Source organism: Budorcas taxicolor, chromosome 13, assembly GCF_023091745.1.
Source record: "Budorcas taxicolor isolate Tak-1 chromosome 13, Takin1.1, whole genome shotgun sequence".
NCBI classification, from domain to species: Eukaryota; Metazoa; Chordata; class Mammalia; order Artiodactyla; family Bovidae; genus Budorcas; species Budorcas taxicolor.
The window spans coordinates 12,614,464-12,758,642 of NC_068922.1; the positions used below are offsets into that span (position 1 = coordinate 12,614,464).

General features: G+C 43.0%; 1 protein-coding gene across 2 annotated transcripts; it reads left to right on the forward strand.

Moving 5' to 3' along the window:
• The first annotated feature begins 1,771 nt into the window (after positions 1-1,771).
• Positions 1,772-120,729, forward strand: TAF3 (TATA-box binding protein associated factor 3). Of its 2 annotated transcripts, none has more exons than XM_052650729.1 (7): positions 1,772-2,045; positions 6,725-6,967; positions 86,842-88,670; positions 96,129-96,211; positions 115,312-115,567; positions 118,515-118,621; positions 119,555-120,729. In XM_052650729.1, the coding sequence occupies exons 1-7, from the start codon at positions 1,880-1,882 to the stop codon at positions 119,667-119,669; spliced, it is 2,799 nt and encodes a 932-aa protein (XP_052506689.1). In that variant the 5' UTR covers positions 1,772-1,879; the 3' UTR covers positions 119,670-120,729. The 2 variants fall into 2 exon arrangements, with proteins under 2 accessions (XP_052506689.1, XP_052506690.1); XM_052650730.1 differs by lacking the exon at positions 1,772-2,045 and adding an exon at positions 2,522-2,593.
• The last annotated feature ends 23,450 nt before the right edge of the window (positions 120,730-144,179 follow it).

Genomic DNA, 144,179 nt, shown 5'->3' on the forward strand with positions numbered 1-144,179 from the left:
ATGGAGCAACTCACAATTTATTGAAGAGGCACATTAACTCAAATACTAAATGCACTGTGATAGGTTCAAGAACAGAGGAACACAGCATAGAGGAGGGGAGGGGAGGAAGGAACACTCCAGAAGCTTTTAGAAGAAAAAAGCAAAAACGGGTAAAGACTGAGTAGGTGAGTCAATACAGCCTGGCTTCCTATAGGCTGAATCTAGCTTAAATGTGGGATTAGTTTGGCTTGCAAATGTATTCCCAGGACTTCCCTGGTGGCATGTACAGTGAATAAGAATTTGCCTGCCAATGCAGGGGACAGGGGTTTGATCCCTGGTTCAGGAAGATTCCAGGTGCCAAAAAGCAACTGAGCCCATGAGCACAACTACTGAGCCCACTCTCTGGAGCCCTAGAGTCACAACTACTGAAGCCTAGAGCCTGTGCTCTGCACCAAGAGGAGCCGCCTCAACGAGAAGCCCACACACCACAATCAAGACCCAGCTCAGCCAAATAAATAGAATAAAAAAGTTTTTAATGTATCTCAATAGTTAAAAATATTGATCGAGCTACTGATCACAAAACCCCGATTTCCTGCAGCTCCCTAAGATCTGGTAGCCCTTACCTGGAGCGGGGAATCTAGGGCAGGCAACAGTTCTTCATACACCCAGGTGGATTTAAGGACTTTGACCTCCGTAGGCAACTGAGTCCTCTCTTCCTTTGACAGATCCTAGACGCTGGTGAGAAGGCAATGGCACCCCACTTCAATACTCTTGCCTGGAAAATCCCATGGATGGAGGAGCCTGGTGGGCTGCAGTCCACGGGGTCGCGAAGAGTCGGACACGACTAGAGCGACTTCCCTTTCACTTTTCACTTTCATGCATTGGAGAAGGAAATGGCAACCCACTCCAGTGTTCTTGCCTGGAGAATCCCAGGGATGGGGGAGCCTGGTGGGCTGCGGTCTATGAGGTCGCACAGAATCGGACACGACTGAAGCGACTTAGCAGCAGCAGACGCTGGTGAAGGGAACACTGGCAAACTCTTGCCCACCAGCATGCCACCCGTTTTGGTAAATAAAATTTTATTGGAACCAGGGCTGCGATTTGAAAGAGGTGCCCCGAGACAGGAAAGGGGCAGGGTAGTAGCTCGGATTTTTAAATAACTGTGTTAAAATACTAGTAATTTTCATTGTTTTCTGCTGTCCCTTTAAATTGTGGTGGTCAGCGCCAAAGAGGCCACACCTTACACCCTGCCCTACTGTGAAGGGTTTCGAATGACATGATTAGCAGCTTGGACCTGATTTAATCTATACAATGGTAAACAGATCTTTTTTTTTTTTTAAGCAGAGGCGTGATTAGATTCGCGACTGTACGTTTCCACGCCCCTAAATCCCACCCTTACATTTACAGCCTCTCGGGTTCTCACTTCTCTCTAACACCCACATCCTGGCTCCTTCTTCGGGCCCTGAACCACTGACGGTGCCCTCCCCAGTCCCCTCCGAGAGAGTACCCCAGGAGGCCCCAGGAACCTGCCTCCTCTGGCGCATCCCTCACCTGCGCCCCGCGCCGCCGTTTCCTGCATCCTTCCAGGCCCGAGAGTCAACACCGGGACCATCGCTCTGCTACAACGGGGCGGAGCTTCCGCATCGGCCCGCTCCTCACTCGGCTAGTGCTGCCTCGCCCCGGCGACCATCCAGCGGGAGGCGGAGCAAGTCCAAAATGGCGGCTCTCAGGCTGGCGCGCTCCGTGCTGCTGAGGCTTTGAGGTGGTCGCCGGGGGTCGGGGGGTGGACGATTTCCCCGCCGCGGAGGCCTTGGAGAATGAATCGGGGGCCCTGCTAAGGCTAGGCGGCGGAGGTGGAGAGAAGTGGCGGCACGGACTGCGGTGGAGTCCACGGAGCGGGATGTGCGAGAGTTACTCCAGGTCGTTGTTGAGGGTCTCGGTGGCGCAGATCTGCCAGGCGCTGGGCTGGGACTCGGTGCAACTGAGCGCCTGCCACCTTCTCACGGACGTGCTGCAACGCTACCTGCAGCAGCTGGGACGGGGCTGCCACCGGTACTCGGAGCTGTGTGAGTACGGGGCTGGGGACGGGAGGCTGCCTGGCCGGTCACGAGTGACACCTCCGCGCTCCCCTGTGCTCTCCCGGCGTCCGGGAGGTGTTGGTCCTTCGCCCTCACCCCGCGATCGGGTGTCTTCTCGCCCCCTGACGCTCCTCCGCTCCCACTGCCCGTGGAAACTCGAGTCATCCCTCTGCTGCCTCTTCGCCAGCCGCTAACTTATCCCGCGTGCAGCAGGAGCCGGGTCCCCGCTCCCAGCTCCACACCCTCTGCCCTCCTCTCTGATCTGAACATCGGCCTTAATCATCGTCTCCTTTGGCAGCGTGCAGAACCCCCTCCAGAACGCCTTACAGCCTCTGTTAGTTTGGTCCTTTCCCTCCCCTTGCCCGCAAACTACTACAACTAGTTGTCACAGGCGCTCCGTCTACCGGCCGTTTCTTACAAGCCTGGCCGTTCTTCAGCTCCTGACAACACAGACTCGTTGACAGCTCTGCTCCGTTAGGGACACTGCCTCTTCTTTCTGTTCTGTTCGTTTCACGGGCAGCATCTCTACCAACTTGGTCAGTTTAACTTATGTTCACTTTCACTTACGTCTCAATTGATTTCCTCCTCTTCTGTATTTTTATGTCAGTGGTTATCAGAGTGTGGTAGAGAGATCATAGGCAGTTTACAAGCTTCCCCAGGTAGTCTGGGCTACAGCAGATGGTTTTTAAGTGAATATTGGGTAGTACCTGTTCTTTAGTGGCTAAGTCATGTCTGTCTGACTCTTTTGTGACTCCGTGGGCTGGATCCCGCCAAACTCCCCTGTCCATGGGGTTTCCCAGGCAAGAAGACTGAAGTGGATTGCCTTTTCCTCCTCCATGGGGTCTTCCCCGGCCCAGTGACCAAACTGGCAGTCTCCTGCCTTAGCTGGTGGAGTCTTTACCACGGGGCCACCAGCGAAGCCCCAGGAGTATCTATAGCTGGTGGCATTTACAAAATTGGAATCTTTAATAGGTGCAACACATCATCTCATTGATGAGAAGTTTGCGTGTGGAGAGGGAACTGAGTGACCCTCATTGAAGTTTCAGGGCATTATTTTTCAGGTGGTAAGCTGGAGAACTGGGTGAAGTGTTTCATGCAAAATTTTGTTTTGTTAAGGTGGTTACTCCACTGAAAAATTGACACCCTTGGATACACTTTACTTCTTAGGTCCCAATTTCCATTCCAACTTCCAGCGTGCTATCAGAATAACCTGTCAGTCACGCCATAACACAAACCTGACTGTGTCATTCTTAAAAATATTGCACTTAGTTACAGGCTGGGAATCCGAGCTCTCTAGCAGCACGCGCTTGCCTTTGTGAGCTCACATTTTCTTACTTTCTGCTGTCCTATCATCCTCAGGCTGCAGCCATGCTACTTGGTTTTCCTGAAACACTTTAAGCCCACCATTCCTGCCTGTGTGCTGTTTTATAGCATGTCCTTCACCCGCTGTCCACGGATAGCATGACTTCTGTTTTGAGATTCACTTATTTTGCTTTAGGAAACTCGTATCTCTTCTCATATTTCTGTACATATTTCTTCCATGTTAACTGAACATCTTGTTTTTTTTTAAATATATTTATTTGGCTGTGCTGAGTCTTGGTGGTGGCACGTGGGATCTTAGGTCTTCATTGAGGCTTTTGGGACCTAGTTCCCGAATCAAGGATGGAACCTGGGCCCCCTGCATTAGGAACTCGGAGTCTTAGTCACTGAACCACCAGGGAAGTCCCTGAATACCTTATTTTGTAATCATCTGTGTATATCTCTCACCCTCTCCTCTTCCCTCCCCAGGAGACAAATTTATTATATTGGTGTTCAGTAACCTAGTACAGTGCCATAATAGAATAGGCAGCCAGGACATACTTGTTGAAAAACTGAACTGATAAGCCACTACCATAATAATTATTTAGTCCTTTGACTTTTTGAGTTTTAAAAATGTGTAGTTTTGGACCGCTTGATTTCACAGCTGTGTCAAATCTGGACTTGAAGCTGCCGAGTGGCTCTCACTCACTGTTGTCTTGCTCGCGCACCACCAGCACACTGCTCTTTGCTTTTGCTTCATTTTCCTCCCTCCTCCCTTCCTGGCCCTTGTGTGAGTTTACTGTTACAGTATGCATGGGGCCGGTTATATTTTTTGCTCCCAAATTCCCTAAATGAGGATGGCTGTTCTGTACCTTTAGGTCAAAATATCTGCAGAATACATAGTTACCTTTCCTGACTCACAGAACCAGATGGGTGCTGGCACTGCAAGCAGCCAGGTATTCTAGAGTCATGGGGCGAGCCTTGTTTGCCTGCATGTGAACCTCGTGGATAATTGCCCAGTCTCTGTAATGATTATCTTACTTTTAGTGAGAATAGGATGATCTGGTTCATTACTCCTCATTGTGATCTGGTGACTTTTCAAAAATGCTACTTCCTGGTATACTTAACTGGTTACAGACTCTTTTAGGTTCTTTTTTCTCCACTATTCTTATTTCAGACTGGAATTAGGTCCCCACTATGCAATCTTGTCTTCTGTTTATTTCTTTTGTGTTTCTAACACAACGTTTTTTGAGCACCACTTATATATTTGCTACCTGATGGAGACGTAGGATTACTTAGGCAAAATCCCTGCCCATAAGGTGTGTACAAGGGTGTCGAAATGTCAGTAAAAACAGAATGATGGCATTTGTTCCTTTTTAAAAAGATGCTCTTTCAGTAAAGCAGGTATCAGAAGTTACTATTAATTCAACAAATATTACATTTAAAAGTTTCCCAAAGGTAACGATTTACCAAAGCACTCAGGAGCAGAAGTTTCCGTATGCACTCTATTATACATTATGCTGAAAGCAGTGCACGGTATCGATAGTACCTGCAGAGGAAATACAGAGACGGAGAGACCCGTGCGCATTCTGGGTTCCCGGGCCGGCTTCACAGGGAAGACGAGATTTGAGTTGAAGCGTGACGCACAGTGGTGCGAGGTGGGGAGCACGCCAGGTAGAAGAAAAGCATAACCTGAGATGACAAAGTGGGGTTCAGTGAGACGGCCAACGTGGAATATGTAACCAGTTCATTTGGAAGGTGCTAGAGAGAAGTGTTGGAGAAGGCAATGGCACCCCACTCCAGTACTCTTGCCTGGAAAATCCCACAGACGGAGGAGCCTAGTAGGCTGCAGTCCATGGGGTCGCTAAGAGTCGGACACGACTGAAGCGACTTAGCAGCAGCAGCAGCAGAGAGAAGTGTTAAATGGAGAAAAATCAGGTGAGGGAGGGACTTCGCAGATAGAGGCAGGAAACACCGCACGCTTCTGTGCAGGGGAGAGGGTGCTGAAAGTGATTCTTGAAGACAGTTGCGCTGTCGGTGAAACGCACTAGAGATGCACTGGGGAGGGCCTGAAGCTGTGATGAGACTGGGAGAGTGGGAACTGAGCGAAAGGAGAAGTGCTGAGAGCCAGGGCCAGCAAGGATGGGGGTGGGGGGGGGGGGAAGGACTGGAAGGTCTTGGGCTGAAACTGCTCAAATGTGGAGGAATTCAAGAGGATCACATTTTTTTAGAGTGAGAAAAGAATAATGCTTTTAATAAGGATCAAAGAGTTGAAAATGCCTGCCTGTCATTAAGGGGAAGAACAGGTATTCATTTTATGTATTCTCTCTCTTTTATACATCATAGAAGTAACCTGTACTTGTACGGAAATTCAGACTACAACATTCTTGAAGTTAGATGCGAGTCTCATGGTTCAGTTCTTCCCTTCCCTGTCTGCTGCGATCAGCCCTGTAACCTGTTACAGTTGAATGTGTATCTTTCCAGAAGTTTTCTGAATAGGTGTTAGCAAGCAGGTCTAGTTTTTGCAAACTGTGTATTATTCTTTTCCATTTTACATCATGATTTAATTTCAGGCAAACTGAATTTGATATGATTATAGGAGATTGCAGTAAAAAAAAAAAAAGACTATTTTACGGAAATCTGGAACTGGAATTTTCATAGAAGTTTTAAAAGATGCAGAGACCTTAAGTTCTATTAAGGGCAGGCAGAGAAGGAACCTCCTTTTCTAAAGAGAATCTCACTATATCTAATGCTTTATTGGTTTATCTCTACCCATTTTATATAGTATCTTCTAAATACATTTAAAATGTATATTTAAATTGCCTGTATGATCTAAGTCCTGTCAACACATTTTCTTAGATTAAAAAAAATTTGATTTAGTGGTATAATCATTTAGCAGATGTTTATGGAGTGCCAGCTGTATGCCAACCACTGTTGTACTTTCCAGCATTGTATCACTGACAGAAAATGGAATGGACATTTACCTAGCTCGGCATTCTACATATTTGATAAAAAATAATAACAAACATTTACTTTATGTCAGCCAATGTCCCAGGTGCCCTTGACCATCCTAGAGTTACTTTTGACATTAGTTCTGTACTGGCTGGTTGTTAGCATGAATTGTCCATGGTGTTCTGGCTGGTCATCAGGTTGTATTTAAATGGCCTTTCAGAGTCAGCTTTCTAATATTTAAATAATATGATGTTCTGTTGAAACTTTATTCAACTCTTTCCAATAACTGAGTCCTAAGTGTATAGTATATTTGTTTCTGAGCTGCATATTTACCTAATACTTTTTATCTTAATGCCTTAAAAGATATTCATGGGATTTTCTTAGAATAATTTGCTCTGCTTTTGACTCTGTTTCAGATGGCCGGACAGACCCAATTTTGGATGATGTTGGTGAAGCTTTCCAACTCATGGGGGTTAGTCTTCACGAACTGGAAGACTATATCCACAATATTGAACCCGTCACCTTCCCACATCAGATCCCTTCATTTCCTGTCAGCAAGAACAACGTTCTTCAGTTTCCTCAACCCGGAAGTAAAGATGCAGAGGAAAGAAAAGAGTACATCCCCGATTACATGCCACCCATTGTGTCTTCTCAAGAAGGTTTGTGGGGGTTTTTGTTTCTTGCTCATGTATTTGTAACTATTTTAATGGCTTTTTAGTCTGTTTAGGTTTTCTAATTGAAATATATAAAATGTTACGCTAACATATAAATTCTGGAAATGCAACAAAAATATTTTAATATTACTTACAAATTGTTCTAACCTTTAAGGCAACAAACTTGCAGCCAGCCTCAGCAGGCAGAGCCCTGGAATCATCAAGGCATTAATTTCCTTTGTAAATTTTAAGTAGGGGAGAACCGAAGGTGACCTCAGAGAGAAGCCTGTCAAGAGACATAGTAAATGAAAATGGGATATTCAGTAAATGAGAAAAGCTTTGAAGCATAAAATTGGGGTGGTTCTCCCCATTTACTGTAGACGTGAGTTAGATGATACTGGAAACAGTGGGTGAACATTCACTAATATTATGTAGATTTATCTGTATGATAAGTAGAAATATTTATGTTTGGTCATACAGAATTTTTATTGCAAAATAATACCTACTCAGGCATAGTCAATCCTTGAAGAGTTCCTTTCTTCCTGCATAATTTTACATGTTGATCTTCTAGGTTCACTAAGATTCTAAAGAGATACATGTGTAATTTGTGGTCTGTAATGCAGGTACGAAACATTTTTTCTTGTTAAAAAATGGGAAAGTTGCAGTTTCTTTTTTAAAATTCTAAAACCATAGATGTGCTTCAGGATAATGCAAATGATGGCAGAAATAGCTTTATCGCTTTCTTTGTTCATGTGCAGTTCAGTGGCTTTACACGCATCAACACTGCCATGCTACCAGCACCACTGTTCATCTCCAGCACATTTTCGTCTCTAACTCTGTAACCATTGAACAGTAACTCCTCACTGCCCCTTCCCCTCAGCCCCTGGCAGCCATCTTTCTGTTTCCTGTCTACAAATTTGACTGCTCTAGGTATTTCATGTAAGTGGAATTTCACATATCTGTTTACCTGCCTTGCTTCACTTGGCATAGTGTCGTCAAGATTCATCCATGTTGTAGCAAGTGTCAAAATTTCTCTCCTTTTAAGGGCTGAACTATACCTCATTGTGCATATTAAGCCACATTTTGTTTTCCATCCATTTTTGGATGGCTGCTTGGGTTGTTTCTACCTTTTGGCTGTTGTGAATCTGCTATGAACATTGCAAATACTTGATGCCCTGCTTTTCAGTTCTTTGGGGTCTATACTCAGAAGAGGAATTGCTGGATCATATGGTAATTCTATATTGTTTGAGGAACAGTTTAAACATGGAAAACTGTCATAGCTTTCTGGTTTGAGTCCCTTGGAAAAAGACTCTACTTGACAGCTTAGCACTTTTCTACTTAAAGTTCTTAGAGATTTAATCCTGACTGAAGGCAGCAGTCAGTTTTCACCAGTAAATGTGATACAGAGCATGCCTTTAGTAGGTGTTCTTGCTGCTAAGTCACTTCAGTCGTGTCCAACTCTGTGCGACCCCATAGACGGCAGCCCACCAGGCTCCCCCGTCCCTGGGATTCTCCAGGCAAGAACATTGGAGTGGGTTGCCATTTCCTTCTCCAGTGCATGAAAGTGAAAGGTGAAAGTGAAGTTGCTCAGTCGTGTCTGACCCTTAGTGACCCCATGGACTGGAGCCTACCAGGCTCCTCTGTCCATGGGATTTTCCAGGCAAGAGTACTGGAGTGGGGTGCCATTGCTTTCTCCAAGGTGTTCTTGAACCGAGTTCAATTAAGTGTTGTTTGTAAGGTCTTGCCTGTAGAAGTTCCCTGTTTGTCCTCCTTTCCTGACTAATGGTACATTAACAGCACGGCTTGGAAATCTTCACACTTGCAAATCAGTCATTCCCAATGTTCCTCAGTAGCTGCTAAGAATCTGTCTCCTCCACACCTTTGAGTTGATTTGTATTTGTAACCTTTATTACCTTGGAGGATGTCTTACTGTTTGTAATCCCCTGTGTAAAGGCGTTTTGTTTAAACCCCTCATTCCCTAATGTCTGTGTTCTTGATCTTAGAAACTTATATTTGTTACAGCTTCTCTAAGCACCTATTACTTTAATAACAGATGAATTTCAGTATTAACATCATCAAAGGAGGGTTTCTTGGGCCGAGGCCTGGTACTAACTGTTGAAAAGAACCCCTCTTCATGAAAGTAGCATCCAGTTAGTCTGTGATGTGTCCTCTTGTACTTTAAGAATAGCCTTTGTATGGCTCTGAAATAGTTTTTAGATGAAATGCCACTTAGAAGTATATAAGTATGCTTAAAATGCTACTTAGAAGTACACAAAATTTGAAATTGTGCTAAGAAAACATGAATGGTCATCAAATGCTGGGAGGAAACAGAAGGCATTACATGGGAGGAAACTGAAGGGAAGACACTGTTGTGAGTACCTGGCACATTAGTGATTCTCAGAGTGATACAAGTATCATTTCAGCAAGTTAGACACTGGTAAAGTATAACAGCAAGACTATGTGTGTTACTAATTGGCATGTGTTTGAGCTGGAACTACTGTCTTCTCCGTATAAACAGTTTTATAGTCCATTTTCTCTGTGTACTTTGGAGCTTTCTAAATCTATTTTCATATCATTTTGCCTCCCGTTCAGCCTCCTGTTTAGTAGTTAGATTGTTTAAATTTTTTTCTGTTTTTTTTTTTTTTTAATTTGAATTCAGATTCAATTAATCTCACTTCCTGGTTCACACACAGATTCCTCTCTGGTCATTGCATGGCCTGCATTTATTAATTTGGAGAGTTAATTATTTTTAATATTGTAATAAACCCTGATGAGCTCACTACTCAGAACCAAAGCTAGGACTTTGATTATAGTCTGTGCTTACCTTCTTGTTTTGTTTTTATGGCACGCAAATTATATACAGTGAAGTTCTGTCAAAGTGATATGGTTGTCATGTTTAAATATTGCCAAGGAAATGTAGCTAAGATAGCAGATTTGTACTGGGTAGTGAAGGAGAGTGAAAAATGATTCAGTGATTTTAGCTACTGACTGCTCTCTGAAATTACGATAGTAAATTTTTGAGTTTCTCTTCTGGATTATTTGAAGCAAAAGAAGAATCTTATCTTATTTGAAGTTTCTGCAGTAGAAATTATAAACATTCTAGGAGGAAAATAATGTAAGCCTTGACCACTTCTTTTTCCAGCTAACACTTGTGGATTTTCTAAGGAGCAGAAATATTGCTGATTCATATAATGTGCATATTGTTCATAAGGATATAGTAATGATAGGCAGTACAATAAGATGTTTATTAAAACCTTTTATTCAGGGAAAAGAACATAAAATACAGTCCTGTGGTTACCCAGTTTTTAATACAGCCACACAAGTCAACTTAGTAAGCCATTTACAACCTGAAGTCTTTTTTTCCACCGGCACAGCACATTAGAAGGTATCTAGCATTCTGGTTAGTGGTGCACAGTGTGGTACAGATGTGAAGAACTTTGATAATAACATCTGTTCAACAAGTTTTTTGTTTTATTTTCCTAAGAGCCACAGGCATGGTCAGACTTTGGTCATAAAATCATACTAGTAAAGTTCTGTCATGGGGCTACCCTCTTATCCACCTTTCAACCTGGTTTACATCAAAAAAAGCGTGTGGGGACTCCCTCTGGTGGTCCAGTGGTTAAGACTTTGCCTTCCAGTGCAGAGGGTGCGGGTTCGGTCCCTGGTTGAGGACCTGTGGAAGAAGCCTGGGCTCCATGGAGCCGTTCGGCTGAGACTCAGTTAGTCACTGAGTTTACAGTCTCACAAAGCCACTCTCCCTTTCCCAGTGTCATTCCCACTGTCTGTAAGGCAGGTGTGTGGCCCTGCCACGAGAGGGGTGGTGAGGACTGAGATTCTGTAAGACATTTATGTGAAACAGGACTGTGCGCAATGCATAACAACGCATGTTGGTCCCCTTCCCATCTTGCTGCTTCACTCTTGAGGAATTTCCTTTTCCCTTGAAGGACAATATACATTTGAGGAAGTGACTCAACAATAAGAATAATCTAAAACAGTGTTCATCACATGCTTAGGGGCTAAGGAGACACAGACTTAATACCTGGGTTGGGTGTGTGCTTGATGGAGGAGCTCTCTGACTGCCAGCTGTGTGAAGACGGGGTGGGAGAAGATGAGAGACGAATTCCTACCTGTTATAACTGATTATGTGTTTACAAGTGAAACCTGTTGAAAGGATGTTAGAAATGCACAACCTGCACAGACTGTTACAGTTCTGATGGCCAGTACCCAGTGTGTTTTACCCAAGAACACTACCCACCTGCCAGCCCACCATATGTATTTTCAGATTCACAACAGTAACATATTTTTCTTTCCTGTTTTGTTTGCCAAGGAATGCATGAAAAATAGCGTTCTCTTCCAGAGTCATTGTTCGGTTCTCAAAAGTATGGTCAGTAGATCACTGGTCTTCTAGGTGATCTGTTGATTGGTCCGTAATATTTGAGAAGGAAAAAAGAAATAGAAACCATTTACTCTCTTTTACTTATTGCAGGAAACTGAACAACCTCAAACTAGGAAACTTGGTCAAGATACTGTGATGTTGCTACTTGTAGGGCTTTAAAAATTTTTTAAGTTAACTTTCTTTGAATAGATTTAGATTTATGGGAAAATCCTGTACCCAGTTTCATGTAATATTACTACTATATTACTATGGAATGCTTGTTGTGGTTAATGAACCAGTGTCGATATATTACTGTCATGCATTATTGATGTCCACTATCTTTAGTTTTTACCTGATGCCCTTCCTCTGATCCATCCGTATCGTGTACCCTTGACTTTAGTCGTCGTGTCTTCTTGGGCTCTTGTTGACCCTGACAGTTTCCAAACTTTCCGTCTCTGACAACCGTGACAGTTTTGAGGAGCATTGGTCAGAGGCATATAGATGCCCCTCTGTTGGAACTTGTCAGGCTTTTCTCGTGATTGCACTGGAGTGACAGGTTTTGGGGGAGGAAGACCACAGTTGTGAAGTGCCATTTCCATCGTGTCTTATTAAAGGTACATCCTGTCAACGCGATTGATTACTGTTGATGCTGACCTTGGTCATGGGGCAGATTAGTGTTTCTCGGTATGTCCATTCTGAAGGTACCCTCCTTTCCCTCTTCCCACACTGTCGCCTTTGGAAAGAATCCCCTATGCGTAGACCGCTGTTAAGGAGTAGGGAGTTGTACTGCCTCCCCCTCCCCTTAAAGGTGGAGTATTTCCACAAATTAGACTCTTCTGCAGAAATTATTTGAAATTCTTCTCCATTTGTCTCTTCTCTCCCAGGGCTTATTTTATGAAGCACTTTCAAAAATAAACATTTATAGGTTCAAAATAATTTTTAAAAGTAACACAAGCATGTTGGGAAAAAAAAATACTGTCCAAGTATATTCAGGATGAAACAAAAGGTCTTCCTCTTTTTCCTCATACTTTCATTCCCCAAGAGTAACGTGTTTAAGGTGTGAATCCTTCTAGGTCTCTTAATAGGGAATGTTTTGACTTAAGGATGTGTGTCCACTTCAGTTCCTACCATTTGTCTCTCAAGCTGCTGCTGTCTCACTTCCTCCATCCTTCTCTTGAAGTCGCTCTCATTGAGATCATCAAGTACCACCTGACTGGTTGACTTAAAGGCAGTGTTTATCCTTATTTACTGATCTGTTTTTTTGGAGGAGTGGGTATAGCTTAGTGAATTATTACAAAGGAATTACCTTTATAAAGGGCTTCCCTGGTGGCTCAGTGGTAAAGAATCTGCCTGCCAGTTCAGGAGATGCAGGTTCAATTGCTGGGTTGGAAAGATCCCCTGGAGAAGGGAGTGGCTACCCACTCTAGTATTCTTGCCTGGAGAATCCCATGGACAGAGGAGCCTGGTGGGCTACAGTTCATGGGGTTGCAAAGAGTCGGCTTAGTCAGCTTAGCAACTAAACAACAAGCAAATACCTTTTAACCACCTCCCATTTCAGTACCCAGAACTTTACCAACCACTCCAGAGCCCCGCCGTGTGCCAACCCCTCTCTTTTCTACTCTTCTCACTTTATTGTAGGGAATACTGCTTTGTTTTTCTTAATAGTTTTATCAATAAATCAAATGTGCATCCCTAGATACTTTAATTTCTTTTCACATCCACCATGTTTTTTTTTTTTCCCTACTTCTTGTAACTTTTAAGTTTCTTTTAGTCTACAGGCCCCACTTCTAATTCCCTGCCCCCGCCTTCTCCCTTCTCCCCTGTACAGTGCACTGTATTTGCTGAGGAGCCTGGAGTGTTGGACTTTCAGGATTGCCCACAGTCTAGATTGGCTATGTACTCTGTACTGTCAATGGTGCAGGGCAGTGTGCTTCTTTGAAATTGGCAACAAGGATCTATAAGGACTGGTAAGACTTTCTTTCCCTGCCTCTGGCAAGACAGATGTGGGTTTGTACCTATAGCGTAAGTTTTTGAGTTAGAGTTTTAAAATATATGGGTGTCCCCAGCTTTGCATTCAGCCCTTAAGTAGAGGTGCATATATTTCCCAGTGGAGATAGAGGTTCCAGCACACACAGCTATGATGGACTCCACTTTATAGTGGACCAGGCCAGAATTATCTTCCTGGTTGAAATGGTTTTCCTTTAATCTTTCTGGAGTTATGAAAATAAGAGCACAGTTGCAATGCTGAAATAGTTTGTATGCTTCTAAATAAGCAAAGTCTCTAATGCCTTAGAAAAGTTAAGCATGTGGTATTTTACATACCTTAACCACCACATTTGTCTGCTTCTCCCATGATAGAAAAAATATTTTGTTGGTTTTAATAAAATTTTAGAAATTTCAGAAGTTTCTAGTATCCACGGTGAGAGCTCTTGGAAATTCCCCGTACGTAGCAGAGGGAGGGATTGAGAGGTGCACAGGGCAGTAGATGTCACATGGCCGGCTGGGGCTGAGCCCCAGTGTGAGTGCCTTTGTCGTAAATTAGGGTTTAGTCTCTCTTACTTTGTTGAGTTTGAATCTTATCTGGGACAGTGCAGTAATTGCATTTTATTTAACTAATTAGCTGCTATGGCTGCATGGAGCTTTTCTGTTTCAGATAGAATAATACCAAGTTATTTGCTTCACTTACAATGGTGGTCTATCGATCTTGTACCGTTGGTGCTAAAGAAAATTCAGAATCGTATTTTCATTTGTTTATCAAATAGCTATGAAGAGCCTACTGTCTGCCAGGCACACTGGTTATTTTGGGAGATACAGGGATGTGTCTCCAGAAAGGGCCAACTTTGCCTTCCTAGAGTTTTCTAATCTAAGAGGGGGTGGGAGAAAGACTAGACTAATATTTATGTATGATTTCAAATTATCAAGGAATGAAGGACTTGATGACTGTGTTTTCAGTGGCCAGGATACGGTGATGGTGAGGGTGGAGGATGTCTTTGAGAGAGGAGTCTGGGTGGAACTTGGTCATCCAAGGGGGAGGTAGGTGATGGGGCCTGGATTCTGACTGGTGACGCCATCGGAGGAAGGACCATTTTATTTCTGGTGGAGACTTTAAACTCTGCAGTCTAAATAAGAATATTGATTTCTTTTTTTCCTGTGAAAGGGATTACAGTTCAGTAGGTGGCACTCTTTCCTTTTCTGTAAGTGTTTGATATCCAATTAAATGCCCCCCCAAAGTTTTTAAAGTCTTAAGAAAAAGCATATAACTTAAACCATAGGTGGCTTGCTTTAGAAAGAAAGACAATAGCATTGTTAATAATTTATTGTCTCTGGAACTTTGTTAGAGCAGTTACACATGAATATATTTACTATTTGTTTTCTTTAAGGAAACTTTTGTATTTGGCCAAGATTCCTTTTTATCATTTAGCAAAGACGTATATTATCCTTCCTGAAACTCCAGCTTTTCTTTTCAAAAATTTTAAATTATCTGTATCTACCTTTCCCCCTGTTTTGATTTTTAAACATCTTCAAAGTCCCATTAGAAGATACTTTTAATGTGGGCATATTTTCCCCATTTTCACTTTCCTCTTATGTGTCCACCCATTTTTCATTTATGAAGAGAAGTTTTGGTTAATTGACATAGTTAATATAATTTGTATCCTACTGTGGTTTGAAAATTGTATAAATCTTAATTATGTTGAATTGGTTCACAGTGCTTTTCAGGTTTACTATATCCTTCTACTTCTCTATATATTCATTCTGTTAATTTTTGAAAGTTCGATATTAAAACTCCAACTAGAAATCTTAATTTATCTACTTAAAAATAATTGTAATATAGAGTGGAACTATATGTAACCTTGTTCTGTATGGCGTAAAATATGCCCACATTAAAACGATAGATTCAGAGGATTTGGTGTGGGTTTGTCATTCTGTCATGTGTTAGTAGGATGAGGGTGTGGAGATGCTGCAGGTTTGTTAGAGATTTTGATTTGTGGTGCTTACTTAGTGAATATCTTTGAATATCTGCCCCATAGCAGTTAGCTGTTCAGCTATAGGAGTGATGGTTGAGAGGTCTCGTCTGAGATGAAAGATGAAGAGTATTACTTATTCCATGTTGCTGGCTAGTCTTTATAACCATCATTTTATTTTATTTATAAATTTTTTTGGCTGCACCACAGGCTTGTGGGATTTTTAGTTTCCCAACCAGAGATCAAACCCAGGCCCTACTTGGTGAGGGCGTGAAGCCCTAACCACTGGACCACCCGAGAATTCCCTTTAACTGTCATTTTAAGTGACTGTGTGATGGGACACCCCTTAGTCTTGAAGATTTAGGCCTCTTCTAAGTTTTAACTTACATGAATAGCACTGTAATACATGCATTTATTCATACAATTTTCTCAGGATTTCAGATTATTTCTGATTGACTTTTGAAAATTTGATTACTGATTTAAGACTATGAAGTTAAAAGATTTTGATGAAATTCCTTTAAAAATATTATATTAATTTACAGTACTAGTAATATGAAATACCCATTTTATTCCATATTTCATTTAAAACAGTGTTTCTAACTTAATAGGTGGTATTATTTACATTAAAATTTTTAAATTCTGGTATTAATATTTAACACAATCTGAGAAAAAGTGTTCTTAACCTTCGGGGTATTGTTAGAATTGATTAGCTCCAATTTTTGGTTTTGAGTTTTGAGCAGTTCTTTTTATTTTGAAGGATTGGCATTTCATGGTTTTTATTCTTTCTTAGAGGTTGTCAAAAGCACAAAGTTAAAATATATTTAATTTTTTAGTTGAATAAAACTCCTTCTGCCTTGCCATTACCATATGGGTCCATTGCACCCTTATATAAATTTAAGTTACAATATGGGATCTTATGGATCATGTTTTCTGTATCTTGAAACATCTTGCTATTTAATCATCATAGGTATTATTTTGTTATGACTCACTGTAACTCATCAGTTGTTCCCAAATATACTTAAAAATGGAAGAATATGAAATGCAGATATGAGAGTAAAATGGAAGAATGATGAAATCATCTAGATAAGGATGATCCAATAGTGAAATAAATTGTCACCTTTCATTTTTCTAATTTTGGGGCCATTTTCTAATTCTGTATTCTGTTTTCAAGAATGTAATTAAGAAGACTAGAAGCATTGTTCTAGCCGACTTTTAGGTTTAATTGAACACAGTTGAAAGTGCAAAATTTTTCATTTTCCACTTGGAAAAGGGAAAAAACTAACATTTCATAATTATTAGACAAATCGGAAATAAACGCAGAGCTAGCAACATTTTTTGCCTTGTTTTCCCTCTCCTTTTACTTATATTTCTGCAAATTATGTATAAAATGGCTTAAAAATATGAAGGTTCCACTGAGCCAAGATGTCAAATGGTAATAGTTATTTTTCCTGCTATCCTGAGGGTGAAAGTAAGAAACATTTGTCCGATTTAATGGCACTATTACATTTGAACACTTCTCTTTAGTGTGCAGCCCTAATTATGTCTTGACAGACACAATTGGGAATAGTTAGAAGGAAGCAGTAGGTCTGGGCCAATCAGCAGTGGAAAGGAAAGCTCAGGAAGTCCCAGCGCCACTGTAGAGGAGAAAAACTCACTTTTCATTTCCTCTCCTGTACAGCGTGTTCAGATTAACTTTAAAGGGGCCTGAGCTGTAGGTGGGAAGATTCTGTCCGCGGTCGAGTGTTACCTGTGTGTTGGGGCCCCTCTCAGCAGGCATCGAGTCGTCAGTGCACAGACCTTGCCAGGTCCCCTGAGAACTGCTTCATATCCTATTGCCCATTCAGCAGGAAACAGGGATACACTTAGTTTTGCATTTAAAGGGTTTCTGAAAGTTCAGCCTCCAGTGAAGGCTGGCAGTGAATTCATTATTATTAAAGCTGCTTTGTTGGGAAGAAAAGGATTGTTTAGAACTGTCCTCTTTGGTGTTACCAAAAATGCTCTGGGAAATTTTTTTTTTAATGGCAAAGAATTCTGTGTCTTTACATGTCTATATGGTACACATCGTACGTCTTCTTACAAATATTGTGCAACTGTTGCATCTGCCAAAGTGGTGTTTAAATGGCTGCGGAACCTAGCAGTATACACGTGTTTATAGTTTAACAAGTGTTCAAGGTTTCCAGAGACGTTCATGGCACGGTTTGTTTTTTCTTGAGACCTTTTTTTTCAACCTTGTCTTTCTCAATTTTAGTAGCAAAAAGGTGACTTAAACACATGGTGAGTTTATGTCAGACTTTGAGGGACAAGGGCCTGAATGCTGGATTTGATGGAACTTGGCGAGAAACACCAGCACTTAGATGCCCTGAGTGAGGTGCCACACACTCTTCTGAGGGTCTTCCACATACTGCCTTCATCATAGCCCTGCCTGAGGATTAAGAGCTGGTGTTGGTCCTTCTGTAGACAAGCAAACTGAGGTGTAGGGGTGGTAGGGAACTTTCAAGATCACACACTAGTAACTGGGGGATCCAAAGTCTGACTCCAAAGGACTAGTTTTTTTGTTTGTTTCTAAGTTACTTGAGCTCATTTTTTTATGCTTAATTTGTGTTACTGTGATGCTCCCATTTATAAGGTTCAAGTATCCATAATGAAGCTTCTGGTTACTTTATGCCACTGATTTAACCCTGTTGATTGTGGACTTCTGGGAAGACTTGAGGTTATTGCCTGAGTTCCCTGAAGCATCCTATGTAGACTAAGTAAAAGAACTTATATGAACATATAATGTAACTCTATGTTTAGTGTGTGGAACAGTTGTTGTCGTTAAAAACATACAGTTTCATTTAGTTCATAGTCTTTTGTTATTGCATATTTCCCTAAGTGGGCTCTCCAGGTGGCTCAGTGGTTTAGAATCCACCTGCAGTGCAGGAGATATAGGAGATGTAAGTTCAATCCCTCAATTGGGACGATGCCCTGGAGTAGGAATGGCAACCCGCTCCAGTATTCCTGCCTGGAGGATCCCATGGACAGAGGAGCCTGGCGGGCTACAATCCACGGGGTCGCAGAGAGGCAGACACGACTGAGCATGAATGCACGCATTTCCCTAATTAGTGTATGCTAACATTACAGCTATGTTGTTGTGGGCATTCATGATACCTTTTGTTGTTAAAAAGGAGGGCAGTATTTAGAAATGATTGGGAACCATCAAGTGATTGCCTTCAGGATCCGCATCTCCTGATGAGTCCTGTCTGGGCCAGGGTGAATTGCTCAGCTGACAGTGAAACCTGGTGTTATTTTCTGTTTGCAGGGATGTACCTGTAGATTAAATCTTTACAATGTTTTAGTTGAGAAGCACACTTGATGGTTACTACTCCTTTCATTGATTTGCTCTCATGAATGAGAGCATTCATTATATTTGGGAATTGTAGGCCAACTCATGCTATTAATTTAAGGAAGTCACATTGGAGGCAATATCCATACCAGACATTAATTTAAAGTTAAAAATGGATACTATTTAAAACATTGACCTTGTAATACGTATTCACTTATTGAATTCATTCAGCATGTACTTAGTGATTGTGTGTGCCAGTGAACACAGAAGATACATATGAGCAGAACAGACAGTAGTTTTTGTCCTTGTGGATTTTATACTTTCAGTTCAGTTCAGTCGCTCAGTCATGTCCGACTCTGCGACCCCATGGACTGCAGCACGCCAGGCCTCCCTGTCCATCACCAACTCCTGGAGTTCACCCAAACTCATGTCCATTGAGCCGGTGATGGCCATCCAGCCATCTCATCCTCTGTCATCCCCTTCTCCCACCTTCACTCTTTCCCAGCATCAGGGTATTTTCAAATGAGTCAGTTCTTCGCATCAGGTTTCAGCTTCAACATCAGTCCTTCCAGTGAACACCCAGGACTGATTTCCTTTAGGATTGACTGCTTTGATCTTCTTGCAGACCAAGGGACTCTCAAGAGTCTTTTCCAACACCACAGTTCAAAAGCATCAATTCTTCAGCACTCAGCTTTCTTTATAGTCCAACTCTTACATCCATACATGACTACTGGAAAACCATAGCCTTAACTAGATGGACCTTTGTTGGCAAAGTAATGTCTCTGCTTTTGAATATGCTGTCTAGGTTGGTCATAACTTTTCTCCCAAGGAGCAAGCATCTTTTAATTTCATGGCTGCAGTCACCATCTGCAGTGATTTTGGAGCCCCCAAAATAAAGTCTGACACTGTTTCCACTGTTTCCCGATCTATTTGCCATGAAGTAATGGGACCAGATACCATGATCTTAGTTTTTTTTCTGAATGTTGAGCTTTAAGCCAACTTTTTCACTCTTCCTCTTTTACTTGCATCAAGAGGCTCTTTAGTTCTTTGCTTTCTGCCATAAGGGTGGTGTCATCTGCACATCTGAGGTTATTGATATTTCTTCCAGCAATCTTGATTGCAGCTTGTGCTTCCTCCAGCCCAGCATTTCTCATGATGTACTCTGTATATAAGTTAAATAAGCATGGGGAGCATATACAGCCTTGATGTACTCCTTTCCCGATTTGGAGCCAGCCTGTTGTTCCATGTCTTGTTCTAATTGTTGCTTCCTGACCTGCATACAGGTTTCTCAGGAGGCAGGTCAGGTGGTCTGGTATTCCCATCTCTTGAAGAATTTTCCAGTTTGTTGTGATCCACACAGTCAGAGTCTTTGGCATAGTCAATAAAGCAGAAATAGATGTTTTTCTGGAACTCTCTTGGATTTTCAGTGATCCAATGGATGTTAGCAATTTGATCCCTAGTTCCTTAGCCTTTTCTAAATCCAGCTTGAACATCGAGAAGTTCACAGTTCACGTATTGTTGAAGCCTGGCTTGGAGAATTTTGAGCTTTACTTTACTAGCATTTGAGATGAGTGCAATTGTGTGGTAGTTTGAGCATTCTTTGGCATTGCCTTTCTTTGGGATTGGAATGAAAACTGACCTTTTCCAGTCCTGTGGCTACTGCTGAGTTTTCCAAATTTGCTGGCATATTGAGTGCAGCACTTTCACAGAATCATCTTTTAGGATTTGAAATAGCTCAACTGGAATTCCATCACCTCCACTAGCTTTGTTCGTAGTGATGCTTCCAAAGGCCCACTTGGCTTCTCATTCCAGGATGTCTGGCTCTAGGTGAGTGATCACACCATCATGATTATCTGGGTCATGAAGGTCTGTTTTGTATAGTTCTTCGGTGTATTCTTGCCATCTCTTGTTAATATCTTCTGCTTCTGTTAGGTCCAGACCATTTCTGTCCTTTATTGAGCCCATTTTTGCATGAAGTGTTCCCTTGGTATCTCTAATTTTTTTGAAGAGATCTCTAGTCTTTCCCATTCTATTGTTTTCCTCTATTTCTTTGTACTGATCACTGAGGAAGGCTTTCTTATCTCTCCTTGCTATTCTTTGTAACTCTGCATTCAAATGGGTACATCTTTCCTTTTCTTCTTTGCCTTTTGCTTGTCTTCTATTCACAGCTATTTGTAAGGCCTCCTCAGACAGCCATTTTGCTTTTTTGCCTTTCTTTTTCTTGGGGATGGTCTAGATCCCTGTCTCCTGTACAATGTCACAAACCTCTCTGTCCACAGTTCATCAGGCACTCTATCAGAGCTAATCCCTTGAATCTATTTCTCACTTCCACGGTATAATCGTAAGGGATTTGATTTTATACTTTAGTGGGTAGAATATAGAGGAAATAAGAAAAACAAATTATATAGTATTCTTGAAAGGGTATAAGTACTATGAGAAAAAAATAGGGCATTATGAGGAGTAATGAAAATGCTAGGGCTGGAAAGACAGTTGCAATTAACACTATGGTAGCCAGGTAGACATCACTGAGAAAGGGACATCGGAGCAAAGATGTTAAGGAAGCGAGGGAGGTTGCTGTGCAGGACATCTGGGGAAAGAGCCTTCGCAGAGAAATAGTGCAAAGCCCTCCAAGGGGTGCATATCTGGTGGGTTTGCCCTGGTGGTGAGTATGACTGGTACAGAGTGGTGATGGAGGGGTGGAGGCAGGGAGAGGAGGCTGGGTAGGCAACTCGGGAAAGGAGCATCCTGGGAGTCTTCTGGTGGAGTCTCTGAAAGCCAGGGTGCTTCAGACAAATGGGTATTTCCGAGTCTGGGGCAGTAAGTCTACAGAGCAGCCTGGAACATTATACAGTTGGCAACAAGTTCTCAAAGATGGCTAGAATCAGAAGGGCTCAGAGGCCAGCTTAGAGACGGTCCCACTCACTGGTGTTCTGGTAGATGTTTCATAACCTCTTCCAAAAAAAGGAAGGAAGGAAGGAAGAGGAAAAGAAAAGAAAAGAATGCATATATATGCATTCACAGATTTATCATACATTTTCCTAACATGAAAATGTGTAGTATACCATTTGCAAATAATAATAAAAAATAAGACTCTTAGTTGTAAGTTCTATATAGTCATCTAGTTTTACAGAATGCTCTTGATTTTTGCTAAACTTTCATATCCATAACCAAACTACAGGTGCAGCTGCCCAGTGGTTGTGGTTCCAACATGCATGGTTGATGTTTTCCCTTATATTAACAAGGAAGACAAAAGTGAAGCAAATAATATGTGTTGAAACTTGGCTCATTTGTTAGTAACAAGAAAGACTCCTTTGCTGAGTTGGATACTGGGTTTTAAATGCTGGAAGAATATTTTCCCATTTGTTTGTGCTAATCTGCATTTTCGGCACTTTCTCCATCGTCTTCCTAAGTCTAGACAGTTAACAAAAATCCTTCTGTGTTTTATGATGTTTACCCATTTCCATGATGGAGACCTGGGTTTGATCCCTGGTTTAGAAAGATCCCTTGGAGAAGGGAACGGCTACCCACTCCAGTATTCTTGCCAGGAGAATTCCATGGCCAGAGGAGGGTTGCAAAGAGTCAGACACGACTGAGCAACTTTCACTTTCACACCTGATGTAAATACTCCCACCTGGTTGAGTGGGTAGCACTCATTGGTTTCAAGCACTAAAGTGATGTGATGCTGGGGAAGAGAGCTAGTGACAAATGTTATTGATAATGTTTTCATCATGCAGGCGCAGTAGATGTGAATAACTCAGAACAGTGTGACTTGAAGTGATGAATTTTAAGTCATTCATCACTTCTGTTTTTATATAATTTATACGATCTGATTTTAATTTAATTAATTTAATTTTCTCCCTTTTTCCAAGAGGTGTATATCTGGAAAAAAATGTCACTCAAATTTTTAAAAATAGAATTTAAAATAAAGCCAGAATGTTCCCTACTTAAAGGATACTTGTCCCTAATCCTTTGTAAAGTGATAAATCCTTCTGAAAACCAAGTGACCATCTCACTTTCAGACTGAGGGACATTGATCTATGTGTATATATATGCTGCTGCTGCTGCTGCTGCTGCCGCTAAGTCGCTTCAGTCGTGTCTGACTCTGTGTGACCCCATAGACGGCAGCTCACCAGGCTCCCCCGTCCCTGGGATTCTCCAGGAAAGAACACTGGAGTGGGTTGCCATTTCCTTCTCCAGTGCATGAAAGTGAAAAGTGAAAGTGAAGTCGCGCAGTCGTCTCCTACCCTCAGCGACCCCATCGACTGCAGCCCACCAGGGTCCTCCGTCCATGCGATTTTCCAGGCAAGAGTATTGGAGTGGGGTGCCATCGCCTTCTCCGTATATATATAATTAAGGCCCTAAAACCCCAAAGAACTCTTTTGAACTTTTAGCTCCCTGGAAAGAAGATAGATCCTGCTTTGTATTTAGCATATTATGGTAACGATATTACAGTTCCATCCCAAAAGGACTATGAGAACTAGAAATTCCCCTGTTAATGTTCTAAAATTTCTTTTGAATTTACTTCTTAATGGAATCAGATCCGCTTCTCTTTCTGTTTGAGTAACAATCAGAGCAAGTAGGCACTTTGTTTCTAAGGTGGTATTATTTGAGTGGTCATGCTGGTGTCTAAAATAAGTAAATGTGGAAGAAAGTAAGGAAGATAAAGGAAAAAAACTGAAACAAGGATTAATGAAAATGCAGGCTCTTCAGCGCGCCGCCTAAACTCCCTTCTGAAATGGTGTCTCTCCTATCATGGGTACATCGTTTTATCCCATTAGCAGACTTGAGCTGCTTCTCACCACTGCTCTCACAGGCAGTGTATCAGGGAGCAAGTTCTGTGGAATCGGAGGAGAAGCTGGCAGGGTGCCTGCGGGGCAGCGCCGAGTACTCCCAGAGAGTCAGCGCCTTGGTGCCGGCGAGTCTTCGGGACGTCGAAGTGGGCACTGGATAGGGTATCATTTGGGGGACTGTCACAGGACTCCACTCAGACTAGTTCTAGAGTTGTAAAAGGCATTTTGATTTTTGTTGCTTAAATTCTTCATCCTATTTGCGAGTTATTTCATGAAAGGGGAATTGTATTTTGATTTGAGGAGAATAATGACTTTTTTTTCTTTCACACGGGTATAAATATCATCCAAGGAAAGCTCTGAGCTTTCTCATAGCTTTTTTACACGACTTTTTATCTCAGCACTTTAAGCCATGTTTTGTTAAGGTTAAGAAAGAAAACCTAGGTGAAAATGAGAGAAATTATGAAACTACTATTAGTTTTCTAAATTCATTAGGGGAATACTCTGATTTTAGGCATACTGCACCCCTGTGGCCTTTTCAGCATTTCTGAAATATGTGGGTTTTTTTCCCCTACCAACCTTAGGAATTTTTCAGAAACTTTATCTACTTGTCAGCTGAATTATCTGGGGAGGGAGGCGGGAGTAGGGAAGAGTGGAATTTGAGGATTTATGGGGTTGACATGTTACGAATAGGTTTAAATGGCTTCAGTAGCATATTAACTGTTGAGCTCTATTTTATTACAAATGGGGATGTGAGATTATTTAACTGCCTTATATCCTGTCGCCTCATAGAAGAACTCCTCTTTCAATAGTAACTGACCTGGCTGTTAAAAACAGTCTTTCCCCCAAAGAATTTTAATGGTAGAATCACGAACTCTTTATCCTAAAGGTGTTGGTTTACAAATCATCAAAAGAAATGAGCGACATTACTAGAGATTTCCAGTAATTTTGTATAATTTGGACTTGGATTCTAGTTCTTTCACTGAATTTACATTCAGTTTTTCTTCCTGGCACTTGGTACCTTAGAACCTCCCACATGACCTAATCATTTATGTCAGATTTTCTGAGGACTTAAACCCAGAAAACAGCTTCTCAGGTTGCTCTGAGCAACCTTTTCTAAGAGGTAAGGGAGAATTTAAGATATGTAGGTAGTGCGAACATCAAAAGATGTCGATTAAAACCAGACATCTCGAGTTAATGCATTTAGTGCTTTTCTGCGTATGGGAAGATGCAAGAGCCTGGGCTCCTTGAAATCATTCCTTTGAAGGTGCGCCTTGACTGTCTAGGGCCAGCATCCTGCTTTTCTCCATCCTGAAGGATCACCTCAAGGTGCACGGTCAGGCCGCCACAGTGGCTGATGGCTTGACAGCTGCAGCGTCCTTGTTTTGCTGATATGGCAGGTGACATTTTTCCTCCCACATCAGCTGGGCTACAGTTAATATCATTAACAACATTGATTTATTCTTGGATTTATAGTCAACTAGTGTTTCACAAGCTCTGGTCATTCCTGACTATTTAGGAAGACTCCAGACTTTCTTTTTCCAGTGTCTTGCAGACTGGAACATGGAACTAGGAGTCGGAAGGTTCTCACATGGGCGCCTTAATTCCTCACTGCGTTATGCTGAAAAGTCTTAGCTTATTAACTGAGTTCTGTCTTTTTGTTTCTTTTGACCTTAGATACAACTTTTGTTAATAGAAGTTACTGTAGGGTTACTGTGAGTTTAGTGCACGTAACATAATAAGAATAGCGTCTAGAACCTAGTCAAGTACCCAGCTCTTTAGTTGTTTCAATATCAACAGCATCCTCCTCCTCCTCCTCCTCCTCAGATGCGCTGATACATTACAGCATTTCTTCTTCATTTCTGTTTGTCTGTTGGCTTGATTAGATCATCCAAGATACAGCTTTGCTTGTAGGACAGAAAGTGGGAAAGCGCATGCAGAGTTACGGCCCTGGCTCTGCTGCTTGTCTGGAAGCAGTTCTCTTCAGGATGGAGAGAGGTGGCAAGCTGGGTGTCCTCAGATAGAAAGAGGTGAGCCCTGAGCAGCCTCTTCTCTGCCTCCGCAAACAACGAAAACGGGCTGCAGTTACTGACTTCACAGAGAAGCAGATTTACGCCCTCCCTTTCTTGTGTCTTCTACTGAAAATACTGTCTGACCGACAGTGGTCGAAGCCTTCCAGCCTGCTTGTTTCAAGAAGGACGACAGCAGAGCGCCAGCCCCCGCACGGACCTCACGCAGTCGCTTGTGGTTTGCTGTAGTAAGTCTCTGCCCTGCTGGGCCTTCAGGCCCTTGATCGTGAGGTGTGGTCTCTCGGGTTTCCCACCGAGGCAGCATCACCTTGTTGCCGCAGCACTTTGTGTGTCTGCTTTGTGAGCGGAGCCGGAAGTCGAGTTTCTGTTGGACAGTTAGGAACCAGCCAGCTTGTTCTGAGCATCCGCCGTGTGTTCAGGGCGCTCATCCCCTCAAATACAGCATCTATTTAATCCTCAGAGCCTCACTCTAAGGTAGGTCTTCAGTCCTCATTTTAGATGCAAAACTGAGGCCCAGGGAAGTTAGATCCTTTCTCAAGTGACAGAGCCAAGTTTGAAAGCTGGGCTTATGGGACTCACCATGTATCTGTTTTTAATCATCTCTTAATTAATCTCGTATCAAACAAGTGTGCATGATTAGTCAGGGATGCATAGGGATTCTGAAAGTCGGAAATTTGCCGTGCTTTCGCTCCTGTTTAAGGTCAGTGACCTGAGGCTTGTCGGTGGGGATGATGCCAGAGCCTTTGCTACATGTGTGTATGTGAGTGTGTGTGACTGTGTGTGTATAAGCGACTGTGTGTGTGTGTCCCACTTGCGTCCTCACCTTCTTCTGGTCTTCATTCACATGTCACCTCCTCTAGACTTTCTGGAACACCTCGTTGAAAGTCAGAGCCCTTTTCCATCCACACACATCCTGTCTTCAGGTCCTGCCATGTGGTTTCTGGGTTCCAGGAGAGCAGCCGTGACTGTGGGCTTTTCCTGCAGCCCATCCCAGATTGGGCTGTGAGAATAACAGGACCCATATTCTGACTTCCCCACTTCCTGATCCCACGTCCGTGGTGAGACTGCCTGCTGTTCACCTCGTTCATTCACTCATTCATTCCTCCTGCCATGCCTTTGCCCTTAAGAGAGACAGGAACTTGAGGCCATCCTCAGTTGAGAATGAGGTAAGGAGATAGAAGGAAATTCATTTGCCACTTGTGTTTCATTCCATTTTTAAAATTTTTCTTGGTTGAAAGTAGAGTAACATTTCAGATGCTTTATAGTACTTGACACTAGACATTTTTGCTTTCCCATACGAAATTTAGGACCAACCTATAAATTTCTACATTAAACACTGCTGGAATTTGTGTTGGGACTGCATCAGATCTGTAGACCAGTTTGGAGACGATTGAAACCTTAACCCTGTTGAGCTTTCTGATCAATGGACATGGGTTAGCTTTCCTTTTATTTAGACCTTCTTTAGTTTCTCTCAGTGGTGTTTTGTAGTTTTCAGTGTACAGCTGTTATACATATTTTGTAAACTTGTGTTTATAAAAGTGAATAAGTATTTCACATATTTGATGCTGTTTTACACGGCATTAAAAAATAAAAAGGCTTTGTTTTTTAAAACAGTTTTAGTTTCACAGTGAAATTGAGCAGAAAATAGAGTCCCCAGTTGTTACCTGGGGAAGTCTCGTCTGGCTCATGCTGGTCTGCCATTCCTGGAAGTTGAACTCCAATCAGGAGTTTTTCTCTTTGGAAATGATATTTCAGAACCACAGTCTGTGCTCTGGAGTGCTCCTTGCTCTTGGGTTAGCCTGTCAATTCTGGTCTTGTATTTTCCTTTTTAAAAATATTTTGTTCTTTTTACCTAGACACTCAAAGGTTTTTTTTTTTTTTTTCATTTTTCTAAGAAGTCTCCCGATGTTATCAGAGTATCTTGGCATTGGTTGTTCTGGTTGGTGTTCTCAGGTACATCTTGTCCTCTTTAAATATGTAGTTAAAATCTTCAGGAAATTTTTCTTAAAGTATTGCCTTTCTGTTGGTTCTATTCCTTTAGTTTGGTTTTCTTTTTCAGGACTTACTGTTAGCTGTATGTTGGGGCTTTTTTGCCTTTCACCATTATTTGTTTTTTTCTTCTTAATTCTTTCTAACCTTTTAACTACTTGATTTTAGAATTTTCCTTTTCACTTTCTATTTCTCTTCAGACATTAGAGTTTATTTGCTCTTTTTTTTTTGTCTTTATTTCTAAAAATTTTTTTAAATTTTGAAGTATCTTGCTTCTATCATCCGTTTCTGAATTTTTCTAATTCTCCTTTATGTTTTTATTTTCATAGCTTATATAATTTTCCAAACATTCCTTAGCTTGTTTTTAAATAGTATGTGTCAGTGCTGAACCGGAGAAGTCAATGGCACCCCACTCCAGTACTCTTGCCTGGAAGATCCCATGGATGGAGGAGCCTGGTAGGCTGCAGTCCATGGGGTCGCTAAGAGTAGGACACGACTGAGCGACTTCACTTTCACGTTTTACTTTCATGCATTGGAGGAGAAGGAAATGGCAACCCACTCCAGTGTTCTTGCCTGGAGAATCCCAGGGACGGGGGAGCCTGGTGGGCTGCCGTCTATGGGGTCGCACAGAGTCGGACACGACTGAAGCGACTTAGCAGCAGCAGCAGCAGCAGCAGTGCTGAACTGTTTGTCTTTTTTCCGTATGTTTTCCAGTTTTTCTTTCATTTTCAGTGGAGTGTTAATCTGTTTCTCCCTTTTCTGCCGTAGTAGCTTTGCGTGGGTTTTGACCTTGGTACTTCTTGGATGCTCATTTTTGTTGAGGTTCGTTTTCTTAGGAGAGGGCTTGGTTCAGATGGCTTTTCTATCTTCCCAGGGCGCCCTCTTTTGGTCTCTGCGTGTAGTGCTCAGAAATACTGCAGCTGGACTTCTGAGCTCCTCTTGCTGCTTCTCCTTGTCCACTTTGTCTGACTTCGTCTTTCTTTCATCTCTGTTGTCCCCGTTCTGTTCCAGTTCTGATACCAGCCCCAGGAGGTTCTCCTGATTTCAAGGCCCTATGCTGTGAGGGTGCCCTGACCTTCGCCAGCCCCTGCGGGCTGCACTGCAGGGCTCGGGGACTGGTCTGGTCTGGAGTGACCAGCAGCCCTGCAGTTTTAGCCGCTGTTCTCAGCGTGGCCCCTGCGCTTTCCCCTGAGTGTGTGTTGGTTATTTCTCAGGTTAAGTCCAAGGCTCTGTTGCTTGCTTCTGCTTTTTCCATAACATGCTGATGATAAATAGGTCTTGTGTTTCTTGTATTCTTGTCCACATCTGCTTGTATTTTGGAATTGTTAGGGATGCCCCTTAGTTTTCTTGTAAATATTACTCATGGGTTTCTGATTTTGCTATCTCATGGTTCTGCTGTTTTCATGTGGAGGTTCAGAGAGATCCCAAAATTATGCTGCTACTGCGTACGACCATTTTCCCAGAATTTTCAAGATATTTTTTTTAAAAAATGCAAATCATCCCAGTAAGTTTCTCGTATCGCTTTGTAATTTCCTCCCTTCCTTCCAGACCCCACCCTGGCATCCCTCCCTACCATCACTGCCCTGTGTTCTAGTCCTGTGATTTTTCCTTTTCTAGAACATGGAATAGTGCACTGTGTAGCCTTTCGGGTCTGTCTTCTTTTACTTGGCATAATGCTGTTGTGATTCACCCCTTTTACATTTACCAGTAGGCATATTTTTATTGCTGAGTTGTATTCCTTATAATGAATGTGCTGCCATTTATTTATCCATTCACCAATTGACTACCCTTTAGAAAAGGTTTTGGTAAGTATGAATAGAGCTGTTATGAACATCCGTGTGTAGGTTTTTGTATAGGGACATGAACATTTTGGAGGGCAAATATTTTCTCTCAGCCTCTGTTTTGTCTTCATTTTATTAACCACAGCTGTCAGGGAGCAGGCATTTCAAATTTTGATGAAGTCCATCTTACCTTTTTTTGAAAAACGATTTGTACTTTTTCTGTCTTGTGAAGTCCTTGTGTATCTCAAGATCTCAAAGACTTTTTCGTGTTTCCTTCTACAGGTTTTATAGATTTAGGTTTTACTTTTAGGTTTATGATCCATTTTGAGTTAATTTTTGTGTGTAGAATGAAAATAGGTTGAGATAGTTTGGTTTTGTTTCGTGGGGTTTTTTCCCCTGGGGCATATGGATACCCTATTTTATTGCATCAGTTGTTGAAAAGTAACCCATTCTTTATTGAATTGCCTCAAGTGCTTTGTTGAAAATCAGCTGACCGTGGATGTTTGTAGATAAGACCTTTGATAAGACTTCCCTCCCCTGTTACAGGAGGGTCTGGTAGAAACGCAGGGAGATTCCTAGGTTTGGAGAGGGGTTGGGGGGGAGTCCCCAGTCATGAGCTTCCGCATGATGAGCAGAGACTGGAAGGTCGGGCGCGAGAGTCGGAAGGCAGAGCAGGGTGGAGGAGTGTGACCAGTGGTTCAGAGAGGAGAGCGGGCCGGCAGAAGGCACGGCTGGGCGGCTGAGCTGGCGCCAGGCCTGGTTGGAGACTGGCGGTGGGGCGGGCCTGCCTGCGCTGCCTCGCTTTCGCTGTGCCTCACAGTTCGGTTGCAAGCCCGTGGAAGGTGGCCACGCGGTTCACCTGGACTGGGGGCTTTTCACAGGCAAGAGCGAAAAACGAATAGAAAGGTTAACAAAGGTGTTTGTCTTGACCAGGCGAGCCTTTCGGTTAGCTCAAAAATCAGAACAACGTAAGACAGCCCACCCTGAGTGGGGCTCTCGCTGGCTTCCTCTCTCCATTTCATTCCCTTCTGCTCGCCGTGGGGCCTCACCTTTATGTCTCTCTTCACAGCGCTTGTTTATGCAGATAAAAGCAACTGTGACACTATTTTACCATCCCCCCCATTTCCTGCACAGGTGCTGCATTCAGCGCCCACCACCCCGCGCCCTGCCTCGACTTTCCCTCTCAGCACAGCCCCTCGCTCCTTCCCAGTTACTAGCTCAGAACTGCCGAGTCCGCCTGGTGAAGGACATGCCAAAATAGCAGTAGCAGTTGTGCTTGGAGCCATTTTTAAAATGTCCCTCTGTGTTTTCTGAGTTCCTGCAGTGTGCATGCTGCTGCTGCTCAGTCACTCAGTCGTGCCCAACTCTGTGCCACCCTGTGGACTGCAGCCTGCCAGGCTCCTCTGTCCATGGGATCCTCAGGCAAGAGAGCTTCCAGGGGATCTTCCCGACCCGGGGACCGAGCCCCAGTCTCCTGCACTGCAGGCAGATTATCACGGAGCCACCAGGGAAGCCCGCAGTGTGTATATGTCACGTTTATGATTAGTGAACTTGGAAAACTAAACATAGTTTTTTCGCCAGACATCTCCTCCACGCCATCACCATGCTGAACACTGGGCATGTGGCAGCAAATAGAACAGGCGGAGGGTCCCGCGTCCTGGCGCCGGGGTTCCACCTCGTGTGTGCTGACAGGACAGGAAAAAAGAGGTGCGATGCACATGTTCCCTGTGCAGAGATTTAAAGGAAGAGGTGTGACCGAGGCGCCCGGGGGTGTCGGGCGGCTTCCTCCACGTGGGGTGCGGCTCGGCTGATGGCTCCCTGCTGATGGTTAGGGAAGAGGGTGCAGGTAGGAGCGAGCTGCTGCCAGAGGGCGGAAGTAAGACTGGGGTTGTTTTCCAGACCCAGGAATGAGGCCAATGCCTCTGAGAGGGAACAGGCTAGAACATGCGGCCAGGGTCGGTCCCGATGTGGTATGCGTGGAGAAGAAACAGGACTTTAAGTGCAGTGGGAACCCATCGAAGAGTTCCACATTGTTAGAAAGAAAGCAGAGCTGTAGAGAAGGCTGGAGTTGACAGATGAGTTGGAGGAGAACCTGGAAAGCCCATTTGGAAGCGATTTTGAAGAAAACCCTGCAGCATTCAAGGCAGCAGGCTGATGCCGAGGAGGAGGGCCAGAAAGAGTTATTAATTGTGCGCTCTAAGATGTAATCTGCGCAAGATGGGAACTCCAGATCTCAGAGATAAATTCGGGTTTAGATCAATATGCAGTCTAAATCCCAAAGACAGAAATGCAGTTTAGAGATATGATTTCAAGTGTGCATTTAAAAGCTATTTTATATTTTAGAGTAAGGAACTAGCTCTTAGTCCCTTCTTGGAGAATTACTCTGCTGATGCTAAGGCTGAAATCCAGTGTTTAAATTTGAGCTTAAAGAAACAAGTATTTCCTGACTCATTTAAAAATCACCTTGTTCTGAAAAACACCCTTGTTCTGAATCAGCCGAGAAATGGGTTTACCGTTATCAGATCCATGGTGTTCGAGAATGTATAGAGAATTTGAAGAACATGCTCATTCCACTTGGAGGAGGAAGGGTGGCTACTGGAAGTTTAAAGGTCAGGGGTACGGTCTTGCACAGCGGGGAAGTTTGGTGTGTTAGTCACAACAAAGAGCTGGATTTTTATTATATTGTTTGACAAGTGAAATATTGTGAAGTAAAATAATAGAAAATGTCAGTTCAGCAGAAGGAGTAGAAACGACAGTCGCGCAGCCAGCGTGACCGGGGAGGAGTGGCGGCACGCAGCATGGTAGTTGAGACCACAAGCTTCGTAGGTACAGCCTTGCGTTCAGATTCTAGAGCAGATCTCCACAGCCATTGCACTGGGTGAGTTGCTTTAATGTTCCAGGTCTCATTTCCTCATATGTGAAATACACATCACAAATAGTGGAGAAGATGAAAAGATGTAGTCTGTGTAAAGGTCTTAGTTGCCCCGTCTTCTGGGCCCTAGACTGTACTGAGTAATCAACAATAATGTAGTTAATAATCATTATAATTTTGTTACCTGTTTACTCATAATCTATAGTGTTAGTTGCTCAGTCATGTCCAGCTCTATGTGATCCCATGGACTATAGTCCGCCAGGCTCCTCTGTCCATGGAATTCTCTAGGCGAGGATACTGGAGCGGGTAGCCATTCCCTTCTCCTGGGGATCTTCCCAACTCAGGGGTCAAACCCAGGTCTCCTGTATCTCAGGCAGATTCTTTACGTTTTGAACTAGCAGGGAAGCCATAATAATAAAATCCATAAGGCAAGTATTAATATTCTTATTTTTCAGATGAAAAATCAACTTTGAGAACCTTAAGAAATTGTCCTAAGATCACACAGTTAGGAAATGCAGAGGTAGGATTTAAATCGAAGAAGATCTGACTTCAGAATTCATGCGTTTCAATCTTAACCCCGTATCATCTTCTATAAAGACCTTTCCAAGATTAGAATTCAGAGCATTGGTTTTAGAGTTCAGAGTATAAACCAGCACATCGTGGAATGACTGCCCTATTTTGTTTGTTAATCTGAAGATTTCACACACTACTCTAATGTCCTACTTGTATTTTAAAAATAAAAACTGCATTATATAAGAAAGACACTAATTTTAGAAAAAAATTAAAATCCATGTAAGAAACAGAGGCATCACTTATAATCACATTTCGTGATGAGACCTGCCTACCTTTTCCCCCTGGGTGTGTGTATATGTGTACAGTCCTTCCTGGTTCCTTTTTTCCCAGAGTAAGATCACACCATGTGTCCTGAGTTCTGATTTGGTTTCCCTCCGACTCTCTCACTTTATTAAGCATGTCTCTGTGTCTGTAGCTGTATTCTGGTGGCAGCTGGCATTATTGCAGTATTGCCCTATATAGGTGTGCCATCAGTCCTTGTGGTAACCCTTAGGTTGTTTAGGATTTTTCACCATCTTAACAGTGCTTTCAAGAACATCTTTGGTCACATATCTTATCTGTACTTTCTAATAACTTCCTGAAGAGAAATGTCTAAAGCAGCATCACTGGATCAATTAAAGGATTGCCACACTTTTAAGGATACATGTTCCAAATTGCCCTCCAGCGAGGTAACCCCAGTGTCTTCTCCTCTTAGCATGGGTCCACTTCCTCCCTGTCACTTGGCCTCCGTCGTGGGAGTTTCTTTTGCTCTTTGCCAGAGTGGTGAAAAATGTCTATATCTTACATGCCTTTGATTAACAGTGGCTGTGTTTATGACCTGTTTGTCTTCATCATAAATTGCCTCTTCTTATCCATGCCTGACTTCTGAGTTTTGGTCAGCCCAAATAAATAATTTTCAGGAATTTAAATTCTTGGGTAGACGGTGTTTGACTCCACTTTACAAATGTTTAAATTTAGGGATTTCATATGCACATCCTTTATTCTATTTTAAAGATCATGGGGGAAAATGGTCGATGGTCTGTAGTATTAGACACATAGTAATACAGGTATCAGAAAAGGGCAACTTGCTCTTTTCTCCTGCATGTTAAATGAGGCATAACTTTGAACTCAGGAGTAGGAGCTGTAAAACTCTGATCCCAAAAATGATCGACTGGGCCCTTTCCTTTTTGTAATCCGTAACTCTTTCTTTAATTGTGAAGGTCTTAATAGTCCTCATTGTACTGCTCTGCTTTAAGGACATACCAGTTCTGACTCTTTCAGGAAGTATATCCTTTAAAAAAAGCCTCAGATCCTTCAGGATATACTCCCTCTATTTTCACATCTAATGTAAGTCTCTGCTGCTTTCATAATTATTTGTTTCTTCTTTTCCAGTGGTCAGTTTGAATACAGTTTCTTTCCTAATTGAACATACTTTCTGGTAGTTGATTATAAAAGCGATGCTTATAAAGTAAGTTGTGTTTCTTCTGTTGATGACCATTATAAAATTCAAAATTCACTGCTGCTGAGACATGCGGGTCTTTTGTTGAAGAAGAGTCAGGATGGTAACTGGTTAAATCACCAACCAAACCCTTTTTGCTTTCGAGTTTTAACCCCTGTCCAGCAGCAGAACTTGACACATTTCTGCCTTTTCCTCCTTTCCTCCAAGTCTGTTTCATGGACTTCTCAACAGCCCTCCCTGCTGCCCCCACCAAAAGCTTTACCCGCCACCTGCCAGTTTCCTGAGTGTAGCTGCCTCGTTTTGACCCTTCCTGTGTCCCGTACCAACCCTTCCTGTGTCCCGTCCCCACTGCTGGGCGAATTTAAGTTGCTGAAAGACTGTATCCTGGGCATCACCTTTCTTGAAGCTCGGAGTTTCATGTTATGTAAAACAAGTCAGTTTCCTATACAGTTAGAAGTTCTTGAACTGCTTTTTAAAGTACAGTTTCCACAACTTAGATTGTATGTGTCTGTGATGGAAATAAGCTGTTTAAAAGGAAAGACAACAGGAAAGCTTCTTCAGTTCTAGACACAGGGGATAGTTTATTTCTGCTAGAGATTAAAGTTGTAATATTAATACACTGAGGCAAGTTGAATGTGCTTGTTCTTAAACTTTATTTTTTAAGGTTTTCTATCTTCCAGATGTAAGATTTGTAAAATCTTACATCTTGTAAAATCTAAGATTCAAAAATTTTAAAGAACCGTGTAACTTTAAGTCTCATAATGTGGTTTCTTGGAAATCAGATTTCATACATGGTTGAGTTTTTACTTCAAACACAAGAACTGTAATAGTAACGATATTTTGTTACTGAGAGCCATGGGGTGAGTAAACATAGATTGTTGCTTAAACCAAGGGTGTTCTTACAGAAACAGTAGCTGGTTAAAAGAAATAAGTACAAGAAATAAATATTCTCTGACTATAAGTTTATTACAAATAACTTATAAGTTTATTACAAATAAGTATTACAAATAACTACTGCTGTCTTGATATTATGACATTTTATGCTTGATGGACAGTTAGGTAAAATTTATACAGTTAATGAGTGAAAATTTAGTTTCTTTTACTAAATATACAAGTTTTACATTAAGAAATATTATTTATGAATAATCCAAATATTTTGTTTTGTTTTTTACTTTTATTTGGCTATGCTGGGTCTCACTTCGCCGGCGTATGGAATCTAGTTCCCTGACCAGGGGTTGAACCCAGGCCCCCTACACTGGGAGAGCAGTCTTAACCACTGGATCAACAGGGAAGTCCCCACATATTTTTAATATTTATTCATCATTTTAAAAGAAACCTGTCTTTTACTCAGATGGTATCGTTGTAAACCATACTTCTTAAATTTAGTTATTTTAAAACTCTAAATTTCACTAAGAAGCTTTTAAAATATAAAGTTAAATATTGATGTGGCACAAATAGAACTTATTTATGTTAAAGCAGCAAAATTTTCAGGAATCAGTCTGTTCTCGTACGGCTTTAGTTTCTGAGTAAAATGTTTTTTTCTTTGCAAAGTTCAGCACGTACCAGTAGAGGGCACTGTTGTACTGCAGTAGAGGTGTTCTATTGATTCACTCCCCCATCTGCTTTTCCAGTTTGGAAAGTGTTTTTAAAAGCAATGTTCTCTGTGTAATTAAAATCAGTTCCCTGTATAATTAGCAATGGAGCCTTATTCTTTGTGGCAGAGTTTGTGGATGGTGGTTTTTTTTTTTTTTTTAAGTCTGTACTGTTCTATAAGCCAGTGCCAAAAACTGTCGCCTATTAAAACACAGAAAGTTGTATTGTGGTTTATCAGCACCAAGCAATATTGTAGATGAAAATATATAAAATCACAATGTTGTGTTTCGGTGCTCAGAGCAAACTGTTCGATAGGGAACGTTTAAAATTCCTGGTTCTGTCTCGAGAAATAGCAGAGTTAATGTGCCATAGTAATGATGTCTTAGGTTCAGGTGCTCTGAATAATAATAGAGGATAAGGAATTCTTGCAGGGTTTTAAAAAATGTATCAGCGTTCCTGTGTTGCTTTAAGAAACCACTGATCTACTTAGCCAATTCTCTGTGTAATTTCTTTTTCGTTCCTCCTTAAAATTAACCACTATTGATGTAGATATTTAGCTGGTAAAATGGTGAATATTAAAGCACAATTAAAGTTACTCCTGTCTTTCTTAAAGGAGCATAAATGTTACATAAAATGACAGTAAGTGTGTACCTGCTGCCTGGCTGCCTATGGGGGCGGAGAGGTTAGAGGAAACCCAAGACTGAATTTGCAGTTGTGTCAGGGAGAAGGAAATGGCAACCCACTCCAGTGTTCTTGCCTGGAGAATCCCAGGGATGGGGGAGCCTGGTGGGCTGCTGTCTCTGGGGTTGCACAGAGTTGGACACGACTAAAGCGACTTAGCAGCAGCAGCAGGGCTGTGATTCATAAAATCATAATTTATCCATAAATCCTAAAGTTGCTTAAAACAAACGGGGACCTTATTTGAAATCAAATTGTAGATTCCTAGTGGTACATTTTTCAGGAACTTAAAAAAGTAGTAAAAATCTCATGTGCTTGAAATTAATTTCATTCTATACTTTAATGTTTGTAAAAGGAAAGTATTTGAGAATTAGAAATCTTAACGGTTTAGTTTATTTTTAAGTCTCTTAATTGGCAGCCATGTGATATTCTGGAATTAACTAGCATTTTCTTTAAGAAGTTTTTTTGTATTTTTTAGAACTTTATGTAGTACTCTAGTTAAGGGTGTAATCGACTGTTGAAATTGTGTTTAATCTCAAAACAGGCCTCTATTTTAAAAGGCGAAAAAGGACTTGCATTGGCTTACTTTGTGTATCACAGACTTTGAAAATCTGAATAGGTGATTTAATGTTGACTTAGCCATTCACCCTGACAGTAAAATTGCAAGGGTAAAATTTGAGAGAGGAGGAAGATGGTTGAGGGGAGCTACCATGTAATTAAAGAAAAATTAGAAATATGTTTTATTCATTGGTCACTGCATTAGAATTTTAGAATATTTTGGTGGAATTGGAGTCAAGTGTGAGCTGAAAATTGAAATGCACCTTGAACAGGCTCTCGGTCATTTCCCCTAAATTTCTCTAACGTTATAGAAGTCGGCAGAGGAGGACTTTGTAGTTTTCTTCCTCCCTCCCTCCCATCAGTCCCAAGCTCTGTGCTTCAGGTGCGTCATGAGGCCGACTGGACCAGGCATTTTGAAAAAGCAGTCACATGACAAGAATATGTAGAAACTGTACTAGATTCTTGCTAGGAAACTAAAATATGTCAAGTCAGGCAAAGAAAGTAACTCAGTGCTCAGTTATTCGTAGATACAGAACTATTGTTTTCTCATTTCTTATGACCACAGTGAGAGTAAAGCAAGTTTGCATTTTGTGGAAGCGTTTGTATGGCGTGCTCGCGGTTCCTGTATCCTCTCGGTAATGATTATCGCTGTGTGTTCCCCCAGAGAGGCCATCGCAGGTTTTAGTTGAGGCTATTTGTATTCAGCAAGGTCAAGATAAGTTTTATCTCTCCAGATAAGTCAAGTGCATTAGGATCGATATGTAATAGTGAAATGCTCTGAAAATATTATTGCCAAGCTCTTAATGAGTTTTTAAAGCTTGTGAGCCTGTCATATAAAATATACCTCTTACTATTTTTATTTAGTTGTATGGAGCTCAGGAGTGCAATTAATTTTATAGGCATTTTAAAGAAAAGAATCTGAGAACAGATTAATGTTTTTAGAAATCCTTAATTGCCCTACATTTAAACCTGTACTGATGAAGTTTTAGAAGCTAATTTTTTTAAGAAATGCAAAAGAATAAATATTATAATCCACTTATAAATTATGAGTATTAATTGGGTTTACCTGTTAAGATAATCATTTTTATGAAGATATGTGTTACCCCTGGGCTTTCCTATATACATCAGATGTCTGGTTGCTTGGTGGTAGGAAAAAAAAACCTTACCTTATCAAGAGGTGATGGTATTTCATGATTTTGACACTTCTTTCACACCTAGATATGAGCTTATATGTTGAGAAATAAAAAGTATTTTTTTGTTTTCTGTGTTACTCAAAGGAATAGTTTTATGACATGTGTTCATGAATATATTAGAAAATGTAGGCTCTAAAAGGATACGTTTTGTCTTGATGCTTTTTTCAATTAATTGTCTGTGGAAACAGCACCACAGTGTTAGGAGAAATGCTGATTGAGGTAATTTTCTCCCAAGGTGCAGATTTCTCAAAAATTTTCCCCAGATTGCTTGCCTACAAATGCCCGATAACCGCTGAGGCCACGCACGCCAACTAGACCGGACTCGAGTTCCTCTTCCTCTTCAGTAACTGCTTGGGTTTCATAGGCTGGAATTACGCCGTCCCTGCTCGTGTTTACATTTCTTAATTCTCCAAAATGCACTGTTTTTCCTTTAGCCCTCAATTAAAGGTACTGATTTGTAAGTATTCCTTGTTTTAAATGACGCTTGCTTATCTGAGCCGTTAATTGAAATAAGGAGACTGAAAACAGTCTTCCCGCTGGTTTTAGGTATTATTTATCCATCGGTATTTACACGGTAGTAAATAAAACACGCTACTGCTGTCATAATCAGCCCCTCTTACCTTTTCCCCCTTCTCCGTACTTCACACACTGTTTATTTATTTAACCATTTAAATTGAAGGTAATGTAAACATCTGGCACCGTTTCTGGAAACTGTAACCGTTTTCTTTGAAAGTTCCTATAAATGATGGTCTTAGAGCTTCACATGTATTAATCTTTCTAATATGGGTCTACATTTCCACCTACTTAGCCATTTCTCTTTCTGGCTGAAGAATGACACGCTTCCATCAACGGTAGGTCGATTTATTTTATTGCTGGCTGATGCAGATTGTGTTATAACAGAGAGAAGACCCAGCCGAGTGGAGCAAGCTTTGGCCATCTCCAGCGAGGGCAGACGGGCTCGGTTGGAGGCTCAGTGGAACCCCGACGCTGCCGGCTTCGGGGTGGGGGTGGGGGTGGGGGCAGCCGTGTGAAATAGAAGTTGCCGGTCTCTTCAACAGTTACCTTTGTAGGGTGGTCCGAATGCATTATTAACAAAGTCAGAGCCTTAAGAAACAGAACAATGGTCCTTTTTAAATATATCTAATTTGGTGAATTTGCCCACTCTCCCCCCACCTCTGGTGTCTAATTACTCCAAACAGAAGAGAGAAAAGAAATCCTTATCTACCGGCAGAAAAGTGCACTGCAAAAAGCACAGGTTTTTACTCCTCTTCGTGGAGAACCCTGTGTGAATTCCGCTTCAGTCAGGAGGCAGTAAAAGCAAACTTGGTTTCAAAAGCAAATAAATTCCCCTCCCCCATATTCCTGTTTTATGGACAGAATATAATCAAACTCCAAACAAGCAATAGCAATCTCCTATTCCTCCTAAACTTTCAAATCCGTATTTACAAAAAGAAAGTGCTCTTTCTTTTCCTTCCTCCTTGTTTATGGTTTGTGTCTTCCCTATCACAAGGGAGACCCCTAATGACTAAAAGGTAAATGTTACACGTGTATAAGTTAGTTGGTGAAATGACTGATAGTTTTCTTTTCTTTGTTCCCTTATAGTCAAAACATAGAAAATTTCAACAAAAGAAAGAGAAGACTGTTGCTCAGGGTTAATCTTCCAAAATAATGTAAAGTGCTTTATTTCTAATTCAAAAAGATTGTTGCCAAAATAATGTGCCTCACCTGCAGTGTTCAGGGGTCTGCATATTCCTGACCATGGACTTTGTCGTTTCTAAATTTAATCATGAACTGTCATCTAGAGGTATTTTACTTTTGAGTGAAAATGGGTATTTTAAAGTGCAGAACACTTTGGGAAAGTTTTCCTGTTGGTTTCGTAAGGATTGTGTTTGAAGGAACAGCTTGCTTATGGTCACGGTAGCTTCTGAAATGCTGTTGGCAGAAGTGTGTTAATTGTGCCCATGGGGGAGAGAAGCCAGCGAGGTCTCACACATCCCTGGTGTGGGGGCTGGGCATGAGGTCATGGGCTTTATTACCTGTTACCTCACGTTCTGTGCAGTTAGTTTTAATTAGCTCATTTGTAAATATCAATGTATTACCTTAAAAGTCATAGAGCCTGTTGGTTACTTTCTTTACATTTGAAATATAGAGCCAAAATCAGTTATTTTATTGAAATCTTTATCTGCGTTTTAACTTTTCTGCCACCTATTAAAACTATTTTTCTCACCTCCCTCATAGATGCTTAAACTTCAGAGTGTAGGTACCCAGTTCTTCCTCCAGACTTTCTCTGGTGCTAGAAATAGGACAGTGTGGCTCACCTATCACTTCTGCTTTGGCTTGCTTCCTTTATCTTTAGCAAATCTAAATAAAACTGCCGCCCTGATTTTCAAATTTCTCTTTGAACTTCCTTTACCCAAATTACTCACTTTCCTATCTGCTCACTATGTTTTTGTTTTTGTTTTTTTCTTAATGGAGACTCCACATCTGATGTTTATTTTCTCCTCTTTTGCTATCTGTTTTTTTTTTTCTTTTTTACAGTTTACTGCTTGTTATTCCCTTTTTGTAACTGCAAACTTTGTTGAGAATCTTGTAGAAAAATGAGAAAATTGTCCATCTTTAAGAGTCTTTAGGAGTAATTAATACTGAATTTATAAATTTTTTAAAGATACCTAAATTTGTAACTTTAGAATTCATCAGTAGAGATTGAGCGGGGAGTAAGGGTATAGATACCTAGGAGGTCTTTTTCTTTTTTTTCCACCTTGGAATGTTTTTTACATGATTGATTTTTTGGTTTAAAAAACTTTCAGTACAGTCGGTAGACACACTTACTAGCCCAGAATTGTCAGCAAAAGTTTTTAGGTTGGAATTTCTTGCTCCGTTCTTTAGACACATAGAAAAAAATTTAACTACTTGTTTACTTAATTCCTAAATATTCAGAATATGAATGAGAATACAATATTATACCATAATGTGTTATTCAGTTCAGTTCAGTCACTCAGTCGTATTCGACTCTTTGCGACCCCATGAACCGCAGCACGCCAGGCCCCTCCCTGTCCATCACCAACTCCCGGTTGAGTGGGTGATGCCATCCAACCATCTCATCCTCTGTCGTCCCCTTCTCCTCAATCTTTATTAGAATTTTCAAATACAAATATATTTCATTTATTCTTATTATCGTACAGGGAGAGTGTCTAAGAATCATAGAGCTGAAGAGACTCTGAGATTATAGTCCTTCAGTGTAAAAAAATAAGGTGGTTCAGGCCCATAGTAATGAAGTCTTAAAAGCTAGTGACAAATAGAGATGATAGAATTAGGTTTCTTGGTTCTTATTTCACTTTTTAAAACTATGTGATAAAATCAGTGTCCCTCTCTCCCCTTCAGATGCCTCTTATACACCGGGTATGCTGTTTGAGAAGGGACTGGCTAGAGAGGTAGTTCCCACAGTGTGAAGACAATTCAGATATGCAATGTATCTGAGCTGGTGTTTCTCTCGTATTGTCACAGTTCCCCTGCAGCGACTTTTACTGTGCTTTCCAGTGTGGCGTTTTCTCAGTAGACATGAGTGCACACTGTGTGCCCCTGGACTGTGGAACGGCAGGTCCCAGGTATCGCGCTTCCGACTTTCCCAGGCTATCTGTTATGCTAAGACATTCCTTTTAAAAGGAACGTAAGACATTTCATCATGTGGATGTACCCAGGGGCAGATCTTGGTTTTGTGAAGCATAGGGCTTCTACGACTCTAGGAGTCTTCTATAAGAAAGTAATATAAGATAACAAATAACAAAAAAGCAGATTCGAGGTCCTACTGGCAGTGGAATGGACAGATACAGTGTGGAATATTACACAGCAGTGAAAACGGCCTCTAACTACACACAGTGTAGAAAGCGCTCTCCAACAGAGAGGCAGTGAAAGAAGCCAGACCAAACACAGCGCTGCTTCAGCTCCTGGAAGAGTGTGTGGTGGTGCCTCGTGGAGGCTGGGAGGAACTGAAGCACAGGACGCTGGTGATGCCCTTCTCTTGATCTGAGTGTTGTGAAAATCCATCAAGCCATATGCTATCATATATGTATTTTGTGTATACTTATTATATTTTAATAAAAAGTTTTAAAAATTAGATATAGAAGCCTTAAAGTGAAAGTGAAGTCTGACTCTTGGTGACCCCATGGACTGTAGCCTGCTGGGGTCCTCTGTCCATGGGATTTTCCAGGCAAGAATACTGGAGTGGGCTGCCATTTCCTTCTCCAGGGGATCCTCCCGACCCAGGGATCAAACCCAGGTCTCCCGCATTGAGGGCAGATCCTTTACCATCTGAGCCACCAGGGAAGCCCATAGAAGCCTTAGAGGAACCCCAAATATTTTTATATACAGATCGATTAGAAAATACTTATTTAGCGATAAAGCATCTTTTATATCAGATATTTGTTGATACATTTTATAAATAAAAAGAGCAAGACAACGCCCAGTTTCTAGAGAGGTCCTTCAAAGCATTATAGACCGACAACTGGGTGTTTAAATGTAAATGAAAAACTATCCTCGAGGAAGCATTCCAGGGTCAAGTTGGCAGAGAGATGAGACACGGGTGAGATACGGCAGAAGGAACCCTGACCATGGGCGCCTTAGCCTTGAGTTCCAGTTTGGGCTTTAAATTCACTGTGCAACTCCTCTGCCCTCGTTGACTATTTTTTTTGTTGCTGCCTTTAATTACAGAACAGCATTTTGTGATCCTTAAGCAGAAATACCGTCACTAGGGACTGCATATATTAGATGTTGATCCTCTTTCCTATGGGCTGCTCCTGTAATTTAACAGGTGTGCCATAGGTGGAGTAATGGAAAGAAATAGTGAGGTCAGTTGAACAGCCATCGATTGGGTAATTACAGTGTGCTCAAAACTGGAAATCAAGCAGGTTGATTAATCCACAAGTTTTCACAGACACAGCTGTTTCCTAAAGCGGTTGTTTTTCAGTGGCTAAGTCGTGTCCAACTGTTGTGACCCCATGGACTGCAGCGCACCAGGCTTCCCCGTCCTTCACCGTCTCCTGGAGTTTGCTCAGACTCATTAAGTCGGTCCATTGAGTCGGCGATGCTCTCCAACCATCTCATCCTCTATGGCCCCCTTCTCTTGCCCTCAGTTTCTCCCAGCAGATCCTGAAGTGGTGGGTGCATTATATATTTTACTGGGTTTCAGGGAAGCAATTAAACATTTAAAGGTGTTTTTGTATTCAGCTTTTGAAAAATTAGATACAGTTGGCATTGTGCAGAGATCTACTTACCGGAGCTTGTCAACCAACCACTGGCCTCAGCATGTCAGGTTTGATGGTTTGCCTGGTCCAACATGTGCGTCACACTTACCACATGTCAGTGCCAGGCACACTGCACAGCCCTTGCTCTAAGAAGTTCACAGTCTTGTGATAGGATCTGACCGGCCATCTAGTCCATCTACTTCGTTTTGTAGTAGAAGAAATAATATTATTAAGGACTGAGGAAAAAATCTTCAGAAGCAAGAAAATGAGAGCAAGCAGTTTGGTCTTTAGAAAAGAACATGGTACCATTAAAGATGGTGCCTGAAGATGGTAGAAAGCCTTTGAGATGATTTAGGGAAAAAAGATTGTAAGCACAGGGAAAGGCACGTAGGTTTGGGGTGAAAAATACCTGGGGCATAGACTGTGCCTCAGTGTGAGGAGGAATTGTCTAACAGGTGCAGTTGTCTGAAGAGGCAGTGGTTCATATCCCAGGCTGGTAGGAGGAGCAGGGGGCCACTGGTGGGTCCAGGAACTGCCCAAGAGAGGACCTGAGGTTCTTGCAAAAATATTAAGCAGCAGCTGGTTCAATATGCGAGATGATTTTGTTTTACTTTCTACTTGTAGATCATTTCAGACTTACAGAAACTTGTAAGAACAGCACAAAGAACCCCCTGTGTTCTTCATTCATATTCCTGAAACATTAACATCTTAGCTCATTTACTCTATCATTCTATTTGTTTATACACACACACACACACACACACACACACACGTTTTCTTTTGTCTTTCCCTGAACCATTTGAAAGTAAGGTGCCAACAAGATCCCCTTTTACCATTAAATATTTTGGTGTGTATTTCCTAAAAAAAGAGGGGGTTTCTGATATGTAACCACAATACAGTCATCAGAATCAGGAAATTAACATTGATATAATGATATCATCTGATTTATAGGCCATATTCAAATTATATCACTTGTCCCGACAGTATCCTTTGTAGCAAAAGGAAAGGAGAATGTCTGGTCCAGCATCCAGTCAGGAATCACGGTTTCCTTATGAGGCTCCAGTGATGTGTTTTTGTCCGGAATCCTGTGGAAGTGGTGCTGTGTTCTTCTTGTGGGCCGTGTGGAGAGCCCAGCAGTGTTGATTCCATTTTGATTCTCCTTGATTTTCCAGGTCTCTCCACTGTCAGGCTATTAATTTTTCCTCTGCTGTTGCTGACACTCTTGTGGGCGATGCTCTGAGATGGTGCAGATATTCTGTCCGCCACTTTTAGTGCCCACTGATGATTTTCACCCGGACCAGTTACTACCATCAGAGTTGCTAGATGGTAAATCCTCTACATGCCAACGCGTTCTATGCTAAGGGAGATTTTTCCTTCTTTCCCACTTATTTATTCACGTATTTATATCAGTGTACACTTGTGACTTTTTATTTTAGTCAGTGGTTATTTATTTTGGTGCTTAAATCTTACCTGGTTTGGTCCATGCAAACCCCTCAAGCTGCCTTGGTGTTCTTTAATATGTTCCCATCATTCTCGGAGGACTTTCCTCGTAGCTTAGCTGGTAAAGAATCTGCCTGCAATGCAGGAGACCTGGGTTCAATTCTTGGGTTGGGAAGATCCCCTGGAGGAGGAAATGGCAACCCTCTCCAGTATTCTTGCATAGAAAATCCCATGGACAGAGGAGCCTGGCGGGCTAAAGTCCACGGGATCGCAAGAGTCAGACACAACTTAGTGACTAAACCAACACCATCACCGTCATTCTTGGAGCACTTCCTTACTCTCTGGCCATCTCTGGCCATGATCCATCTCTTCTTGTACTTCCCAGCTCTAGCTCAGGAGCCAGCTGTTTCTCTAGAGTCCTGCACACACATCTGTATCTGGTTCCTATAATTCTCTCTTCATAGCTAGTAGGAGCAAAAGTTTATACTCCCAACTCCAAGTCAGCTCGAAAACCAAGGTTATTCTCTTATTTGCTTAACTCTGGAGTATGCAATATGGGCTTCCCAGGTGGCTCAGTGGAAGAATCCACCTGTCAATGCAGGAGACAAGACTTCGATCCCTGGCTCAGGAACATCCTCTGGAGGAGGAAGTGGCCACCCATTCCAGTATTCTTGCCTGGAAAATCCCATGGACAGAGGAGCCTGGCAGGCTACAGTCCATGGGGTGGTGAAGAGTCAGATGCAACTGAGCAACTTAGCACAGCTGTATGAAAAACAGTCCTTCTAACTAGATTTCAATTTTTATTCACAATTACTTCACTTGTTTAATATTTTGTTTGAAGGTATATAGTTAAGAGTTTGTGTTCAGAAGTTCTTTGGGGGGCTGGAGGGTTGTTGCTTAACAGCCATGAGGAGGCTCTTTGAGCTGAGCACCTTCATGGGCACTGCCCCTGGTGGTTCTATTTGATGACCTGTCATCGGGGTTTTAGCTTTGAAGAATCCCTTCTAGGCCAGATCTTCTCTGTGTTGGGTGCTTTGGGACGAGTCGGCCACTGTCCATGTGACCAACCATCCTTCCCACCCAACGCTGTCCGCTTCCCTCCCCGGATCCTGGGGTCTTGCGTCACCTGGAGCTCTGGTCCCTCCTCTATTTCTCAACTGGATTCTTTTCTTTCTCCTGCTTCTTTCCTTTATCACATCCTTCCATTGAATCCTGTTCATTTTTTTTTATCCTGAAAATAAATATTTCCTCACCATATGTCATAACCAAAGAAAAGCGTGGGCTTGGCACTTGGAGAGGTCTACGAGAGTCCTGACCTGGCCCCTCAGTAGCTGGATGACTCTCTCAACCCCTGTGAACTCGTTTCCTTATCAGCAAGATGAGGGTCATCGGGTCTCACGGGGTGGTCATAAAAGTGAAGCAAGGCCTCATGTATCCACCAAAACACACAGCAGACAGCCAGTAAGTGTTCATCCCCATCTCACCCCCAGTATTCTCTGTACTTCCAACACTTACAGCCTGCTCTCTGCTCTGGGGTAACTCGTGTCAATCTTAATCAGGAAGCGAAACTTACATTCCTGACATGAATTGGAAAATAATGTACAGACCGGAGTCATCTCACATTGAAATTATTTTTAATACCTTCTTCAGGAGTATCTTTAAATTTTGCCTGAAACGTTCTCTTTCGTGTCAGGAAGATAAGCTGGTAGAGGAAATGGTTAGGGGAACGGGATCTAAAGCCGTTTCTGGACAGCTCCTGCTGTGAAGGGGGTGCTGGAAGAATGAAGGTCCCCTGGGACGTGCCGTCCTGTGTCAGGCAGTGCCTCTCCGAGGCCGGTGTGGAACTGCGCTTACAAACTGTGGCGGGTGTGGAGAGAACTTTTTGTGATCGCGCAGTGTCAAGAAAGGCTTTCTCCTCCCGGTGAAAAGGCTGCGTGTATCGCTCTTCTTCCCCTTCCCGTCTCTCTCTTCTCTTTCTTCTTTCCCCACTCCTGCTGCTCACAGGGAAAGGGAGCAGGAGGATCAGAGGGCAGAGCGGATGGAAATGCAGCCTAAGACTTCTCCCGGCGATGACTGCGAGCTGTTCAGGGGAATGGCTCGACTGCCTGGGACTGGAACAGATGAGAACCCCGGGAGTGTTTCCATGCTGAATCATCTGAAGTCTGAGAACAAACCTCAAGAAAGGCTTTTCAGTCCACGCTAGAATTGGGGGTGATAAACGCAGAGTTAAGGACTAGAGAGGAAGATACCTGATTGTACCTTTAGGTTATTAAGATTCTTTATAATTTTAATTGGCCATTTAAAACAGAACGCCAGAGGAAACGATTGAGTTGAAAACAGAGCGTTGAAGTCTTTCATGCAAGCTCTTGGCCAGTGGTTCCAGCTCCATTCCACAGAGCGACAATAGAGTGACTTGGGGAGTTTTTTAAACTAGAGGTTTCTAGGCACCCGAGTCCATGTTGTAGAATGCCCCTGCCGTCGCAGTGAACTGGCCCACCCGGCCAGCGTTGGGTCCATTGCTCTGCATCTCATCACCTCGTGTTTCCAGCTCTTTCTCACCCTGCTTCCCCTGCCTGCAGGCACGCTCAGATCTCTCCCATTTTAAGACAGACATTTAAAGCCCTTCTTTAACTTCCTTCAGGCCAAGGAGCGACCCCTTCTTTCTGGGTCTCCCCGCAGGTCCATGCTTCCGGGGCCACCAGCTTCTGTCTCATTCCCCTGGTAGATGCCTGTGGGGTCTCATCACCTCTCTCTCTTGAATTCTTATCAGTTCTGCCTCCTCAACATTAAGTCCACATTCTTCTCTGACCCCAAGGGCCCAGTTCTGATTTTGCAGTTACCCTTCCTGCTTCCTCTGTCCACCATTCTGGGCCCGAGTAGTATTTCTGTAACAGAGATCTAGTTACTGCTCTTCTCACAGTTCTTCAAATTATTTTGCCTTCCTGATAAAAATCACAGGCTTGTCCACGGCAGGTAGGACCAGCCTCGCTCTCCGCACCCCTCCTCTGCCCTTGACTTGCCAGCCTGCAATGCTCGGGGGATCTCTCACCTGCCCGCCTTGGTTTCCTCTGCTTCAGAGACCTCCTCCTCTGCCTGTCTACCTGCTGAACTTCTGTATCCTTTTTAGGATTTAACCCCTTTCAAGTTCTCTTTGACCTCTCCTTGCTGGCTAGGCCTGGCTGGGAGCTGGGAGCGTCCTGTCCCCGTGTCTGTGCTGGTCCCTTATCGCTTGCAAGCGAGCTTCTGCGTCTGCGCTCCTGGTCCCAGCTGAGCCTAGGGAAGCTCTTATCAGACCTCAGTTGGTCAGTTCATCACAGAAAAAAAGTCAAAGCGGAGAATTGTTTAAAAGACAAGATTGACATGTGAGAACCTTAGCACTCGATATTCAGCTGAGACGTATAAATGTCCCTCCACCTGTCTCTCTCAGTGGGGGGTCAAGGCTCATCGACTGTTGGTTTTCTGTTTGGAATTTAACATGTCTTTCTGTGCATCAAACCCCCTCTGGTACATCATCTGTGATCTCCACTGTCACTTTCTTTAAACTGAAGTTAGAACTTTAAAAACTTACAAAGTAATCAGTGTAGAATCTGTCTAGATTTTTAACTTCTAATCCTTCTAGTTTATTTTTAAAATCCCTGCCCACACTTAAATCAACAGACATTTCCCCTCCAGTGATGAGTCTATATTGAGTCTTTCTGAACCATTTTGATTTAATTTTCATTACAAACAAGTCACTTTTTTGCATTCATATCTCCTTGGTTAATATTTAATTAAGTAACCTAGCTGCAATAACAAGTATAACTGGCAGGCACTAGTTTGAGAACAGCACAACTGATTTTGATAAACACATCGGTGAACTAGTGGGGGCTGACATTTGTAAATATTGTTAAGTGACTGGTGGAGGGTAGCTCCAGGCTTTACTCGCTGCGTGCTCTCTGCAGACTAGGAGTATCACCGGATACAGTTTAGAGAAAAAAAAGAAGAGCATTAGTTAATCTAGTGAGTCACTTAAATGAAGGTTGCAGACTTTTGATATAGATGGAGTGATCTTTCTTTGGTTGGTTGCTGGTCATAATTTGTGTTTTATTAGCTGCTTTTATGGTTTTGCCTATTTTGATACATGGGAGTAATTTTTTGAATTAATTTTAAGCTTTCTTCATTTATTTATTTATTATTTGTACCACAAGTTACTTTCAGCAAAGATTGGAAGATGCTTATTGTAAAAGACACAGATACAGAACCAATGAAAAATCAGCAAATTATATCAATTTCAAAAAACTTGGTATAAGTTTACTTATTTCTGATTATCTATGAGCTAACTGCCCCATGCTGTGAACTAACCAGTAAATGTATTGAAAGGCATTGTTGATTCTTATGGTATACTACTTACAGAAGTAGTTAGAAAAAGTTTTTTCCCCTGAAAATAGCAGTAAGCTTAAAAAAATATTTTCTTCCCCTCTTTTTTGTCTCTTCACCCTCTTCTCTGTACTTTTGTTAGAAAGTTTTCTCCTTAAGATATTTGATTATGGTATATAGCAGCTAATTCAAGCATCTGTTTATCACTGCCTGGCTAGACTGAATGTAAAATTTCAATTGAATTACCTCCCAAGAGGGCTTTGAGCTCTTAGGGTAAAACACATCATTTTCTCTTTTCTCCCTGGGGACTGTCAGCAGAAAGAATTCATCTAAATAGTTTACATGCATTTTGAAAACGTTGCATCCACTGGACTTAGCTCTGTTGCTTGTGGAACATTGCCAATATAAATGGAATAGCTACTTTGCTTGTTAACTCAAGCACAGTGGTGTTACGTGGTCTTAGAGTATGCATATGAATTGTAACAGTGAATAACTTTTGCTGACAGTTAACTTATAACCGATTTTCATATTAACAAAGGAGATTTTCATCTTTTAACAATTTGGTTTCAAAACCTGGATATTTAATCATTCAGTCATTAAATATTTATTAAGCAATTTCCATGTATACAACTTTATTACAAAATTCAGACATACATTGTAAATGCTTATTTTGTCCCTTTTCTCTGGAAGAGTTTTGGGTTTTCTGTGGACCTTAATCTATTTTGTAAGGGCTTGCTTGGCTAAGAACTAATTAATTGAGCTGAACTAAATATATCTATAATCAAATTCAGCATATTCTGTCTGTAAGCATCTGTAGTACAGACAGTGTGTATCAGCTCCTGATTTTTCAACTTGGGGGACTTTTCATTCATTTTTCAGATACCACTTTTATAGGAAAACACCATTAATTTTCTTTTCTTTATTCTACTTGATTGCAAAAAATTTATAAATATAAAATCAGATGAAAAAAGCAGAAGAAAACTTAATTGTTTTAGTTTTTATTCAGCTACAATAAAAAGTGATGTTTTTTAAAAAGCACAAAATATTGCATAAATTTTAAAACTGTTACAATATTAAATCTTAACATGGTAAAATAGAATATATTGTCAGATTATTAAACAAAAAATATTTTCACTTGTAATTATCAGTTCTGCTATAAAATTTAGGTTCTTTTGAGAAGAATCCCAACAGCCCGTGTGTCAGTTGGGTGATCCTTGAGTTGGTCAGTTACCCATCTTTTCTTTGAAATGTCTAAGAAGCTAAAATGGAAATAATTCTTCATTATATTATTTCAATATATTAAATTTTATTTTATGAATAGGCTTTAAAATACAGTCTTGGAGCACTTGAGATGTATATTGAGAAAGTTGCTAATTACTTTTAGAGAAAACCATCAAGGCCTAAATTACAGATAGAAAGTTTTGTTGCTTAACACTGAAGGTTTCTCAGATGGTAAAGAATCTGCATGCAATGCAGGAGACCCGACCCCTGGGCCAGGAAGATTCCCCTGGAGAAGGAAATGACAGCCCACTCCAGTGTTCTTGCCTGGAGGATCCCATGGACAGAGGAGCCTGGTGGACTACAGGCCATAGGGTCGCAAAGAGTCGGACACGACTGAGCGATTAACACTTGACTTCCATGGGGAGAAGTGTTTTGTCTATAGCTTTGAATTTATCACTTGAAAGGTCTGTGTTCTTTAAGACCCGATAAACGTGAGAAGTAGGGAGGAGCCACACGGTGTGTGGGTTGCTGCAGGTTGTCCTGTGAGGTGACCCATCAGAACCCCTACAGAAGCAGGAGCTGGCTTTACTAGACCGACCTTTCACCTCTTGGGTGCCTTCCTCTGCGCTTTGGTATCTCACCTGGCTTCGGTGGCTCAGCTGCTTGTTTCCCTTCATGTCCTCGATTGCATCTGTCACTGCTTTCTCACTCCAGTGGCCACCTCTTTCCTGGTTATCTTCTGTTCCGATTGCTGCCATTTCCTCCTCACCGATGCCCTGACTTCCAGCACCGTCCTAGTCTCTCTGATGTGTGTATGCAAGGTTATCTCCACCTCCTCCTCGTCCAGCTTCAGCTTCCTGCCTCTCTTGCCCAGGTCAACTTTTTTATCAGATACTGTTACTCCTTAATAGGAGTCTTCTTATATAAATTCATTCTGATAATTAAAATATCACCTATTTTAATATTTCTGTATACACCATATCTCTTTAATCATCCTTCTCAAAGGAACCCTTGAAGAAAAACAGAAGGAAGCAGGGGTTAGTCGTCTTCTATCTGTAACTGAATGCTATTGCCAGCAGAGTAGGTACTAAGCTCGAAATACATATCTTCTCTCCAGCCATAATCTCCTGCCCTGTATTACCAAAGGAATCGCACATTTAATTTTACTAGGCTTAAAATCATCCTTTCCCTTTTCCATTTTTATGTTGTCTTGTAAACTCTCAATTGATGATTAGCTGTTCTAATGAAGGCAATGGAATGCAGTCCACAGCTGTGATTACTCTCGATTTTTGACTTGGGATTGTTGCATATTTCACAAACTTCTTCTTCACCTAACCAGTGTACACTGTTCAGTGTTGTAAATACTGTCCCTACTGTCCTTAGGGGGTCTTAACCCTCACGAATGTATTTGATCATAGGAGCAAAGAAGAAGAAAATGCCCACAGAGGTAGAAAATGGTAGGAAGGTAGAAAATGACAAGGCAGAAAAACAGAAACAACCAGGTCTTGTCGTCGTTGCCTGTGTGTTGCATCTCAGGGCTGCCTGGTGTCGGATGTGGGAGAAGAGGTGTCCCATCTCCCGAGCAAGAGCGGTGTGCTGGGCCCTGGATGGTCAGTGAGCACTGGACTGGTGGGCGTGGAGACATGGTTTGCTGTTGGTCAGTGTTTTACATTGGAGTTCATTTCTTGGAAACCTGTTTTCTATTCATTTATTCAGTCAGTTAATGTTTATTGAGCCTAATGAGCGTCCCTTGGACAGCAAGGAGATCAAACCAATCAATCCTAAAGGAAATCAACCCTGAATATTCACTGGAAGGACTGGTGCTGAAGCTCTAACCCTTTGGCCACCTGATGCAAAGAATCGACTCTCTGGAAAAGACCCTGAAGCTGGGAAAGATTGAGGGCAGGAAGAGGAGGGGACAGGGTTGGACAGCATCACCGACTCAATGGACAGGAGTTTGAACAAACTCTGGGAGATAGCGGAGGACAGAGGAGCCTGGTGTACTGCAGTCCATGGGGTTGGAAAGAGTCAGACACAACTCAGCAGCTGAACAGCAGCAACAATTAGTATAAATATGTCAAATTCATCTATGATTTTAATACCTTTGGTGGGGGCAGGAGAATTGGATATGGACAGAAATGAATCCCTCTTTAATTTTTCTATCTTGATTCAGCGATTCTGCCTTTGATTGTTCAGTCATGAGTGGTGATCTTGCTTCCACTATAAAGCTCAGTTTTTCATCACAGAGGACCAGGTTACAGCGTGGTTCCTTTCTAAGCCAACAAACGTAAATGTCTGTACCATGTGCAGTAGTGTGCTAACGCTGGGGAGCCAGACCGGAGGGGCAGTCTGTGGCCTCAGGACACTCCCCAGTTCTGTTGATGTTGAACACTAAGAAACAGAGAGAAAAAATGGAGGGAAAACTAAACCTCCAGCGGTAGGAACATGCTCTGGGCTGTAATGTTAAGTAAAAATAGTGTGCAAAGTCTTTAGTATGATTCCAGTTAAATATGTGTATAAAATAGTAAAATGAAAACCCTAATTATATTAACATTGATTTCCCCCCATGCTGGCAGATTGTGGAATTTTAGTTATTTTATTTTTAACTTTTTATTTTGTATAGGAGTGTAGCTGTTTAACAATGTTGTGATAGTTTCACGTGAACAGCTAAGGCACCAAGCCATACATATTCGTATATCCATTCTCCCCTAAGCTCCCCTCCCACCCAGGCTGCCACGTAACACTGAGCAGAGTTCCATGTGCTGCACAAGAGGTCTTTGTTGGTTATCCATTTTAAAGATAGGAGTGTGTACATGTTCATCCCAAACTCCCTACCTATCCTTTCCCTCTATCCCTTCCCACTCCCCAGCAACCATAAGCTCATTCTCCTAAGTCTGATTCTGTTTCTGTTTGTAGGTAAGGTCATTTGTGTCATGTCTTTTTAGGTGGAGTTTTGGTAATCTTAGAAGAAAAGTACCTATAATTAGGGTTGCCTTTTCCATTCATTTTCTTCAGTTGACATAAAAACTAGCATCTACTTACATCACTGCTTCTTTGTTTGCCTCCCCATTAACTGTCTGTTGGAATATTTTGGAGAGGAGTAGATAGTATTTGCATAACGTTGTTAAGTTTGTTGTTTCATCACTAAGTCATGTCCAACTCTTTGCGACCCTGTGGCCTGTAGCCCACCAGGCTCCACTGTCCATGGGGATTCTCCAGGCAAGAATACTGGAGTGGGTTGCCATTTCCTTCTCAGGGGTCTTCCCGACCGAGGAATCTGACCCACATCTCCTGCTTTGGCAGACAGACTCTTTACTCCTGAGCCACTGGGGATGCCGGAGTGAAAAATCCACTGATGGGGTAGCTTGGCTAATCATCTCTGCACTCTTGCCTTTACCTAAGGGTTTTAATTGAGCCACTGCTTCCCGTTCCCCCCATTATTTCTAATGGCTAAAGTAAGCCTTCTAATCTTTAAAAGAAAAAAATTTAAAAAGCCCAGAAAACATGAAGAGTCCAATAGCTTCATATACAGGTGTTGATGGGTTACACTTTTAATAGAGGTTTTTGTCTCACAGTCATGTGAGTGATGAAATACCTAGAATACTACATCATTTCTAGGGATTTTAATTGATTTGGGGAGCTAGGGTGTTACAGATAAGATGGATGACTGTTTTATATGCAACCACCCGGATGGCTGAACAGCGAGGTGGTCAGCCAGCTGCTCTTGTGTGACTCTTAAGAGGAACCAGGAAACAGGCACAAACATTACAGCGCTGGCACCATGAAAACGTGTGCTGTGTCGGCTGAGATTCCGTCTCAGAAAATAGACAGTTATGAAATGGCTCAGGTTCTTTGAGTTACTATAAGAGAAAAACATTTTTGTAGAAATGGTCACACATAGGATGTATTTAAGAAGCAGTGACCCCGATTTTTGGGGAGATTTCATAGGGAAGGTACACCTACTTGTCGTAGGTCTTATTTGTTTTTAACTTACCCTGTTTTACAGAAGTTCTTTTTCTCTTCAGAATTAATATTAACAAAATAAAGATTTTGATTGGGAGCATGTGAATTTTATCCTCAGGAATAAATCATAAGTTTTTAAATCATAGCAGATTCATCACAAAATAATTCACATTTAGGATGCCCTGTTAATCTTTAAAATGATTTCTTAAAGTCATGCTTCATAAAGTAGTAGTGTATATAAATATTTATAATTTCTTTCAGCAGGCTTACAGAAACTTTCCAGATGTTCAGGTTTTTTTTTTTTTTTTTAAGACCCAGGCCAGTCATCCCCAAATGAATTTTTGGCTTGCACATTTAGAGTTACTAAGATCGTTACATTTGATTATAATTTACTTAAGAATGCCTCATATTCTAAAACCTGTTTTCTTTATGGGGATTTACTTAGGTTTGTACTGTCATTGATATTATTAAAGCTATTTGTAATGGAGTCTGAATACTACACTAAATGTATAGCCTTAAGGTAAAGGAGAAAAAATACTAGAAGACGAAAATTTTGAAACAAAACCGTCCTTGGAGTGTTTCCACACTGAGGCATAGCCCATGCCACACAAGTGAGAAGTCTGTCTGAGTGAAGTTAATTACGCACGGGGGTGCATGTTGGTCACTCTTTAAAATTCTTATAAAAACAAAGAAATTAATTATCCAGCATAAAAAATGAGCCATACTCTTTCTGGCAAACATTCAATTAACTTTTTAGTGCTTGCTACTTAATGTTGTTTTTGACCAGCCAACCATTGAGAACGACTTTCCTTTGAAATCAGGCTTGAGTGGAAAACAGCATTGCGTGTAGCTGTTCAGATGGGGGGTATCATTGGGTCGTCAGCTTCTTTCCCATAATCTGTGCATTCAGGGGCTAAGGTTATATGTTAGACTCACTGTGCCGTGTGCCTGGAGCCCAGTTATTTTGAGTGTTTAGTGTTTAACAGAGTTAACCTGTCAGATCTATTGGGAATAATCAGAAAAATTCCTAAATGAGTATTTCATATTAGAACATTCCAAACATGTCATAGCATGAAAAAATTTTCCACCTGATCAACTAAGGCTGGTAACAGTTACATTAATTTTTTTTTTTGAAAGTAAGTACTTGCATTGCCTTTCTTCTTCTGTCTAATTCCTTCTTCCACTCAACTCTCCTTCAGCGTCTCCTTCTGGAGTTACTGTCTCACAGTGTCTTGTCTCTAATTTGAATGCCGGACGGTAGCGTTGCTCTCTGTCCCGGGCACATAAGCCAGAGGCACAACACACAGAACACCTGATAATGCCCACTCTTAAAGAGAGCAGGCCTGGTTCAGTCGACGTCCTTTCTGACAGAGCCGTCAGGGACAGGTTTAACCACAGCCACACGATTCCTGGTCAACGGGAGAACTTGATGTTTGCCCATTAAGATGACCACTCTGAAGCTCCCTTCTCCTTTCAGAGGTAAACTTTGAAAAGACCAGTAAACTGTTGAAGGGTTTAGGAAGGTGGCTGTTTTGGGAAAACCTAAAGATTTCTGCTGCATTGCTGTTTCTTTGCCGTGTGGAACCAGGGTGGCACTGACAAGGACATCGTATTCTTTTGCTGATCTCTTGTAGCTGTTTGCACCCCTAGCCTGACAGCATGCTTCGTATCTGACACTGCTCATGTGTGGTCCAGCCTTTCTGTGACTCTGGGCTTTTCTCCCACACATCTTGGGCTAGAATTTAGGTGACTGTCTCTGGGCAGAAAAGTGCTCCTTGGGCCAACCAGCTTAGCCTTCTGTAGACTTGAATAGCTTGAATAGCTGTTCACAATCTTTGTGCTCCGAACCCAGGTTCTGGCACACGCGGGTATCAGTGCACGTGAAAGCTCGGGATAAAGCGGAGGGAGGTGCGTCCACATCTCTGGCAGTTGTGCTGTCGCCTTAGTGCTCGGGACACCAGGAGGCCCAGGGTCCTTCTGGGGTCTTTTGCTGGGACCCCACTTAGAGGACAGTTACCACGCTCCTGAGATTGTCTGAATCCAGTGCTTCAGAGTGTGTGTATACATCCCTGCTGGCAAGCAAGGTGATGTCAGGTGACAAATGAATGTTTAGGTTTATTTTTTGTATTTTAACGTATACTACAAAAATATAATAACACAGGATTGGGTGATTTCACAGGTGTTATTGTTGATAAAATGGGTACATAAGTTCGGGCACTACTGGTGAAGAACCTGCCTGCCAATGCAGGAGACGCAAGAGACGCAGATTCCACCCCGGGTCAGGAAGGGAATGACAGCCCACTCACTCCAGTATTCTTGCCTGGAGAACCCCGCGGACAGAAGAGCCTGGTAGGTTACAGTCCGCGGGGTCACAAAGAGTCGGACACAACTGAGCACACACACAAGTCAAAAATTAGCCAGATTTTGAGAGAAATAAAGGGATGGTAAGTCACGTGTCATACCAGTACTATAGAAAAATTGTAAAGGCAATGTACAAGTACCAGAAGTTTGGGAAATACTGACTCAGCTGAACCACAGGTAAAAAGAAAAAGTGAAATGGTTTCCCCAAGTTAGGTGGACAGTTTGTAGTATAACCCTGTGGTGTGTTATCCGGTGTGTTGGCTTTATGAACTGATTGTGCCTTGGGGGGGAATGCAGTGAGCTCCTGGAGCTGTGCTGTCTTCCAGAGGTGCTGTTTCAGGCGGCCGCCAGGTCTCCCTCTGCCTCTCTGCAGGGAGGGATCCTGCTCTTCTGTTGCCCACACTTGCTCCACGTTGTTGGATTCTGCTTTGCTTTGCATTTTGAATTAGAAAATAAATCGCAGTCAGCCTAACTCCTAGCTGGGAAGGAAACCCTGTGAGTATCTTTCTTCTACCAACTCCTTTTCTTTTTCCAGAATATTCAGCAGGTTAATTATTTTTTTGAGTTTGGGTATACTGATGGGTTGTATTTGTGTTTTCTAACTTTGGGGATCATAGCGTATTTTTTTAGAACCTAGGACCTTGAGTTTATCATTGACTTGTTTTCTAAACGGGTTGAAAGTCTACATTAGAAAAAAAAACACATATCAAATTGTGTTCATTAAGGTTAAGCTGCAGTCATAAAAAGGCCAAATAAACAGTGGCTTAAATAAGACAGGAGTTCAGCCCCGCCGCTCCCAGCGTGGCTGGTCGAGACCCACAGGACAGCAAGTCTTCCCCAAAGTCCTTGAGGAACTTGGGTTCTTGCCACCGTGTCACTGGGCCATCTCCTAGGAGACGTGCCCCAGTTCACAAGGAGGGGGAAGCTGGGTCACTGCCAGCTGGGTGTCCCCGAGTCCACCGGGGCTGCTTTGACTCAGCAGTGACCCTGAGGTTACCACCCTGCCATTCACACCGCTCAGCCCTCCCCTCCACCCGGCTTCCCTGGAGACTGAGAGGTGGCATCTCTGGCTGGACCACTGCAGGTGCCCGGGAAAAAGGTGAGAATGAAGTTATAAGGGACAATTAGAGCTGTTCCACGTGCATCCTTTTAATACATTTATCTCCCCAGTACACTTTCTCATTACAGAGACGGTTCCATGTCTTAGTGTGAAAGCAGATGTTATAACAATGTGGAGCCATGAAGGGCTTGGGGCAAGAAGGCAAAATGTGAGATTGTGTTTTAGAAAGAGTGCTCTGAAGGCAGAGTGGAGGTTGGATTGAAGCTGGAAAAGATTGCAGGGAGGGAGCTGGTGAAGTGAGCTCTATGGTAATCAGAAGTTGGAGGAGAAGCTGCTAGAAGGCGAGGGCTCAGCAGATAGTTGGGGCTTAGCAATGCCAGTGAGCCAGTGGCATCGGGATTTGCCCTGTGCCCGCACGTGTAGGTGAGTCCCTGTCAAGGCCTTTCCCCGCTTCCAGCCTCCTCTGCTTCACCATCCCAATCCCCTCTGCATAGCAATATACTTTTTTTTCCCACAGGTGCCACAGACTCCTGCCTTTCTGGACCAGGAGTTGAGAACTTAGGGAAGGAGCCTGTGGATGGGGGGCAGGACCTTTGAACCCGAGGGTGCCTTTCCTGTCAAAGGGAGTGGGCAGCCACTGCTCAGCCCAGCTGATTATCCTCAGGCAGGAATGCAAGCCCTACATCGCCAAGTTTTTCAGTTTTAAAAACAGAAACCAGAAATGTCCTGGTTTTTAAGTGTTGGTAGCTTTCAATACTCTAAATTCTCACAATAGCTATTTCATGGGGTGGCTATGAAGATTAAATGGGTTCATAAATGAAAAGGTCTTTTAGAGTAGTACCTGATAAATGTCATCTGTACACCACCGTCGTCTTCATCCCCAAATTCACGTCGACCTTCTTTTCTACTTCTGCATTGCCAAGAGCTACTGAAGGAAAATAGCCATGAAGCATCCAGGCTTCCCTGTGCTTCCAGAGTCACGGAGCACAGAACGAGACGGAAGCGAATATCAAACATTGTTCAAACCACAGGACCCTTTGTTCAGCAAATGCTGACATGGAAACCTGAGCTGTAAGAAGGATGAACTTGGAAGTATTCTGTTGGAAGTGGCTATGGGAAACTGAACAGAGCAGGGGTTCTTCTACTGTAGCTTAGGTCAGAATCACTTAGAAGGCCTATTAAAGCTCAGATCTCTGGGGGCTAACCCCAGAGTTTATGAGTGAGTGGCTCTGGGATGGGCCAAGAAGTTTTATTTCTAACAAGTTCACAAGTGCTACTGGTGTTGGGGTTGGGGAACCACAGCTGAAACCTGTGCTTGGAGGTTACATTTTTACATCACTTGCCTTGCCTTGAAAAGAATCTGAGCAGATGTGTTACTGTTTAGCCATGGCTGTGGCCTCCCCTCTTCCTCAGATGCCTGTTGTCTGGAATGTCCGGTGGTCTAGACAAAGCCTGGTCCACCTGCCAGCAGTAGCAGCATCACCTGGAGCTTTTTAGAAGTTCCAGTTCAAGGGCCTCCTTCCAGACCTACTGAACCAGAATCTCTCGGGAGCCCAGGATCTGTGCTTTTTAAAAGCGTTCTGGTTACATGCCAAGGTTTGAGAACTGCTGGTCCTACTCAGGAGTTGAAGGTAGCTTACAAAAAGCCTGTGGGTAGAACTGTGTTCCCCACTTTCAGGACTTGGTCCCCCCGTTGCTTCCCACCCCTTGGAGCCACAAATGAACAGCTGCAAATGGTAAATGAAAAGCTCTGGTTCCACCAGGAGCTTCCCTGGCCTTCAGTGTTCTGTGTCATTGGGTAAACTGCTGCATTGGCTAACAAATGAATTTTTAAAATGATTAAAATTATGGGAAACGAGATGGGATGACAGTCCAGTTATATAGAAAGGGTGATGAATTAAATTTTAGAAACATTTGTGGTTGATGACTGCAAATTTAGGGCAAAAGGAAACTAGTATGATTTGATACTCTGACATATGCCAGGTACTTAATTGGGTCACAATTAATTCTCTTAACAGTGAAGAGAATTACCACTGCAAAGCAGGCGAAGATGTCCTCCTTTGAGAAGAGGAATCAACTGGGAATCGGCAGAGGCAGGATTTGAATCCAGGTCTTTATGACACTGGGCTTTCCTGTTGGCTCTGTGGTAAAGAATCCGCCTGCCAATGCAGGAGAGTGGGTTTGATCCTTGAATCAGAAAGATCCCCTGGAGAAGGAAATGGCAGCTCGCTCCAGTGTTCTTGCCTGGGAAAGCCCATGGACAGATGAGCATGGTGGGCTACAGTCCATGGGGTCATGGGAGTCCGACATGACTGAGCGGCTAAATCACAGCGCCTTTAGGACACGAGAGCCTATGCCCATTGCACTCTGTGATGGTAATCATTCCATTGAGTCCCCAGGGCCCTCATCTCCTGATGCTGAGCATCTAGGTTGTATCCACTGAATTTTTTCTGCTTTACTTGGCAGAATGTATCTAGTAAAAAATATATATTGCATAGTATGACGTGTTGCAAATAGGTAGTAGTAACTACTGCAGCATAAAAATTCCTGAATATCAGGAATTTTGCAATTACTGCCATACCTTGTGAATTTTAAGCATGTTTCTGAGTATAATAACTCTGAGTATTAAGTTAAAAAGACTTTTCAGGAACATTAACCTAACTACTAACCAAGAGCTAGGAATGATTTGGTGGATTCTGACCTGAATTTAAATATCTGTTTGTATGTGGAATCATGAGGCAGGTCACAATTTAAAAAACACACTATCTGTAAGTTCAAACCAGGAATAATGCATACTTTCTTCAGTTCAGTTCAGTTCAGTCGCTCAGTCGTGTCCGACTCTTTGTGACCCCATGAATCACAGCACACCAGGCCTCCCTGTCCATCACCATCTCCCAGAGTTCACTCAGACTCACGTCCATCGAGTCCGTGATGCCATCCAGCCATCTCATCCTCGGCCGTCCCCTTCTCCTCCTGCCCCCAATCCCTCCCAGCATCAGGGTCTTTTCCAATGAGTCAACTCTTCGCATGAGGTGGCCAAAGTACTGGAGCTTCAGCTTTAGCATCATTCCTTCCAAAGAAATCCCTGGATTGATCTCCTTTAAAATGGACTGGTTGGATCTCCTTGCAGTCCAAGGGACTCTCAAGAGTCTTCTCCAACACCACAGTTCAAAAGCATCAATTCTTCGGCGCTCAGCCTTCTTCACAGTCCAACTCTCACATCCATACATGACCACAGGAAAAACCATAGCCTTAACTAGACGGACCTTAGTCTGCAAGGCAATGTCTCTGCTTCTGAATATACTATCTAGGTTGGTCATAACTTTCCTTCCAAGGAGTAAGCGTCTTTTAATTTCATGGCTGCAGTCACCATCTGCAGTGATTTTGGAGCCCCCAAAAATAAAGTCTGACACTGTTTCCATTGTTTCCCCATCTATTTCCCGTGAAGTGATGGGACCAAATGCCATGATCTTCGTTTTCTGAATGTTGAGCTTTAAGCCAACTTTTCCGCTCTCCTCTTTCACTTTCATCAAGAGGCTTTTTAGTTCCTCCTCACTTTTTGCCATAAGGGTGGTGTCATCTGCATATCTGAGGTTATTGATATTTCTCCCGGCAGTCTTGATTCCAGCTTGTGTTTCTTCAAGCCCAGCGTTTCTCATGATGTACTCTGCGTAGAAGTTAAATAAGCAAGGTGACAATATACAGCCTTGATGTACTCTTTTTCCTATTTGGAACCAGTCTGTTGTTCCATGTCCAGTTCTAACTGTTGCTTCCTGACCTGCATACAGATTTCTCAAGAGGCAGGTTAGGTGGTCTGGTATTCCCATCTCTTTCAGAATTTTCCACAGTTTATTGTGATCCACACCGTCAAAGCCTTTGGTGGGGCATAATTTTCATTCATCCCACAGATGTGTTTAGGTGGACTTAAACGTATGTTTAAAAAATGTCTAAAAGTTTTTTTCTTTTGTTGCCAACATCTTTAAATTGGATAATTTCTTCCACACCACATAGCTTTGTTTTAGCTCTTCCCTTGAAGACTGGAAGGTCAGAGCACATGGAGCTCCCGTCCCAGGAAAGGCCACAGTTGCTCGCACTGTCACCCGTGAATTCCGGTTAGGCTTTAGGATGACGACTTTTTAGGCTCCCAGAGTTCTGTGTCACCCTGAGTTTATGAATGCGGCGTAGCTTTTAGAGCCCCGGTCTCGTTGAGTGTCTGAGTGGTCCTCTGTGTCTGCTGTGTCAGCGTGAGTGAGTGACTGGTTGGTAAATCGTCCCAGTGTAGTCCTTTCACTTAACCCCAAAGTGTTTGGTTTGGACACTCCCCAGTAGTTACTTGTTAAAGCACCACACAAAAGAGAAACCTGGCTCTCAGTCACCTAGCTATTAAAGTTTCCTTTATTGATGGATTATTCCGTGATGTCTTTTTCTTCAGGTAATTAAAGTAGATATTCCAGTCTTGTTTTTCAGTTGCATACACACAGAAACTAAGTGTGGAATATTCAAAAACTTTAAAAAGGTTTTCGTTATGGGAAGTTTCAAGTAGAATGGTGTAACTAATTAACTTCATGGAACCATCACTCAGCTTCAGCCCATCAGTTTCATACGTGTACTGTAGCTATAAAATGTAATAAAAAGAAGACATTAATTAATTTTAAGAATATAAGAACTGGATTCATTCTGAAAATCTAAGTATATCTGTTGATGTATCTACGTGTATCTCAGTTTAGGTAGTTTGTTTTAATAAGGAACACCATGTCTGTTACATAATTTTCTATTTAAAGTAACCTGCAAGCCAGCTGAGCTGGTGAAAGGCATGTCTTTCATATCAGGTGAGATTTTGCAGTATGCTTATTTGATTTGTGAATCTAAGTTTAACTGCAGTTGAAGGAATCTTTTAAAAATTCAGTTTTATTCTTGTGTTTATACATTCGAACTGTCATGTATCTCATAGCTTGAAAGCAACTCCCGAGTGTGTGTAGTTCTCTTTTTTTCAAAACTCCTGCTTTTCCATTTTGTTTACTATTTGAGACACATCCTGTATCTTAAAATACATAATTTTGAAGTAAGTTGATTGACAAAAAGGAAGTGAATTGGGTTTATACTTATTTGTCTAATTTTCATGAGAAATACAGGCAGCATGTTGTAACCTAGAAAACTCTTAATGTTTCCAAATGATAGGAACCTGGGCTGCGCGCCCCCGCCCCCCGCCGCCCCCCGCCGCCCCCCGCCGCCCCCCGCCGCCCCCCGCCGCCCCCCTGCTGCTGACCAAGTGCACCAACTCAGCGGATGCGCACTGGGTGCTCCACTCTCAGAGAAGTGCACGAGCAAACAAAACATACCAGGTTTATGCGCTGGTTCTGCCGGCATTTTAGTTGGCGAGACGGACTATACTAAAGTAACTAAAGAGACATTTGACAGAATTTCAGATAGTAATATGGAGAAGGAAAATGGCAACCCGCTCCAGTATTCTTGCCTGGGAAATCTCATGGACGGAGGAGCCTGGCAGGCTACAGTCCATGGGGTTGCAAAGAGTCGGACACGACTGAGGGACTAAACACCACCAGATAGTAGAAGTACTGTGAAAAGAATGAAGCAAGGAAGGAAAGAGGGTGAGGATGGGGAATCCGGAGAGGCGGCACTTTGAATGGAGCCGTCAGGGTGGCATCAGAGCAGACCTGAGCAGACGATCCCGGTGGATGTCCCCCTCCCACCGCGTGTGCATTTGAGGTATAACAGTTCAAGCAGAGGGTGCGGCACGGGTGCTTGCTGTGGCCTCGCAGTCGACGGGCTTCACACCTTCTAGAATAACGCGGTAGCCTGTGGCAGCGCAGGGCCTGCAGCGGGTGGTAGGAGCTGAGCGTGGAGGCGGGAGTGGAGAGGCTGGTAAGCCGCCATCTAGAAGGGTTTACCCACGTGCTGAGTTGCATCTGACTCTTTGCAGCCCCGTGGACTTGGCCCACCAGACTCCTCTGTCCATGGGGTTTTCCACCAAGAATACTGGAGTGAGTCGCCATTTCCTCCTCCAAGGGAGCTACCTGATGCGGGGATCGAAACCTCGTCTCCCGAGTCTAGTCGCGGGGACAGGTGGACTCTTCACCAGTGAGCCACCTGGGAAGCTCACTGAGTAGCATAGTTACATGATTTACATTTGCTATCTTCTAATACAATTTCCCCCACATGAGACAGTTTTCTAGTAAAACTCAAAATGTAATTGCATATATTCCAAATACATTGACATGTATTATTATACACAAATATTGAGAATGGGAACCTTGAAGTCTAGTTCCTTCCTATCCTTTGTGTGTGTGCTCAGTTCTGTCTGACTCTTTGCGACCTCGTGGACTGTAGCCCGCCAGGCTCCTCTGTCCATGGGATTCTCCCGACAAGAACACAGGAGTGGGTTGCCATGCCCTCCTGCAGAGCGTCTTCCTGACCTAGGATGGAACCCGAGTCTCCTGCAACTCCTTCATTGCAGGTGAATTCTCTACCACTGAGCCACTGGGGAAGCCCCGTGGAAGAGGCTGGATCTCTTCTAATCTACAGGCAGTTTTGATCAAGGGAGGGGCATCATCTCGTTTGTGCTTTGGTGAGATCACTCTGGCTGCTGTTAGGAGACTAGCAGGTGGGGTCAGATTAGGAGGCTGTTGGCAGGCCGTGGGGGAGAAGGCAATGGCACCCCACTCCAGTGCTCTCGCCTGGAAAATCCCATGGACGGAGGAGCCTGGTGGGCTGCGGTCCATGGGGTCGCTAAGAGTTGGACACGGCTGAGTGACTTCCCTTTCACTTTTCACTTTCATGCATTGGAGAAGGAAATGGCAACCCACTACAGTGTTCTTGCCTGGAGAATCCCAGGGACAGAGGAGCCTGGTGGGCTGCCGTCTATGGGGTCGCACAGAGTCAGACACGACTGAAGCGACTTAGCAGCAGCAGCAGCAGGCTGCGGGAGAAACAGTTGGAGGTGGTGGAGTGGCCCACTCACGGACTGGGTGAGGGTGTGAGGAGAAGACTCAGACGCCAATGGGGAAAAAGGCATTTGGAAAGGAAATACTTCTGAGAAATTACGTAAGATGAAAACTGAAAGTGGATCATTGGATTTGGCAGAACAGAGGCCACTGTTGGCCTTGACTAGACTGGTTTAGGGGTGAGGGTGGGGTGAAAGTCTGATTGGAGGAGCTTAAAGAGCAGATGGAAGGTGAGTAGTAGAGACAGCCAGCAGGAGGGGTTCAAAGGGTGTAGACAGGACAGCAGACACATGGGAGGGGTCAGGCCCAAGGAAGGTCCTTCTGCTAGTTTTATTTTGTGTTTCCGATTGGAGATGGCATAGTGTTTGCTCCTAGGAAAGATCTGCTGGAGAGAAATCAGTTGGTGGTGGCAGGGGAGTGTAAGTGGAGGAGTGGAGTCCTGGAACAAACCAGCTGGCTGGGGAAGAGGAGGTGCGGGTTGCTCCCCTGATGACACAGCAGTGAGAGGCAGTGGGAGCCGGGGAGGGAGAAGTGGGACGGGGCAGTGCGAAGAAACAGGCAAAGGCGCAGCATGCTCTCCAAGGTGGATGGGAGAGAGGAAGAGCCGGAGGAGTGCGGCAATGCCAGGCAGTGCTGGGGGCCCATTTGCCACAAATGGGTCCATGTCCAGAGAGAGTCCAGATGGAGCCGGCTGGGTAGAGGCTGGGGTGAGTGAGGAGCTGGATGCAAGTGAGGAGCTGGATGTAAGCAGGGATGGGGTTTGGACAGATGAGTGTGATGATGGCAACGGCGAGCGGGGGAGTCAAGAGCCTGCAAGTGCGGTTCAGGTGTGATCTGAGGAGGCTGGCCTGGGAAGGGGGGATGGAGAATGTTGGTGGGGGTGACTAGTGAATCACTAGTGGGTCAGACTCCACCATCGTCCTCCGGTTACAGACGAGGCTCCACGCAGTCGGGCAACAGCCCACCAGGATGGGGCACACAGGGTGCCGCTCTTGTCATTCAGCCGTTGAAACCATTACATGGATGTTGCTTGGGTCACTTGAATAGAGGTGGAGATGATAAAGTGGGGATGAGAATCTCCCCCAAATGAGGAGGACTAACTCCTTGGGCCAGAGATGAGCGCTCTAGAAAGCAGTCATGATGCTGCCTGATGACGTTGCTCCGCGGGAAGCATAGCAGAGGGGTAGGATGGTGGGGAAGCAAGATAAGGAGAAGGGACCCAGCTCACTGGGGACAGCTGGCATGCGGTCCAGGGAGAGAAGACGGCACCAGTTGAAATGGCCGTCATGGGCATGGTGTCCCCTGAGATTCCACAGAAAGCTCGGCAAAGCCTTGGCAGAAGACCCTGGTCCCACAGGGGACTCTGCTTGTGCTGGGGTGTGAGCCTCGGAGGCGCAGAGTCCGGGCAGATGGGGCCGGAGAGCCACATGGGAGGGAGTGGCCAGGTGACGATGGCCGGACATCGGGGAGGCTCAGCTTCAGGGGTGAAGGGAGGTTGAGGTAATGGGGGTGTCCTGTGAGGCGTCAGCTGTGCTTCCATCTGGTGCTGGGGAGCCGATTGTCTTGCTTTGTGATGGGCTTCTTGTGGGGTTTGTCTCTTCTGTGCCCGGCCCCAGCGAGGTGGATGGTATTGAGCGTGGAGGAGGGGGGCGGCCCCACCAGGAACTCCACCAGAAACTCAGTGGTCCTGCTTCCGTCCTGCAGAGTAGGTGCACCTGCTGTTTCTTGGATTAACTATACACGTGAGCAAGTCATAGGGCCTTCCCCAGCCTCAGTGTTTTCACCTATAAAATGGGGATATGTCCAGGCTTGCCTGTACTTAAGATTTAGAGAGGATGCGTATATAGAACCCAGCGGGGTTTGGAGTTAGAGCAGTGCTGCATGACATTTCCCCTACGTGTACAGAGAAAGGCATTTTAAGCATTGCTAGTGCTTGCTTGTACTTGATGGTTTGTTCATTTATTAAGTTATCCTAAATATATATACATATTTAAATCATGTATATGCCTATATTCATATATATATACACACATACACACATATATATCTGTGTAATACTTGGGTCATTTGTTGGATTTGCTCCCCCACCAGATGAATGCTGTGGGAATTGCATGATCCCAATCTCTGTTTACAATGTTGAGGTTTTCATGTTGTCCATTTTGTTCCGAGATATAAATGATAAAATGCATTCCTAGCCATCTTATCCCCAATAAAGTCATATTGATTTTTGTGTAGCATATAATGAAATAGAAAATAATCTCCTGGTGTCTACTCTGTATTATTCACAGAAACAATTTCTAAAGAACAAGTCTGCATTTGTACAATATAAATGCCTTATCTTGTTTACTTGACATAAACTGGCGTTTTTGAAGGCAGAAGGGAGATAAAAATCACAGTTAATTGTTGTCCTTCTTTAGCATAATATGGCTCAACCTGAAAAGCCTTTTGCTTTGCAGGTAAAACATTTTTGAAATAAAGCTTATCTTTTCGCCATATATTTTAAGGAAACATGGTGGCACTGAATTAGAGTGCAACTGTTTTTGTCAATTTAGAAACTTAATAATTTTGTTAGCAGTGATTTATACTGTAGCTAAAAAGCTCTTGGTGGTTTCCCAAATCTTAAAGCTAACTGACCTTGCATTTGAACCCAGCTGTAATGTAAACATTTTCTTGAGATGGCAAGGGCTTGGGCCAGACAATCTGGAGGATATTAGTGGTATTCTGTTTGAGGGAAGTTGGAATCCCCAGATAATTCTCAGGAGCTCTTTTTTAGGTCAGACGCTATCTTGGACATTGTGCATTTCTTCATTCTTTCTTGGTCTTGTTAGTAGTGCACACTGTTCCTCTTGGAAATCTAATAAAAGACATACTTTACTGAAGCAGGACAGTAAGTGTAGTTTTATTTATAAGGTAGTTTTTCTATCCTTTCCACATTATTTAGTTGCTGAAAGTTAAGAGTATTCAGACTACCGCGCTTGAGGTTACTGCCCTACTACCTTTAAAAATTCCTACTTAGTATTCTGTTACTTATCCAAAATATTCTGTTCAAAGCTAAAACCTACATCAATTCCCTTAGACACCTCCCCCCTTTTAAAAAACCTTTCTGAGACGAACTGAGCAGTTTTTCCAGCTTCAGGTCATGACTCATTAATGATTGTTAAGTCAGTTTAGTGGGTTGAAAACGCATTAAAATTTTTTATAGAATTCTGCACCCAGAGTGAGGGCAAATATTGTCTCACGACACTTTTGCTGTACTTATACATAGATGTGTGTGTATAATTGTGAAGATGTAGAATATTTTTTACTGTGGCTTGCCGTCAAAGCTTGGAAACTTACTACCAAGGAGATTTCAGGTAAAGGTTTCATAGTTCTTTTTTTCTTTTTTTTTGTAAGTTTACATTTCAAGATGAAAACATCTTGAGTTTTCAGCTCTATGGCCAATACTATTGTTAGTTGAATATTTTAGAAGTTTAAATGACAAAGAAATTTTCTGTTTTTTGAAAGTGATTTTTATTTTCTAATTTGGACATTATGCTATGGATCAAGAACTGAAATGCCAGAGCTAAGCAAAGACCATGCTTCTCTTAATTCCAGAAATATTTTAAGATCTCATACCAGGTGATAGACGTACTGAACTGTATAAGGTATAGTTTTCCATCTCCCAGGAAATCACAGTCAAATTTTCGTCAAGCCTATGCTGAAATATATTTGTGTTCATATATGTTTTATTTTTTCTCTTTAAAAATAGTGATCTGTTTACTTAGTAAGTTCAACTCTTCATTCAAACTCAAAGGAATTTTTACAAGGAATATTTGTCCCTGGAACCTTGTCAGATTTCTCCAGGCTATAATTGAGTACTGATACTTCTTCCTGCTTGAATTTTTGTTCTGCTTATTAAATATACTGTCATTGAACTAAAGTTATTGGTGAATGGTTTTGGCCTAGATTTGAATTGGGCTCCCATTATGGTGGATATATTTACTGCTTTTTCTGGAATCAAGTGAGGACCGATTTGTGAGTTTTAAACTTGTACAATTTTTCAAGTGTGATAATTGTACTATTTAATCTCATCCCTTAATTTCTCCATATGTCTCTTCTCTTTAGGAGACCGTAGATGATAATCAAGTAGTATTCCAGGTATCAAACAGATGCCTCAGCGTCCAATTTAAAATAATATAATATGCAAATCGCCATTATAAATAACAGTGTAGTAGTTAGTAATAGCCGGCTTGGTGCTTTTATGTCAAGTCCTTTTTGGATAAAAGTACAACATAACTGAGATAATGACTGTGCCAGGCAAGTAAGACTTGTTGATTCAAAGCAATTGTTCTCTATCCTCACTTAAATAATCGCTTTTTAAAGCAGATGACTAGCAATCCCCTGATCGTGGTTTATTACTTAGTTATTCCTGTTTCAGTGTCTATTTTGATTACTTACTGTCCATAGTGAAGGACAGGGAAGGCTGGTGTGCTGCAGTCCATGGGGTTGCAGAGTCGCACACGGCCTAGTGACCAAACAGCTGCCAGTTTTATATACTGGTACATAAGGAAAGCTCTATTTTAAAGCAGTATTCCGGAGTAATACTACTACTCCTTGAAACATTAGGAAACCAGTTCATTTTATCTCACCCATATATCACTTGAGAGAAAACAAAAGGAGATTAAAATTCCTAATTGGAGCAGTGTATTGTTCTGTCATAAATAATAGGTTTATTAGGAAACTTGTATCTCCTAGCATATACATTTAAACCACTTAGTAACATTAGGTTCTTTTAATATGTGTAAATCTTCCATATAAGATTTCTGGTCAGCCTATCCAACAGTTATTTCCTCATACTACCTTTATTAAAAGTTTTTTCTTTCTAGGTGAGTAAACCCAAATCATTAAAATGAGCGCCTTTGTCTAAATCCTATTATGATTATGACAGAAATCTCCAACAGCAAGACAGTTCAGGTTGAAGGCTGACATTTTATATCCTTGATTCACGCTGTATGAACCAAAATAAAGAGTCTACAAGAACAGAGTATCAGATGTAATTGAAAATTGCATTGTGTCCCATCTTAAGTAATAATATATGGTTTATGTGTCTGTTTATTAACCTCTTTGTCATGGGTTCTGTGTGTGTATATCATGAAAATGGACTCCTGTGTACTTTGGAGGAGGGCTTTGTTTATTACTGTAATCTGTAATATTACTTGCATGGAAACTAATTTAATTTTTCTCGTGTTTACCACATCTTTATGTTTAAAGCAGTCTGAATGAGCTTCATTCATTATTTTCTTCTTTCTTCTTATTTTTGGTGTTAGTATTACTGTGTTTTCTGTGTAGTAAAAACAAATCTTGTCTTTTTACTTCCACCTCTAGTTGTCACATTAGTGCCTTGTTGACGTAATGTTCATCCTGAATTAAATACAGTAGCTGATGCATGATAATATATATTTTTAAGGAATACCTTCCTACTTTAAATATAAATAAAATGTGGACCCTCTTCCCCAGTTTTTTGGATTCACTATACAAATACTACTATAGTTGATAGTTCATTGTATTTGAATAATTGGGAGGAGAATTAAATTTTTGCACATGTGATTGGTTCTTTATACAAAAGCCAAGGTTAGATATCTCAAACAAGAAATCTATAAAGTGGACATTTGATGTGATGTGATAACAAACTGTTTATTTTCATTTTAAAAATAAAGGACCACTCCAAGGTATAAAGTATATTTCATACTTGAAGTTTATGAAATTTGATAGAAACATTAAAACTAGGACAGTTGAACTATGCAGTTCACAATATTTAGCTATAATTTTATTCTAAAAATTCCTTTCTCTGTCAGTGTGAGGAAGTTTGAGTAGCTCATGCTTAGCGTTTATTAATTACTATTTTGCACTTCGTGCAAGGGTGTTTGAGAGGCGAGGAGGTATGGAGAAGCCAAAGCTGGTTTTCTTGTACATGAAGTTTGTTGCATTTTGTGCTGACTTGATGAGAAAATATCTTGGTATAAAAACACTGAAGAAAGTGACACTTTTCTGCTAGCATGTTCTGATTTTAAAGTACACCCAAGCAGTCTTATGCACTTTATCCTATCAGGAAACTGGTCTGCCCTAGTGTCTGTGCTTCGTTTATCATTCAGGAATTTGAAATTCCCTTCTAGCCTTGGTCGTTAAGCCCACTGACCTGCCTATCAAACCATAACAAACATAGAAGTCAGTCGTGTGGGTCATTCACACAGCTTCATGGGACTATGTCTACTTCCTTTCTCGTTAACCTTTTTCAACACCAAAGTCATTTGTTTTGGTACAAGTGAAGAGTGTACTCTCTTGGTGGTGACCCTGTAAGCGATGAAGTATTCTTTAAAAATCTATTCAGGTTATTTTTTTCTTTTCGAAAATGCACAGCATTAAAGAAAGATTGGAAAGTATAGAAGAAAAACACCCATAACCTTGTACCCCAGTGCACTGTCTGTTCTTTTGGGGGGCAAAGGGTGGAGCAGAGGGAAATCAGAACTAAAACTTTGAGGAGAAATCCCAGTTTCCTAGCTGTCTCGTTAGTTTCATTCTATCAAAGGACACGAGTATGTCCAAATCCCACTGAAAAGGAGAGCTTGCTGAAGAGTCTGCTTTTTGAGTAATCCTGTTGATTTAGTTCCCTGCTGCTTATCTTACTACTGTTTCACTCAAACTAGATAAATAGTTTTTTCAAAATTAACTTGTTTGAATGTATAGGGCACCCAGTTGTACCCCCGAGGAGACCACTGAGGTGTGAACTAATATTGGCAATGCAGCAAGCTTCCTGTGAGCCTTGGGGTAAAGCACCTCTTATGTTGATTCATTTTTACTTCTTAAATGTATTATTAATTGCCAAGAATTGTAGTTCTTTATTGATCTTTAGAGGAATTGTGTTCTGCCCTCAAAGTTGAACAAAGAAGTTCACGTCTCCTCCTGTGTGTGACCCTGTGGGTCCCTGGCCAGTCAAGACTCCACATGTGTCCTTGACTTCTTCACAGGGTCCCCAACACCTAGAACAGTGCCAGCCCAAGGTACAGGAAGCACTCAGTAGCAGTCAAATGAGCTAATTAAAATAGTTATACACAACAGAATTACCCTTGACCTGAATCTTAGGTATTGGGGGGCGGGGTTCCATAAATGGATTTTCGATGAAATCTTACTTTTGTGTCAGAAATGCCATTAGAATGCATCATGGACATTTCCAAATTGTGTTATGCATTGTATTAATTTCTTAATACTGGAGTACTCCATCCAAACATACTTCACCTGCTGACTCAAGGATGTCATTATGAATAAATAATTGGTGTAATTCCTATGTGGGCAAGCACAGCTTGTGGGACTGCCTTTGTGTTAATAACTGCGACTTAGAACAGATAAAAACTAATATTCTAATGGCTTTTGTAGACCTGTGTACCCACAGTTATCTGGGTAATAGCCCAAGACTGGCTCCCTTTCTCTTACCAGGAAATGCAAATGATCTTTTTTGGCAGGTAGTTATTATTTAGTAGCTTTTGTTTTCAGTTTCATAGAACTGTTTGAAAAATCTAGAAAATCAGGATTTTTCTTTCTTTCTTTCTTTCTTTTGGATGCTTGACCTCTAGAGAAGTAGGCATAAAATAGGTTACACCATGTAGTTGAAGGCGTGTGCTTATGATAACATTTTCATCTCCAAAGGAGAATTGTTTTTTAGAGTTTCCCATTTGTTTGCACTGTTTGCAATGTTTAGTTACCATAAGCAGTCTTTAGTAACCATAAGCAAAATTCTCGTAAACTTGAATTTAATGTAATAAAACTACATTTGTTCAGCAATGCATAGTTAAGGGAGGTGTTTGTTTTTTTTTTTGCCTTTCAGATTTTTCTCTTTCTGCATTTTATTCCACTCAGAAGGAATTAAATTTCTAAACATTAGAAAATGTTTTATACCAAGATAGAATCCAAGTGACGGGGAGCCTGGTGGGCTGCTGTCTATGGGGTTACACAGAGTCGGACACGACTGAAGCGACCTAGCAGCAGCAGCAGCAGCAGGTCTTCCTGTAACTAGAACTACAGAAATGTCTTCATTTTCATTAATTGAGAGATGTAAATTTTTTTCTCTGTTTTTGACCGCGTTCTTTCACAATCTCTTATTGATTGGAAAATGTTTTCTATTGAGACAGGTCTTCCTGTAACTAGAACTACCAGAATCTCTTCATTTTCATTAATTGAGAGATGTAAATTTCTTCTCTATTTTTGATCACATTCTTCCACAGTCTCTATTATTGTTATCAATTCAGTCCTTTCCAGTTAAGGATGACTGTGAATTAAGATGAGCACGAGGAAGTGGTTCCTCTGGGATTTAGGATTATGTGTGGCATTTTGTTTTGCTTTGTTTTGTTTGGATGTTCCACATTGCTTATCTGTGTTTTCTACTTTTCTGAAATAATAAGCCTATATTATTTAAACAATACATTAGCAATAAATAAGAGTATAGAATACTGTTTATATTCATTTAAGAGTTGGGCTTAATTTCATAGTGGTCTAAAATAATAAGATGCCAAAAAAAAAAAAAGACAAGAAAAGGGAGAAATAAACCCAATGTAAAAATATCACCCAACATGATAAACCCAAGTAAGAAATTAAATTTCTGTGTAAATATAAAGGGTATAGCTTAAGAGAAATCCTAAAAGGCTAACAGTTACATAGGCAAGATTTTTAGGTAGGAGTCAGTAGGTAGAAAAGGAAAAAAATGGACAAATATATAGCTACTTGAATTATGTGTCAGTGATTCTTGACCATCAATGAATGGGTTGTGAAGGTCACGTATTCCCTAAGAAACAAAGTTTGTCTAGAAAAGTAATTTTGAACGATTAATTTTATAGTTAGTAATACTATAAATGTGCATAATGCCGATATCCATTTTCTTAATACTGTACAATTAACATGGGAAAATATGGGAGCTGTATTTTTGTAGCACATGTAATATGTTAATATCTCTACTGGGGAAAGAGGTCTTTATCTTTAGAAATCCCACAACTTTCCCTTTCCAGAACTGTGTCTACCAAACCCGTGGTAGCACTACAGATATATTAATAACATGGAGAACCTGATGTGTCCATCACCAGCTCATATTGACAGTAGCATCGCCTGGCTCTTCTGGTTGTTTTTGGTTTTTTTCTTTTCTTTTCTTTTCTTTTTTAAATTTAGGTGTTATGCTTGATTAATTCACCTAGTAACTCATGTAAGTTAAAATATATCGAGCATTTATTATGTATCATGCATTGTCTCATTTATTTTGCTTCTCTCAGTAACTCATAGTTGGTTTTATTATCATTCCCACTTTACTGATGATGTACCAGAGCGTGAAGAAGTCAGGTGCTGCTGCTAATCCGTGGCAGACTTGGGCCTCGAACCCCAAGAATTCTGTTCTTAATCACTATGCTGTTTATGTTTCTGTTGACTGTAAAGTTCATTTACGACAGAGTCCCCTTTCTCACCCTGGGAGAGACCTTCCGTGGATACTTGAAACTGTGATTCACTGTGGACTTGGGTCCAGGGAATTTCAGCTCCCAAGCTAAGTTCTCATAGACCATCAGAGCACACCCTCAGTTATTTCGCATTTCTAATTACAAGAAGACTTTATAAATAAACAGAACATGGATTATCATGGTGGTTCTAAAATATAAGATGGTAATTATAACTTGAAGTCTTCAAAATGGAAGATTAAGAGCCCATGTTTTCAAATCTTAGATGATGACAACATTATACATCCTGCAGTTTAATTTTGCCAACTGATCCTAGACCCTCAGGCAGCAAGTACTGACACTGGATACTTATTTCCTTTGTTAACAAGCCTTCACGGGCAGTTCAAGGTACAAGATACAGAGAGATTACTAGATAGTCCCCACCTTCTCAAAGAGGCTACCAGGTATAAATTAGTATTTGTTAAACTGAAGTTGAACTGAATATAACAAAAGAGAATTTCAGGAAAAAGGAAGTGTGATCAGCCTTTACTCATCTAGAGGGCGGGCAGGAAGAGGAGTCTGTAGTGAGAGGTGAGGAAGTTACAAGGAACCAGCGAAGGCCATTTCAGGCAAGTGGTTGGGGCACTTAGGAAAGAGTTGAAGAGTAAATAAGTGGTGAACTGGAATAATCAGGGGAAAACTCCTTTTTTGGACCAATTTAACAAAGGACTGAGCACCCTCTTCTGTACTCTGGTGGTTCCCTAGCTTCCCTGAGCTCTCATTTTCTTGTGTGTCTTCTCTGCTTGACTGAATTTCTTGGGGCTGGAAAATGCCTGTTGTCTGAGTTTTCAAGATCTTGGGTGTTTCGTGATTGAGGAGGATTGTGAACGTATTTGTAAGGAGTGAAGAAGGACAAGAGTATATGAGGAACGTAGCACTGTGTTCCTGCTTTCTTAAATAACATTTAACTTTAGAACTTTTTTTTGTTTTTAATAGGTCCATTTCAATTACATCTTGTCACTTCCCCCAAAAGTGTCACACTGAGTATAACTTCAAGGAGTCTCGAACATTTGTTCTGAGGTCAGTTTCTTCACAAATGGGGTTGTGTCGTATGACTCCTCTTCAGTTATATTTCAAAAGGTGGCAGGTTGACATTTTTATTAAGTTCTATTAGTTATGTTCTTATAATTCATAATTCTGTTTTGGAAGAAATCCCTTTGAGAGTCAGAGAAAAGGAGTCAGCCTCAGACATCCATGGTGATACATACATTGCCTTTTATAGTTCTCTGTAGGATTTCCCATATACAGTGAGTCAACAAATATTACTTATCTGAAGAGATACTTTAAGGTAAACGTTTTATTATCAAATATATTTTTAATCCATTTGCTTTAATTGGATTTCATTGGCATATTTATAAGACTCATCTCTGGGAGTCTTCAGGGGTATGTTGTATTTATGTGTTTGTATGATAACAGGACCGTGTTGATGTGAACAGGATATTCATGTTGATGTGCCTATAAACCCTAAGCTTTGTCTTTCTTTAGATAAACCAGGTTCTAGAAAAAACTTCAAGGATTCTAACCAAGTCCTAGGTTATGCCAGCAGAGACTGTCTTGGGGGCCAGTCTGTTCCAGGCTTCCCAGTGGGGGCTGCAGGTGGAGATCCCTCAAGGAGCTGGGGATATGGTGACCGTGAAGTGGCCCCATGGGGATGAGGTTATAGTGGGTTATAGCCTCATGGGGATGAGGCTGTAGGGCTCTAAATCTGATGTTTTGGGAAAGGCAGAACATTGAGATCTTTAGGTTTTTATTTTCTTGGCATCTCTGGATTCTCAAATCCTGGCAGCCAACTGAAAATATTTAGAAACATTAAGCACTCCCTTCCGTTTGCTGCCCCCTCAAAAGACACTTCTAGAATCTTCTTCTCTCAACAGGACTGTGACCACCGGTCATGGTCTCCATCACCTGACTCAGGCCCCAGTCATTCCCCAACCCCTGGGCCACCACGATTGCCACCCAGGTTTTCTCTGTGCCCCTGATTCCCCCCGTCCCCACCAAGTCTGTTCTCAACACAGTGGCTCTTGGGGTTCTGCTGAGACCACGTGTCAGTTAGGTTTTATTCTTTTTGATCCATGAGCCTGCTAAGTACTGTGCCCAGGCTCTGGACTGTGGCTTTTCTAGGCTCCTGGAGCCAAAAACCAAATGTCAGGCTCGCCTCCTGGTTCTTCTTCTGGATCGCAATCTGACAAGTACAGGCTTGCAAGTAACTCTCTGATGGCCTCAGAGAGATGGAGAGAGTAGGAGGTGGCAGAGGTGGGGCTGGCAGGCAGCTCTTCTCGGCACCGGCTCACCGGGTGCAGCCTCCGGGGCTGCTGCCCGAAGCAGACCTCCTCCCCCTGATTCGCTCACATTTACTTTCTGTTGGGCGGTGCTGCTCTTGCTGTTTGTTTCTGAGAGCCTTGGCACGCTGCTTATTTTTTATTGTTGCAAGTTGTCTTATTTTAAATGATACCTGTGTTTCTCAACTTGTAACTTTCCCATAGGTGAGCATTTGGAAGGTCTTTTACTTCAGTCCTTAGCACCTGGTGCCCAGTGTATAGTAGGTGCTCAGCAGACTGGTGAATGGAAGCTCCCTTTTTGCTGCCAAACTTAGACACTTTCCAGTTTTCTCTGAGCTCAAAGCTTGCAGATGGTAGGTGCTTGGTAAATCAGAAGCATGATTTGTGCCTCTTGGGTTTTTTGTTTGTTTGTTTTCCTGGTGCCTACTAGAGTTCTAGAAGAAACGAAAGGTAAGCAAACAGCTTTTTGGGTTTTCCGCTTTCTTCAGGATGCATTCCAAAGCAGTTTCTAGTGAATTTGGAATCACTGTCTCTCTCATTCCCATCTGTTAGTAAGGGTAATCAAGAGCTGACATAACTGATGGAGGATAATCAATGAAAAAAGACACATTCCTCCTTTGTAGACTATGTTTGAGTCTGTTGACCATCCTCGGGTTTTTTGTACTTTAAAAATTGGGTGGATTTTCTTGTTCTGTCTGCATTTGATACTAACTAGAGAACACAAGACTGTGAATCCATTCATGAAATATGCTTTTAAAGTTATCCACTTATTTTTTTTATGTTGGTGTGTGTGAGAGAAAACAGAGGTAAAGAGAGAAACTATCTTATTTAGGCATGATTGTTAATTTTCTTTTTATTTTCTGTCTACGTATTGCGTTGGATAAATATGCTGGACTACTGCCAAAAATTCAGGTGGCTGAATACTAATTTTGCTGAAATTAGATGGAACAGCCATCCCCTGCCAATTTTCTGTCTAAATTATATAGAAATCTGACTCTTGCAAGACAGAAATCTGGTCAAAAATAGAGTCCTAATTTTCTATTTAGTCAGTAAGACCTTCAGCAGACTAATTGTTGTTGTTTCAGCTTTTCTTTTTCAGGTAGCAAAAGAAATCCAAGAAAAAGGAAATCCAGTCCAAGTTACTAGCCATTTTTCTCCTGTGACCCAAATGTAGATTTGTGGGGTTAAAGAACATGGCATTCACGATTTGTCTGGTGCAGAGCAGCAGTGAGCCTCAGAAAACAATTAGTGCATCTTTCAGACGCATGGTAGTTACTGAATAATTACTCAAATAATGGTCAGTAATGGAATACAAAGGGTTATCTCTTAGCTAATCCTCGAGTAATGGAATTGGTGTATCTCTGATTTTTCTCTTGGCCTTCCAGGGTTCAGAAGAATGAGACAAAAGTGATTATGGGAACTAGAGGGAGCCACTGGAGGCCAGCGACGAAAAGGAGACCTTATCTGAAGCAATTAATCAAGAAACTCATATTGTGGGACAATTATTCAGAGCTAATTCTAAAATAGCTTCAGAGCCCCAGGTCTTGGGATATTTCTTCCAGAATTTTGTCAAGGTCATTTAGCGCACAGGGACAACCCTGCATTAGAATAAAGGTTTGGTTAAAAGCATGTATACTCCCTACCTAGAAGCCTGTGCAATGTAAAAGCATAGCGTCAATCATCAACTACTTAAATGTAGTTGTTATTTTTTACTTTATTTTTATGGTAGCAAACTGTGCAAAACAGAATGAGGTATCATCCCAGGGATAAAGGTCCTTTCTTGATCCAGTTTCTTTAAGTACATTGGCCTCTGGCACGTGTCTGTTTGCTTCACCATGTAAACTGGGAAAGCAGCGCTGACATGCAAGCTCAGTGACTTTTTACATGTGTGTAATTTCATATAATAATTGATTTTCTATTGAGTGTGGTTGTGTTAAATCTGACTAGTCCTTTAGCATTTTTCCCCCTGAGTGGGCTAGAAAATAGTTATTTTCTCAGGAATCTGGTCTCAGCCAATATGTCACTTCCTCAGTGAATGTTCTGTCTAAAATAGCCCTTTCCCTCCCCGGACATGTGACCCTGTTTTATGAACTTCTGAGCACTTAATCACTATGAGATACTGTTTACACGTATTAGTTGCCTATCCACTCTACCAACATGTAAAGTCTCCGGGGAGGGAAACCTTGTCTTTTGTTTACTTGGGTTCGTGTGGCCTGCTGTATATTGATCACAATAAACATTTGCTGGGTGAAGGAAGGAAGGCGGGAAATGGCCTTTACCTTGTGACACTCTCCTTACCCTCCTGCCCTCCCGCTTTCCCCTCCACCACCACTGTTTTCTAGTCGTTTGTGGGCAGGTGCATGGCTGGCAGGACATTGGGCTGTACATGTTTCTAACTGAGTCCCACATGGCAACACCCTGCCTTCTTATTTCAGCTCAGACTGTCGACAGGCATGCTTTCTCAGTGTATTTGTTGCCATGCTTCTCGCATTTTTGGCTTCTTGTCGGTGACTCTGCTCTCCAAAGTGGCCCCCAGGCAGGATGCTGGCTGGCGTTCCCAAATGCAAGAGGGCTGTGCTGCGCTACATGGTGAGAACAGAGCAGCTCCATGCAGTCGTGGTTACAGAGCCGTTGGCAGTGAGCTCGCTGTGAGTGAATCCACATCTATATTAAATGAGATGCCTTCAGACAGAAACACACATGAAACAAGATTATGTATTGATCTGCTGTCAGAAGTGTGACCAGAGCCTCTGAGGAACCTAGCCTTGTATTTCCTCTGGGAAGAGTGGTTCAGTTTTCACTAATTTAGTATTTGCAGCCCCTTTGTAGAACATAACCACCACAGATCACACAGATCTACTGTTCATGTGAACACATAGTTAACGTGTTGCCAAGTGGCAAGCTACCTCAGAGACTAGTGGCTTGAAATTACAACTGTTTACTCACTCATAATCCTGCGAGTTGGTATTTGGGGTTGGCTCAGCAGTGCGGTTCTTCTGCTGGGCATGGATATACTTTTGCCATCAGCTGGTGATTGATGGCCGCCCTTGTATGTCTGACAGGTGTGACCGGGGCTCTGAGCGATGTGTTTCTCAACTCCCAGAGTCTGACCCAGGCTCATTCGCACTAGGGGTTTGCAGGTCTCCCAGGAGCAGCAGGAGGGCAAGCCCCAGTCTGCAAGTGGTTTTCAGTCCTCCGCTTGCGTCACTGTTGCCAACACTGATGCGTCAGCCAGAGCAAGTCACGCAGCCATCCAGATCAAGCAGGCTCCACACCCTGGCGAGACCCAGAGTCAGCCACAGAAAGGGCATTGGGGCAGGGAGGAAGGGGTCCCTCTGATACTCAGAAGCCAAAGAGGCAGTGCTGACTGTTGCATGGAGTGGGCAAGAAAGGAAAAAAATTCAGGAAGACTAAGCAACCTCACCAGCAGTGGTGGGCAAAGGCAAGTCACACACGTCTGCATGATGGCAGAGATTCTAGTCTCTGTCTTCCCTTCTGATAGACCACTAGCTGATTTGCCTTGTTTGGCTAGCTCTGGGGATGGAGAATCAGCAGCAAGATTAGCCTCATTGCTACAGGAGAGCAACAACTGCTGTCATCTGTCTCGGAAAGGATTCCATACCCTGTGCATAGTCCTACTGTTGTGAGTATAAAAGTGTCCTGGTGGGAGTGACTTGTGAATGTGTGGGGCTCGATCTTGGATTTGATCTGCATGAAAGGCTTACATCTTGGGATATGGAATCTTAGTTGTAGAATTTATTCTGAAAGACTTAAAGGCAGATGATTAAAATATTAGAGATATTGACGTTGTCTGAAGAGATCTCCTTGTATTTATTTCTTTCAAAAAAATTAAATCCACAATATTGCCATAGCTAGGCCCTATTATGCTGTTGTAATCATAGTTGCACCAAGAAGGGTGATTAACGATAGCAATTTATTGTATCTGAGGAGGAGAGAAAATAGGAGATGTTGTCGTTATCATAAATCATATCATAAATAACCCAGAAGAAGCACTCAGAGCGCCCGTGTGGTGTCAGCAGCCAGCCCTCTTAGGCGCGCTTGCCCAGGGTGTAGCCATAGAAACCCCAAAGTCATACTGTTATCTTGGCCTTGCTGCAGTTATGTGATACAACACTATTAACATATAGATTAGGCCATTTATAATACCAGGTGTCATTTCAGGTTGGCCTGCTTATATAGCATTTTAGTTTTTTATTGTGCAAAATGTTAGTGAAAAAAGTGCTTTTCTGCAGGTCAGTGTATATATAGGTATTTGTAATGCATCAGCTTCACTCTGCTATTAAGTTATTGTGTTATTGATTGGTTGTACTGTATGAATTGTCATGGCCTAATTGTCTTGTCTTTGCTAGTAATTTCATTTCTTTTTCAGGTAAATAGCTTGGTTTTGAAAATACCTATCCTCTCATACATGTTGAGCTGTGTTTTAAAGGGTCTAATTTCAGTCACATTATAGACAGGACAATTTTTAAAGTATCTTATGAAGAGACAGATGGGATGCAAAAAATTTTTTTGGCCTCATTTGGAACTAAGAGAGAAAATGTTGGCTGGCCTGGGTGGTTTTAATGCTGCTGCTCTTCCTGCATTTCCAAGGTGTCCCGTGTCTGCCTGTCATTCTCCAGCTGCCCAAGGCCTTTGTCCTCGTCCCATAGTATCCCACTAGAGCCTGGCCCTCCTCAGAACACCCGGGGTACCAGACCCCCTCCATCCTCAGCATTCCATCAAATTGCTTCACTGAAGTTTCACTTACTCAGAGTCTTCTTACCTCAAAAAGTAGGGTAGACTCAATCATTTGTCAGGTTTACAGTCTTAAAAATATTCTGGCAGCAGCATTTTTAAAAATAAAGCCCTTATCTAAGACATGAATCAAGTGGTCAGAAGGCCAAGCTCTGAGGCATGTGATCAGAGAGATATTTAGGGCCAGAAAGGGCTCTGTCCTGCCCTGTAGAGCACCCCCCTGCACGTGCCCTAATATTAGAAATCTTCAGTTCTTTGAAGCAGGAGTCAGATGTCAATCTCATATTTTGCAGATGGGGAGACTCAGGTCTGAGAAAGTCAGTGGGCTGTGCTAGGTCAAGTTGTGGCTCTGGAAACAGGCCCCAGAGGCAGTTTCCGTCGAGCTTCCTCTCTGGTTACCTTGGGGTTTCTGTTCCCACGTCCCTGGATGTGACAGCTTGTGTACCGTATGCCAGTGCCTGCCACGGCACTTGAGTCGATGGCCGCACCGTGTGGTGGCTTCTTCAGGACAGGAAGTCATGTCCCATTTGACTGTGTGTTCCTAGGACCTAACGTGGTGCTCGCTCTACTGGTGTTTACAAGGCACTTGGAAGGTGAACGAATAAATGAGTGATGAGTGAGGAGTGGATGACTGAATGTAAGTAGTTTTGAGTCACCCCAACTGGTTGTAATAAACATAATATATAGAAAGATGTTTTCTGAAAAGCGTCCATTTTAAATCTTTCCATATCTATTATGAAAACAGTATGCATAATCTAATTAGACAGTGGGAAAGTTTGTGTCATTGTTGCTAGAAATTAATTTCTGCATGTACGTTTCTGAAAAATTACAAGAAATCTAGTTTTAGGTACATTTAGTTTTTGGTGAGATGTACAGGTAGCATTTTATTGTCCTTATAAAGTTCAGAAGTACAAGTATATTTTCTGATAGTTAATGAGATAAAAACCTTTCATGCCCATGCAAACAATTTCCTAACATCCATCATCTTTTAAGATTATAGTATTTCTTTAAAGGCATTTATTATTCTGGTTTAAAAGATTTTTCTTTTTTAAAAAAAGATATTCTGAATCAATATTTTTAATAACTTAGAAGTGTGTTAGTCATTCAGTTGGGTCAGGCTCTTGTGATTCTGTGGACTGTAGCCTGCCAGCCTCCTCTGTCCATGGAATTTCCCAGGCAAGCATACTGAAAGTGGGTAACCATCCGCTACTCCAGGGCACCTTCCCAAACCAGGGACTGAACCCTGGTCTCCTGCATCGGCAGGCGGGTTCTTTACCACTGAGCCAGCTGGGGAGCGGGTACCTTTGCACGTTAGAGCAGAAAGGAGATGCAGAGGAGTTTGGTGGAGAGGCGTGTTTTGCTCGTCACTCCCCTGGGAAATGTAGGAAGTGTGGGTTATTTATTTGTGCTGTCAGTGAAGGGAGTGGGAGTGGCATTTGTAGTGTCTCCCCGACTCCTCTTAATATCTGTGGAATTTTTAAAACAATGGACATCAATATAGATCCATTTGTTTTCTTGCATATCATTAAAAGAATCTGACAATTGTTCTGCATTAGCAAAATATTGATTTGGTAAATATGGGTATAAGCTATTTGTGAGTAATTTGTAGCACTTAGAACTTTTCTATCAGTTTGAAATTATTTCAAGTTGAAAAATTTTCACAATCAAATGTTGACTTGAGATCATTGATTGTTTAAAGAGAGATTATCTCTAAGTCCACCTTTTTCTGCATGTTGTAATATTCTGCTACCAATTAAATATATTTTAAATGATATTTCTGACTGTGCAGATAAATTTGTGCTGAATCATTCATATATTGCCTAGTGTTCCCTTTTTGACAAATGAAAAAGTATTGTTATATATGGACAACGTTTGACAGAATGGGAAGTTACTTCTTAATATGTCAGGTTTTTACTTGGATTGGATTATAGTGTTCACACATTTTAGTGAATTTATATGAAGAGTAAGAGCAGACATGAATCTCTCCCAGTAATTTAACATTAAAGAAAAAAATGCGGGTTCCTACCCTGGTTTCCATGTTGTTCTTCCTATGTCTTTTTTTTTTTTAATGGCCTTTTTTTCCTCTTAGAAGTGTAGGACTTACATCATAATTTATGGTTGTCTTTGATGAATGACAGTGCTAGTAGTCAATTATAACACATATTAACATTTTGAGTAAACCCCCTCACAAAGAATAATCAGATCAAAAGTCATCATTGTTACCTTTAGCCAAATCTTAGCATAAGCAGGAAGGGAAACACCAGTTTTGTAAATAATTCCTAACCCCACCTTTGGCAGCATGACCGTAACACTTCCGCAGAACTAGCCTCCTTGAGTAAAATTTCTGTTATCCTTCCAGAGTCTCCCCAACAGCTCCAGACCGCTCTCACTGCAGGATAGAGTTATCAGGGCAGATGACTGCAGTGATTGTCCACTTGACCTGTAGATGCTAGCTCCGGACTTGCCCTGTTATGTGGTCTTAGAGAGATTATAGTGAGGAGGGTTGGGTTTTTTTTTTTAATCTTCTCAAAAAGGATTATAAAGTCAATTTTTAAAGGTATATCTCTATTATTGTTCATTGTTTTTATTTAGTGGTTTGAATACTTAACCAACTCTCATTAGCAATTACTTTTCACTGTCCTCACAAGATAAGCAATACTAGGGTGTCCCCATCTTCTGGATCAAGGACCTGAAGCACTGAGAAGTCAAAAAGAACTTATTTGAAATGTCACAGTAGTTTTCCTTGAACTATTTTTTCCCCCCCAATATTTGTTTGTCACATGGATATGGAAGAGTCTTTCCCTCTAGTTTAAACATTTTTAAACAGTAGAAAGTGAGTTCTTAGTTCTCTGGAAATAAAAAAATCTTTAAAATACTTCTCATATCAAGTAGCATCACCTGTTTGACTTTGGAGCACAGCTTCTGTTCTTGTATCTATATTTGTGTTAAATTAGAAAGATTTGTGACTAAAATTTTTTATACTATTTTTTATACCTTTGTGTAGTAACATGTCAAAAGATCAGGTATCTTGTAATATTAAACTTCTGTTAACCGAATTATCTGCTATTTTATAATAAAGCTGTTTTCATGTAGAAGTATAGGAAAATGCTAAAAACCACTTTTAGGGTATTTTCAAGATTTTTTGTGAATTGTGCTCATTATATACATACACACAATGAGTACTTCATTGCCATTCACCTGTAATCAAGCTGAAATTAACCTGCAAGAGGGGGTTTGGGTGACAGTAGAGAATAAACCGGAGAAGGCAATGGCACCCCACTCCAGTCCTCTTGCCTGGAAAATCCCATGGGCAGAGAAGGCGGGTAGGCTGTAGTCCATGGGGTCGCTAAGAGTCGGACATGACTGAGCGACTTCACTTTCACGCATTGGAGAAGGAAATGGCAACCCACTCCAGTGTTCTTGCCTGGAGAATCCCAGGGACGGGGGAGTCTGGTGGGCTGCCATCTCTGGGATCGCACAGAGTCAGACATGACTGAAGACTTAGCAGCAGCAACAGCAGAGAATAAACCATTCAGTAGCGATTACATATTTATCTTATTCCAAACTCTTAGACCACAGAATTAAACTAACTCATGTAATAGAAAACCAGACACTTATTATGCAGAATCATCAATTAAGTCTGTGTTTGAACAAGCATAAGCTAGATCAGTTATATTCATTTGTTCGCACATTGTAATATTTTAAAAATAAAATATATTTGCTCAAGTGGAGAACTTTCAGTACCAGGAGAATGGATAAATAATCATGGTACATTTTAACAACAGTGAAAATGAACTGACTACAGCTACCTGCATGGACATAGGAGATGCCCAGAAACATAATGTTAGGGGGGGAAAAAAGCTGAAAGATATTACAGTATGATACCACTTATATAAAGTTCAAAAACAAGTCACTGCATACAAATGTAGTAAAACTGTACAGGAAACAGGGAAGGATAGTAAGAAGAAGAGGAGTTACCCGGAATGGGGTGGAGTGGAGAGGGGAGAGCATCCATCAGAAAGTAACCAAGGGGTGTCTCGATGGCGCTGCTAGGGGTGACGGTTTTACAGGTATTCATTCATTGTTATGCTTTATGCCTTGCATGTAGTCACACTCTCTGTTATGTATCTGTTTCTAATTCAGAAAACTCTTGTAAATATTTTCACACTTTTCCCCTTCTTATTAAAGCTTAAGTCTTTCTCTTCCAGCAAAATGCCCTCTTCCATTTTGATTAATTTTGATGCCACCATTGACGCTTTCTTATAAAATCTTTAAGCATAAAATATTTGTAAATTAATAAAAAGAAGCATTTGTGTTTTCAAGTATTTTTGTAATTCATTTATATTCCTCTAAACCACATAAAGCTTCTAGATGCATACAAGTTATTAGAGACTTTAAATAAAAAAATGAAAATTAAACATTAAAAATAAAATAACAGAACCGGAATGATCCTCTCTAGCTTATGGATACCCACTTTGAATCAAGCATTATGTTAAAAAATTTTTTTTCACTTAAATGTAAGCAGCCATCATAAATTTTTCTAATACTTTCTGAGGTTCTTATACAATTTCCTTGTGGCCCCCTCCATCTCTGTGTCATCTGTTCCTTCATCCTGTACTTCTCCATTCCCAGTCTCCAAATACCCAAAACACTACCTCGTTCTTCAGGTCGTTCCCAGGTCTTTGACACGGAGGCAGTCTGTTTCTCATTAGAGCTGCTGTGAGGCTTTGTCTTAGGGCCCTGATCACTTTCTACATGCGATCCACCGACACGGTGTCTCCTGCTGAGCTGTCAGGTCTTTTAGGTCGCGGTTTATTCCTGACCCTCCAGCAGCCCTTTCAGCCTTTATCATCGTGCATGGTAGATGCTTAGTTAATACGTGCAGAAGGAAAGAATCTGACCCCACAACAACTTGGTCAGGTTGGCAGGGCAGGTAACATTAGCCCCTGTTGAGAGGTCAGAAAACAGCCTCCAGGAGGTTGAGAGACTGCCTCGGGCCCATTGCTCTGCTGTGCCTGAACGCCTGTGGAAACGCCGCATCTCTAAGGCCAAGCCAAGTGTCTTCCATGTCACCACACTACTTCTCAAAGTGGCTGTCCTCAAGTCAGCAGACGGGAGGAAGAAGTAGCATATGAACCATTAAAAAGTATTCTTTTCTGTCATTTCTGAGGTTCGTAGTTTACATGCTAACCTATCTCTTGGTTTTTAGAAGGGTGTGTGTGTGTGTGCATGTACACAAGAGGAAGAGAAAAAGAGAAAGGCAGAATTTAGTCAAGTTAGGAAAAGAATTAAGGAAGCAGAGGGCAAACAAGAAATCTTTAGCAGACTTCAGATCCTGCATTTAGGGCCACGTTGCTCAAAGGGAAAACAGTTCGTGTGTCTCCTGTCGCTGGTTGCCATTCCTCAAAGACGGCATGCGTGTTTGGAAGGTCCTAGAAAACTTAACTGCTCTACTCTCTAACAACTGTCAATAATTTCCTTTCTTGCCTAGAAATCACGTTTGAAGCATTGTTTTTCTTTTTCCCCTTGGGGTATTTTTTTAAATATATATATTCTAATAACGCTTCTTTTTTCTTCCTTCCCCAGAAGAAGAAGAAGAGCAGGTGCCCACAGATGGAGGCACGTCAGCAGAAGCCATGCAGGTTCCCCTGGAAGAAGACGACGAGCTGGAGGAGGAGGAGATTATTAACGATGAGAACTTCTTGGGTAAGAGACCTCTGGACAGTCCGGAAGCCGAAGAAATGCCCGCGATGAAGCGGCCACGCCTGCTGAGCACCAAGGGGGATGCCCTGGACGTGGTGTTACTGGAGGCTCGAGAGCCGCTCAGCTCGCTGAACCCCCAGAAGATCCCTCCCATGCTGTCCCCCGTCCACACCCAGGACAGCACGGACCCAGCTCCTCCATCACCGGAGCCGCCAATGTTAGCTCCAGTGGCAAAATCACAGATGCCAACCGCAAAACCATTGGAAGCAAAGTCATTTACACCCAAAACAAAGACTAAAACCAGTTCTCCAGGACAGAAGACGAAATCACCCAAAATGATTCCGTCACCAGCCATGGTCGGAAGTCCTATTCGGTCTCCAAAAACCATATCCAAAGAAAAGAAGTCTCCTGGACGTTCCAAGAGCCCCAAGAGCCCCAAGAGCCCCAAGGTCATGACTCACATTCCCCAAGTACCTGTCAGACCTGACACACCCAACAGGACTCCTTCAGCCACAATAAGTGAGAGAATCAGTAAAGAGACGGTTCAGGTGAGACAGGTACCGACACTGCCTGATGCTGGGAGACTGAACAGTGAGAGTCAGCTCAGAAAGGCTGTCGTCACCGACAAGACCATCGACGACTCCATTGATGCTGTGATCGCACGGGCGTGTGCGGAACGCGAGCCCGATCCGTTCGAGTTCTCTTCTGGGTCCGAATCAGAAGGAGACATTTTTACCAGCCCTAAGAGAATTTCAGGTTCAGAATCTGCTACCCCCAAAGCCTCCACCTCCTCCAATAATTTCCCCAAGTCCGGGTCCACCCCTCTGCCTCTGTCAGGCGGAACTTCAAGTTCGGACAATTCGTGGACAATGGACGCATCCATCGACGAGGTGGTTCGGAAGGCCAAGATGGGGACCCCGCCCAGCATGCCCCCCAGCTTCCCTTACATTTCCTCCCCTTCGGTCTCTCCTCCCACCCCCGAGCCCTCACACAAGGTGTATGAGGAGAAACCCAAACCGCCGGCCTCCTTGGACGTCAAAAAGAAGTTGAAAAAGGAACTGAAGACGAAGATGAGGAAGAAAGAGAAGCAGCGAGATAAGGAGAGGGACCGGGACAAAAGCAAGGAGAAAAGCAAAGAGAAGGAGAAAGGGAAGGAGAAGGAGAAAGACAGGGAGGCCAGCAAGGAAGCCAAGTATCCCTGGAAGGACTTCCTCAAAGACGAAGAGGCCGATCCCTACAAGTTTAAGATAAAAGAGTTCGAAGATGTGGATCCAAAAGCCAGGTTGAAAGATGGGATTGTGAGGAAGGAAAAGGAGAAGCACAAAGACAAGAAAAAAGACCGAGAAAAGGGCAAAAAGGACAAAGAGAAGCGGGACAAAGAGAAAGTGAAAGAGAAGGGCCGCGAGGAGAAGCTGAAGGCCGTCCCGGCCCCGCTGGTCCTGCCCCCCAAGGACGTGGCGCTGCCCCTGTTCAGCCCCACGGCCACCATGCGCATCACGGCCGTGCTGCCCTCCCTGACGCCCGTGCTCCCCGAGAAGCTCTTTGAGGAGAAGGAGAAGCCCAAGGAGAAAGAGAGGAAGAAGGACAAAAAGGAGAAGAAGAAAAAGAAAGAGAAGGAAAAGGAGAAAGAGAAGAAGGAAAAGGAGAGGGAGAAAGAGAAGCGCGAGCGAGAGAAGAGGGAGAAGGAGAAGGAGAGACACAAGCATGAGAAAGTAAGCACTCTGCCTCTGGGGCCCCGTTTGAACCCTGTCCTGGTGGAAAGTGCAGGTAGGGCCAGCAGCCGTCGGTACGTTCCGGATGTAAATCACCCACGGCTGAACTGGAAGCTGGTCCGTAATGTGTTTACAAAGTTTAATTTTAATTCTCAAACCCATAAACCTGTCATCAGCCTCCCCCCTCCCCTGCCCTGCCCCCGCATACACCAGAAAACATTCAAAACTCATAGCCTGAGAGGAATCCAGTCCACAGGCCATCATATCTCTGTTAGCCACACTAACCTCCGGCTAGTTTAAAAAGACCCGTGATCTTTTCAGTTGTAAATAGTATTTTTTTTTTTTTTAATTATCAAGTCTGCTGCATACCGATCTGTACGCGACTAGTAGATGCCTGGAAAAAGCGGGACCCAGTTTTCCCAGAGCAGGCGAAGCCGTGGCCCTGCCCTCCTAAGAGGACAGCAAGGCCCACGGGCCCTCGCTCCCTGATGTGGCTCCCTGGTTGGTGAGCCGTTTTGCGAGTGTTTAAGGTCATGCCTGTCTTCTACTTTCTGTAACGTGTCTTATCCTTCTGTTTTCTGCTTTAATAAGATGAGGACACGTCTCTTGAGTATCTAGCTCATCTGACAGCCTGGTTAGTGGGGAGAAACTAATGCTGAATATTTTCCATGTAAGTAGCTCAGGCTTCCATAGAACACAGTCTAAGAAACCGATGTATCCATACATCCTGCAGTTTGTAGCGGGAAGGACCTCGAGCCCTGTGGCACAGGGTGTGACCTCTGCCTTGATAGCTTTGCTCTCGCCCCACCATTCTTTGGATTACAGTGGTTGACTGGTTGATTAGACAGTTTCTTTTAAACTTTCTTAAAAAGTGTCCAAGTATTCCTGCTGCCATACATGCAGACCCTCAGAGATCCTCTCCCTACCCTCTGGGAGCATCCCTCTTTGAGGCTGGCTACAAAATCGTACCCAGTAATATTTCCCACATGGTAAAGTATACTGTATTTGACCTACAGCAGCTCCATAAGCCATACTTTTGCACTGATTTTCATTTCAGACTTAACTGGGAAAATTAGTTTAGCTGATAAGCTAACCAGGATAATCTCACATTTTCCTGCCTAACTTTATTCTTTCTCTGTTTCCCTTGGCTATTATTCTAAAATAGAAAGAAGTAGAGTGAAAATTCTAAAATTAATAACTGAACATCAGCAGGTTAACAAGACACAGAAATCCAACTCTTCTTTTTGTCCATTTTTGAAATGGACAATAAATCGCTTTATTATTACATTATTTTCCCGTGGTACCTGGAAGATTTTAAAACACTTCCACGTGCCTTAGTTTCTCCCCTGACACCCATGTGACATGGGTCTGGTGGGTATTGTTATCAGTATTTATGGATGAGACATAAACATGTCTCATGTTTATGGATGAGAAGCAGCCTGAGTGACTTGTCCAGGATTGAGGTCACAGCCAGCAAGAACCAGGTCCTTTACACACAAACTTGACTTCCCATTTTGAAATGTTTACAGCAGCTAGCCGCCTGTCCATTAGGTACGTGGTAACTTGGCAGAGGACCCCTTAGCAAATCAAGAGCACAGTTGCTTTCATCACTGTCTCAGGCCTGGAAAGTCTATGGTAGGGGTTTCAGTGGCCACTGTGACTTGAGTAGAGCGCATCAGGTCAGCTGGTAAAACGACCCCTGCCTTTGGGGAGGACCGGTCCCTCAGGCCATCATGGTTGGAGGCTCAGATACAAGCCACACAGATTTCACCTAACAGAGGTAATCAGGTCCTTGTATCAGTTTTGATGGTTATGGAGCCGTTTTTAAAGATAAAAACTTATCAAAATCAGCCCATCAGGGCTTTAAAATTAATAAACGTTGCTGTCTTTGGAGGTAAGCCTGAGTTCCCACCCTGACCTTTCCAGCCTGTGAGCTTGGGTGCCTGGGCACCTTGGGTGGCAGTCACTCTGCTCACCACGTTCCCTTGGGGCAGCCTGCTGTGCCTCGCTTTACTCTGGTCGTCTTACTTGTGCACACATCCAAGACTAAGTGGGGTTGAAGAGTGGTCCCCCCCGCTCGCACCTCTTGACAAAAGGTCCCCGGCGTCTTTCCTTTCTGTTGTAAGTATACTGTTGACTCATTTCCATCATGTTCTCATCGGCTTTCATGATGAACTAGTGAAATGAGGGGCTTTCAGTAAATAAAATCTAACCTCAGTAAGAAGGGGGGAATATTCCCTTCCTTTTCTTATAACTGTCTGTTCCATGAAGAAACTAGTAACTTCATGTTAAATGAGTTTGTTTGAGTTTATAGACACTTCCTCAAGCCCATGCCCAAGGCTACAGAGGCACGAACTGAACTCTTACTGAGAGCCCGAATCCTGTTTCACTGTCCCCACTGGATCCCACTTGTTATATACCTGACCACAACCGTAAATCTTCTGACCATCTGTTTAATATTTTAACCAGTTTATCAGTGTTAGCTAGACTATGTTTCTGAATGGAAATAATGTAGAGACCTTCATTGTTAAGAAAGACAGCAGAGTGGTTACCAGTTGACATAGTTGAGCATCTAAAATTTAAGGTTATTAAATTCAGCTTTCCACCAATACTATTTTGGGGTGTTTTTCTGATATATTAGCATAGATAGGTATCTGAACCAGTGCTGGCTGAACTTGCTGTCAGTGGCACACATATATAGGGGTGTGTGTGTGTGTTTAATGAAAGAAGTTTAACATTAAAAAAATAGAAAGTAAAAACTTGGCCAGATTATATTGACAAAGCTGCCCATTACCTTTGCAGAAAGTCCCTGTCAGAAGATAAACTTTAAAGCTGGAATGCATGAAAGAGTTCCAAGATAGAATTTAAATTTAAACTGATTCTTTTTAGATAAGCTTTTTAAAAATCCACCTCTTTGCTTCAAGTCAGGACTTTAAAAATAAATTTCCCCTTTAAATCTCTTGAGCGATTTTCATTTTTTGCAAGGCCGCACTGCTGGTGTCCTGGAAAAATGGAGAGTTAGAGCTTTATCAGTTGGTGCCCTGAGGTATGTGGCAAAGAAGCTAAATCCTTGAAGATTAGCAAAAAAAATGCAGCACATGGCAATAAGGGGCTTATATGACTACTAGTATTAGTTCAGGTGAAAGAAGTATTGCTTATACATAAAACTGGACAAATCCACTGACAATGTATTTTTAGTTAGCTACAAAGGAGTCTTATATTACTGGACTTTGCTTCTTTAGTGAATTGGGAAGCTTAGTAATCCACCGTAAATGCTCTTCCACGCGCCCCAATTCTCAGCATCACTCTAAAGTACTCTTCTTTTATTTTAACCCTTACAAGCTCCTCTTTCCCCTGGATTTTGGCTTCGTGCCATTAAAAGATGGTGTCAGTCTTACTGTTCAAGAAATCGAAGCCATTGTCATCCAGTGTGTTGATTGCCACGGCATGGGCACATGAGAAGTCACTGCATGATTGTAGGAGACGTCCCTGTGTTTTTATCTGGGCAGCTGCTCAGATAAAAGTCAGTGTGAACAAAAGTCTGGAGAGAAATTTTTATTTAGAAAGTGTACTTTCTCTATCGACGTTGTTAGCATCCTTACTAGTCTTTTTCTATGCTTGCTTGAATTTTATCTTTCAGTTAAATCTGCTTTAAGAATGAAATGAAAGTATTTAGCAGTTTTTCAGTAGGGTTGCCATATGTCCTGGCTTGCCTTGGACAATCCAGTTTACACCTGTTACATGGTGTAAATAACAGCTCCTGCTTTCACTGTCAAAGCTCTTTCTGGATGGGGTAGTCACCCTAATTACAGGGAAAACTTTGAGCCGAGGTAACAGGTTCTGAGTCGTTCATTAATTCAGCAATTTTACTAAATATCTCTTGTCCTCAGGGCACATTTATACAATTTTTAATCTGACTCTTAAAATAGCTCTGCATTTTTGTTTCCTTTTGCTTTTACATATTGTATCATTTAACTTTTTAAAATAGTAGGTTGTAAAAAGACCATGCCTTGATTCTTTTTGTCCTGCCAAATCATTGCAGACACCCTCAAAAAGCCAGCAAGTTCAGTTGAACGGAGGTGAGGCCAACATTCCTCTCAGTTTCCATATAAGCTGGTTTGTTTTCCGTAGGAGAAAAAACTGTATTTTATAGTCTACCCTAGCCATCTCACAAGTACGTGTTGCTCATCATAAAAGACATTGACAAAGAAACTGAACAGTTCTGTGTAGGATATCAGCATTGCCAGAAAAAAAAGACCCAAACTATGTGGCAGAGAGTCACAAATAGTGTGGTGAGACAGAGGATGAGTTTGGGGGCAGAGAACTGAATTTCAGTCGCTTGCTTACTAGCTTTGTAACTCTGGCCTAACCACTCAATCTTTCTGAGCCATCAGTTACACGTGAATAATAATTCCTTCCACACTTACCTTAGAGAGTTATGGAGATCACGTGGGATTGTGTGTATGGGACACACTTGGTGAAGTGCTGTGCAAGTAAGTTGGAATTATTGTGAGTGTGGTAATAGGAATGGACCCGAGTAAAGTGAGAAGCATAATGATACTACAGAAGGTTTTTTAAAAGATAGGGCAAACAGCTTTATTTTCTTAATAAAGCTTAAGGGGTTTCAATAATAGTATTGTGGGTTGAAGGAATATGGAATATTACTTCTAAGACTAGCATCACTTATGAGTGTATGTGTGAGACCCTAAAATATTTTAGAATTGAAGAAATTTAGAAACTTCATATAATTTTTCATTCTCTGAATTAAAAAAACAAGTTTTGCCATTTTTGTGACCTTAAAGCAGAAAAGGAAAAGGAAACAGAAAGAAAGGGAAAGTGGTTGCTTCACGTATGATCATTCTGTCTGTAAATGGAAACCATAACACCCACCCCACCTGTTTGTTAAAGAACCTGAATGAGAACATCTGAAAAAGAACCAGATGTAATGCCTGGGAAGCATTAAGTGTTTTAAAACTGTTTGCTTGCTTGGGACATACTTATTTTCCCAGAGGTAACACAGAATGGTGAGAAAAATATAGAAACCTTAGTAGTTTACAAAAGAGGCTAGACCATTGGTTCTCAGGTTTGTGTTAGATATAGACCTCTGTGTTCAAAGAATCAGAGAAAGTGAATTCAGAGGTTTTTCCGTGGGTCTCTCTCTGCCCCCACCCCGGTGACCCTTGGTCCCCGAAGCCTCGAGGAAACTACTGGATTAAGAATCGGGCAAAAGTGAGACCATTTAGAGGAGCAGGTTTTTGTGGGGAAACTGATAAGATTTAGATGTGGTGAAATCTTTATAGAGTATTTAGTTGAAAATGCCCAGCAGACAGCATTATATTCTTGACATATTGAAAACTTCTAAGACTGAATCCATGAATGTGAGTGAAGTTCGTGTCGGGTGGCAAGAGGAGAGGACCCAGCGAGCAAAGAAGAGGACTTTGTTAGGGTCAGGGAAGGAGCATGATGAAGATCTCAGTGGAGGAATAGACAGGAACAGTAGGGAAGAGTGAGTGTCTAGAAAGAGTGGCTTTAGTTGGGCCAGAAAGTTGGGTGAGTGAATTTATGGAGATGATGAAAAGTAAAGACTAGAACGTGTGAGAGGTCATCAACTGGAGGGTAAAAGGGAGGTAAGTTTTTTAAATGAGAGTTGAGCACATTAGAAAGCTGGAGGAAAATGATGGAACTGAGAAGGTGGAGATGCCGCAAACAAGGAGGAAGTTTCTTTCACAGACTGGAGGAGACGGACTCTAGTGTAATTGTGGGTGCACACATTTGTAGGGAATGGAAGGAGCTGTGCCCAGTGGTTTCAGCATTTTTTCCTGTGGGGTTTGATGAGCAGAAGGGGAAGGAAATCATGGGATGGGTCTTAAACGCTGTAAATGTTTGAAATCATTGCTTTCAATCGATTCTTAAAATATATCTTAGGCACTTACGTGTCAGACCCTACAACAGGCACTGGGAAATAGCAATGCACAGAGCAGGCACGGTCTCCACTCTTACCTAGTTTAGCAGAGTCCAAATAGGCAGACAGTCTTAAAGGCACAGATGAAATTGGAGTTTTGATGGCAGAAGCTGGAGCAGTTTTAAATTTTTTCTTGGGAATTAGTGCTCTGGGGAATGATTTCAGATTGGTCCTGGACAAATGGTGAAATGACCGAGAGGCAAGGAGTTGAGGATGCTTGCAGGATAAGTGGTTCATTCAACAGATGTTGGTTGAGTGCCTCCTGTGTGTCATGCACTGCTCAAGAGAGTGAACGAAGTCATAGATCTTGATGGGACCACGGATTTACAGAAAACAAACAAAACTCAAGAAGGGGACAGGTTAAAACATATAAAACATGGTAGATTTGACAAATGTGCAACATACTGTTTCTGTGAGTACTATTGGGTTGACCCAGAAGTTCCTTTGGGTTTTTCCTTAATATCATAGGGAAAAAAACCAAGATGAACTTTTTTGCCAGTGGCAATATATTGAGCACTGTGTTATAAACCCCTTCCCTTTAGAACCACTGCACAATTTCTTTTCTTAATTTCTCTTGAGCTTGAAATACATAGATCAGAGGTTTGGAGCAGTTGTCACAGTGACTAGCAGCGTCCTCCTGCCGAGCCAGGGGTGTTGACGCCTGGCAGTGCCTGGGACATCTGCTCAGCAACAAACCACCCCACTGAGAATGCCAGTGAAAACCCTGTTGAACAACTGTGGTGTAGGTGATAATTTGAACTGCAGAGCTTTTTCTCATTTTGTTCATTTAAAATACTGATTTTACTATAGAGGATCTTCAGGTCAGAAATTGTGAAGAAGCCCTTTCAATACCATAGGTAATTTGTATGTTCCCTTTCTGATTATTAGCTCAACCATTTGAGCTGGTGTCTTCAACTTACTCAGCAGTCACTGCCTTCACCATGAATTCTTCCTAAGTACATATGTTTTGTCTCTTATAGTATTTTAGGTCACTTTTCTACTAGCAGCCAAAAAATGAAGCAGTTCAGTGCTGTGATTACACTGGGTGTGTCAGTTTTCTTATAGGCGTGATAAACGTAAGATGAGTTTAATGTTTTTCAAGACCCATAAATTTTATCTTATAATGAAGCTCTTTCTGCAGTTTTTTCCTATTATATATTAAGTCTGGCAGTCACATAAATGTTCCATTGAATGACCGAAGCAACAATTCTTGTTTAAAAATTCTGACAATAAAATCCGAGAAATTAATCAAAACTAAGCAAATACAGAAATAGCTCCCATATTTAAAGTGTTTAAAATTTGGGGAATTTCTCATGACCCTGAGTCTTGGAGAAATGAAAACTAAAGAGCCCCGGGTTAGCTTCACCTCTAGCACCTCAGCCACGCTTGAAACTCAAAAGCCTATCAAGTTTGTGGGGATGAGGAAGTAGGAGAAAAGGGAGGCGGTACTTCTGTTGAGAAATGTGTAATTGACTCTAATGTACTGTTTTCAACAGATCAAAGTGGAGCCCGTGGTCCCAGCCCCAAGCCCCGTTATCCCCAGACTGACTCTCAGAGTTGGAGCCGGCCAAGACAAGATGTAAGTACTGACGTTTCGGTGTAGAGGGCAAGAGATTGAACTTAACTTTCATTCCTCTTCCCTAATGGATTAGAACTCTATGGATCTTTCCAATGTGAACATGTACAGTCAGGCTTTATTTTGAGAAGTCTTCATTCTCAAATATTTATTGCTTTCTTTCTCAGAGTAAATGCTTACTGCTTTATTTAACATATAGGAGCCTTTCTGCCCACCCCACCCCCAACCCCCTTGCCCCAGTTCTTCTCTTCTTTTAAAGACTAATGCAGGATATTGTTTCTGCTTAGTTTGTGAGGCCCCGACTATCTGAAAAATAAGAAACTACTGAATGGACTGACTCCCCACATTACATCCAGGTGGATGTAGTATTAAGCCTTCTCAAACGTGTGTTCTCTGTCACCAGGATGAAGAATGAAGATTCTCTTCCTGCTCAGATGGCACATGGTTTTATTCTGTGTGTGCATATAAAACAAGGATAATGCCAAAAGCTTGGTCAAGCACTGTATCAGTGACAACTGAAGTCTGAATTATCCACCCCTTTTTTTTAAGAGAGAACTGGGAATGTAGGCCTGGTGTTTACTGTTTTCTTCTTAACTTCATGGAGTCATCACATCGGCCTGTCCTTCTTCAAAGTAAATTTGTTGGCTGTGTTTCTTTTATTCATTTTTGTAATATGAATTAAGGCTTACAATGCTCTTATGTGATCCTCATAAGGTGATGAACATTGATCTTTTTTTTTTTGCAAATCATGTTGAAAATCATTCATCTAAAAATCATACTATGCATCATTTCAGTGAATTTTACAAGCTCAGAGTACAAATTAACAACCGTATTTTTTACCAGTAAAGCCTAAAGATGGATTAGTTTACATCACAAGCAATCAAATGTTATATAGAAAATAGGTTTACAAGGCATTTAACTTTCATTCAATTTTTAACTATAAAGATCAAAGTAGGAGCCATGAACTTATTTATTTAGTAGGTAGAGTAGACAACAGCAAGTTTGCTTTGCATCCTCATCATCTGTTCCATCTTAGAGTTTGTGTGTAGCGTGTACTTTATGCAGCCACTGCTTCTGTTAATTCCAAATGTAATACTGAGAAAAAGTCCAGCGTCATTCTGATGAATGATGTTGTGGGGGCAAACATGGCCTTCTAGGAGAGTGTGTATTCTTCTGAAGATTGAAAGAAGAAAATCTGGTCAGTGCTTTTCTTCCCTAAATTTTAATCATGTCCTTATCCCTCAGCCATTGGAGAGCAGAGAGCTAGTTAGCACAGTGACCCAACCAAAGCACCTGTACCTGCCATCTCCTTAGAAATCCTGTCCTTGGGTTCACTTCTCTGAAGGAAAGATACTCTTACCTGTCTCTGGACAAATACTTTTCTCCTACCCGTTCATATTTTATTCCAGTTTTGTGCTAAATCGCCATTACCTCACCTTTCCTTACACATACAAGTTTGGCTTGCTTATTCCTGTAGAGGAATAAGGTTTTTAGAAAGGCATTGATAGTAGTATTCATCACATCTGCCTTTAAGCATCTTTCAGGTATTTGGTTGACTGATTCCTTTTCCTCTCAATAAATCACTCATATACCTAAGATATTGGAAGTTGTGAGAAATAGATCCTATGACTCTGGAACAGAATGTCCAGTATTAGGGAAATTATAGTACCCAGTCTAGACAAATTGTCCTTGAAAGTATAACATGTAACGTGAACTTCCTGATATTTAGGGAAATAACTCCCATATCATATGAATAATCAATCATTTGACCAAAGTCAGACCCAAGGAAATATATACTTATAATGAAGAAAGGAATAAATTAAGTGAAATATATTACAGTTTAAACTTGAAAGAAAAAGAGGCCCGAGTCACATGTTGTTGTTCAGTTGCTAAGTCCCCTCTGACTCTTCGCGGCCCCATGGACTGCAGCACATGTTGTTCAGTTGCTAAGTCCCCTCTGACCCTTCGCGGCCCCATGGACTGCAGCACATGTTGTTCAGTTGCTAAGTCCCCTCTGACCCTTCGCGGCCCCATGGACTGCAGCACATGTTGTTCAGTTGCTAAGTCCCCTCTGACCCTTCGCGGCCCCATGGACTGCAGCACACCAGACTCCTCTCTTCTCCATTGTCTCCTGGAGTTTGCTCAAGTTCTTGTCCATTGAGTCAGTGGTACAGTCCAACCATCTCATCCTTTGCTAACCCCTTCTCCTTTTGCCTTCAATTTTTCTCAGCATCAGGGTCTTCCAGAGGGTCGATTCTACGCATCAGGTGGCCAAAGTATTGGAGCTTCAGCTTCGGCATCAGTCCTTCCAGTGAATACTCAGGGTTGATCTCCTTGCAGTCCAAGGGACTCTTAACTCTTCTCCAACACTGCAATTCGAAAGCATCAGTTCCTCAGCACTCAGCCTTCTTTATGGTCCAGCTCTCACATCCATACATGACTACAGGAAAAACCATACCTCTGACTCTATGGACCTTTGTCAGCAAAGTGAGGTTTCTGCTTCTAAATGTGCTGTCTAGGTTTGTCACAGCTTTCCTTTCAAGGAGCAAGTGTCTTTTAATTTTGTGGCTGCAGTGACCATCCGCGGTGATTTTGGAGCCCAAGAAAAGAAAATCTGTCACTGCTTCTATTTTTTCCCCTTCTATTTGCCCTGAAGTGATGGGATCAGATGCCATGATCTTTTCTTGAATGTTGAGTTTCAAACCATCTTTTCACTTTCCTCTTTCACCCTCATCAAGAGGCTTTTTAGTTCCTCTTCGCTTTCTGCCATTAGAGTGGTATTATCTGCATATCTGAGGTTATTGATATTTCTGCCGGTAGTCTCAGTTCCAGCTTGTGATTCATTCAGCCCAGCATTTCGTATGATGTACTCAGCATAGAAGTTAAATAAGCAGGGTGACAATATACAGCCTTGATGTACTCCTTTCCCAATTTTGAACTAGTCCGTTGTTCCATGTAAGGTTCTAACTATTGTTTCCTGACCCACATACAAGTTTCTCATGAGACTGGTAAGGTTTTCTGGTATTTTCTTTTCTTTAAGAATTTCTACGGGTTTTTTGTGATCCACACAAAGACTTCAGCAGAGTCAGTGAGGTCTAGTCAGTTAAGCTAAAGTAGATGTTTTGCTGGAATCCCCTTGCTTTCTCCATGATCCAAAGAATGTTAACAGTTTGCTCTCTGGTTCCTCTGCCTTTCCTTTTTCTTTTTTCTTTTTTTCATTTTTGGCACTTAGTTCAGAAGACATTCAAAGAATCGAGTGTCCCTACTATAACAAATCACTTTTCATTTCTGTTTGCTTATTTATGTGAACAAGATTTCTCAGTGTTTCCATTCATCAGTATTAGAAATAGAAATTGATATTGATAACACAACATTGTAAATCAGGTATACCCTAATAAAAAAATTTGGGGAGGTGGATTTTATCTTTTTAAAATTAATTTATTTGTTTTAATTGGAGGCTAATTACTTTACAATACTGTAGTGGTTTTTGCCATACATTGACATGAATCAGCCATGGGTGTACATGTGTCCCCCATCCTGAACCCACCTCCCTCCCCATCCCATCCCTCAGGGTCATCCCAGTGCACCGGCCCTGAGCACCCTGTCTCATGCATCGAACCTGGACTGTTGATCTATTTCACATATGATAATAGACACGTTTCAGTGCTATTCTCTCAAATCATCCCACCGTCGCCTTCTCCCACAGAGTCCAAAAGTCTGTTCTTTATTTCTATGTCTCTTTCGCTGTCTGGCATATAGCATCATCATTACCATCTTTCTAAATTCCATATATATGCGTTAATATACTGTATTGGTGTTTTTCTTTCTGATTTACTTCCCTCTGTATAATAGGCTCCAGTTTCATCCACCTCATTAGAACTGATTCAAATGCATTCTTTTTAATAGCTGAGTTAATATTCCATTGTGTATATGTACCACAGCTTTCTTATCCATTTGTCTGCCGATGGACATCTAGGTTGCTTCCATGTCCTGCTGCTGCTGCTACTAAGTCACTTCAGTCGTGTCCGACTCTGTGTGACCCCATAGACGGCAGCCCACCAGGCTCTGCCGTCCCTGGGATTCTCCAGGCAAGAACACTTGATTAGCTATTGTAAATAGTGCTTCGATGAACATTGGGGTAAGTGTGTCTCTTTCATTTCTGGTTTCCTCCATGTGTATGCCCAGCAGTGGGATTGCTGGGTCGTATGGCAGTTCTATTTCCAGTTTTTTAAGGAATCTCCACACTGTTCTCCATAGTAGCTGTACTAGTTTGCATTCCCATCAACAGTGTAAGAGGGTTCCCTTTTCTCTGCACCCTCTCCAGCATTTATTGTTTGTAGACTTTTTGATAGCAGCCATTCTGACCAGCATGAGATGGTACCTCATTATGGTTTTGATTTGCATTTCTCTGATAATGAGTGATATTGAGCATCTTTTGATGTGTTTGTTAGCCATCTGTATGTCTTCTTTGGAGAAATGTCTGTTTAGTTCTTTGGCCCATTTTTTGAATGGGTTGTTTATTTTTCTGGTATTGAGCTGGTTGAGCTGCTTATATATATATATATTTTTTTTTTTTTTTTGCATATATATTTTTGAGATTAATTCTTTGTCAGTTGCTTTGCTTGCTTCTTCTGCTTTTTCTAAACCCAGCTTGTACATCTGGAGGGTCTCAGTTCACATACTGCTGAAGCATAGGCATAGCTTGAAGGATTTTGAGCATTACCTTGTGAAATGTAAAATTAGCATGTGAAATGAGTGCAGTCATATGGTAGTTTGTACATTCTTTGGCATTGCCCTTCTTTGGGATTGGAATGAAAACTGACCTTTTCCAGGCTTGTGAGCACTGCTGAGTTTTCCAAATTTGCTCACATATTGAGGGCAACACCTTAACAACTTCAGCTTTTAGGATTTGAAATAGCTCATCTGGAATTCCAACACCTCCATTAACTTTGTTTGTAGTAATGTTTCCTAAGGCCCACTTGACTTCACACTCCAGGATGTCTGGCTCTAGGTGAATGACCACACGATCTTAGTTATCCTAGTCATTAAGATATATCTTTTGTATAGTTCTTCTGTGTATTCTTGCCACCTCTTCTTAATCTCTTCTGCTTCTTGAAGAGATCTCTAATCTTTTCCATTTTATTGCTTTCCTCTATTTCTTTGCAGTGTTCATTGAAGAAGGCCTCTTACCTCTCCTTGCTGTTCTCTGGAACTGTGTATCCAGTGGTTAGCTCTTTCCCTTTCTCCCTTGCTTTTCACTTCTCTTCTTTCCTCAGCTATTTGTGAGACTTCCTCAGTCAATCACTTTGCCTTCTTGCATTTCTTTTTCTTTGGGATGGTTTTGATCACTGCCTCCTGTACAGTGTTACAAATCTCTGTCCATAGTTCTATAGGCACTCTCTTTACCAGATCTAATCTCTTGAATCTATTTGTCACCCCCACTATATAATCATAAGGGATTTGATTTAGGTCATACCTGAATGGCCTAGTGGTTTTCCCTGCATTCTTCAATTTAAGCCTGAATTTTGCAATAAGGAGCTCGTGATCTGAGCCACAGTCAGCCCCAGGTCTTACTTTTGCTAACTGTATAGAGTTTCCCCATCTTTGGCTGCAAAGATGCAAAATAATCCAGGAGTTGGTGATGGACGGGGAAGCCTGGTGTGCTGCAGTCCATGGGGTTGCAAAGAGTCGGACACAACTGAGTAACTGAACTGAACTGACTACTGATGTAGAATGATCAATCTGCTTTCAGTATTGACCATCTGATGATGTCCATGTGTAGAGTAGTCTCTTGTATTGTTGAAAATTATTTGCTGTGACCAGGGTGTTCTCTTGGCAACATTGTTAGCCTTCGCTCTTCTTCATTTTGTACTCCAGTGCCAAACTTGCCTGTTACTCCAGTTATCTCTTAACTTCCTACTTTTGTATTCCAGTCCCCTGTGATGAAAAGGACATCTTTTTTTTTTGGTGTTAGTTCTAGAAGATCTTGTAGGTCTTCAGAGAACCGGTCTACTTGAGGTTCTTCAGCATCAGAGGTTGGGGCACAGACTTGGATTACTATGTTGAATGGTTTACCCTGGAAGCAAACCAAGATTGTTCTGTCACTATTGAAATTGCAGATACTGTATTTTGGACTCTTTGATTGACTATGAGGGCTACTCCATTTCTTTTAAGGGATTCTTGCCCATAGTAGTAGATATAATGGTCATCTGAATTAAATTCGCCCATTCTCATCCATTTTAGTTCACAGATTCCTAAGATATGGATGTTCACTCTTGCCATCTCTTGCTTGACCGTATCCAGCTTACCTTGATTCATGGACCTAACATTCCAGGTTCCTCTGCAATATTGTTCTTTACAGCATCAGACTTTACTTTTACCACCAGGCACATCCACAACTGGACGTCGCTTCTGCTTTGGCCCAGCCTCTGCATTCTTTCTGGAGCTATTAGTAATTGCCCTCCACTCTTCCCCATAGCATATTGAATGCCTTCCCACCTGGTGGGAAGGCATTCCCGTCTTCCGGTGTCCTATTTTTTTGCCTTTTTATGCTGTCCACGGGACCTTCAAGGCAAGAATACTGGAGCAGTTTGCCATTCTCTCCTCCAGTGGACCACGTTTTGTAAGAATTCTCCACTATAACCTGTTTTGTGTGGCCCTACATGGCGTGGCTCATAGCTTCATTGAGTTATGCAAGCCCCATTGCTATAAGCAATAGGATTTTATATAAAATACAACATAATCAGTAAAGAGGGGTCTTTTTGTTTTTTTGTTCTTTTAAATCTAAATCAGTGGTCAACAAGCTACGGCCATGGGCCAGTCCATCCCACTGTGTGTTTTTTATGGCTCGGCTGAAAGAAATTAAAAGGATAATACTTTATGATACTTGAAAATTATATGAAATTAAAAGTAATCTTTTATTGTTGTAGTATAGGGATCATGGCTTATTCCTTGGCAGTAATGATGGAAAAGAGACAGTAGATTCATATAAACATGGCTTTATGTAGTTTGTATTCACCTGGGGCTGTAATGATGCTCTTTTGAAGTGGAATTAATGAGTAGACTAGAACTCAAAGGGGGGTTTGAATAGTCTAGGGGGAGGAGTTGTTTATTTCTGAAGAACAGGCAGAGAGTAGAGTCTTTTGAAACCATAGGGAAAAAAAACCACTTTACAGGGTTTAAATTATACCCTCTTGTTGGAAGATCTCTAGGACAATATTTAGTTTCTAAATCTTATATAAAGAAATGATGCCTCTGACCCGTGATCCAGGAAAGTGCTTTGAGGTTAGACTGTTTCCTCTCTTCTGTTATTGTTCCTGAAAGCCAGACAGAGGGCCCTTGTCCCCCTTGATTGAACGCTCCTGCCGAGTGTGGTTTAAAGGGTCTGTGGGGATCCAGTGCCACCTCCTGATTGTGTTAAAGTTCAAGGTGACTCTCCAGGCACCTCAGATTCCTTTAACAGGTATCCCAGGAATGAGGACCCAGAGTTCCCCTTAGTCTATATTGAAAAGGAAACTAAAATACTGATCCTGAAGTTACAGACTCAGCATCTGTAGCTTGCAGGGGTGGTGTGAACGGGAAGAAAGAATGCACTCAAGTAAATCGACGAATAACTGAGTCTGGCCTAACGGCCAAGCTTTGCCGTGATGCCGAGAGAGCAGGCAGGTTTAGCTGGCCTGGGAGCAGCGCCTAACATCAGATTGGTCAGGTCAGTATGGATGCTGTTGAGGTCCCCCTGGACTTGGTGCTGGAAGGGACGGTGAGTGCCCCTCGGGATCAGAGGCACTATGGGCTGGCCAAGTGGCAGCACAGTCGCCATGTTATTTGTTGTCCCAGTCTTGTCATTACTGAGTCAGTTTATTTTCAGTAAGCCTAGGAAAATTGGGCTGACTTTTGGTGTCCGTGCATTTAGCCATTCCTGTGAAGGATATGGACAGAACACAGTGGTGTAAGCGAGGGAGCATCTGAGGGGCAGGACTGCTTAGACAGGATTGTCAGAAGAGACACATGGAGCGTTAACTGTGAGGTTATATTTATAAAGCGCAAAGTTCTATTAAAGGAGCATCTCATTTAAAAAGGCAACTTAAAGTATTGGCAGAGTATTAAGAGGAAAGGCCCTCGTATGTAAAGATTTGAGGGTAACGGTGGTTGGGGGTTATGCGGTCTTCCCCTCCTCACGCTTCTCCGTGTCTCTTTAGGCTCTCCTCTCGCTGGCACCGGGGTGGTGGGTCTGTCCTTTCCTCCGTCTGTCCTGTGGCTCTTTTGGGGGCGCAGGCCGAGTGGCTGTCCTGCCAGCAGTATCATTTGGCCTGGTTGGTGGGGCTGCTGTACTGGAGAAGCTTGGAGCTGGTCCTGCTCTCAGGGCACTGCTGCCCTGGCTCAGAGAGCTCACCAGGGACAGGTAATGAGTTGGGCCCCTCCACACATCAGCCAGCTTCCCAAGTGGCGCTGGTGGTAAAGAACCAATGCAGAAGACATCAGAGACACAGGCTCAGTCCCTGGGTCAGGAGATCCCTTGCAGGAGGAAACGGCAGCCCACTCTAGTAGTCTTGCCTAGAGAATCCCAAGGACAGAAGAGCCCGGTGGGCTACAGTCCAAAGGGTCGCAAGGCGTCGGACACGACTAAGTGGCTTAGCGTACACACGTCCAGGCATGCTCAGTCATTGTTCCAGATAATACCCGATACTGTGTTTGGTCAAGTGACCCAGAATCGTTCTGTGTCACTTTCATGAAAGCAATATCATTACCATTAATAATTCTAACTTTCCTTTTGGCTGAGAGGACACAATAGATACTCTGTTACAAGCTTAATCCTTTTCCCAAAATGCACACAATTTGCCAAAGTACTTTTCGTTGATGACTTTACTGCTGGCAACTAGAGTTTTCCTTCTGCTAGCACTTTGTCACCATAGCCATGAGTATTATCAGATTTCTTACAATTCAGGAAATTCTTTCATTAATCAGAGCTCTCTTAGCAGAGGTGCTGAAAATTGGATGCTTTCCTTTTCCTGTAAATAATTCAGTTTTTTGTTGCAGTTTATAGAGTTTAGTTTATGCCTGGGAGGAGGCTTCTTTTTTAAAAAATTTATTTATTTTTAATTAAAGGATAATTGCTTTACAATATTGTGTTGGTTTCTGCCGTACATTAACATGAATCAGCCAAAGATACATATATCCCCTTCCTCTTGAACTGAGGCTGCTTAATAGTTGTAATTTCTAAATTACCAATATATACCATAATAATGGAAGCTAAAACTTTTTGCTCATTAATCCTGAAAAATAAATGGTTAACCTTTAAAAATGTAAAGTTAAGTATAGATATTTGCTGTCTTTTCTGTGATCCAAACTTTTCTGATTAACTCTTTTTGACAGTACAACCAGAAATAGAGGATAACTATGCACAATTACAAAAATAACCATTTAAAATATTTTTAAAGAAGGTAAGCATTTTATGTTCTTATGTAACCAGATTTAACTGAAAGACATTTAATAGGTAAAATGTATATAGTGGTATTTTAGTGGCAAGTTCTTTAGAAAAATAATAGCACATTATTTTTATTTCACTTTCTGCGTATTTTCCTACACTTAATACGTCGTTTATTCATATGTAGCTTTTTTCTAGTTTAAATAAATTTAAGAGTGACTTAGAGAACATAAAGATACTGGAAAATACTAGGAAACCAAGAACAAGGTGAGGAAAAAAGATTTATACTTCAGATATGATCACGACTTCCTAGCAATAAGGGCAGAGTGAGATACATTTTTAAAAAAAGAAGGTACCCCTTAGTTTCTCAGGAGAGACGTTTTTCAAGATGCTAAATTTGAAGTTTTATTTCCATAGGAACCTGATGGCAAAATAGCTGTCTTCCATAGCAGCTTTTACAGCAGATGAAAGGCATTTTTTTCTTTGACTGTTTCTTAGACCAACCCCTTGTTCCAAGGGTGTAGCCTTGAAGCGCACGCAGTGCAGGTGCTTCATAAAGAGTCCTCCTTTCTCCAGCTGAAACACTTCTCCTGCTTTCTATTAGTCAGGATTCTGGGCTCAAGTAACAGAAACCCTAATCAAACTAGCTCAATCCAGGGTTAAAGCGGTTTATTTGACTTTAGGCAAGGTGACTTCAACCAAGGTTCAAAAAGTGTCACTGAGACTCTGCTCACTTCCTTTTTCTCTGTCTGGCCACTGTGTGGAGGCAGAGATGGTCCCGGTTGCTCTTGGCCGGCGTGGTTCTTTCTGTGCTCATAGGCTGAACGCCCCCACTTGACAGCACCCCTTGTTGGCTCCCATTCTGGAGCCAGCCAGCCCCAGTGGGAGGGCGTGGAGCCCTGTTGGAAAGGGCTGGTAGGTTCCAGAAGCAGAGAAGGGCGCTCCCACTGGGATAAGGGGGAGGGGCAGGCAGAAACGATTGATATGCTTTTCTTAGAAAGGCAGTCAAGTTCATGTTTTAATAAAAGCATGTTGAAGAGGCAGAGCAAGGGAGCTTGTTTAAAAAAAAAAAGATGATCCTTTAGAAATAAAGTTCAAGAACATTTCAGACCATCGTCCCGTCAGACTTGGAAAGCCTTTTGTTCTTCTATTTTTAATTTGTTTCCCTTGCAGTAAAACTGTCTGCTTTGATTTAAAAAAAAAAAAAAGATTGAAAAGTGTTGATAGTTTTCTTTGCTTTGCCATGGTTAACTTGCCGCTGACACAGAAACATTTCATTCATAGGTATTTTGCCTGTATGAGAAGCTATCTAAAAGAACAGTGACGCCCCAAAAAATTAATAAATAAGGATAAAAAACTTAAGAATGACTGTATTTAAAATCTATGGCAAATAACTTATTTTTAATGCTAGTGAAATATGGTACCATGACAAATGAAATTTCCTAGCCGCTGAACAATGAGAACACAAATTGTGGGTGGTAGCCATTATTCTTGCTACTTTTTGTACTTATATTGATAAATTCAACAGACCCAAACCCATATATCTCAGTTATAATTCCAAGAGGAAGCAGGTCGTTAACATTTTTCTTGCTCGGGTCTTCAGCCCTTTTCTGATATTTTCCAGACTGGGAGGATCTTGACCTTCTTAGAGCACTCTCTCTTTTTTACCCAGCTAAAGTTTAGATGAAATCCCCAAGTTTGATTTCTTCCCTTGATGCATGGTAGTTTGTCGACTATCGCCAAAGATACAGTGTATCCAAGAGAAAAAAAAAAATAGTATGCTGTCAGAAAAACTGGCTTCAGGTTTTGGGAAATGTTTTTACTATCCAGTAAAACAAGTGGAAAGATTATAATCAAAGCATTTCCATCTTACTTGTAAACAATTACAGCAGTCCTTACACGGATGCCACATTAGAAGACTGGGGAAAATTTACTGGATTCCATTCTAATGCAATTAGAGCTAATTTTGTTCTTTAAATGAATAAAAGGTCAGCTAGTAAATCTAGCTTATCTTACGTCCAGACTTCAATAAATTGTTTTATTTAATTTGTTGTAAAAGATCTTATCCTTAATGGGTCTAGGTCTTATTTAGTTCACTTAGGTTTTAAAATATTTATGACCACCTTTTTAGATATGATTTGAATGATAGTTGGAAAGTTCCTCTCTGCTGTGTTATCAAGGCCCAGGATCACTAATTGAGTGAATATAGGAAGGTACTTAAGATTTGTTATCTAGAAAAAGCTGATGTGAACTTCCAGAATTTAAATGTTCTTTAACCTGTGACAGGCAGAGGTAATTTAGCTATATCATGGTAACCTTTTGGATACTGTCTTACCTATAATTTCCCCTAAAGATCAAACTACTTGCACTTCTAGTGTTTAAAGAGAGTGTAGACCTCCTAATGAGAACATTCTTTTTATTACTGACAACAACACAGATCATTTAAATCCTTCGCATCCTATCCTTCCTATCATTTTATAGGGCTGGCTCGATGGTAAAAAAATCTGCCTGCTATGCAGAAGAGTTTTGATCTAGGTTTGATCCCTGGGTTGGGAAAATCCCCCTGGAGAAGGGAATGGCAACCCACTCCACAATTCTTGCCTGGAGAATCCCATGGACAGAGGATCCTGGCAGGCTACAGTCGTGGAGTTGCAAAGAGTCGGACACGACTGAGCGGCTAACACTTTTACTTCAATATTAAAACATTTCCGTAGGGACTTTAGAGGCACAGTGTGATGCTTCTTCCTCTCTGTCCCCGCCCCGGCCTCCTTGTGAGATGAACACTCACGTCCCAGCCCGACCTCTGTGACGGAGAACCCGCACAGGTTGGGTTCAGGGACTTGCCGCTGCGGGGACTGACTGGCCGTATCACCCCTGTTTGGATTCACTCTTCCGGGTTCCAGAGCTGCATCTGTCCTCACAGCGTGTCCTTCAGCCTGGTCCAGGAAGGAGCCCAGCATCCCTCCTGACCTTCAGGACCTGTCACTCCTTCTCCATCCCCACCTTTCCTGGCCCTGCCCTTCGCCGCCCCCCACCCCCCCCCCCCCACCTCCTTTGTTACCTCCTCCCATCTGTATCATCTTCTCTTCCCTTCTCCAGTCTTCCCTTGGGTTCTACCATCCTGACCCTCACACACACATGCCCACCAGCCTCCCCTCCAGGTGAGGGAAAGGTCACGTAGATGCCTCTTCTCATTTTCACTTTTCAAAGCGTATTCCTTATATGGACTTTCTTCCAGTTCTGCCCGCCGCCCCCCATTTTATTCCTCAACTCACCACATCCTGGTTTCTGCTCTGGAAACTTTCCCAAAGCTTCTCATTAAGATGATTAAATGCATCCTGAGACAATGCCGCAGCCCTGAGACTTCATCCTTCCTGTTCTTCCAATACCTTCTAAAGCCTTTTTGAAAACCTCTCATCCTTGTTTTCCTTGACACGATGCTCTCTTTCTCCATCATTGCTTCTGTTTTTCTTTGATCACTTTCTCTTCTTGCCCTTGATCCACCACTCTGTTCTTTCTCCCTAAATTTTCTTTTTTTGTTCTTTTCAAAGTTAGGCGGTGATGATTCCCAAATCTTTCCTTCCAGCTCAGATTTCTCCCCAAGATGTGGCCTAGTCTGCCCAGGTACCTGCTAGAAAGCCTAAGTGGGAGGACCAGAGAGGCATTTCAAACATGTGCTTAGAATTTTTATCAGTTATTTCTGCTTCTTTAGCCCACAAAGGTGGAAGTATATATATATATGTGTGTGTGTGTGTGTGTGTGTATTTATCTCTCTGGGCTTCCCTGCTGGCTCGGGGTAAAGAATCTGCCTGCCAAGCAAGAGATCCAGGTTTGATCCCTGGGTCAAGATGATCCCCTGGAGGAGGAAATGGCAACCCACTCCAGTATTCTTACTGGGATAGTCCCATGGACAGAGGAGCCTGGTGGGCTACAGTCCATGGAGTCACAAAAGAGACATGACTTAGTGACTAAAACAACAACAGCAACAACATACATCTACATGTGTAGCACAGGCTATAAATATTTTTTTTCATGCTATTTACAGAGGAAGGTAAAAGTTCATGTAAAGCATGATCATTTTGGATAAAGACACAACAGCTATTATCAAATTTTAATATATTTTAAAGTAGTATCGTTGGGTTTTCCAAGCACAACCTCAGTCATAACTGAATATTACAACGCTACAGTGAGACACAGATCTTAATCCCAATCTTGTTCATTTTTCTAGTCCACTGAATATCATCTCCCTGCTTTCCATGTTTTCATATAACTGGAATGTTATTTAACCCTACAATGAGTGAATGAACGAGTGAATGATGCTTGCTCATCTTTTATAGTTAACTTGCATACTTTCATGTGTAAGCATCTTATCCTCCTCTGTAGACTCCTGGCCCAGAAAGTATTAAAAGTGAGGTTTCATCAGTCCCGACCGTTCAGTTTCATTTGGTTTGGCTTTTTCTTATTGAAGGCACCCTTTCTTTGCTGGAGAGAAGCAGAAGCTTTTCTAACATCACAATATCTTTTACAAGTTCTGACTGTGGGGAATTTGTTTTTTTTCTTTACAAAAGAACCCTGACCTTTGTCCTGGAAACCAGCTTCATGGTCTTTCATGTTTTAAAAATTATTTTGCATTTGAAAAATACTAATTTTGATTATATACATAGTAAAACTGTCAGAAATACACTTGTGCAAGCGGCAAATTTGGATCAGATGTTGTGTCTTCTCTCAGGAACATAGACAGAAACAATCATAGCAGAAGGTAGAAAGTGTGAAAGTCTGTAAGAGATACATCTCAACTGATCCAGATGTTCAAGTTGATTACTTCCAGCCCAGAAGGATCAGAAAAGACTTGGGTGGAGCTGAATTTGAGGAGAGTTTCAAGTGCTGTCCTCCTGAAGTCACTGTGTGTGTGTGTGTGTGTGTGTGTGTGTGTGTGTGTGTGTGTGTGTCTGTGGCTGGTTGTGTCACCAACAAGATATACATTGAGGTTCATTCTTTTCTGTTTATTTTTTACTTGTAGGCAGTTTTATAACTTAAAATTTCTGGATATGTAAGACATTTCCTTGCCTCCAAAGTTGAGACTGTATAATAAGATGTATTCAGAGAAGTCTTGCTCTCCATCCTATCCCTCCGCTTTTATCCTCATGGCTTTATACCTTACCATTTTTGTTTCTTTTTTAAATTATCTTTTTGTCTATCTTTCTGAAAATACTGTGAAGAAATATACATTTTTATTTATCTAAGCACTCTTGTCCTTCTAAGCCATTTTACAGATTTTGAACATCTGACAATAGAAGTCTAATCACTTGGGGATCTCCTTTGGAAAGGAACACTCTACGGTGGCTATATTTTCCTCTAATTACTTCATGCAATCTGTTTCATTTTTCAAATAGGTCATGCCTGAATTAAAAGATAAAATGTTTGCCACTTGGTATGTACTTGGGCTATGATAAGATAAGATGATGTAAATATTCAAGAGGCAAGCCATGAGCTTGAGGCATTAACTCCATTTGCAGTTATGTGCTAATTATATGAACACTCAGATTTGAGCTGCAAGGATCAAGAAGAAGAAGGATAATGACTGATTTGAAGAATCAACATAACACCAATTCTCATAATTGTGTTTGGGTATTTGTTCCTTTTGATCACATGTGAAATATGGAAATGACTGTGTTACAGTTCATTGTTTTAAGTCCTGATGCTCTCAAATATAATTTCTCCTAAATTCTAGGTATTTATTTTTGTTTCTAATTGAGATGAATTAAATACTAATTAAATACTTGGTATATTAATTTTCTATTTCCACATAACTAATGACCCCAAAACTTAACAGCTAAAGCCACAAACCTGTCTTACTTCCCAGTTTCCCGTGGATCAGGAATTGGGGGTGGTTTTGACTCCAGTCTCCATCAAGCCACTGCCCTGGGCCTCGGTCACTGGAAGGCCTCCCCAGGGCTGGAGAATGGCCTGTGGGCTCACACGTGGCTGTGGGCAGGAGGCCCCACTGACCAGTCATGTGGGCCTCTTCCTAAGGCAGATTCAGCATCGTCATGACTTAGCCTCTGGCTTCCCCAGAGCTCTTGATCCGAAAGAGAGCAAGACAGGCGCCGCAGTGTCTCTCATGACCTAGCTGGACGTCACGTGTAGTTATTTCACAATAGCCTGTTAGCAGCCGTTCAAGTCAGAGCCCACCCAGGCTGTGAGGAGACTACCCCAGGGCGGGAGGGGCTGCTGGAGGCAGCCTACCACTCTCGGGCCTAGTATCTCTGGGACTTTCAAAAGAAAAGTAAGAATGCAGAACTGTGATGTCTTATGACCACTGATGCAACAATGCTAGTACGACAGCCACACTAATACATAGTGAAAGCTCAGGGGTCTCCTTTTGATAAGGAGGGGTTAGTTTACAGTGCACCATGGGAATCTGTTTCATGTGTGTCTCAAAAGATGCACAGAATTGCTGAGATCGATCAGAGGTTTAAATATGAAGAAGAAAAGCAAGTTAGAATGCCAGGGACGGGTGAGCCTGGTGGGCTGCCGTCTGTGGGGTCGCACAGAGTCGGACATGACTGAAGCGACTTAGCAGCAGCAGCAGCAGCTTTATCAAAGTGAGTTTTCTCCAAAACATCAAACAACTTCCCTGTTGAAAAATTGATGTAAAATTCACGGAGGCTCTTACAAGTAGATTTTACCGATGGCATCATTTTGTTGCCATTTAAAAATGGCTCTTGGCTTCTAAGGGCGAGTAAATGAGCCATTGTGAGGGAACTTGTGAACTTCGAGCGGTGAGTAGCCTGCCGTTGGCCTTTGATGATTCTGATGGCCGGCCTCACAGTGTTTGCGCACAATTGCTGACTGGTGAGGATCTTTAAACTGCCCCTGGTAGAGTTCCGGGGTGGGGAGAACAGAGAAGGCAATGTCTGAAAGCAGGAAGCAACAAAGGTCGATGGTGAAGACCAGTGGGGACCCAAAATTATTTTTATGATGATCAGATTAGATTGAGGGATGATGGCAATTTGTGTTACAGCTGAGGAGAAATTATGTGATACCGTTACCTATTTTTTCGATAATGTTCAAAATTAAAGCGATAATAAAAAAGTTGTTCTTAAAACTCTGCCTCCAGTTACCTCAAAAGTAACGGAGCAGCTGGAATCAACAATAGCTTTCAAATTCTCATCAGTTTTCTTGTGGATTTCAAAAGAGTTGGGAAAGGCAGGTCCCTTTAGAGCCTGCATAACACCAGTCTGTGTGCAGGTCAGGAAGCAACAGTTAGAACTGGACATGAAACAACAGACTGGTTTCAAATAGGGAAAGGAATACATCAAGGCTGTATATTGTCACCCTGCTTATTTAACTTATATGCAGAGTACATCATGAGAAACGCTGGGCTGGGTGAAGTACAAGCTGGAATCAAGGTTGCCGGGAGAAATATCAATAACCTCACGTACGCAGATGACACCACCCTTATGGCAGAAAGTGAAGAAGAACTAAAGAGCCTCTTGATGAAAGTGAAAGAGGAGAGTGAAAAAGTTGGCTTAAAACTCAGCTCAACATTCAGAAAACTAAGATCATGGCATCGGGTCCCAACACTTCATGGCAAATAGATGGGGAAACAGTGGAGAAAGTGAGAGACTTTATTTTCTTGGGCTGTAAAATCACTGCAGATGGTGACTGCAGCCATGAAATTAAAAGACGCTTGCTCCTTGGAAGAAAGGTTATGACCAACCTAGACAGCATATTAAAAAGCAGAGACATTACTTTGCCGACAAAGGTCTATCTACTCAAAGCTATGGTTTTTCCAGTAGTCATGCATGGATGTGAGAGTTGGACTATAAAGAAAGCTGAGTGGCGAAGAATTGATGCTTTTGAACTGTGGTGTTAGAGAAGACTCTTGAGAGTCCTTTGGACTGCAAGGTGATCCAACCAATCCATTCTAAAGGAAATCAGTCCTGAATATTCATTGGAAGGACTGATGCTGAAGCTGAAATACCAATACTTTGGCCACCTGATGCGAAGAACTGACTCATTTGAAAAGACCCTGATGCTGGGAAAGATAGAAGGGGATGACAGAGGATGAGATGGTTGGATGGCATCACTGACTCAATGGACATGAGTTTGAGTAAATTCTGGGAGTTGGTGATGGATAAGGAGGCCTAGCATGCTGCAGTTCATGGGGCCACAAAGAGTTGGACACGACTGAGCGCCTGAACTGAACTCCAGTCTGATCTCCTGGAAGCAAAAAATTAGTACATATTTTGTCTCATCAACACTGAGTACCCACTTTAGTGTTTTTACTTTTGCTACTTAGAAAATTTGAATGAGAAATAAATATGTAAATATATGTATATGTATATCTCAATACGTACCATATTTAAAGGAGTAATTAATTGAACTAGAGTAATTCAATTGAATTGGAGGAATAGGCATTTGGAAGGATTATCTTTATTAGTTATTTTCATGAAAGTGCCATTTCTCTAAATTGGAAAATAAGCAGATTTGTTCTGGTAGGTATTTTGAGAGCTCAGGTATTGCCCCATAAACTGATCAGCAGTCTGTTTACATCCATTGGCTTCAGTGCTAATGCTAAACCATTTTCATGGGTACCATTCACAAGCCTTGAAGGTAAGGGAGACACTAGATCCAAACTGTCCTCTTCAGAGAAAAAGAAATGATAATTACATGACATGAAGTGTTACAGGTATTAGCTGAGCCACGGCAGTAATCAGATTGGAATATACGAATGTCAAACCGACGCATTGTGCAGTCAGACTTACACGAGGTTACCTGTTGGTTAGATCTCAGTTACAAAAAACTACATGAGGAAAGCTTGTTACCAACGATAAATAGAATGTGAATTGTTTATATACTCGAAATGCCTAAAACAGCAGTAGGATGCACTGTTTATCTGCAGAAAAAATTCAAAGAACAGAAATATGGAAACACCTGCTAGCCGGGGGACAGTGGACCCTTCTGGAGGAGAGAAGGAGAGAGACCAGAAATAAATACATTTTCTCTATACTTGAAATGATATATACTGCCCCCTGCCAAATAAAGGAACTTTGTGTTAAAAAAAAAAAAAAAGAAATAGTTTGAGGACCAAATGGGCAGGCCTCAGTTCAAAGCCTGCCACTCATTTACCCAAACTCCTTTCTCTCTCTACTCCTGTTTCCTTGTTTATAAAACAAGGGTCACTGCAGCTTCTTTGAAGTTGCCCTGAGGACTGAATGGGGTAATGTGTGGGAAGTACCTAGTATAACACCTGACTGCTTAGAGGTGCTCAGTGACAAGTGCTTTTAAGTGACTTCGTAAGGTCACACGCCAGCCTGTGGAAGACGTAGGGTTTGACCTCGGACCTCCTGGTCCTGAGTCTAGTTCTTCTTCCCCGGCATGAGTTCTATGAAGAAGGCAGTGTTGATGCAGAAACCGAGCAGCGGGCAGCTCTGACCATGGAAAGAAGCTGGAGCCCCTGCCTACTTCCCGCTGCCCAGCCTGTCTTCCCTGCCCTGATCGTGGAGAAGTAGCTTGGGCAAGAGCCTTGCAGCCTGCGCTCTGTCTCTCTCTGCACTCTCCGAGAAGCCTTTTGCTGCTAGAAGAACCGAGTGATCGTGCCATTGTGTTTGTAGCTACCTGGCTTGACTCAACTGTGTGTTTTGATTTTTCCTTTTCTCTCTTTTGTTGACAGTGTCATCAGCAAAGTGGTCCCAGCCCCCGAGGCTAAGCCGGCGCCTTCTCTGAACAGACCCAAGACGCCGCCACCTGCCCCAGCCCCCGCCCCGGCCCCCATGCACGTCACCCCTGCCCCGGTGCCTTTGCCCCTCCTGGCCCCGGCCAGCACGCCCCTCGCCGGGATGCCCGACCCAGCACCTGCTGCTTCGGGAGCCGCCAGCTCCAAAGCCCCCGTCCGCAGTGTGGTCACGGAGACAGTCAGCACTTACGTGGTGAGCTGCTTTCTGTTTTGGGGAGTATTTAAGAGAAAGTCACTTAAGAGCTCACTCTTTGCTCATGAAAATGTTTCCAATTAAAAAAGCAGTGTCAGATGTACCATCATTGAATTTCAGAAGCAATTGTTCATGACTGGAAAGGCATGTTCATTGCATTTTCAAGCCTTTGGCTGAAAGTATTGTGTTAGGATGTTTGCATAGTCTCCATAAATAATGTCAGAGCATTGTTTTTGTTATTCGTCATTGTTTTGGAATATAACTATATATATACACACACACACACACACACATAAACATATATACAGCACAATCCGTGTATAAATATAGAGGTGAATAGTGACAGTCAAACTCCTCATTGACTTTCTTGATCAAGCAGTGATTCACTTCAGAGAATAATTAGCATGGCGTGCACACATTTCATGGGCCAGTCGCTCTTTCTAAGCAGGAGCACTGATTATAGTATCTCACTGGCTGAGGTCCAGAACGTATCAGGGCCTGCAAAATGAACGGAAATGAACCTGTCAACCACAGAACTTGCTGAGTCCCAGCCTGTCTTCAGGTGGAAAAACTCACCTTGACAGATGCATTCGCACGGTTGTCACGAGACGGTTTTCTCATGTTTCCTCCCTGCTGGGTACTATCAGGTCTAGCTCAAGCCCTGCATTCAGCTGAGTAATAAATCGGCTCTTTGGGCTACGTAGTGTTTCACACGAGCACATAACAAAAAGATTTCAGGCACGTGGCGGTCCTCAGGGAGCCGACACTGTGAGACCACCAAGCATGTAGCCTGAGGTGTGTCCGCCTGGTGGTGGCACGAATCTTTCAGAATAGATGTGCCTGGGAGGCGACAGGCTCGGACTCCTGCCGTTGTCGTTGAAAATCGTGCAAGTATTACATTTCTATACATAAATACGGGCATTTTGAAAGGAAATTTCAATGAATCATTAAGTGTTTGAGGCACTATCATGATACAGAGGATAAGAAGAAAGTCTCAGAAGTCTTCAGAGAGGATATAAAGGCATGAAATATTAATGAGAAAATATTAAATTGGCAATTCAAGACAACAGTGGAAGACATGGTACAAACATCTGTGGTCATTAAATCAGTGCATTCAAGGACCAGTTGCCACAGGTGTTTAATTGAGGCCACGTCACCCCAAGATGGGTAAATCGGGGAGGACTTTATGCTTGATCTCCTTAACCTCCATTTCTTTAGCTGTAACCAGGGATTGTTAGGCTAGGTGATCCCTATGGTGTGTTCTAGCTCTAAAATCTGATTCTCCAGTGGATTTTTGAGTCAACTCCCTGGAGATAGATCAGACTTGCATAAACAGCGTAGATGAAAAGCTTCTGACAAACTGTGTGATTTGAAGGAAGGACACAGGCCGATTTTGTTGCTGCCCAATCTGTTATGACACTAGAACTGGCACTGACATTCCTTCAGCTCCAGTCTCCCCGTTTCTAACCTACCCAAGCATTGTTTTAGGAGGATGAGACCAAGTCAGGTGTTTTCGAAGGAGCCTAGTAAACTGCGAGGGGCTGGGCGCTGTAGCAGATTTCTCAGGTCACAGGGTCACGGCCTCCTAATTTCAAGAATCAGCAGCAGGACAGGGCAGGCATGGCAGCTTCAGGGCACAGGGTACTGGGCTGGCCTTCACCCCAGACAGCTGGCACAGGCCGACTGGTGTTCTCTCTGCTTGAAACTGGAGACTTGGCCCGGGTCAGGGATGTGGCTGCCTACAGAGTTGTTCAGGAAACCTTTATAGCCTTGTCTGCTCTTGCAGAGACTTCCCAGAATGGCAGACCTTAAAATAGTTAGAATTCCGTGAGTTAGAATGAACCGTCTCTGCCCCCCATACACCCATCACACAAACACAAAAAACTGTTTTTCTTCTGCACATCCAGTCAGTGTTGTATCTGAACGTACCAGGAGAGACTACAGCTTTCAAAATCAACTGGATGAAATTATATGCTGTGTGATCAGCAAAACTTTAAAAAATTAACTCTTAGTTATTGCTGGCTTTGAAAGCCTGTCATAGAATTGTCTCTTCCAGATTGGTCTTGTTCATGTGGAATTTGAGGAGGTGGTTCAGTTGGGAATGCTTCTTATTTGGAACTGCTAAGTCAAGTCCAGAGCACAGCATGTTTGTTGCAAAATAACATGAAAACGTGTGGCTCTTTGGCCTCCTGCATCCCTTATTTCATTTGCCCTTTAGTTGATTGTACTTTGCTGAAAATGTCATAAAGGGAATGGAAAGTTACTTAGTAACAACTCTTTTATATCCTTGATCTTATCAGCCAGTTCAGGAGGAGGGTTTGGCTAATAAGTAATAAGGCGATATATGCACATAGGTCGCATGTATTAATTCCAGACCTGTGAATGCAATGGAGGGAACAACACAGAGTTGAGCTAGGTAGCTTTCAGAAGTATCAGGCATTAGTAGTCGTTCAGAACCTGTGTTTCAGTATTTTTTTAGATAAAGGTGACTGTAGGTCACATGGCTCACAGAAATGATTATCAAATGTTTTGTTTTTATGACTTTCAAACGACAGTTTAAAATAGCCATTAGAAATGTCTTGGGAGTTCCCTGATGGCCTAGTGATTAGGACTCGGCACTTCCATTGCCAGGGCCCAGGTTCAGTCCCTGGTCAGGGAACTAAGATTTTGCAAGCCATGCAATGTGGGGAAAAAAAAGGAAAAAAGTAGAAGAAAGGTCTTATCATTGAACTGTTTGTAGCATTTTTTTCCCCGTATGATGCCAGGAAAGTGAGGACCATGATCACAGCTTTAATGAATTGTTAGCTCCTGGGTTTTCCTGTCTGTTCGTTTAGTCTGTCAGTCTATTAGCTCCACAGGGTGTAGGTAATCCTTATAATGCCCTTTTCGGGATTTCTTTTTTCTCAATGCCTCTCTGGTTTCCCTCCACCCCCCACCCCCACCCCAGATCCGAGACGAGTGGGGAAACCAGATCTGGATCTGTCCCGGCTGCAACAAGCCCGACGATGGGAGCCCCATGATCGGCTGTGACGACTGTGACGACTGGTACCACTGGTGAGTCCCCTGCGGGACATGGAGGGAGAGGCTCAGCACACGCGTGGCCCCCGCCCATGCAGGCTCTTCTCCCAGGGCAGCTGTCTCCCGGGAAGAGCGTCTGGAGCAGAATCCCTGTGCCAAGAGAATGGCGTTCCTATTGTTTGCAAAAATTAGTCTTCAGACTGTGGCTCTTCAGCCTAAATTCAGTGTGTCTCTTCGTGCACGTATTCTTTAGAAAGGGAAAAGGAGAGACAAGGGGTTGGTTCCCTTCCCTGTCTTGTCAGTTATTTTCTGTAGCAGCTGCAGAAACACTGAGGGACCCCGTAAACACTGCCATAAAGTGCAGGAGTACAGGGGCAGCTTGAGTGGCTTCCCCGGCTCCTCAGCGCCCTCCCCAAACTGAAGGTGCAGCATCAGGACGCATGCAGACCGCCTCGCTGTGTTATCTTGAATATATCAGATATGAAAAGATAGGCATCCACTTAGTCACATGCTATACAATGTCTCTGAGATAAAAACAAAGCCGTGGCTCAGGAGAATTAGACTGTTTCTGGCTGAAAGGATGAATGAGCTAATTAATGTCTCCAGCAGGGCCTGGGGAAGGGGCTCGTGTAAGGTGATCTCCCACACGCCCAGCAGGAGAGCAGCAGCGTCTGTCCGCCAGAGCTGATGACTTGGGTGTCCGGTAAATGCACCTTGAAAGTGAAAGTCACTCAGTTGTGTCTGACTCTTTGTGACCCCATGGACTACACTGTCCGTGGAATTCTCCAGGCCAGAATACTGGAGTGGGTAGCCTTTCCCTCTTCCAGGGGATCTTCCCAACACAGGGATCAAAGCCATAAACCTAACAGGTTATTGAATGATGTGAAATTCCTGAAAAACGTAGGATGAGAAGATGTGTGTCGCTGAAGCCTGTTTGTCTCAAGCGCCTTTTGCTTGGTTCCCGTGTAGGCCCTGCGTGGGGATCATGGCCGCGCCCCCGGAAGAGATGCAGTGGTTCTGCCCCAAGTGCTCCAACAGGAAGAAGGATAAAAAGCACAAGAAGCGGAAGCACCGGGCGCACTGATGCCTGGAGCGGGGGTGCCCCCGCCCACGCCCACCGCATGGCCCCGGACCCTGAGCCCGGCCAGACTGAGGACAGGACACGTGCCCCCCACCCCCGGGGGCTCTGCGAGGGCCCCCGGCCGAGGGCCACGTGGTCGCCCCCGGAGAAAGACTCTCATGCACGGGGCGGGGGGGGGAGGCCTCGCCTCCGTTTCCTATTACCAGTGACAAGTATTATTAATAAAAAGACTATAATCTTTCCTTTCGATTTTCCTCAATTCTCTCCAGGGCCTTTTCCGTAAGGTGTTAGCTGAGAAGATGGCGTGTGGCCCGCCCTGACCGCGCCCGAGGGTGACGTGGGTCGGCTGTATGTGTCTCCAGCCTCCTCCCCTCTGTAGTCAGATAATCGTAATCACATGAAAGAAAACTCCAGGGGGAGTGTCAGTAAATATTTTTGTGATGAAAAATATATGAAGCTTCCCCCACCCCACCCCTTGTTTTTAGTACTAACATGTAAAATGTTCAGGCTTTTTGTGAAATACCTTATATTTTTTAAGAAAAAGGTTTCTATCATGTCCTGTTGGCTCTTCTACAATTTGATTTTGTTGACTCTCTCACCTGTCCTCTCTCTCTGTCGTCCCCCAGCTTTGCCCTTTCCTCCAAACTGCCGGTGGTCTTCTCATGGCTTACCCATCTCATCAGCTTGTATGAAAACTCTGCACACCAGGAGATCTCCCCTAATGTAAATAATAAATATTTATGAAGTAGTTATTTTTAAAAAAATTTTTATCGTGTTTAATTCTGGCTTTCTGTGAAACGCGCTGCGGTTTCAGCCACGTCTGTAATTACTGCTGTACATAAGCAAAGAAGGCTGGAAAAAAAAGAGCCATACGTAAGTTCAAAGTTACCTACCTTGAGCTGAACCCTCGCAGAACACTGAGGGGAGGACCTGAGCAGTTGGAAGGAAAACAAGGCAATTTAAGTCTATGGCTTGTGATTTGAAATTGTTTTGTTATCTCTTCTATTTCTGTAAATTTCTTTGACTTCCTTTTGTTTCAAAGGACATGTAGATTCCCCGAAAGTAAAAAAAAAAAAAAATACTGTAGCATTTTGTGTTTATATTGTTTTATTTCTGCAAATCTGTTCATTGATATTGTGGTTTAAGGCTGAAATGAAGTATATTATGCAATTTTTTTTAAAGAAAACTCATCAAATTTCAGGGTATCACAAAACTTTATTATATTACTATACTGCCCACTATTTATTATATGTTAATAGATGTCTGAGAGAGAAACCAAATATTTTATTTTTAATGTAAAACATCAAATTTAATTTTATTAGCATATTTTAGCAACTTTGGAATAAATATGGACTTTTACTTGATTTTGAAATAATCCCAACTTGGGCCAGTGTAATGGATATCTTGAATGCTAGAATATGGGCTTTGAACCTAATACAAATATATTAATAGAAATTGTGATTTTTTTTAAATGCCAAGTAAATTGATATTAGTGTATGAATTAATCATATTTTAAAACATATTGTGTGGTTAGAGAAATGAGGTTTTCTGCCGTGAATGTTAAATTGCAGATCAGTGTCACCCTCTCAAGTACAGTATTTCATTGCCCTCCTTGTTCTAGAAGCCAACATTTTTCTATGCCTACAAAGAAAGCATCTATGTTGAGATACGTGGTTTTGTTCTATTAATTTGAGATCATCCTAAATACTTTATACAATATTTTCACATGCACAGAATCTACCCCATTAGTGCTTTTTGGAGAGGAATGAGGGTGGGGAAGTGCAAAATAAAGGATTATTGGCTATTTCATAGTTTGCTTTTCCATTTTCTTTACTTGGGATTTAGTTCCTCAAGGCATGGTCAGTGGATCTGACCTTGCCACATCTAAGTGAGCTGGTCACGCCACTGAAATCAGAACGCAGTGCCGATATAGAACTTTCCCCCAGTCCCGCTGTCTGAGAGACCTCAGCCCACAGGACACTGAAGGAATTTCAATCAGTTCGTTGTCTTTTGCTATTTCATGGTTGCTTTCCTAAATCCAGTTCATGATTTTATAAATGGCCTTTGCAATAATAAAACCAAAGAATCACTTTCAGGGGGCCGAAGAGCTCGGGGGATTAGTAATGGAATACACAGCCTTTCACCTCTGGGTCAGTGAGCTGAATCCAGTCCAGGCCACCGGAGACTCGGAGTTGTGACCGTCTTCTGACTGTGCAGCGGCCTGTGTGAAATGGGCTGGTGGTCTCCGTCTCTACCGGATGGCTAGCCATACACTGACCAAAAGTGGTCCAAGAAACTGCAAAAGGAGATGTGGATTAAAGAAGAAAACCCCGGTGTTCTGAAGCAGAGTCAGAAAGCTGGGCTGAATCACCCTGCATAAAGTTGCACTGAGGAAAAAGAGTTTTCCAGATGTCACGAAGAGGATGGGATGAATTCACTCACCCTAATGCAGTCGGACTAATAGGGAAATGAAAAGCCCGTGTTGGACGAGAGGAGGAAGGGTTATGTTGGGAAAGATGATGGTTTTAATCAGGAGAAAACCTTGAGGGGACCCATGTAATAGAGAGTGGGTTTTGGGGGTTTTTTTGACTGGAAAATTCAAGGCATTTTTTGGGTCTTAAAAAAAAACAAACTCAATTTTGTATTGGGGCATAGCTGATCAACAATGTTGTGGTAGTTTCAGGGGTACAGCAAAGGGACTCAGCCATACATGTACATGTATCCATTCTACCCCCAGGCTTCCTCCCGTCTGGGCTGCCACATAGCACTGAGCAGAGTCCCCCGTGCTTTACAGTAAGTCCTTGTTGGTTATTCACTCTCAGTACAGCAGTGTGTGCATGTCCATCCCAAACTCCCTGACTGGCCCTTTTCCCCCCACCCTCTACAACCGTAAGCTCATTCTCTAAGTCTGTGAGTCTCTGTTTTGTAAGTTCATCTGTGTCATTTCTTTTCAGACTCCACATATAGGGGATGTCATATGATATTTCTCCCTCTCTGTTTGACTTACTTGACTCAATCTGACACTCTCTAGGTCCATGCATGTTGCTGCAAATGACATTATTTCACTTTTTAATGGCTGAGTAGTATTCCATTTCCATATATACATGAAGTATATAAATATGTACACCACGTCTTCTTTATCCGTTCATCTATCGAGGGACGTTTAGGTTGCTTCCATGTCTTGGCTGTTGTAAACAGCGCTGCACTGAACATTGAGGTGCATGTTTCGGATCATGTTTTCCTCTGGATGTGTGCCCAGGAGTGGGATTGCAGGGTCATATGGTGGCTCTGTTTTTAGTGTTTTAAGGAACCTCCCTACTGTTCTCCACAGTGGCCGTGCCAATTTACATTTCCACCCACAGTGGAGGAAGGTTGAAAGAGGGTGGGTTTTGACTTTTGAGGGAGAAGAAGGTCACAGAGCAGCAAGCATTGGAAAAGCTGCCAGGACTGAGCAAATGTGATGCAAAGGCACAGAGGGTGTTTCCTGTGGGAGTGGGACACGTTCCCCTCCCCCACGGGGGCCAAGAAGCTCATTTCTCTGGCTGGCAAGCTGCCTGTCTTCTGAAGGTGTCTGCACCAAAGCGCAGCGAGGAGCCCTACCCTCCAGATGACTTGCGGCTCCAAACGTCCTGCAGAAAATCAGAGGGCATCGGAGCACTCTGGCCCCATCGGGCTTTTCGCAAAGATAAAACATAGTGCCTCACTCCGCGGTATCACCTCAACCGCCTTTGTTCTCCCTTGAATAGGACGATTCAACAAAGACCCTGGTAACCAAATTAAAGTATAAAATGAACACTGAGATATGGAAACCCGGCCGGTGAGAATGCTAATGAATGAAGTCCACTAAAGGCACACGGGCTAAGTTTTCAGTACAAATAGTTTTATGGCCAGTCTGTCCGGATCATAGCAGTCTTCTTTAAAGTCCAAGTCTAGAAGCAGACAGTTGTCCCAACTGAAGAATGAAACAGATAATGCCCCAAATAACGTCTCTCCACAACAGTATCTGTCATTCTCTTAGGAAACTCTTTCTTTGAGAATCCTGCATTTGTCGTGGCCCAAAATACCTAAAGAAACTCTTAATCCCCAAGTGCTGGCCAGGAGGTGACACTGGGAATTAGATATTCTGGCGGATAGCTGAACCTTTTCTTCTTCCTATCAGCAAAACACAACATTTAGTTTACATGTGAGGTAGTCAAACAACCACTGGTTACCTTTTCTCATTCCAGACCACTCAGCTTGTAGGTTAGTTTCTAGGACAGTTGGAAACACCTGGATTTGTTTGTTCAGCATTAGCTGGACATACTTCATGGAAACGGCAAACGTGCAGAAAGTGGCAAATGTGTGTTAGACCCAAGGTCAGTTTTCCTCCACCATCAGGCCTCCACCGTTTTATACTTGTTTCCACATATTCTGTGTATTAACTTGCATTCCACTGACTCCCGAAGCCCATTCTGTACTAGTTCTTTCTCCACTTCTCTCCGCACCACCTTGCTATCATCTTAGACCGCAGTGACTTTCCATACCGGTATGCTTTGAAACGGTTATATTTAGAATTTATACTTTGAAATGTTTATATTTAGAACAAAATATTGCAAAGCTTAGCAAACAGTTACATTAACTATTCTGGGAACTAGCGGAGCTGACAATGTATGAAAAAATGCATTTCTTTGTAAAGAGATGGATGCCACAAGACGTAAAGGTGTGGGGTTTTCAGAACTGAATCATTTTAGATATTTTCCCCTTAGCAATTATCTCCTACTCTATCCTTGGAACCTAGTCAAGATTTTGTTAACCTTTTGAAGTTTTGAGGGAGTTTTGGCTTTTTTTTTAGCTTGGTCTTATTTTTGATTAGTGAAACGTTTAGAATGGAACCATCTTAAGCAAAACTACATGAAACTGAAGACTCATTGGCCTTAATTAGTTAACTCCTGCCAAATTCAATGGTTTGAAGAAAATGTTTGTGCTGATTCTAGGGCCTCATTTAGATCTATAATAGAAGTAGTCATCAGTTACAGATCTAAAGATAATTTGAAAAAAGACACATAAAGAAGATAGAAATTTAATTCATGCAGCTCATCAACCAGCCTGTAAGCACTCCAACGGGGGCCATGGATATGGCCAATTCTATCCATTTCTAAATTCAATTCCGTTTCTAAACATTGGTAAGAATATGGTAAGTCAAATATATTGTTATCATACTTCCAACAAAATTTGACTTGGGTTGTTCTTCCTGGAAGTGAGCTTGATTCCTAGGAGTCCGGGAGGTAACCTGCCCATATCACAAGGAAGATCACCGTGTGGTCCACCTAAATGTTTTCAGATTCAGATTTTTGCAGCTCTGTGCTATGCTCTGCCCAAAGTGAAAACAAAATACTAATAACTTCACCCATGGCCTGTTTCCACGTGAGGTGTTTGTGGAGAATGACATCGGAGAGGTTGTTATCTGAGCTTCAGGAAAGTCGTGTTCTACACATTCTTCGGCAGCTTCCTTGGGAAGCTCTGATTGCTTCCCTGTGTTCAAAGTTCAGGAAAAAAAGGTTTTCCTCATACTTTTAAAAAAACTACACAGGTGTTTAGAAATGTTTTTTCCTCTCTTATCATACTTCCTTGGTGAGACCACGTTGCTGCTGCTGCTGCTGCTAAGTTGCTTCAGTCATGTCCGACTCTGTGCGACCCCATAGACGGCAGCCCACCAGGCTCCCCTGTCCCTGGGACTCTCCAGGCAAGAACACTGGAGTGGGTTGCCATTTCCTTCTCCAATGCATGAAAGTGAAAAGTGAAAGTGAAGTCGCTCAGTCGTGTCCGACTCTTCGTGACGCCACGGACTGCAGCCTACCAGGCTCCTCCGTCCATGGGATTTTCCAGGCAAGAGTACTGGAGTGGGAGACCACGTTAGTACTCCTTTAAGCAAAAGTCTCCTCTGGGCATTTAGCATGACAGGATGAACAAAAAGTTGATCTGCACATATTATATCAGGAATATATTCATATTCATTCTAATATATTCATTAGATTGATTTTTCTCGAAAGGTGCCATCGTTTGAGTTTATTCAATTTTACATTCAATTTTTGTTCCTGCTGCTGCTGCTAAGTCTCATCAGTCGTGTCCGACTCTGTGCGACCCCATAGACGGCAGCCCACCAGGCTCCCCTGTCCCTGGGACTCTCCAGGCAAGAACACTGGAGTGGGTTGCCATTTCCTTCTCCAATGCATCAAAGTTCCTGGGAAGGTTGTAATTTCATCAACTTACTGCTTTTTTTTTTTTCCAATTCAGATATTTTTTTTTTTATTCTAGGGAGGGACAAGCACGAAAATAGTTAAAACTTATGTAGAGTTTTAACAAATGACTAAAGTGGTGTCAGGATGACTACCTCCCGGATCAGGAATAAGGCTTTTACAGAGATTCAGGAGATGAGGGTTCGATCCCTGGGTTGGGAGGGTCCCCTGGAGGAGGAAATGGCAACCCACTCTAGTGTTCTCGCCTGGAGAATCCCATGGACAGAGGAGCCTCCGTGGGGTCACAAAGAGTCGGCCGTGAGGGAGGGGCTAAACAACAGCTGCAGTGCTTGGAAGCAGCCTGAGTCTACGCTGCCGCTCCCACATCCACACCCCTTTCTCCTGACAGAGGCGCCACCGTCCTTGGGTTTATCCGGGTCTTTCCTGACTGTCCCACCTTTGTGTTCATCCCATTTATTCGATGCCATTTTTCCTTTATGAGGATTTTATATACGAGAACTCATGCTATACATAGTCCGACGCCTGTGTTGGTTTACAGCGTCTTATGGTATGATGGTCCTTGGTCTCGTGGATCTGAAATTGAAACTCGGCCAAACAGGAGTCAGGACGGGCCATCTTTCTGTGCACTGTGGCTTGGATCCACTTCTGAGGTGTGGAGCACGTCTCTAATGTGATTCTCTGTCGTCTCTCTCTGCAATGCTGGGGACACGCCTCAAGGCATCTCTGTATTCCTGCAGCCCGGGGAGATGCCTACTGGTGTTTGGGGGGATGTGTGTGGGTGTGGCTATGTGCAGGACCTTCTGGGCCCCTTCTTTGTTTTTGTGAATGTTGACATCTGTTGTTCAGTTGCTAAGTTGTGTTCGACTCTTTGCAGCCCCGTGGACTGTAGCCCGTCAGGCTCCTCCATCCATGGTATTTCCCAGGCAAGAATACTGGAGTGGGTTGCCATTCCCTTCTCCAGGGGATCTTCCTGACCCAGGGATTGCCTGCACTGGCGGGCAGGTTCTCTACCACTGAGCCACCAGGGAAGCCTGGATGTGGTAAATAGCCATGTCAGAAGTAACAGAATGAAGGAGAGAAAAGGAATCGGTCATTCAGAAACCTCCTTCTAGAGAATTCACTTTCTAAAAGCTAGAAAAAAAATTTAGTCAACATTCCAAACAGTATATGAAAAGAAATAATCAAAATATAACCTGATGAAATTTTTGGATGGTTTGAACTCCTTCCACATGGTGAACGTCCTTGTGATACAGGCAGGTTACCTCCCTAACTCCTAGGAATCAAGCTCACTTCCAGGAAGAACAACCCAAGTCAAATATTGTTGGAAGTATGATAACAATATTTTTGACTTACCGTATTTTTACCGATGTTTAGAAACGAAATTGAATTTAGAAATTGAACAGAACTGGCCAGACCTATGGCCCCCCATTAGAGTGCCTATAGGATGGCTCATGAGCTGCATGCATTAAACTCATATTTTCTGCTTTATGTGTCTTTTTTCAAATTGTGTTTAGACCTTTAACTGAATTTTAAGGAATCTAGGCAACATGATGGTAGCCAAGAGCACACTTTTTTTTTTTTTGTCAGAACCTGGATTTGAATCCTGGCTGTGTTGCTCAACTGCTAAATGAACTAGAATAAAATATTTAATTTCTCTAAATCTCAGCTTCCTTCTCTGTCAAAAGAGATTGAGAATGTCTTCTTTCGATAATTGTAAAAATTGAACGAGATCTGATGCAAAGCATTTAACACATAGAAAGAGCTCAACAAATGGGAGCCATAGTATCTATTGTAGGAATTCTTTTTTAATCTGTTAGTAGATATCATCTGGAGAAGGCGATGGCACCCCACTCCAGTGCTCTTGCCTGGAAAATCCCATGGACGGAGGAGCCTGGTGGGCTGCAGTCCATGGGGTCGCTAAGAGTTGGACACGACTGAGTGACTTCACTTTCACTTTTCACTTTCATGCATTGGAGAAGGAAATGGCAACCCATTCCAGTGTTCTTGCCTGGAAAATCCCAGGGACGAGGGAGGCTGGTGAGCTGCCGTCTATGGGGTCACACAGAGTCGGACACCACTGAAGCGACTTAGTGGCAGATATTATCTTGCTCTTCCAATAATTTTTCAGTGCTCTATAAAATCTGGATTTACTATGAGACTCTGATTCTGGATTTTGATATCCCATTAAAGCATGGTCTTGGCCAGCAACCGCATTCCTGGGCATGTACCCTGAAAACATGAAGGCTTTAATTCAAAAAGATACATGCACCCCTGTGTTCACAGGAGCACTATTCACCACAGCCCAGACACAGAAGCAACCTAGACACCCATCAAGAGAGGAATGGATAAAGAGACATGGTACACATGTATCAGTTCAGTTCAATTGCTCAGTCGTATCCAACTTTTTGGGACCCCACGGACTGCAGTACACCAGGCCTCCCTGTCCTTCACCATCTCCTGGAGCTTGCTCAAAGTTATGTCCATTGAGTCGATGATGCCATCCACCCATCTCATCCTCTGTCATCCTCTTCTCCTCCCGCCTTCAATCTTTCCCAGCTTCAGGGTCTTTTCCAGTAAGTCAGTTCTTCACATCAGGTGGCCAAAGTGTTGGAGCTTCAGTTTCAGCATCAGTCCTTCCAAGGAATATTCAGGACTGATCTCCTTTAGAATGGACTGGTTGGATCTCCTTCCAGTCCAAGGGACTCTCAAGAGTCTTCTCTAACACCACAGTTCAAAAGCGTCAATTCTTTAGAGCTCAGCTTTCTTTATGGTTCAATTCTCACATCCATACACGACTACTGGAAAAACCATAGCCTTGATTAGATGGACCTTTGTTGACAAAGGAATGACTCTGCTTTTGAATATGCTATCTAGGTTGGTCATAGCTTTTCCTCCAAAGAGCAAGCGTCTTTTAATTTCATGGCTGTACTCACTATCTGCAGTGATTTTGAGCCCCAAAATATAGTCTCTCACTGTTTCCATTGTTTCCCCATCTATTTGCCATGAAATGATGGGATCGGATGCCTTGATGTTCGTTTTTTGAATGTTTAGTTTTAAGCCAACTTTTTCACTCTCTTCTTTCACTTTCAGCATGAGGCTCTTTAGTTCTTCTTCACTTTCTGCCATAAGGGTGGTGTCACCTGCATATACAATGCAATATTACTCAGCCATAAAGGAAAGAATGAATAACGCCATTTCCAGCAACATGGTTGGACCCCGAGATGATCATACTAAGTGAAGTAAGTCAGAGAAAGACAAGGATTATATGATATCACTTATACGTGGAACCTAAAAATAGTACAAATGAACTTGTTTGCAAAACAGAATCAGATTCACAGAAAACAAACTTATGGTTACCAAAGGGGAAGGAAGGGGAAGACTAAAATAAGAATTTGGAATTAACATGTACACACAGTACTATATAAAAATAGATAAACAGCAAGAACCTACTGTATATCACAGGGACTTCTACTCAATATCTTCTGATAAACTATATTGGAAAGAATCAAATATATATATGTATGTATAACTGAATCTCTTTACTGTATGCTGTCACTTCAGTCGTGTCCGACTCTGTGCGACCCCATAGACGGCAGCCCACCAGCCTCCCCCGTCCCTGGGATTCTCCAGGCCAGAACACTGGAGTGGGGGAGTGGGGTGCCATTGCCTTCTCCGCTTTACTGTATAACTGAAACTAAGTGTTGTAAGCCAACTATACTTCAATTAAATTTTTTTTATTTTAAAAATGCAATCTTGGTTTACAATCAAGGTTTGAAAGTTGGACAAGGCATTATTTGATTTTATTATCCAATGATTTCATTTCTGGATTCAGAAGGTCACTAGGAGAGAGACTTCATCCCAGGGCCTGTTTTCTCCAGCTCAACTTTATACCCATCTGTACGGTACCCAGAGGTGGGTGGTGGAGGGAGAGGTGTGCTGCTATCCGCGGGCCTAGACAACTGATATTAATATGCAGCAAGTCAAAGTGCCATGGATTTGGCATTGGCACTTTCTGATTCTAACATTGAACAATCTCAGAGAACTGAAAGTAAAACTATATGCCCCTGCAATCCCACTCTTGGGCATATATCTGGAAAAAAACATGATCTGAAAAGATTCATGCATCCCAATGTTCACTGCAGCGATCAATAGCCAAGACCTGGAAGCAACCTAAATGTCCATCACCAGATAAACGGATAAAGAAGATGTGATCACATGTTCAATGGGATATTACTCAGCCGTTAAAAATGAAATAATACTATTTCCAGCAACATGGATAAACCTAGAGAGAATCACATGGAGTGAAGTAAGTCAGAGAAGGAGTAATATCATACGACAACCGTATAGGTAGACTCCAAAAAGAAATGGCCCAGATGAACTTACAAAGCAGAGACTCACAGACTTGCAGAATGAACTTCTGGTTGCCTGGGGGAAGGGATAGTTAGGGAGTATAGGAAGGCCCTGTATGCACTGCTGTATTCACAATGAATTCCCAACAAAGACTTACTGTGCAACACAGGGAGCTCTGCTCAATGTTACGTGTCAGCCTGGATGGGAGGGCGATTCGAGGGAGAATGGATACAGGTATATGTATGGTTGAGTCCCTTCACTGTTTACCTGAAACTACCACAGCATTGTTAATGGCTACACCCCAAAACAAAATAAAAAGTTTAAAGTTTGAAAAAAAAATGAAATAGTAAATCATAGAGGACAAGCACTTGCTAGACTGCACCCTCACTCAGCACGCCCACGGCTTTACCTGCCCATTCCTGAACAGCTTCAGGCCTCAGTGCAGGAAATGTATCAGAACTACCGCATAGGCGCACTCATCTCGCACGCTAGCAAAGTAATGCACAAAATTCTCCAAGCCAGGCTTCAGCGTGAACCATGAACTTCCAGATGTTCAAGCTGGATTTAGAAAAGGCAGAGGAACCACAGATCAAATTGCCAACATCTGCTGTATCATCAAAAAAGCAAGGGAGTTCCAGAAAAATATCTAGTTTTGCTTTATTGACTACGCCAAAGCCTTTGACTGTGTGGATCACAATAAACTGTGGAAAATTCTTCAAGAGATGGGAATACCAGATCACCTGACCTGACTCCTGAGAAATCTGTATGCAGGTCAGGAAGCAACAGTTAGAACTGGACATGGAACTGGTTCCAAATCGGGAAAGTACGTCAAGGCTGTATATTGTCACCCTGCTTATTTAACTTATATGCAGAGTACATCATAAGAAACACTGGACTGGATGAAGCACAAGCTGGGAATCAAGATTGCCAGGAGAAATATCAATAACTTCAGAGACACAGATGACACAAACCTTATGGCAGAAAGTGAAGAAGAACTAAAGAGCCTCTTGATGAAAGTGAAAGAGGAGAGTGAAAAAAGCTGGTTTAAAAGTTCAACATTCAAAAAACGAAGATCATGGCATCTGGTCCCATCACTTCGTGGCAAATAGATGGGGAAACAATGAAAACAGTGTCAGACTTTATATTTTGGAGCTCCAAAATCACTGCAGATGGTGACTGCAGCCATGAAATTAAAAGACACTTGCTCCTTGGAAGAGAAGCTATGACCAACCTACACAGCATATTAAAAAGTAGAGACATTACTTTACCAACAAAGGTCCATCTAGTCAAAGCCATGGTTTTTCCATTGGTCATGTATGGATGTGAGAGTTGAACCATAAAACTGCTCTGAAGAATTGATGCTTTTGAACTGTGGTGTTGGAGAAGACTCTTGAGAGTCTCTTGAACTGCAAGGAGATCCAACCAGTCCATTCTAAAGGAGATTAGTCCTGGGTGTACATTGGGAGGACCGATGCTAAAGCTGAAGCTCCAACACTTTGGCCACCTGATTCGAGGAAGTGACTCATTGGAAAAGACCCTGATGCTGGGAAAGATTGAAGGTGGGAGGAGAACTGGATGACAGAGGATGAGATGGCTGGATGGCATCACTGACTCAATGAACATGAGTTTGAGTAGGCTTGGGGAGTTGGTGATGGACAGGGTAGCCTGGCTTGCTGCAGTACATAGGGTTGCAAAGAATCGGACAGGACTGAGCAACTGAACTGAACTGAAAAGAAGGAAACCCAACTTTCTCTTAACGAAGAGGAGTTTCTCAGCACCCTCTGAATGTGATCCAGCAGGAAGACTGTGCTGGTGTCTAGAGCACCCTCTAGTGGAGGATCTGCCATTGCACCCTTTCCCCATGTGGTTAGGTATCTCTCAGGCACACAAGCACGTGCATTCTAAGGTCAGTGCATTCATCTCCCGGCTCAGACCGTGAAGATGGATATGTCTTTCTTTTCACTTCTGCTCTGTCCAATATAGGGGCCACTGCCACATGGGTTGTGGAGCATTTGAGACACAGCTACTGCAGCTAATAAACTGAATGTTTAATTTTGCTTAATTTTAAAATAACATTTATTTAGTAAAAATTTTGTTTATTTGTCTGAGCCGAGTCTTAGTTGTGGTGTGTGGGATTTTTAGTTGAGGCATGGCACTTGGGATCTAGTTCCCCAACGAGGGATCGAACCCAGGCCCCCTGCTCTGAGAAGACAAAGTCTTAGCCACTGGACCACCAGGGAATCCCTAGTTTTGTTTAATTCTAACTAATTGAAATTTAAAAGATATATTAATTTTAACCAAAAATGTTACATTACTTTTTAAAGTAACATTTAAATTTTAAAGTAATTTTAACCAGCTGAAATGTAGATGAGCACAGGGTGCCAGTCGCTAGCGCATCACTTCGGCCTTGGGACACGCATGACTGGGCACTCTGCTCCTTCAACAGAGCTCCAACCGTCTACACAGCCAGGAAGCTCTGACATCATAGCCTCATTTTCTGAGTGTGTGCCCAGCTCTCCCCAGGGCCTCAGCCCCGTCAATTTGAAACTAAGAGGTCCCATGAGATCTCTCACATTGGGCTCGAGACTTGAAATATTCTAAATAAATTAGTTCCGTTTCAGAGGTAACGACACATCAGATCTACCCACTGTCTGTTACAATGTCAGGTCCATGGGTGAAGTAGTATATGTGTTCTGTGCAAGGAACCCCATCAGAAATGCTGACTTGCCCTCAGCATTAAAAAAAAAGTATTTATTTATTTATTTGACTGCACTGGCTGTTAGTTGTGGCATGCGGGGCCCAGTACCCTCAGCATTTTAAAGGTGTGGATTAATTTTTAAAAACATGGGCTTACAGTTAAAAACTTGAAATAAAACCAGGATACAAAAAATAAGCACTGTCTTCCAATTAAACATAAATTTTAAAAAAGTAAAGCAATGATCCTCCAGTTGAAACAAATAGCCACATCGTTTTCAGGCTGTTTACCTCTCACAAGAGCACATTTTTAGGAAGAACAGCAGAAGAGCATGTCTTTAGCAGGACAATGGCTGTACAGCAATGGGGTGGCCAATTAGGGCCAATTAGGGTGGGTATATTCCCTAACATTTCCTGCACCGGAGGATATTCTTAAAGGTATAGAGGCATTTATGTAGCTTTACTGTCAATAGACGGAAAAAGGCAAGAAAACATAAAGAGTTTAATATTTTCAACTTAGTAACAATTTCTCATTACGTCCATCCTTTATGGATCCAGGAGTCTTCTCCTATGTACAAAATACCAGTTCTCGGTGGTCTGTGTAAGATTGGAGTGAACTTTTCCTACCACCCTGACTCCACCATTAACGGGAACACAGCTGTTCATACGTAGACACCGGGTCCACGGGCGTGTGAGCTGCTTCCATGCTGCCTCTAGCATCTTGAGGATAATACAGACCCTTTCAACAGTTACTTCATTTGTTGGATGGTTAGTTATTTGTTGGAATGTTTTTACACACAAACCACTGTCACTGAATTTTGTTTCAAATCACTAAAAACAACTGAGAAGTTTTGCTTATCAATTACAAAATACTCAGCCCTCTTGGAGGGCTTCAAATTACCCAGACTGCCCAAACCAAGCTAGCCCATGTTTCACTTCGTGGTCACAGACAATACAGCAATTTAATGCAGCAGAAATTCTGACCGAATTCAAAAGACAGTATTTCTTCCATAAGAAGTTTATTCACCTCCTTTCCCAAAGAACTGGCTAATGCTGAGAGCAGCCCATGTTTTCTCTCAGAGGTCTATGGATACAGACTCATCTGAAGGATGCTTATATAAAGATATATGGTGCGATTACAACCTACAGCTCACAACACTTCCTACATCAACTTTCACGTGTAATTTTCAAAACTGTGCAGTTTGCAGGCACAAAAGTCACCTCACATGGCCATCGTTTTGAATGCATCATGCAGCTGGAAGTAAGAATCTGGCTTCATTGAGCTGTTACTCATGTTTTGCTGGTGCTCAAATGTCAGAAGGAAAAGCAATAATTTGGGGAAATAGTAAGCGAAGGCCCAGGAGAACTGTCTGGTCCAGTCACTGCTCAGGTGCAATGCCGGCTCAGGTCACTAAAACAAACCTCAGCCCAGCCATGTGATGGTCTTGGCTGGCACTGTCTGAATTTTTTTTTTTCCCCAACAAGGAAAGCTGGTCTTTCATATTAAGTAGAGTCGTGTCAGAAACTGGGCAAACAATCGATTCAAAGCTCAAGTGGAGACGGTGCCCCTTAGGTAAAGAAGTGGCAGAAGTTTAAAAAAGTGTGCCATGGCTTCAGTAACTTGACTGTTGAAACTCAGGGGAGGGTACCATCACTCTGAGCCAGAAAGAAAGGAAGAAAGATTAATCATGTTGTGCCTAAGCCAACCCACTAATCACAAAAACAAAATAGAGTGCTAAGATATTAAGGTGCTATAGACCTGCCACTGAAAGCTGGATGCAACGGTAAACATTCAGAATTCCCTCCCTCTGTCTCACACCTAATCTGATGGAGCCACCCAATGGCTTTACACCAGGGTAAAGGGAGCCAGCTGCCTCGGAGTCTAGGCAGGCTTTGAAACGGCCTTCTATTAGAAACTCACAAGAAGTATCTCCTGGGATCGCTGGGGTGCTTAGTTGCTTCGGGACGGCTGCTTGCAGCCACCCTTCAGTGAACCCCACGGTAATGGAGAGCACCACGTGACCGCTCAGGTCTACCCCGTCTCTGTTTTCAAGGTCTTTCCTGAAAGTTCACACAGATAACCTGGTTTCCATGCTATTTATTGCCCAGGAAGGAGGAAGGGTTGAGCCCAAGCCCTTGGGGATGTGAACTCATGGTTCCAGGGAGTCTAGGGCATCAAATCTGATGCTTTCAGGACCGAGCTGCCCCAGAGAGTGAGCCCAACCCGAGCTTTCTCTTAGAATTACAATAGCTCTTTCTTGTTTGTGACACATCAGGGGAAAAAACAGACAGACAGACAGCTTTCCCTAGTACCTTAGGACATATTTAACCTGTGGCTTTTGCAGTCATTTTTCTACATGAGAACAGATTCCACTTCATATTCTTTTTATTAAAAGAAACATCATTTCATCTGAGATCTCCATTTACTGGTGGCGAATCTGGGTCACTTTAGAGACCCAGAGTCACTTCTTCCATCAAATTTGTTTAGTCTGCAGGTTACAGAAGATGATTCGATCAGGTCAGACGCCTCACTCCTCCTAGCATTTTAGCAAAGATAAAATTCAAATGATGCTTTTAGTAAAAAAAAAAAAAAGATTTCAAGAAAGGTAACAGTGGGATGATCATTTTTTCCAATAGCACCCAAGTTTGGTCTCTTTGGAAGCAGGTTTATGAAATAGCTGCCTTCCACGCACTTGCAGCCTAACTTGGGGACCCATCGATCTCTGGGTCAGGAAGGTCCCCTGGAGGAGGGCATGGCAACCCACTGCAGTATTCTTGCCTGGAGAATCCCCTGGACAGAGGAGCTTGGTGGGCTACAGTCCATAGCGTCACAAAGTGTCGGACACCAGGTAAAACATGATGTATCAAGACATCATTTAACACAGTGAGAAACTTACCTCTTTAGCTTTGAAAAATAAATCTTTAGGCAGCCATCAGTTTTGGATAAGACTTTGCAACTTCCAATATGTTGACAGATGGGCCATCTCTGGCCAGCATATTCCTAACAAATACTGAGGAATATTTTTGAAAATATTGAAGCATTTTCACCTGTTTGTAGCTGCTCCAAAAACATTTGTGTTGATTTCCCAAGGTTCTGCCACTTTTTTGGACTAGATTTCATTCTGTAAAATCCAGTTCCTCCCTCAGACCTGCTTCACTTCCGTGAAGTTGAAACACAGCAAACCCTGAAAAAGTATCCAAGGTCAACTTGGTTCAGGGGTTCAGCCGATGATTTAAATTATTTAGTGAAAATTGGGCATGGATGTACTATCACATAGGTGTGCTCACACTCAGAAAATGCTTCCTCTTCATTCAAAAGAGCTAAAAATGTAGGTCCCATTTCTGGCACTTTAAATAAAGTTCCCCGTCGCAGGATTATTTATCATGGTTAGCGGTTGCCATCAGTCATGAAAAGTTAACGAAGACCTATTGGGTTTATCTATAGGCAGCTAAACAAACATATCTTGCTCTCCTGTTATCTTCTTGTTAACAAAGCCCTATCAGGGTGTTCTCAACATCAGCATTTACTGCACAGGGGCCCTTTATCTAGGATGATATATAGGGAGCCCATCAATTAGCGTGAGGGTTTGTAGATACCTGCCATATATTCATGAGGGCAGCGGCTTCCCCGTCTCTCGCCATCACAGTCACGGCGCAGCGTGGTGCTCTAGGTGGTGTCACCACTTGCCTTCCGGGCTTTGGTTGATTTCTGTCGCGGCCGTGAAACTGTCAGAGTGCATTTGGTCCAGGCAGGGATGTGCCTGCATCACAGCCAGCGACCAGAGCTGCTGCTCTGAACACACTCACAAGAGCCCAGGGGACCCGGGTCCCTAGCAGCCACCGTGAGAAAACGCACAGAGACACAGGAGCCTTGGTGTAAGTGTTGCTTTTGCCTAAGCATTTGCCGGGGGTGGCGGCAGGGGGGGTGGGGGGTGGTGGCCGGGGTGGGGTGGGGTGGGGGGGGCAGGTATTACTCAGTTGCGGTATACAATTTGAAATTATTGAGGCAAACACTTTAGTTCTGCGCATGTGGCCGGGTGGAGGGGGCGGGGGCGGGCAGGGGGAGACCTGTCATCAGAATGGCACATGGAGTCTCTAACTTCATTCATTCTGATGCTGCTGCTTCTCTGCGTGAACCATCACTGGTTCCCCAGTACCCACCAGAAAAAGCCACTTAGCTGGACTCCACAGTTCACTGCCCTGAGTTTGGACCCCTCCCACTCCTCCCCTGCTCACGTGTGTTAAGCTGATTCAGTTGTGTCTGGCTCTTTGCAACCCTATGGACTGTAGTCTGCCAGGCCTCTCTGTCCATGGGATTCTCCAGGCAAGAATACTGGAGTGGGTTGCCATGCCCTTCTCCAGGGGATCTTCCCGATCCCGGAATCAAACCGGATCTCTTACATCTCCTGCATGGACAGGCAGGTTCTTTACCGCAAGTGTCACCTGGGAACCCCCCTCCCAACACTTTTCTCATCCTTTCTCCAACCCTCCAGGCCCTTTCCCCTCCCCCCACCCCATCCCAGTGCTATTGAACTTGCCTGTTTACTTCTGGAAAATTTCTTCCTTGCCCGCCCTGCACTGTGAGCACCCCAAGAGCAAGATCCAGCTTCCCAGTTGGGTGAACATTCAGGGACACGCCCAAGCTTTCTGTCCTCTGTTCTCACACAGCAGGCTTTTTACAGAGTGCTTATTGCATCTCAAGTGATCCATTTGCTTGTCCTTCCCCCCCACTCTACCTGGGCACAGGGACAGTTTCCTCTGTCTCAGAGCTTAGCAGGGTGCCCATCAGGCAAACACAAGGTTACAGGAAGGAAGCATGACACAGAAATACTCCAGCAACCCCATGGACATTCCCCAGCATACACTGAGGTCTCTTGGAAGAAATGAAGCCCCAGGAGCAATAATGAGCGCTGGCGTCATGACGAGACAGGCTGGGTCACCTGTGAAAGGGGGATAAACCTGTTTTACAGGGGGTTCAGAGTTTAATAAGCATTATCTCATAACCGATGTATTTTACGATGGATGAAGATGCTGTCGTAACATCTCCAGATTGCTGTGGCCTTTGGTGTGAGTGGCCCGGCTTCCTATAACCTGGGGGGCCCTTTCCTTAGAACAGAGTATTGTCAGTTGGTTTCCCCCGAGATAACTCAGGTGGGTGATGAGTCTGTGTGATGTGCAGTGCCTTCCAACTCGCAGAGATCAGGAGGCCAGACCTAAAGCCAACCCTCAGCCAAGACCCTCAGGGCCCCCAAGTATGCTAGGACTATCGTCCCCTCCACAACCAGCCTGACTGCGCTGGGGTCTGGCCCCTGAGGCCTGGGTACCTGCAGTCCTTCTCCTCCCCTTCCTCACGTGCCTCGAACCGAACCCGAGCCAACCCTCACCCAGACTCAGGCTTCGGCTACCCTCCCGCCAACACCAGGCACAGTTCAGAGGGGGGACGTGTGACCTGGCTGTGGCCAGGACAGGAACTCTTTCTGTTTCCTCCTGGCTCCATTCCCAGCCCCCCGAAATGCACTTTCCATGGCTGGGATCTCCTTGTAAAAAGTGAGACCAGCTGCCTACACACAGCCCACTTCCTGCAGGCTCCCCTGAGACACTGCCGCCCACCCAGCTGTGTCCCAACTCAGTTCCCCAGCCTGGCACCCTCTTCCCAGGGATCTAGATTCCGGGACTCCCACAACCCCTAGGAAGGCTGTGGCTGGAGGTTCCCCTGTCCAGATGCCTTTACTGGGGAGGTCTGACCCAGGATGAGCCAGCTGACCCCCGGGGAAGGGTCCCTCCTCGCCCCTTCCCCAGCACCCCAGCCCTGCCAGATCACAGGCTCTTCGGGCACCCCCCACTCCAGCCAGGTGCATTCCCCACGGGACAGATGATGTCACCTCTGAGGCTGAACAAAGCAACCCCTCTCTCTGGGGACAGAACGGAGGGGGGGCACCCATGCAGATGGCATCCCCTCCAGCCTTCAGCATCACCTGTGGGACCTTGACAGAAGGTGGGCAACGCCGGGCTTGGGGAGGGAGGTTGACCCTTGCAGCCCTCTGGAGGACCTGCTGCATGCTGAGCCGGGAGCCGATCCTCCACACCTTTGCCTGCCTCCAGGTCTGTGCTCCCTGCTGGCGCCTTCAGTGAAGGGAGCCGTTGCCCAGCTAGCCGGTCCTGGCGGGGGAGAAGGGCAAGGACAGGCTCCAGGGGATAACCCTGGCTGTGGGTGAGGCAGGTGCATCCTCTGGGGACCTCAGGGAGCTGGGATCAGGTGGGGAAGGCAGTGAGGGGGCCTGGGGCTGGTGGAGGCCCGTTTCCTCCCATCAGGTAGAGACGCACTCCCTAGGGCCCCTGTGGGTCTACCCCCATAAAAAACAAAGACAGGGAGGGGCCACAGGGAAGCAAAAGAAAGGGAGGGAGGAAGCGGAAGAAGATGCAAGTAGTGGCGGAGAGTCCAGGGCCCTCTCAGCTGCCCTGTGGCTCTGGGGAGCTCCCGCACCAGGAAGACAGATGTTTGCTGTGTTTGCCTTAACCCAGACGGGTCTGAGGTAATAATGCTCTTGACTGACCGCCCCAGGCAGTCCGGGTCTTCCACCCCCTTCCCGCCAGCCCCAACCCCCGGCCAGAAGTCTGGGGTCCCAACCACTCCGGTTCCCGGCACCCCCCCGACGTGCGGGGTCAGGCCGGAGCCTGGGCGCCTCGCCTGTCCTTTTCGTGGCCAGAATGGGAACAGAAACCCACGATCCGAGCACTCCGGGCAGGTAGCTTTGGCGCCTGGCAAGCCCAGGTCCCCAGGCGGGGAGGAAAAAGGGGATGTCGGCGAGGGGGGACTCCGAGAAAGGGGGGCGCCTGCCTAGGAAGGTGAAGTCCCGGCCTCCCGGCGGAGGTCGTGCGGCCGGAGAGGCAGGTTCCCGGCTGCACTGAGATGCTGCCCCCGTCTCTTCTTATCCCCGAGGTCCCAGAAGTGGCGTCAGAGAAGACTCAAAGGGCAGATGGGGAAGTGGGGGGACCTTTGACCCCCGCGCGGCGGTGGCGGGTGCTGAGTGTCCGCGAGGGGCCGCGCCCTCAAGAGCAGTGGCTGCCAACGCGGGGCCGGACAATGATGCCTCACTCCCCCGTACAAGGGCAAACTAGTTTCTGTGTTGGGGGGAAAAAGAGAATAAAAGTTTAATAAACGTGTGTGCTGTGTTGTGAATGACTTTGCGACGACCTCTGTTGCAAATGGCCTATGCATGCGGAATAATGGTCTCCTTGCAGAGAAGGAAATAGCTTAGCGCTATCGTGGTTGCCTCGGTAACCATCAGAGTCCCCATCTAGCAAGAGAGAAATGAGTTATGAAAAGGCTTGAGTGAAGAAGGGATTAACACATGATCCCAGGGACAGTGTGTCAATCAAAATCAACTGAGAAATTACACTGCTCTATTGGAGAATTTCTCTCCACAACCCGAACGCTAGTGGAGTTGGGTGCGCATTTCTCTCTCTCTCTCTTTTTAATTTGAGAAAGAAGGGGGAAAGTAGCATCGCGATTAGTCTTCATGACTATCGCTGAGAATTACACCGAGGAGAGGGACTCACCAAGAGAAGGGTTATTTAAGTAGACAGCGCCACCCCTCCCCTGCCAGCCTACCCGGCACGTCCGGGCACCTCGCTCGTGGTTAGCCACCGCCCCCCCACCCCAGCGCACAGACCCCCACCCCTCAGGCACCGTACTGGAAGGCCGTGGTTCCAGGCGCTCGGCCTCGGACAGACCCCGCACTGCGCCCGCGGGGTGGAAGGTGGGGGTCTGGGGGAGTTGATGGGGGCGGGGGCCGAGGCCGAAAGGATAATGGAGACCTGGGTGCCAGTCCTGAAGCCTGAGCAGCCTCCGAAGCAACGTCCTTGCCGCCTGCCTACTGCCTCCACTCGATATTCCACTCAGGGTTCGGGGAAGTAAATCATCAAATCATCAAGTCTGGTGCCCATAACTCCCCACCTCACCCCACCCCACCCCAGCCACGGTCTCCTCCCCCGTTCCCCCTGCCCAGCCCCGGAGCACAGGCTGCGACGCCCGCGCACGCAGATCGGCGCACGTGCAAACGTCCCCCATCCCCACTTGCGCACGGAAACTCGGGTTTCAAAACTAAAGGGGAAAAAAAAGACACCGTGAAATCCTAAGGAGCGGGCTTGGGTTAATCGATTACTAACCCGGCGCGCGGTGCAGCTGAAGACTGCGTCCGCTTGGACCTTCCGCTCCTGGCTCTGGAGTTGGGAACTTTGAAAGAAACCTCAATCCGCAACCACCTCTCCCCCCCAACTCCGCCTTTCCTCCCCCAAAGAGGATGCTCTCTTGCAAACACTTAACAGGCGCAAGACTGCGCAGAGCGCGCCTAAGGAGTCTGGTGGGCCGAGGAGGGACGAGTCGGACTTCTCTAGACGGAGAGCCCGAGAATAATCGAATAATCGAGAATAAGTGCTGTTGCTCCAGGCGGCCGAGCTCGGGGTGGGAGTGGTGTGGAGGGGGGCACCCTGCAGTTGCACTGACCGAGTTTGAAGCTCCCGCTGCTGGAAGTCTGTCTGGGTCAGCGCCTGTGGCCCAGACTGGGTGTGTGTGGGGGGGGGGGGGGGCAGTGCTGGGGTCTCCAGGGCACATTGGGGTTGCGGACCTGATCTCCTTTCCCCGTCACCCCCCACCCCCGTCCCCACCATTAACCTCCCTGAGCCCGCGGCCTGCTTTTTCAAAGCAGGAAGAAGGGACCTTGGCCATCCTCTGGTCTTGCCCCATCAGTTTGGCAGATGGCGACCCTGAGGCCTTGAGGCAATACAATGATAAAAGGTACACGTTGAAGGGCCAGACAAGAGCCCAATGGCTTGACTTCGCTTTAGAAAATTGGCCTCATTACACAAAAAAATTAAAGTTTTTTAAAGGAACTTTTCTCCAGCCGAGAGCGTTGCATTTTGCCCTGCGGCGGAGAGGAAGTGCGTGGAGGCGCTCTCAGCCCCACGAGTGCCTGCGTGTCCTTTCCACTAAGTCTTCGTTCACTGATCGTCATTCATTCATTCACCAGCCCTGCCTCCGCCTGTCTTACTCCCTCTGGAGTCCCACACAAGTTTCAAGTCCCGAGCGCCCCGCGCGGTTAACTAAATCGCCTTGACCCCGGCGCTATTTGATATTCGCCTCCTTGACACTCATTTGGGGGCTCGGAGCAGCGACGCAGACATTGGACAAGTCTAGCTTGAAACCGAAGCCTCACGGAAGGGGGGACGGGGAGAACCTGAGAGCTGGAAACTCGTTTTCTCCAAAGGCTTTCGGGACATTTTAGCTCGGCTCCAGGTCCTCGGAGCGCCAGGGCGCCGCCAGTGCGGGTGTAAACGTTAAATGTTAGCTATTTGTTCCGATGATTGGCATGGAAATCGACTCTTTCTTGTCTTCTTTTTTTCCCCCCTCCTTCTGCCTCTTTCCTTTCCTTTCTCCCTCTCCCCTCCGGATTCCCACAAATACTAATTCAACCAGTGGCTCCTCTAATCCTCCCGCCCTCCCACCCTGCCACCACCCAAGTCAGAAGACTCCTGGTTTGGGGGAAAAGAACACAACAACGACAACCCAGGCCAGGGGCCACTTTTCTGGTTTCGCTCCACTTCTGCAGTCCACGCCATTCAGTGCGACCGACTCCCCTCTCCTTATACTTAGTCCCTTGTATCTTTCCCCCCCTTTTCTTAACTAATTAATTAATTTATTTTTTGGCTGGGCTTTCTTTTAAACAGCGCTGGAGGGAATGAAGTGTTAGTGGTGTATTAGAAATTCAGGAGTGCCCTGGTCTCTATTAACAGAGACAAACAGATGAGCAGATAAAGGTGTCGCCTGGTTTCAAAAGCTCCAGTTTCTGCTTGAAGGGAACAACCCACCAGAGCGTCCTCCTCGGACCCTGGATGGGCAGTGACTGGTTTCCCAGAAAGGGAGGCTGTACCCTTTGAGGCTGGATGCCAGCCGCACTCCCCTACCTATCTATGTTCCAGATCTCAGCCCAGCCCCCAAACCACACTCATGCATTCTCTAAATAAACCTATTCATTCCAGACTCCTCCGTTTCCAGAGGCTCATCCTAACCCTCCCACATAGTTCTCCATTTCTCTCATTTGTTGTCACTACCTATACCTTCTACCATCATCACCTTTTCCAACTGTGATTAGTGAGGCTTCATTTGCCCCACTCAGCATTCTCCCTACACCCTCCCTCTGCACGCCCCCCCCAACCCTCACCATCCTTCTTAAAAGATTTTGGAGCCCAGGAGATAAGATATGCAGTCCTCTATCGGGAATCCTATAATATTAAAGATCAAACGTAGCATCAATGGAAGACCAAATGCAGAGAGAAACAAAAGGAGGAGGCTAGGAGATGCTCATCAGCTAATTACAGCTGCAAATATTATGCAAATTTATCTTGGCACAGAAACGGAGAAAGCGAGTTTAAGTGTGGAGATAATGCCGGAAAATTGAATGTTCATCTGGCCATGGGAATCGGCCCAGCAGGCTCCACTGGTCTGTTTCATCTAGGGAAGCACCGTTTTTATACTCCTATCAGATCATCCGCTCTTCACTGGTTGGGGTCGAGAAATTAATATTACTTATAATTGATACTTGAAATTCTTGGAGTGATGTGTCCTAAAGAGAGGGAAAAGAGAGCAAAAGGAAGAGGGGGAAGGGCTGAAGAGGGGGTGGGGAAGGAGAGAGAGGGGGGAAGGAGAGGCAATCCCAAAGTATTGGATACAGAATCGGACCTAGATGTCTAGGTCCACTGAACTAAGGCTGAGGTGAAGGGAAAGAGAAAATATCAGAAAGTCAGGTCTCTCTCTGGGACCACCTGCCTAAAACCTGAAATATCTTTATAATCAAGCTTCAAGCTTTTAATGATTTGAGTGTGTGGGGTCACGGCCAGGAATGGAGACTTGACTTCAGAGCTGAGAACCTAGCCTGATGTGACAAGTGACAGAGCGGGACACTTTGCAGATCTGAGCAGAGAAAGAGAAGTGGTTCTGGCTCCACAGACACTCACCCCTGCTTCTGCCCCAACTGTATCCCCATTTCCTCCATCTTTACCAGCCTGTCTTCAACTTTCTTCAATCTACCCAAGAACTGCCTAGGGAATGATATTCCTAAGAAACAACCTCCCATATCCTCACACTTCATAAGCAAATATTCTTAAGTGTAGGGAAGGAAGGGAGACAGCAGGAACTTCAGTGCACAGAAAAGAATTCTTAAAAAAAAAAAAAAAA

What these genes read in the sequence shown, in the direction of transcription:
- TAF3 (XM_052650729.1), top strand. Translation starts at nt 1,880, where the DNA reads ATGTGCGAGAGTTACTCCAGGTCGTTGTTGAGGGTCTCGGTGGCGCAG. An exon ending in CCACCGGTACTCGGAGCTGT is followed by an intron (nt 2,046 to 6,724) that starts GTGAGTACGGGG and finishes ACTCTGTTTCAG; the next exon opens with ATGGCCGGACAGACCCAATT. An exon ending in GGAGCCGGCCAAGACAAGAT is followed by an intron (nt 96,212 to 115,311) that starts GTAAGTACTGAC and finishes TTTTGTTGACAG; the next exon opens with TGTCATCAGCAAAGTGGTCC.